Source organism: Chanodichthys erythropterus, chromosome 5 (assembly GCF_024489055.1).
Source record: "Chanodichthys erythropterus isolate Z2021 chromosome 5, ASM2448905v1, whole genome shotgun sequence".
NCBI classification, from domain to species: Eukaryota; Metazoa; Chordata; class Actinopteri; order Cypriniformes; family Xenocyprididae; genus Chanodichthys; species Chanodichthys erythropterus.
The window spans coordinates 11,567,784-11,689,679 of NC_090225.1; the positions used below are offsets into that span (position 1 = coordinate 11,567,784).

Genomic DNA, 121,896 nt, shown 5'->3' on the forward strand with positions numbered 1-121,896 from the left:
CATGAGGAGCGTGCGCTGTTGGCAAAGCTCAACCTTTTCACTAGCTGTTGCACCAGCCAAATATATGGAAGGACAGTTCCCGAGGCCTGCATAGGCCCGTGTGCCGCACACTCCTGTCCTGCTAGAAACATGTGCGGAGCCCCCGGCCCTCTCTAACTAAAGTAGTTCAAGCATTTCAGCACTGTGTGAGTGACTGATCTATGTCTACAGCGCTAAGCCATATGTTTTTCATTTTTCTTTGCTTTTTATTTTTCACTGGATTTGACAATGAAAGTGTTTTTTTTTTTTTCTGTTAAACAAACCAACCAACAAACAAATGTATCAGAATTTTCACATTCTAAAAAAAAAAGAAACCATCATTTTGAAAATTTTAAAGAAAAAAAAACTTTTTCAAAATCACAACTTTTTTTAACAATCACAAATTTATAGATCTTTTTTCTTCTTCAGTGTAACAAAGTCAATTCAATTAGGTTAATAATTAGTTGTATACGTTTCATAAAGGCATCTTTTGCACATTCTAATTTCATTAAGCTTCAAAAGGTGCAACCAACCTTGCCACACATGTTCAAGTGACGAAAAAAAAAAAAAAAAGACTTATGTATTGAACACAAACACACGCACACAAACCACTCAGATCAGAGTGTGTCGAGCTTTATGCTGTTTAAAGATCCTTCAGCTTTCTCCAAATAGATGTGCGCTGCTGAGGACACCCATAAAGAAGAGCTGTACCATCAGCCACGCAAATGTGTCTTCATGGCAATCGAATCTGAAGCAAGTGCCAATTGAAAAGATAAATAAATAAATTACAAACAGAGCTGACATGATTCAAATGACAACAGCCAGTAAACAGGACACTGAGACAAACAGCAGTTGAGGACCCAGCACTGGGAAGAGCAGCGCGTGAGGAGATGCTAGCAGGAGCCCCGCTAGCCTTCTTCTGAACAATAAACATAGCGATTCAGCCTCTGCTGACACCTGGCCCCTCGTTAACCTCCGAATCCTACAGCGAGCCCAAATCGAATCGCTTTGCGTGCGTAGATACTGCAGCCTAACGTCAGTGCATTTCCACAATCTTCACAGCCCAGAATAAACACCTCACCAGAACCCCCGATTCATTCTCTAATGAGAGGAAAAAAAACTCAAATCTACCAAGGAATCAAATGAGTTAATTAAAAAATACACTCTCTGATGCAAAACAACAACAAAAAAATAGTAAGTTAAATAAAATTCATGCAATTTCTACAGCGGTAATATTAAAGGTACTTTTTTTTCAACAAACAGGTGCCCTGACTGTAATGAATCAGTCAATTACAGTGTACAGCAATACAGCAAGTCACATCTTTTTCAATATACAGGTCAGACATCATGCAACAACAGATTCCGTTTTAAAAACGAAAAGTTTTAATAAAACACTACAGAAATCTCTAGAAATGCAGCCGATGTAAAAACCAACTTCAGTAGCAAACGAGTGATGTAGAGAGACTGCAACTAAAATGCGAAAATGACTTCAAATCATATTAAGAAAGATAGAGGAAATGCAGCAACTGATATGAAAAAGGAAGCTGTACATTGCATGAGTGCCTTGTTTGTCTTCCATCAGTCAAGTTTCCTATAGCGAGTCAAAAATGTACAAGAGCTTAAGTAACGCGAGCTTAGAGCTTCCTCATGGGATTTAAAGGACTGACCTGCTCACACACTACGTGTGTACTTGTGCATATGTGCATGAATACACATGCACGCACAACCACAGTCACACATCAGGTATGTTATCTGCAAATTATAGTAGTGCACTATATATATATATATATATATATATATATATATATATATATATATATATATATATATATATATATATATATATATATATATATATATATATATATATATATATATATACACACACACGCATTCTCAAACAAGAGGCGAATGTGTACAGGTAAATATATGACCATTGTACCCGTTTAGTGTGTCCTTAGTTTTAAACTCCTCTGTCTATTACCTGAAATCTTCATATGCTTTTCATGGCAGATGTTCCTTGAAATTTAGGAGCGTATACAAATACTGTAAATTATATACAGTTGAAAATCCCAATGAATCATTTTTCTGTCAAAGTTGGTTACTGAGACCAGCACCCATGTTTTATAAAAACCCAAGGAGAACAGGAAAAAAAAAAGAGACCCTAAACAGACCAGAAAATATATTAAAAGAAAATCAGTAGTAACATTTTCATGTGCTAGTAAAGTGCAATTCAACAAGATTTGCAATGTACATACAAGAAAAATGACTGATTCAGACCCTTCGGCAGTCACTCTGCCCCACTCTTACCTTCACCTCTCTGCCCCAAAAAATGTCACTCAGATCTCTCTCATCAACTTAACAAGCAGTTCAAACAGTCTGCTATCATTTTTGCGTTCATTTCCACAGTTCTTGAGAACTATCTTCCAGTGCCCAGTCTCTGACTGTGGGTAGATTGAGCGCCTCGCTCTTAACCGAGAGCGAGTTGACCAGTTCGCAGTGGAACTTGCGGATGTGTCGGTACAGGTCCCCTGACTGTGTGAAGCGGCGCTCACACCACTTACAGGCATGCGGCTTCTCGCGCGTGTGCACGACAGCGTGTCGGCTCAGGTTGTGCGAGTACTGGAAGCTCTTGCCACAAGTAGTGCATGTGTAGGGCTTCTCGCCCGAGTGTGTCCGCTCGTGGCGCTTTAACGTGTACATGCAGGAGAAGGTTTTGCCGCAGATGGAGCAGGTGGGGACGTTAACGTCACCGGCCGGCTTGGCCCGTACGCCTTCCTGCTCGCGGAAATGCGTGCTGAGGTGGATCTGCAGGATGTGGGGGCTGGGGAAGACCTTGTTGCATAAGGGGCACATGAAGATCTGAGTATGTGGGGCCCCCAGCATGCTGGAGACGTAAGGCAACAGGGAGCTTTCGACCCCTGCGGCCTCCTGCGCTCGCTCACTGTCCCCTCCTAGGACGTCCGCGTCATCGTCGCCTCCTTTGTCGTCCCGCTCCAGCTCGCTGGCCAGCGAGGCCTCACGCAGGGCCGAGAGGTGAGCCTCCAGGCCCAGCCTCCGTTGTGCAACAAGGCTGATGTGGGTCCCATTGGTGCTGGGTGGCTCCTTTACACCGCTGTGCTCCATCTCGTAGTCGCCGCTCACCAGCTCGTCATCGTCCGAGCCCGTGTCCTTTTCCACCTTTACTTGAACCAGGGCACTCTGAAGGCTGTCTGGGGTGACGGAACTGCAGAAGTAAGGATTGCCAGCCATGGTCTCCCCAGGACCTCCGCCCAGGCTGGACTTCACAGAGAGGTCAAGCACACAATCTGTGTCGGCAGAGACTCTCCGAGACGCCGCAGAGCGACGGGACAGGGAGCCGGTGGAGCTGCTGGGGCTGCCGGCAGGGGATTTGCCAGTGTCGGGACCGTGCGTTTCTGCCTCCCTGGGGCTGGTGGTGGGAGACGCGGTCCGGTCGGAAGGCAGTCGCATCCACATGCTCCCCGGCTCCTGAGGGCTGTCCCGTTTGTTCTCCATGTCCTCGTCATCGCTCTGCAGCAGGTCAGCGGTGGCCGGCCGGCCCGTGCTTCCACCTTCCGAGAAGCTCTCCACTTTGTCCGAGCAGCTGGAAGCATCCTCTTCCCGCTTGGTGCTGTCAGCCTCAGCCGTGGCCTTCTGCTTGAGCTTCTTCTTGCACACCTTGACAATGTCGTACATGTGGAGGTAGCTGGCAGCAGCCAGCACATCCTCCACTGGAAGCGATTTAAACTGGAGCTTTCCTTCGTACATGAACTCAAGCAGGAGAGCGAAGGCCGGGGCTGTGACAATGTCGCTGTTCAGATGAACAATGTCCCTTTTGTCTAACTGGTCCTTGTAAAAGAGGTGGAAGTACATGCTGCATGAAGCCAGCACTGCACGATGGGCTCGGAACTGGGCATCACCGACCAGCACAGTGGAGTCACAAAGGAATCCCTGATGTCTCTGCTCGCTCAGACACTGTAGCAAATGTCTGCTGTGGTCTGGAAACTCCATGCTGTCTTCATAACCTGCAAAAGACCACAGATGTTAGCGAGGCTCTCTAGAACAACAATTGTTTTGTCTGTGCTCTGTGTGGAACTTCTCTTTCCCACCCGCTCCGTCCCCTCTCTCTCGCTCCATGCACACAGACATACTCTCACACTCTAATTCTCTCTCCCTCCCTCCTCCCCTGTGGGAACACTGGAAAAATGTTCACCACAGTCTTGACATAAAAGGATTACAAAAAAAAAAAAAAAAGCACATGCAAAAAGTATAACAGCACAGTTTATATATTAAGCTAAATTTATTTTCCTCACTTGTGCGCTTTCAAGTACGCAGTGGTGTGTTTAAAAATTACATTTCAAACTAGCTCTTTTAATTAAAAGTATAAAAGCGTGACCTGGGAAATTAAAACAAAAATGTAAATAAAAAATATCTTTATTGAAAATTACATTTAAAGCAATATAGCCGTGCGCATCCCATCAGAATCGTTTGAGTTTAATAATCAGATGCCGTGATGTAAGGAGCCGAAGTCCTGATTCCACAGATGCCTGCGCAAGAGAATCTTTCCTGTTTTACTCGCTGTGCTCCTGGAGCAGTTATTTATAATAACCCACTTTGGCCAGGATGCCAAGTATAGGTAACAGGCTTACAGGTACACAAACAGCTCACCATCATGGGCACACTGCATAAGTATACTAAGTACCATGATCTCTAAGGTTACGACAACTGAGGAAGCAGAACATCAGTATGACGTGCGTAATCAAAGACGGACAGTCTGCAAATCAAATATGATTAAAAAAAAAAAAAAAACTAGAAATTTACATTACATTAAAAATGGTTACACAAGCTATTTACAAACTAAAAAAAGGCAAAACACAAAAAATATGAAATCACACCTGTTACCCGCGGAGTTCGCTCCCGTCTAAAAAAATGCACCAGCGTCATGTTCAACCAGCGGACTTAAATGAACTCATTTGAATCTTCATTTAAATCTGATTGGGATAGCAAGCCAAAGCCCCCCACCCCACCCCAAACAGCGTTCAGACCTTCATTAATGAGGGGCTTATAGGGGGACAGGGGGATAACAAACCTCTCGCCAAACCTCTCCTCCCCTTTTCCCCCTCCCCAAATCTTTGGAGAAATGGAACATCCTCCCCAAAGAGGCGGTCCACAGCAGATTTACAATACAATCACTTTAAGTGCCCCGTAGTCCACATCAATCCTAATCCTTAAGATGGCTAAAAATAAAGATTGCAGGACAGCTCACAAGGTAGCAGCGATCAAATTAGGAGACTGGGAGGACAGAGAGGGACGGAGAAGGAGGCTTATGAACATCTGATCCAGCTGACTGAGACCATATGGCAGCTGCTGCCCAGATAAAGAGATTAAGACTAGGAGGAGTGCGATTACAGCTGTCTAGCCAATTCAGGCAGCTCAAATCTGCAAGTTCTAAATTAGTCCTTACAAACAGGGGAAAAAAAAGAAAGATGAGCAAAAGCCTAAAGAAGCGATATTTTGAAGAACGCATGATTATATAAAGTTGCAGATTATCTCCCTAAGATCGCTTTCGAAGATTACAAATTTCATTTAACCGGACTGAAAATCTCGTTATTTAAAAGAAAAAGAGATTTGAACAGATCAACAGCATATAAACTCATATGAGATTCTTGTTTTAATTCAATAACACTATAATAAACTAACCTACCAACTGCACACTGTATACTGTCACAACAGAGCAACAATTTGCCACTGAGAACAAAGTAACTGAAAAGAAGACCTGTAAACAAACAGAATAACTAAACGCTTGCCTGGAAACGTCTTCATGGCAACAAAAAGTGTCACTTGTCCCCAGCCTGGTTACACTACACCAGCTCAAAATCCTTTACTTCCCATTTCACACGCTCTGATAGCTGATGGCAGACACGCAAAAAGACTTAACGAGAGCTCCCTATTCAAAACACATCCCTGTTGCCCAGACCCCCCGGTACAGTACCTGCAGTACGCATCAACTTGATTAAGTCCACTGTTGTGGTAGCGCCGGCTGTAACTCCCTTCGCCGAATCAATGAAAGGGTAGAGACGCGAGAGAAAGAGAGAGAAAATCAAACTGTGAGGGACAGATGCAAAGTGGAGGAGATGTTGGAGGGGAATGCGATGCCTCCTCCTGCACACAGATCCGCACACACACTAACTCCCAGTCTGTGCGTTAGAAGAAAAGACTGGGGGATGGCAGCCTGTCAGCTGCTCTGACATCATGTTCAGATGGAAATGCTACCTCCAGCTGTGCTCCTTTTAGTGCCATATGCTACTCCTCTACACTCTTGCCACCAGCCTCTCCTTTATACAACTTTGTTTCTCTTTCCCCCCTTTAAAAAACGGGAGGAAGGGAAGTGTTGTGAGGTGATTCTGTAGAAAACTAGCCAATTCCCCCCTTTAGTTGTAATCTCTCAGCAAAGAAGAACTTGGAACTGGGTCTGTCTGAAAGCCGACACTTTTTTCTAACCTAGTTTCCTGCACTGAGAATTTAAATACCCTCAAGTTTTTTCCCCCCTCTCCTTCCAGTAACCATAAACAAAGGCCAGCACAGCACATTTGCAACTGACAGATCCACGCAGCTGATATTGTTTTCGACTTCTTTATGGTTCACTGGCCGCGCCATTACCGTCATTCATTTTACTAACCCTTTGGACAACTGACAGAGGAGGAGGAAAAAAAAAAAGAAATAAGAAACAATGGGAACAATCATACAGGCTTTATAAGTACGGTTCAAACAAAAGACACTGTATTCCGCATTAGGTCTTACATACCTTCTTTCTTTCACTTATATTTGTATTCATTTTCAGAAACTTCTTTGGTACGAAACAAACAACAGTTTCCTGTTTACCACTAAAATGAGCAAAATAAAGATATGCAACTTTAATCTGAAGGTCTCTTCTGAAGGATGACACACTCACGAATATGAACAGAATAGTTAGTTTTTTAACTCACTGAAATGCCAACATAAAAAGCATAAAACAGCAGAGTTTGCTGCATCTGTCACGAACTTGGTCTCAGGGGTTTTTAAACAACCAACAGGAGCTTTAATTTCGTTTAATGGAAAATGCGTACTATTAGGCTTGCTTATGTATTAATATTACATATTTTGGTTTACAAAGCGACTGGTCAACATGAAGGTAAAAGGAAAAAAACTAAGCCTACACACGGTTTTATACTATGATATTTCAAAGTAAACTTGTTTTCAAACCTGGCAAGTTCTCCAGAAAGACGGAATTGTGCCAAGTTAGCCCTTCTTGAACTTAAAAGCTACGATACACAATAAATAGACACTGAAATAAAATAAACTACGAGTCCACCTAGGTAGGAAATGGCATTATAGCAGGCTACTCCTACACAAACACACACAGCACTGCCGACGGTCTTTCTCTGGATCCTGACCCCGTACGTTCAGGAAAAGCTAGCTTGTGTGGCTAACAAATAAAAAGTAAGCATTCAACCTGCAGTGTTACAGTTTTGCGGCAGGCCCCGATGCCACGCGCTCGAGCAACTCGTTCTGCGCGTAAAGACCAACAGTCGCGTGAAAAAGATCGTTACTTTTCCCCATAACAATCCAGCCCGTGCCTCCAACCCCCCTTTCATCTCCTTAAAGAGCACCTCGTATCACAGGCACTTACAGACAACCAGGTCCAACGTCTTCCTGCTTCCTCCGTCTAATCCTCTCAGCGAGAAAAACAACTCGATTGACTTTCAACAGCTTTCCATAACAACCTGCAGTGGCAGGAAAGACAGAGCAGGCGAGCGGAGCGACGAGAGCTGCGGCAGCCAGATGTTTCCGAGCTGTTGCTACTCAACTCTCCTGTAAAGAGGAAGCGCTTGACTGGCAGCGCGCAAGCCAATGGAAGAGGCGAAAAGAAAAGCGAAGGCAAATTGGAAGCTGCCGCTGAGGGGGGAAGAGGGAGGGATGTCTCTTTCTCGGCGTAGGTTGACACCAGGCAACAGTGAGAAAGCAGAAAAAAAGGCCGAGCGAGCGAGCGAACGGACGGACGGGTTCCTCGAGCAGACTGGCGCAGCGCGCGGATCGAGGGACATTGCGCAATGTTACGTGGGTACTGTAGTCACGGACCGAGCAGCGGTGAAGAACAGGTGCACTGCAACTTCCTCCAGCGCTGCGGAGAGAGCGAGAGCGAGAGAGAGAGAGAGAGAGAGAGAGAGAGAGAGAGAGAGAGAGAGAGAGAGAGAGAGAGAGAGAAAGAGAGTCACAGGGTTAGTGGACATTAATATGGCCACTTATAAAAATATTGTCTCTGATAAAACGCTAAAATAAGTCAATTAAAAAATAACATGAAAAGTAACATGGTCCAAAAGTAGGAAACCATTACATTTGAGAAGGGCTTCTAATCTCCAAATATTTGGCGTACAAAATGGGTTTTTAAGCGGATGAAGAAATATTTATGCTACTGTTATTATTGTTAATTATTAGTATTATTATTGGTGTTGGTCATCATCTGAAACGGAATTGGGGTTTCCTTTGGTGGCAGCTTTAATATAGAAATTAGGCCTATTAATAACATTACTACAAGTTACAAGAACACAAGGGATCATACTAAAATTTATTTTATGGATTTTGGTTAAATTAATGCAATATGCCGTATATAGCCTACACACGTAAAATGTGCTGCTGACTGTAACATTTGGGCCACAAACTGTAACAATTTAATTCTTTGGTTTAATGAATGAATGCATGAATGAATGAATGAATGAATGAATGAATGGGAACTATTTAAATGGATCAGTTGATGAGTAATGACGCTAAATAAAAACAACTTTAGCAGTATAGCCTAAAATTGTATAGGCCTAAAATGTATATAAAATAATCAGGTTCAGCTGATAGCCTATATGAACTGAAGGCTATAGATTCCTGTGCTTACATGCCATGCTTATAGGTTACAGTTTGTGTGTGAGATCGCGCTGTCAACAGGTGAATGTTTGCAATGCTAAGTAGCTACATATGCAATGGTCCACAGATGCGCTAAGTTCACTCTGGACCTTGTGAACACAGTCACGTGTTTGTCATATTTGGCTGCTGAACGCACCCGCCCATAATCATCCACGCTCCCACACTCATGCGTCCCAGTAAACTAATTGGCGTTACTAATACATTTCAAAACAAACCACTGTCCTACTGGTGCTGGAATCTTGACATAATAACATTATAATTTAATGCAAATAATGGCCTCATTAAGCTGATGTGGCAAATGAGTCCAGGCATGTGATGTGTTGGTCTTTTCCATGTCATCACCTAACAATCTATTCCTTGTTCTGTACAAGAGTTATCCAGGAATATTATCATTCACAGCAGATCACATCAATATATATGAAATAAAATGAAATGTTTTGCTTTCAAGTTTTCATTTCACTGATCTTTTCATACAGTTCCGTGTTAATAACAACATAAGTGTGATTTAGTTTGAATGCACAGGTTTTTAGTCAATATTTCAGTTTAAAACAAAAGATACATTTTACCAAACAATCCCCTATCATACACAATCCTCAAACTGTTTTTACACACACACAAAAAATGTGTGCGTCACATAGTTCCAACTATTAGCATAACTGCTGTTAGTTCTCTGCTCCAGTATGATAATCAACAGGCCTTTTTGATCCCAAATGTTTTTTTGGAGATGACAGTCCCTTGAATACGGCTGTGCCATCAGCAAAGCACGGCTGATGTTTGAAATTATATTTACTGGAGTTCTCTCCATCTGTTCAGACTGAAGTCAAAGATGTGAGGCCTCGCTTCTTGTGCAACTAAGAGCAATGTTCAGAAGAGCGACAGAGGACTAGTAAAAGTCATTTTATTTTACTATTACAGTTATAGTATTAATTGTGGCTTTGTTTTATCAATGAGGAATTGTTATGCGTATATTTTACAGTAGTTATAATATATTGATATTGATATAGTGAATTATATTTGGCATATAATTACATTACAGCTCCCTCCTGATAAAGAAGGGGGCAGCAAACACAAAAACAGAATTTGCAGTAGGTCTTTCATGTGATTTTTTATTCTTATGCTTGAAAATCCAATGTGTGCTTAGCAAGAAAAGGTGCATACACAAAACAAAAGTATGTTCTGTATTCATTTGTGTATATATACAGGCTGTAATGCTCAGAGAGCTACTGAATACACATTTGACAGTTTATTCTAATCAGGTACTTCTGCATTCCCACCTCTTGAGGTCACTGTGGAATCCATGTTTGTGGATGCTACTGGATTCACTCAACTTGCACCAACATAACTTCAAAAGTTTTTTATGCATTCTTACATGCTCAAGAACTATAATTCACACAAGAAGAATATATAAAATGTGTTAATATTAGGAAAAATTAGCAAGTTTGTGGTAGCAAGTATGCTCATCGAAAATGTTATATTTTATATGGACATGATTTTATATTTTATATGGACATGAGTTATTAGACAGACATAAGCAGATACTCTGACCTTTATGATAGGATTAAACATGCAACAACGAGTATGAACAATGTACAGCCATAAATGCAAGCATTGAGTAAAGTCACCTCTTACAACAGTTAAATTATGCATGTATGAATATAAAGCCCACACTGTAAAAAATTATTTTCCTGATTTGTTATCATAACATTTTTTCTTGTCAAAATCAATTTAGATAATTAATGTAGTTCAGATAACATAATATTTTAAGTTTCTGTTGATTAAACCAATCGCCTTCATTGCATTAACTCTAATTTTTAAATTCAATGAACTCAAAATTTTAAGGCAACCAGGCACATTACTTTTTTTTTTAAGTTAAATCAACAATTATTTTTTACAGTGCAAAAAACAGTGGTCCATTTGAATACTCTTAAGTTAATAGACCTTAGTCTGCTTAGGCACCATATTGAATTTAACGCAGATGAAAACGAAGCTGTGAAGGATAGACGTCTAACATTAATCTCTAAAAACAATAATAATTTTATAACGCTGAAGAAAATATTTAGCGAATCTTGAAAGAATCTCATACTAATGTTGTGATGCCTAAATTTGTGTTATATAAAACATCTGCATCGGTTTGTATGTTTTATTTTTATTTAGACTTTTTATTATTAAAATATTATAGAACTTTTAATTTTATACTGTATGTTTAGAATTATAATAAAAATTAATAATTTACTAAAATACTTAATTAGTCCAGTGTTTGATATGTGCACATGTATGACTGAATAATGCTTTACATACTATCAAGAAGAGTTTCTAGTTGATGTAGAAGAAATATATTAGGGTTATGCTTTGCATTCAGAAAGAGATTTTCTCACACTGTTACTCATTTCTCTTCCCAGAATGTTCCCATGTAAATAGCAGATGTTCGAGAGTGGATTATGATGATGAAGTGCTGGACAGCATCATCATTATTTGATCCATACCTACTCAGTGCTACTTACAATATCACTTAAGTGTCCAACCCAGACTGGCAGAAGGTAGGATTGTGCTATTTACTATATACCCAGTCCAACTACAAACTGAGGACCCCTTTGATGACCTTCATCAAACTCAGGGGCCTTTGATAACAAGAGAGGCCAAATTTAAAATAACTGCATAATGTGGGGACCTTACGGTATCACAGTAAGCCAAGCTCTCAGCACCAGATTTATAGAAACAAGTATGTACAACATCAGAAAAGACCCAATGTAGATACAAGAATCCCGCTGAGTCAACACAGCAACCAAATAGCAGGAAGAATGCAGGCAAGAACAGCGTATATTATAACAAAACCTTGTCTGGGGTTTTGTATAGTAAAATTTGAGGCAGTACAGAGACCATAAGAAAATACTTCTTAAAAAATGAAATAGTAGAGTAAATATAAATCTGCAGTGCTGACACAATGAAACATCAGCACGGTAATGTCACCCTTACTTCACACCCCAACACAGACAGGCAACAGAGAGACATGCTCCCAGGAGAAAGGATGAGCTGGAGAGATGTAGCCATATCATCAGATGGGCGATCACATAGTCTCGGGAGAACAGTGGGATTGTTTATCTGGAGCTCAGTCTATTTCCACCTCTCTTGGGACACTGCAGCAGCACGTCACCCAGTGCACACAGCAGCCTCACAATTATTATACCTCATAATAATTAGCATTTAATGAAGCACCCAGCCATATGGAGGAATCCCTCTTTAACTGGTGAAGGCATGCCGATAAATGAAGGTTAATGTTGGGTGATAAATAACACAGCTGGAAAAAGGACTATATGGCTCTATGCTGAAATACAAATGTGGGGCAAAATTTATGATAACTTTATCAGTCATTTAGGTCAGATATGTATTCCCATTCATAACAGTATACTTTTTAAGCAACATGACTGATTGCTGGACATCAATAGTGGCAGGAAGACATCTACACAAGGGAGGAAAGAGGTTCATAAATACACAAAAAACTTGTTTTAAGGACGAGCAATATACTTCCTATAATGATGTTGTATCAAGAGGGGGGTTTTTTATATTAATGATTGTATTATTTATTTAACACAAGCTTCGTATAAGCTTTGAAGTGGGAAAATAAGCGAATGACCAATTTTATCCTCAAAAATTGCAAAAACTTTGCATATTTCTGTATCCATATCAGTGATATTGGCATTCATAGAAAACAAAAACAATCATAATTCAGTATATGCAAAGTTTACAACAACACACACCTAAGACTGACACTGTCTTTAAAACAAAATTTGAATGTTGTAAGTTTGTCTAAAAAATCAGAAAAATTGCAGGAAAAAAATAAAACTAAATTAGTACATTTGTAGTCCATTTATTTTATTTTATTTTATTCATCTGATCTTTTTTTTCCTCATTCTAAAATTTTTTTACGTAAACACTGCATCATCTCAAGAAATATCTGCGTACACAGGAAATCATTGAAACCGACTCAAAACGATGTAGTATACATGCCAGACCAGTATGTGGTGCTGTAATTCTGCCACAGAGATACACTAAAAACGGAGAAGAAGACTTGGAGCATGCGCATAAACCTTGTGCGCTGTATACAAACCCAACGCAATAACAAGAAGTTAAAGATGGAGAATGCAACAACATCAAGTCGCTCAATAGCTTCTGCAGCACGAAGACAAGCATGTAGTCCGCCATTGTTGTTGCTGTTGCTGTTACGTAGCGGTGTCTGACTAGGGTCGAGACGTGTAAAACATCATTATTTTACAAAATATATAAATTTGGCTGTACACACGAAAATGCAAGGGTGTCATTTTCAGATTTGGGACCCCGTTTTAAAAAAAAAGAAGCTGTTTCAGGCTCTCAAAATGGCGGATCCTCTGGACGAAACGCCGATATGATACAAAATTTTTACATATACAGCTAAACGTATCTCTGTGTGTACAAGCTCTTAGTGTCCTCCTAAAAGTTGAGTAAAGGTTTAGCATGTTAAAAGTTTAGCAGATTAAATTTAAAATGTGCAGTCTTTCTCTTAATAAAACAGACAAAAAATCTGATGACTCATCTTGAACTACACTGCTATTTGTCCAATCAAATGCTCTCTTCAATGAGGATGTCCCTCCCTCAATTCCACCTGCAGTTGACAAGCTGGTAGCAAATCATGGTTCATGGTTGTGTTGTACTAAGCTTATTGACTGTTTCAAAAACTTCACATTTACATTTATGCATATATCCAAAGTGATTCACATTACAATAAAGGTATCTTCAGATATCAGTTTAAATAGGAAACAAGTCAATACAACATGTGTCAAGTGAATATATGTACCCTCTTCACAGCGTATGGTTAAGTCTAATGAACATACCTTAAAAATCACTTCCTGCAGATCAGAGGATCCGGTGACATTTTTAACAGAAGCTAAGAACAATAACATTTCAAGTAAATAATTCATGACCTACCTGTCTCACTTGCAGCCCTCTTATTAGGCAAGGGAACAGCTGTTCTTTCCCTCAGCGCACCCAAAGCCTCTGGAGGTGCTGCATCTGTTTGGGGGGAGGGCACATTCTCTAGGGTTCAGGCGTCTGGGGAAACTGCTGTGTGTTTAACTTGTTTATCCACAGATGGTGGAGATCAGGCCAAAAAAGAGGAAGCTTTAGTTTAATTTTATAATGCTTCTTCTGTCTGTCTAGCAATTCTTATGTACATTTATTACATAAACAAGTAGTGATGGGAATGCTCTTTGAATGGATCTTATGTGAAATCAGTGTTCCAAATATTACTGTAGGTCCAGGATATTAATGTGTTGTGTTATGATTTCAAGGTCTAATACACATTCACATCTGCTTGCCTAATCACATCTGCCTATAATTGAATCTGGAGCAGTGTGGGGTGCGATGTGCCATTGGTACTCCAGCACTTCCAGCAACCCTGAAAAACTGTGAAATTCAAATGTTTAGTAGCTGACAACATTGTTATATTATAATGGTAACACCTTACAATAAGGCCTTGTTTGCTAACATTAGCTGATGCATTAACATGATGCATTAGCATCATTAACATGAGCAATATATATTTTACAGTATTTATCAACCTTTGTTAATGTAAAAATACAATTGTTCATTGTTCGAATTTGACTTTCGATTGATGTGGAAATTAACATTTTACATAATTAACAGAAGTATTATTTTTATTTCATGTTAACTAATGTAGTTAAATAATGTTAACAATTGAAACCTTTGTACAGTGTTAACATTATAATATACAGTATATGTGCTGCACATTCCTGCTAATTTGACTGCGAGTGTTATATTGCTTTCATTCAACAGTTAAATAAATAAGAAGTTGATATTGAGTTACTTAGTATTTCCAGTTACTCCAGTTATGTAGCTTTAGTTCACCACTGAAAATAATCCACAGTAATGAATCAGCTTTTTTTAAACAAATCAATTAAGCGAATGATTCGGTGACTCACTTTTTTGGTCTTGAATAACGTATTAGCACTTTTGAACAAATCGGTTGAATGAATGATTCAATTCTTGTCACATACTGGCATACTTTAAGTTGTGCATATTAGAATCATTCCTGAAGGATCATGTGACACTGAAGACTGGAGTAAACATTCGTTTTTTTTATTACAGAAATAAATTATATTTTAAAGTATGTTAAAATAGAAAAACATTATTTTAAATTGTAATAATATTTCACAATATTACTGTTTTTTTCTCTCTCAGTAATTTTGATTAAATAAGTGCAGGCTTGATGAGCATAAGAGATTTCTTTCAAAAACATAAAAAAATAGTACTGTTTTGTCCAGTATATACACAAAACGAGTCCATGCTGCATTTCTTTTAACTTTACAGCATACGCAGTGGTCTTAAAATCCACATCATGACATGCTGCCCTCCATGCTGACAGAGACCTGGTTTGGACTAAGCACTACTCCTTTCTCCTTCTCCTTTTCTCAGGCCTGTAGGGGGATGTTTTCCTGGTGTAGGTGGAACACAGATGCGCGGCAGTTCTTGCATTGCTGGGAGAGGAGATGGCTGACTACCTTTTGGCTTGGAGGCACCATTAACCAATTTGCTATCCAGATGTCCATCAGTGAGCAGTGGCCAGCTTTGTGCCAGTCTGAGCAGTCCAGACACATACATCTGGGCAAGACCATTACATTCACAGTCTCAGACTCAACCCCCACACACAATCTGTTATTTTTTCGTCTGAGAATCCAAAAGCATGCCTGAGTATGACTGAGGGATTTTTTTTTTTTTTTTTTGCATATGTATAAGTGTTACCTATAGTGTGAAGTGTTATTTTCTTATTTTTTTCTTTACTTTATAAGTGTAGTATACTTCATAGCAGGGAGAACCTTTCTAGTATCTTTTTTGGTCAAAACAGAACATTTTTCATAATCATCATATTTTTTCATATGACAATTTTAGTTCCGTTCCTCGATTCTGATCAGCAGCGTTCTAGGAGCATTCCAGGAGAGCTCAAGAGGCGATTACACTACACTTTTTGCTTCATTCATACAAATGCAGAGTTGGCCACTTAAAAGGCTGTCTCAATCGCAAAATCCTTCCAGTGCCCTGGAATGTTGATCTGTTAAAAAAAATCCTACAATGCACTGCAAAAACCATGAAGTATTAATAATACATTACATTTTGCTTGTTGCCATGTCACCAGAAATGGAGTCTTCAGTGTCCCAATGAGAGCCAGGGTTCTTACAATTCATCATGATATACAGGTTAATGACGTAGGGAGCCCACTGTTTTCATGAGGGAATCACTGAATCATTCACTCAACCAATTTGTTCAAAAACATTCATTTTGAAACAAGTGACTGCATTTATTCCATCACTGAATCATTTATTCACCCATTTGTTGAAAAACTTTGATTCATTCAGAAACGTAACTAGTTTTGTATTGCTCAGAGACATGCAGCGGTTTATTTTGCTGTGGCTTTGTTTGGAACTATTTTCATTGCCGGAGCGAAAAATGGACAGTATTGTTTTTGTAAAGCAAGTCACATCAAATTCTTGTTTATTGAATTATTGTAAATAAGTATTCTTGGTAACACTTTATTTTAGGGTCTTTTAACTAGTTGCTTATTAGCATGCATATTACTAGAATATTGGCTATTTATTAGTACTTATTAAGCACATATTAATGCCTTATTCTACATGACCGTATTCTACTTTCTTAATCCTACCCAATACCTAAACTTAACAACTAACTTACTAACTATTAAAGGGTTAGTTCACCCAAAAATGAAAATTCTGTCATTTATTACTTACCCTCATGCCGTTCCACACCCGTAAGACCTTCATTAATCTTCAGAACACAAATTAAGATATTTTAGTTGAAATCCGATGGCTCCGTGAGGCCTTCATAGGGAGCAATGACATTTCCTCTCTCAAGTACCATAAAGCTACTAAAAACATTAAATCGGTTCATGTGAGTACAGTGGCTCAATATTTTTGGTGTACCAAAAAAAAAACAAAATAACGACTTATTTAGTGATACACTGATTCATTTATGCTCCGATGCTTCCTGAAGCAGTGTTTTGAAATCGGCCATCACTAAATAAGTCGTTATTTTGTTTTTTTTGGCACACCAAAAATATTCTGATCACTTTATATTATTAATATTGAGCCACTGTACTCACATGAACTGATTTAAATTTGTTTTTAGTACCTTTATGGATCTTGAGAGAGGAAATGTCATTGCTCCCTATGGAGGCCTCACGAAGCCATTGGATTTCAACTAAAATATCTTAATTTGTGTTCCAAAGATTAACGAAGAATTTTCATTTTTGGGTGAACTAACCCTTTAATGAGCAGTAAAGTAGTAATTAATTGAGGGGAAAAGTCGTAATTAATAGTGAATATGTGTTCCCTATACTAAAGTGTTACCGTATGCTTCTTTGAAATACAAAAAGTGATAATACATATACACTGTTAATTGGTTTACTATAAATAGATTTGCAGATGAAATAAGTCCCATCAACAGAAGCAAAGATGAACAATTTTCATATTATCATTCAGTCCCACAGTCCGCCTGATTGATGATACCTGTATGAACAGTGTGTGTATGTACCACAACCACAACCTCTGCCAGTGCGAACATTTGCCTTGTGGCACCAATTCCCAGGAATGCCTAACCTGTGCCAGCTGTTGGAGACAAGCTACCTGTGCCAACAGTGGCGGGAGCTGCCCACCACATCATCTGTTCCAGCGTTTCCATCTGTAGCATTTGTACCGATCCTCCTCTCTCTGCATCTGGACCCTCCAAAGAAAGCTTTCCAATACTGGCCTTGACTATGACTGCCAACCAGGCCAGATGTTCGAGCTGTAAGCCCCGGGCTAAATCAATGTAGCTCTCCGCTCATTATTCCAGGCCTGATGAATTGCAAGTGGCTGGGTTTTTTTCAGCTTACACTACAACAAACCATCCATCAGAGAGAGTGAGATGTGTGGAGATGCAGTGGTGAGGCTGTCTAAGGAGGGGCTTGCAGATGTGTCTTTCAAGACATTTGGCAGATTATGGGAACGCTTTTTGAAAAGATAGCCTCTTTATAGAAACAGTAAAACAGGCCACAAATCAGTTGACATGGATGTCTATTTTTTACTTGAATACAAATATTTATATGCATGTAGGTATTGTGCTGGTTATAGCTAGCCAACTGAGCTGAACTTTAGATCCAGATCATAACCAAATCATTCATACTGGAATTGTGAACTGAATGAAATGATTAACTGAAAAGATCCAACAAAAAAAAAAACGATTTGTTCCATAATCAGACATTGTTATTTCTCTCATAAACCTGCCAAGGAAAAATATTGTTAAACTTGTTACATTAACATATTGTTTTAAACATAAAATCTCATTTCTATAATTCATTTTGGTTCATATAGGTTATGTCAGGGGTGTCAAACTTAGTTTGGAGGGCCACAGTCCTACAGAGTTTAATTCCATCCCTGCTCCAACACACTATATTTTCAAATAAGCCTGAAACACTTGATTAGATAGATTAGGCTTGTTTAATTAAGGTTGAAGCTGAGTTTGATACCCCTGGATTACACCATACATCATATTTTGAAACTATACAGATAATTCTGTATCATTTTTGGTGTAAATAACATCTATAAGAATACTCACAGAGAAAAACTGCCAAAATCATTTATTTATTTTGTGCTAGACTGCGTTTTTGAGGTGTTAAAAATTTGATCTGATTTGACTTTGATCATTCCTTGGTTTTAGGCACTCATCTTGTTTTAAGTCAAGTCAAGTCAAATTTATTTATATAGCGCTTTTACAATTGGTAATTGTTTCAAAGCAGCTTTACATATTAGAAGCACAGAAAAAAAAGGGAAGTGGTTAAAACTGTACAAACAAGCGTGGTAATATGTAACATATACAAGATGGTGCTACATTAAGCCAATGTCGGCTGACTTCCAGGGGTGGAAAAAAACCCCTAGGAGAAAAACCCAGCGTGCTAGCACTGGGAAAAAAGTCCTAGGAGGGAAAAAACCCCTTGGAAGATATATATATGTAAATGTATATGGAGATCAAAATCTGAATTGTACATTTTTATTATAGAGATTAAAAATCGATTATATATAAATATATGTAAGCGGATACGGGGATTAAAAATCTGAATTATAGATGCAGCCAGAATTGGATCTTTAGGCCCATTGTCTCCTGGGCTACGTTGTAGTCAGGTCCAGACGCAGGTTCTCCATCTGATCTGGATACGGCCTGGATCCAGCACCCGGCAAACCTCAGGATAAGCAGAGAGACAGATATTAGCGTAGATGCCATTCTTATTCTGATGTACAGGTATATCTAGTGTTATAGGAAATGTTCTCGGTTCCGGCCGACCTAATTATTGCAGCGTAACAATCCTTTAACGGATTTGAAAAATGTTAATGTTTATGTTTTTTAAAGAGCAGCTGTCACAGAAGTTTCTAAAATGTCTAAAATATTATATGAATATATTATGAAAACTATAACCTAGTTTAAGAGTTACATAAGTGTAGGGCAATTGTGGTAAGTGATACATATTTCTTTATAGTCTGAGTTCCAGTATTCTCTTAATCATGGCTAAACAATATGAAAACATATATTCACACTGCACACATATGAGTTCAATGAGCAAATACACACACCCTTTAATGATATACTCTGTAGATGCACGTTTGACTGAAAATCTGGATACTAAAGACACTTTCATGTAACATTATTAACATTTCAAATGTTCTACAGCTGATGCACTGGCGACTTGTTATGCAGCTGTCATTAAAAAAAAAAAAAAAAAAAAAAAAAAAAAGATTTTAAAGAAACTGATGCTAATTTGCTCATTTTTTCTCTGTGACAAATGCATTGCATTACAGTTGGCTGAGTTATGGAACATTTGCCACAATCACAATGTTAAAAAATATTTAAATATTTCATTATACTGTGTCAAAGCATAAAAAACTGTGATTAACTTCCTGTGTAAAAATGCACTTGGTAACTCACCAAGATTCAGCTGAAGAAGAATCTTCGATGCAGAGAAGATTCTCTGCATCCTGGGAGGTTCCACGCGATTATCCTTGTATACCTTAACGATGAGCCAAAACAAACATTCTTCAAGACGTGCAGAAAAGAAAAAAAGGGAAGCTAGTTCATCCAGTTGTTGTTATGCAAATACAGTCTGCACTTCCAGATGTGTATTTTTTCAGCCCCTTGTCCCCTGTGAAGGCGTGTTGGGCCCTCAGGGAACATAAAAACCAATATCATCGCTAAACTTAGCTGAGTCCAGCTGTTCCCAGTTGTGCTCATCCTGGGGAAAAACTAGCACAGGGACTGAAACAAATTTAATATGACACACAGTCTATGCAAGAGAAATAAAAATAATATCACTATTTAAAGATTTGTTATAACATCTAACTAAGACTCAAACTATTCTAAAACCTAAAACGTTAAATACGACACCCTATGGTCTCGACTGCAAGTGCACATAATGTGTGAACTTGGGTGAACTATCCTTTTAATGGAAAATTACAAAGAGAAGTCAAGTAGCAAAATGTGAACTAAATGTGAATTTTTTAAGTTTTGAATTTTGAAGACTGAAATAGTATTTTGTAAATCAAAGAACAATGTTTTAAAAAGAAAATTCCCATGGCTTAACAATGCAAATTCTCTTCTGAGTTTTAGAACTACACAGAGATCTCAGAGGAGGTGCAATATAGTTCTCATTCAGATATGACCTTGACATATGGCTTGGCTGCCAGTCTGAGAGCCTTGGCTGTGAGGCGGTGAGGTTGGATGGCACACTATGGTACCCCAGCATGCATCTGGAAAAGTAGGATGTGCAGAGGGTGTGGCATGGATGTAGTGTGTGGCACCTAGGGGTGTTTGGGGCACCGCTGGCATCATGACTATCTATCAAGCCCAGATGTCACACCCAAGTAACAGCTGCACTGGCTGGGGGCAGTGAGAGACTGCCTTCCTCATCCAGAGGACCTGCCAGAGGCCACCGCATCCAACACAGAGCACAGCAGAGAGTCTTCAGAAGAGCCACTGATTAACAAAATATACAGAGTTAAAGCTCTGTTAGAAAATTATTGAGTCCTTCCAGCTCAGTTGATATGGACAGACAGTCTCTTTCATACACAGGTGGCTCACATAAAAAAAAAAACAAGGAGTGAACTGAACTAGTACTAGTTTCTCAGTTTGACCTATGTTTTAAATGAATATTCATGTTCACACTCACACCATGGGCTCTCCATCCTGCCAAACAACACAGGTCATAAGCATTAGTTTACTTATAGACCAACTGCAGTCAGCTCAAATTGGGAATAGCCAATCACTGCAAGTAATTTAAAAATATACTTGTAAGAAACAACACAAAAAGTAAGGTATCATCAAAAAGCATGAAAAAGACTGTATCTTATTGGTCATTTAGAGTAAATAAAAAAAAAAAGTTGTTTTTTGAAAAATAGTATTTAGTTCTGGGCAATTTCAGATGAACTGAACATGGTGAACAAGGTGCTGTTGGCAGAAGAAAGATTTGAATTTGACACGCAGATAGCTCTTGGGCCTAAACAGTTATTTTTGTTACACATTTTCAACACTAAATTAGAGAACAGGCCTGACTTAACACAAACATATTGGAAAATTAAGCATTTTTTCATTGTCATTTTAATTGTGATAACCTGAGTTCTAACTCTAACCCTGACTTTTCAAATAAATCACTTACACTTTCTGAACAAATTTAAATGCAGTTTGCCCCATAAGCACATATTATAATTAATAGCAGACTGAAACGTGGCATTATAATAACTCTTTTGCCTGCACATAATTAAAGCGGAACTCAGTAAGATTTGCGAAGCTCCCCCTACAGGTTCCTTCGGTGAATCACACAGTCTACCAGTCTACTGTCTGGACTACAACGACTACAACGCTCACTAGTTTTGCAAATACAGGACAAGAAATCTCAATGGAGGTGGGTAATTTTCGAAATTGTCTTATAAAGTCATAATATATACATTGTTTTTGAATTACCGGAAAGCATTTTGTCACTCTCGCTTGAATGTGTACATATGGCGAGAATGTGTCGGGTCGGCGCAGCTCAACTTGCAAGTGCTGTTTTCTGGCGTAGACGTGCCAGAGGGGGTTAGTGCACGCCTCAAACACACCACTACAAGTCAATTAACCATCGTAAGGACTTAGAAAACTATTTATGAAGGTAAAAAAAGTTAATTAATACATTTTCTGAATATAAAAAAGATATATATTTTAGAAAGGTTTTAATTTTATTTGTTGATATTTGGTAGCTCAAAATTTGTTTTCAGTTATTAATGGAAATAATATTGTCAGGTGTCATCTGTGTTTTCTAGTTTTGCCAATGTTATGCTGCCTTCATGTGGTATCAGAATGATCATAAATATGAATTTCCTAGTTAAAAATTGGACATGAATGCCCTCTCAAGTCATATTTACCACTGGGAAGCTCGAGGATTTGATAAGTTCCAGAGTTGGGTGTGCCATAAACTTAAAACATGACGGAGGGGAGAATGTTCGCTGTTGTGACTGGTATCCTTTATTATTTTTTTCCACAACAGCTACATCGCATTGTCTTCTCTTTAAAGTAGTGCACATTTATATATATGAATAATCATTTAAAGTATTTTGTATGTTTTATACACTGCGAAAATAGCCTGCATTTGACAAAAATTCCAGAATTGTCAGCAAGCTGACTATCTTGATAGTCTGGTGAATGTTTATATGATTGTTAATGAATGGGACGCTAAATATCATTTTGGCTTTAATACAATTTTCCCAGTAAATATGCAAGAATAAACCTTGTGTCCTCCATGATTAATTTTCTTTCTGACAATAAAGCACTTGAATAAGTCAAGGTCGTATTCACAACTTCAGAAGTGGGAAGTAGGAAATTTCCAATAGCAAGTGAAGGCAGCATTAGTTCCTGGCTGTATCCAAAAACTTGTTGCCTCGCTGCCTTATAGGCAATGACTCTGCAGGCAGCAGAGGTACCTCACAAAACGATTTTGGACAGACTTCTGAGGCGGCGTAACAGTTAAATGATCTACAGCAAAACAGAGCAAGCTTTGATGAGAAATAAACAAATATTTAATTAATACAGAAGTAATTTCTCACTAGAAATGACAGCAGAAGTGGGAAATTTACACACTTTCAGATGCCATCTTTCTTTTTCTAGCTCAACTGTCACTGAATGGAACGCATAGCATTGTGGGATATCAAAGGCAGCAGAGGATACATCTATGCTGGCTTCAAAATTTATCAGATGAAGGTATCTCAGGACATAAGAAGTGAAGCTAACATTGGATTTGCTCTTTCTACCTTGGAATGTGTCATCTGAAGGCAGCATTTTTAAGTTTTCGAATGCAGCCCCTTTGTGCTTTGGTTGCTTTTTCTGTGTGCTCATTTGTTTCCATAACAACCTATTGTGCTCACCTGTGTCTTGTTTAGCTCCATCATTTGGTCTGTTTAAACCCTCTGTTCAGTTTATTTCTTTCTCTGGTGTCTTCAATGTTTAAGGTTGGTTATGTTAGTTCTCATGCGGTTTTCTTCTGTGCCTACAGTGCCAGTTTGTATTTTTTTATTTGTCTAATAAAGACTGACTGCTACACCTAGATCTTCCACTTGCCTTTATTGGAACCAAACTGTGAGGACTATAGAATCAGATTCTATTTTATTTACTATATTACATATGATTTTATATAGGCCACATTTGAAATCTGCTCAGTGTGCATCAATTATACAGTTACAATAAATATGATTATATATCACATTCAATATATACGCTTTACAATATTCAGTCCACTATTTAAGATTAATTTATTGCTATTTTCTCACACGATAGGACTCAGTCATAATGTTTCTATTCTATATCATTTCATTTCATTCTTTATTCCAGACCATTAGGTCCATATCAAACAAAGAAAAGAAAAGAATAACATACAAACACACATTACATACAACAAACATTATTTAAAAGATATACAAACTTGCATTCCAGTGCTTCCAGAACCATGAGGAATACATTGTATCACTTAATTTAGGATCGTTTATGACCATTATGATTGAATCACTTAATGGACACATGAAATTATACATATAATTCCTTAATACAGCAGGTAAAGTAGGAACATCACTGAATACAAATACTTGGCTTGCTCTTGTCCACCTTGGGAGCTTAAGCAAAATTGTTAATGCATCATTAAATGCTACCTGAAGCTACATTATATATTGTTTTAATTTCAAGTTTTGTGGGTTGTACCCCATTAAAAAACTGAAGCATGCCAAGGTTAGGAGCATTGACCTCAAGGTCAGTTTTCCTCTACTGCCAGTTTCTTTTAAAGATGCAGAGTTTATCCCAGAGGTTCCAAGTCACATGACCAATTGATCCTGAGATTCACAGGGTCCTTCTTTTCAGTTTTTCATCAGAAATCATTGTTCTTATCCACAGACTCTCGAAGATTCTCCAGGATAGAGCAACAATTTAAGGATTAAGACTATGCTGACCAATATTCATTCTTTCTGTTTTACAAGAATGACAGCTGAGAACATAATAAATGTTTTGCCACATATATAAACACATATGTTCTATATGGCTCCACCTGACCAGGGGAAGGTAATATGGGGATTTCATATTAAATCCTCTTTTCTCACATGCACAGATACACGTTCGCATTCCCCCCCACTCCAGACGGGCAGCACAGACGTACATCCCCTCCCCCCCGCCTTGAGGTTTAAGACCTCCGACAGCACTTTTACCTTACCTAATCGCTCCCCCTTCCCATACCCTCTCAGTCCCCACCTCACACTGACCCTTCCCAATGGACAAGAGGGCAGTTTGCCAGCTGAACCCTGAGAAGGTTTTAGGACGACAGAGAAACTCAGGAGATTTGTCCATAGCCGCTTTCATGTGTGTCCACGTCAGTGGTCGCTGGAGCCCCTCGTATGTGGCCCTGGATGGAGTGAGAGGCAGCTGTAGGCAGAGATGACACATGAGATCAGGCAGAGCAGCTGTAGCCACAGTCAAAGGTGTGCAGGACAGCTTTATCTGTTTCAGATGGGGAAACATACGGCCAAAAATGTCCATTCTGGTTCACCTAACAGCATTCAAGTGGCTAATGTGGTCCCAGATTGATGGATGGCAAGAAAAGCAGGATACACCTACATTAAAGTGTTGACCTACAAATGGATCTCTATCTATCTATCTATCTATCTATCTATCTATCTATCTATCTATCTATCTATCTATCTATCTATCTATCTATCTATCTATCTATCTATCTATCTATCTATCTATCTATCTATCTATCTATCTATCTATCTATCTATCTATCTATCTATCTATCTATTGTCTGTCAGAATGTGAATAATTCAATTGATAACTGCTCAAACTTAACTCACTCAAGAATTAAATATGACAATAAGAGTAAAGGAATGCTTATTTGAGCATTTTCAGGCATGCTGACAAAATGTTTATTAACATTAAATATCAGAAACTTCACAAGTTTCTCACCTTTCTTGGTGTAACATATTTTTCAAGCATACCCATGTGTATGCAGTGTCCCAAGTGCAATGTGGAAAGTATGGTCTCCCTCTGTAAGCATGGACAGCTGATGGAAGGACAGGGAGGGGGTGTCTGCCATGCAGGCCTGCTTTCCTGTGGGTTTAAACAGGCCATTCCCCACCTGTGTCACAGCACAGGACTGTGGCCTTACCTCTGCTGTACCTCCCTCCGCCATCTGGAACAGTCAGCGTGGGCAGGGGGCTGAAGTGAGGCCACAGCCCAGGGCCGACGACTCACAAAACAGCTTTATACAGAAACGCTGTGCACTTTGTCCAGTGGGATCAAGAAATAGTCCATTTCAGTGATGCCCAGGTGATACCTGGCCAAACACTGAGGACCACAGCAGCTGTGGTTTACATGCCACACTTTGAAAAGTGCAGAGATGTGAGACACAACACATATGGCACCCTGTTTTGTATTGTAATTTAGGTTTATCATGAATTGTCACTTTAATTTTACTAAGCATTCTTTTACAGACATAAGGAGAAAAATAATTAATTAGTTAATTCATTAGAAACTTGTCTTCATTGCAACAAATTCTTTCAATCTTTAGAGTTTATGTGTTGCAGTTCCAACTCTGACCACTCAAATGTTTGGCGCGGTTTCGCCAAGGCCGCAGTGGGAAGTGTTTTGTGGAAAAGGGACATATGTTGAGAGGTCCAGACACATGCAACTGTATGTAATCAGACTTTAGCTCTACATATTTCAGCACAATAATAAAAGACAGTTTATAGTTCTTGAATATTTTTTGAAATAACTATTATAATTTTCCAGATTTATGTCCCCTCCTGTTCTTTACACACAACAAAACTACAATAACATACAAAAACATACAAGGATTATCTGGTCTGTCAATACAATTCATAGCCAGCAGGATCTGCTTTTTAATTTTATTATTATTATTTTAATATTGGGATTATGTAGCCTTACTAAGCACCTTTAAAATGTTAGCATTATATACTTAGATATATCATTTTGATTCATACTGATTCCACAATAAATCATTCACGTTTACATGCACATAATTTTCAGATTAAGGATATTCGAATCAGTATTATTTTAGTATTATTTATATATACAATTATATCATTTATTAATATTTTGCATTTCAGTTTTTATTTTAACATTAGTTTCAGTTTTTATTTTAACATTAGTTTGTTTTAATAAATGTATTGTAATTAGTTTTATTTAATATTTAGCTGTTTAAAGCTATTTTTAAGCTATCTGTTTTACTTGTAATAAACTTATTTTATTTCAATTAGCTGCCAAGGCAATATTTATGATTTTATTTTTTATTCTTTTCAGATTTCTTTGAAATTTGTATTAGTTTTAATTTAGTTAACAATAGCTTCGTTGTCTCTACACAAGTTCAGTATCTAGCACATTAAATATGCTATTTTACATATTTGATCATAACTAGAAATGTAAATAGAAATGCCCGTTATGTTATGATCTCATTGATTACATTCATATCCCCAGACAAATTCCTGATATTTCTAGGTTTCCCTGCCTGTGGGAATCTTGTAAATTCCAAAAGAATTCCCCTCCATGCAGAGCGCTACAGAAGAGGCGCATGTCTTGTAAACACAGCGGCTCTCGCGAGATTTCCTCGCGCCGCTCAGCACACGCAGGAGCGTCTCTGGAGCAGTGAGAGCAGGCGGGAGACGAACCAACTGAACCTGGCTCGGACTGTAACAGGAGACACGGGGTGAGAGAGGGTAACCTGCCTATGTCGTCGTTGTGGTGTGTCTGAGCGCGGTTCCTGGGGTAAAGAACTACCGCAGCCTGTCCATCATACAACCCCTCCTTTCGAGACAACACTCTAGTAGTGACCACTTGAGTCTGTGCTCTCTCTGTAGGCGTGCTTCTCCGATTATCCCGTCCATCCATGCTCCATTCGAGCCTTTAAGGAGGACGCGCACATTCTCAGGGAGGGGAGGGAAGCCCATTGGTCTCCCTACCGACGCCAGCGCCAGGTAAAAAAAACCCGCTATGACTGTAATGCGAATGTTAAATGTCATATTTGACGGAGCGCGTGGCTGCCTGTGACGCAGCTTCGGTTCATTACATCCAGCGATCATTGAGCGCATATAAACAGTTGATGCTGCGGTGTGGAGGCTGTGAGGCAGGGGAATGAGCTCTGCTTATGGCCTAGCGTGTTTTTCGCATAATTGCCACTTTTATCTCCCGAGACATCCCCACTTTCCATTGGCATATTAATTTTAGTTACTGAAAAGGCGTAACAGTATCTCTGTTTGAAAGACTATACGTTAAGTCACGATTGGCGCGCTGTGTATTCTCTTCAGCCAGCTTATTCATTGCTTTTGAGGTAACAGATTCGCAACTGACAGATCAAGACACTGACAATTGGCCAGAAGGTTGTAGCTGAGGTCGTGGGTATTACACGATCTTCCACCAAGTGGAAATCCAATTTCCCGCATTGGCTTTAATGTTGATGTTTGTAGATGTCACGCCCTCTTGTTTACATTACATTGACACCTCCCTCAGACTCTAGCATGTCTGTGAAGGACCATCTGCATGTGGGATTGTGCTGCTGCTTAACATTACGGATTATTCTAAACACATTTAAGCAAGTCTTGCACTGCACCATACTGCTAATTTACTCACTGAGATAACCTGTCTTTTATTGCTGGTTTTGTACCTAACCAGTCTGTCTCTGTTAGCTTTGTGGTTTTAGTTTTTTGTCACATCAACAGTATCAATTGATCCTATTATTTGGGTGCATATGCACCATCTATGTAATTTAGATCTGAAACTTTCAGGAAATTTGTGGAACAGATGAAATCTCAGTCATTGCAAGCTGAGATGAAATTACTGGTTTACAAAGAAAAGCTCGGCGGCAACACTTCTGGATTCTTCAGACACCCTGAAAAGAGCTGTTTTAGATTAGCACTTCACTCAAATTGAGTTGAAAATGAGTTGAAAGAGTGCTGTGTGTGTTGTTTAAATTGCACATCTGCATATTGCACATCTGCTGGCTGTTTTTTAATCTTCACTTTTGTATGACACATTTCTCAGGTTTTAGAAGTGTTGTGTTACACATTCGAGGGTGTATTCAACAACATGTTACATATCTGACAGGTTCAAATGTTGAAGTCAAAACTGAATTTTTAAGTACCTATTCATATTTCTTCACTTTAACCGTATCACTTTTTGCTTTATAATTTAATTCCGAACAGAAGTTCATCTGAAGAACCCAAAATCGTTGCTTGTTGTGTGGCATAACGTTTTAATTTATAAATGTACGTTGACTGAGTCTTTGAACGTCCTGCGAGCCTTATTAATGGAAGAATTATTTTTAAGGAAGTCTTCAAGTAGATTATATAAAACAAGAGCAAAAGACATTATTAAATTGACCTCACATTAAGTGCTCTCCAGCTCTGTGGAGAGAACGAGTAAGAGCACTCTTGAATAATGGCTGCAGCAGATTAGCAAAGGTCCTCAGAGTCCTCAGACATCAACATCCGCCAGTATTCATTCACAAATTTCTCGTTTCCTCTTCTTAGGTTTTAGATAGACCACAGCGTCTTCTCAGTTTCTGTTACAGTGTTTGCGGCTGCAGCATTGGTGTGCGACTGCAGAGAAATCTTTCATTATTCATGTCTCTCTCGCGGCAACATGCTACGCTTTCATATTACATACAGAGAAATCCTCCTGGAGATGCTGAAGCTCTCAGTTACTTAAAACAAATGTGGTTTGTCTTGTGAATCCTTAAGAGCGGTGATATACCGTCCACATCAATGTTAATATTCCCGTCAATGGGGTGGTGGCATGTCCCATATTACCTGATGTTGCTAGTTTTAAATACATGTTAAGATTTGGATATTTGTCTTGTTTTGAATGTATAATATAATATATACAGCACATGACTTTACATGTGTGCAATAATACTTGTGGTGCATTACAATCTTTGCATGTTAAAGTGATGCAAACCAAAGCCACATTATGAATTTGCTCTTTACTTGCAGCCAAAAGAAGATGAATGAAAAATAATATTAGAAGGGCTTGTAAACAACTTATTTTGAATGACACTTTTTGTGATGGGAGCTCATGGATTTCCTTTGCTTCAGGGTAACATTAGCACCGATTACTGAAATTGAAAGCGTAGCTTGGAAAGGGCTGGATTTCACCTTTAGCGATTCTTCTCTGATTACTTGAAGATAAAATATCATCAGTTGTAAACTCTTTCAGGGGACGTTAGAAACTTTGGATGATGTCAGTTTTTATTGCTAGTAGATATCCATCTTTTCACCCGAATAATTTAAAGACGCAGCGCCTGGAGTTTTGTTGCACCTATTCATAATATCATGAAATGCAGTTTGTCGCTTGTAAGATTAAAATGTTTTTCAAAGAAGTTTTGCTCACCAAGGTGGCATTTATTTGTTAAAAACATACAGTAAAATGGTAGTAATGTGAAATATGAATACAATTTAAAATAATTTTTCTATTTTGATATAATTTATTCTTTTGATGACATTAGTCCAGTCTTCAGTGTCACATGATCCATCAGAAATCATTCTATTTTTAATTTCTTATTATTATCAGTGTTGTAAACAGTTGTGATGCTTAAAAAGTGCATTTTTTCATGATTCTTTGATGAAAGTAAAAGTTCAAAAGAACAGCTTTTATTTGAAATAAAAATATTTGTAACATTTTCAATGTCTTTACTGTCACTTTTGATCAATTTAATGCATCCTTGCTAAATTAATGTGTAAATCTTTAAAAAAAAGTCTTACTGACCCCAAATTTTGAATGGTAGTATATGTGCTGTGATGTATACAGCCTTAATTTTTCACCTCAGGAATCCGTCTGTTACCATAAGCAATCACATTCTTCTTTTTCTAACAATTTAGGATAATTCTACCATGATGAAAATGTGAGATTATTATTTGCCTTTTCCATTTTGTTAATTAAACCGATGGTTATTGTGAAAATACAATTGAGAATAGTTCAGTGTAAATAAAGGTACATTCTGCATTGAAGGCCTGTGGCGGGTATTTAGATGTTGCTCTGTGGCACACTGAGAATGATTGATGCTGCGTGTCTGTGTTTGTCTGGGCACACCAGGAGAGCCCCTCCTTCTCAGACCTGCTCAGGAATTAAATGATTATCTCAAGGGTGCTCCCCTCATTTGTATGGAAAAATTGTATTTGGTGTGGCAGCTTCGGGACATCCCCAGATATTGCTGCGGCGATAGGCTTACAGATGCTTGGCTGCGACAGTGACGCAGTGGAATTGTGTCTCTTGTCACTCAAAGGGAGCAAAAGGAACAGAGAGTCTGTGCTGCTGCCAGAATCTAGAGGATGTTGAGGATTGTTTGGTAGAGTAGAATGGCCCAACATCCCCATTGAAAATGACAACGTTCCTCAAGTTTTGTGTCTTGTGTTTTTGTGATATAACTGGACATTTTAACTTGGTGCAAAATGTAGATTAATTTTGTGGATGGTTCTGGATTTCCCAGCTGTATTTTGTTGTTGAATTTTAGGTTAAATGAGCATCACTGCAGTGCATTTTATATCAGACCTTTTATATATCTCTTAAAATCTTTTATATTTGATTTGTTTTGCCAGAAATATTTATCACTCCATTGGAGGCTGAAAAACATACATTTCCTGTGGCCCAATTAAATAGATACTTTCTACTCCATAATAAGAGCAGCACTTGTTCTTGAAGTATTTTTGCCAATAATTTCCCCCATATCGATTTCAGAATTAGATGATAAGCCACGCAATATCGCGTTCAATATCGATATGAATCGCCGTCGATATTGAACGCGATATTGCGTGGCTTATCAGTGAACTACGGCTCTGTCTATTAAAATGCCGCTTCATTTGAAAGCAGGTGATGGCGAGTTAGCGGTAATAAGGGAACCGGCTTTACTGACGAAATGCGCGTGACAAAAGCATTCTATATATCGCCCAGCCCTACCTTCATATTGTAAATATGTATTATATTATTACTTATTATTACTTTATTATATTATACATTACAAACTATTAAAATGCAAAAATGTAATACAAATACATAAGTAGTTTAAGTTAGACAGTCTCAGTTACATTAGTGCTTCATGGGAAGGGGTTAGAAGGGATTCCTGATGAGAAGACTTTCATTCATCTTCGGAGCACAAATGAAGGTCGATGAAATCTGAGAGCTTTCTGTCCCTCCATAGACAGCTACGCAACTGACACTTTGACGCTTCAAAAAGTTCATAAAGATATTGTGAAACTAATCTATATGAATATTTTGAAGAGACTCGATCCCTTTATATAATGAACAGTTTTAATTTAGGCCTTTATTCACATATAAACATTGATCGGCGAACATAAACGGAAGCTCAAACGAACCTGCTTGACACGCGAGAACAAACCTCTTCCGGAAGGCACAGAGTAACGTCATAACATCATTTTCAACACACTTAAATGTATCTAATATGATAAACAGAGCTGCGTTACCTCATACCCATAACCGGAAAAGCGGAAGCGGCGCCGCGACTGTATCATAATAAAAGTTCCGCTGCTCGTGGTGTGTGTTGCGCAATCGCTCCAGCGGCCTCGTTCAGCTCCCACAACACTCGGTCCTGCTCTGCTTCATACTACAGTAACATTAATAATCGCATCCATGAACATAATTTCTGCCCGAGTCCTATCCTGATTATTTTCCACCGGCTGTGAGGTGAAGACCATATGTCCCAAGATTCCGCGCTCAAACTTGGCGTCATCAAGCTACACCTTTGTTTTGAATAGGCCTCTAGCGACCTCTAGTGGACAGAACATTTTACATATTGCACCTTTAAAGCAGAGTATTTTCTGAAGTCACTGTCTGATTTTTTTTTTTTATGGTGTGGTACTCACTCTTGAGTGTCTTGTAGGAAAACTAGTCAGACTGGAAAATAGTTGCATTAGAAAAAGACTCAACAAACTGCTGGATGCCATGAACTAAATGTTGTCTGTTATTAAACACGGTTTTTAAAAATGAAGTTGTAATGACACTGACTCAGGGCTTTTGCAATAGTATATCATTGCTTAACCTTCTCAGGGCTCAAGGTACTGAAAGGTTTATAAATTTAACGTTAAAAAATCTATTTCTCTAAAGAGAAAATGAATGGGATTTTTTACTTTCGAAGACGTAATGTTGTGGCAAGTGGTGTCTTCCGGGGTTGTGACTTATGTCCAGGTTTTCACTGATATCTCTTTGGACCTTGATTCACCCATGTACTCTCCTTACCATATTAACAGCAGATTAAGGTTGCAGCTAAATGCAAACAACCAGGAATTACCAGTTGGTACTGCGAATACTCTGGCCTCAATAGGCCATTCATTTGCCTTTACCAAATGATTGAAAGTGCTAAATATTCCTTGTCTGACCCACATTTGTTTTGCAGTGAAGTATTTATATTATAAGTTAGCCCCGCAGAGCATTGTTTTTTGTTGGTCCTGTGACATTAAGGACACAACCGTGGTCTCCATATCTTTAGGGGCTGCAGTGTATCCAGCAGCTGTGACGTCCTCTGTCATTATGACCAGAAGTCTGGGACAAACATGATTGGTTAATTATATCCGAAGGGAAAATAAGAGCCTTTCAGTCATTTGTCTTTCTGTTATAGAGGACACAACACTTCATCACAATTGTGCATTCAGATTTCTGTTTGTCACGCTTCATACTCAGCAGTGACAAACCGTTTCAGGGATTTCTTACTTTCTGTTCTCTTCATTAGAGGATGGTTGTCAAGAGTGTTGTTGTCCCAGTCTCTGATTGAGTTCAGTTAAAGGCTCATGGTTTTACTCTTTTGCTCTTTGACTCACTCTGAGCTGATCTGTTTAGCTGTTAGAGGTTTACTCTGTTTGTTCTCCTAACAGGTTGACTTCCCTTTTTTCTACTCGCACACATTTGAATGCTTGGATTTGACACGTATGACTGCTTCTGCAAAAGCAAAACATTTTAATTAACTAATGTACGTTAGCATTTTAAAGGTAAGGAAATATCTCCTCGGAAATCCCATATTTCATGCACTGTATTTACTTATTTTATTGCTTTACTTCTCTGTCAGGGGGACATATTGTGATTTATTGTATTTTTGTAAAACCGTCGCTGTGCATGAAACTGTGCTAGAACAGATATTTGTTGTGTTCGAGACTGCTTTAGGACATTTTAGGACCTATTTGTGGTATTCAATTGTAATTATTTGTTCCTTCTGTTTTAAACAGAAAATGAATCTACATTATAGATGTCTTGTAGGTGTTGGCATTCTGCCATATTTATCAGTCTTGTATTCTTTTTAAGTCTTTTTCCTCATTCTAAAAATCATTAAGCTATCATCTAAGTTTTTCCAGTCTGATATCAGATCTTATAAAAATTTCAGGTGTAACTCATTAGCAACTTCTCAACCCTTTCCCTGCCAGCGTTTTTTTTTTTGTGTTTTTTTTAAAAGTTGCTAGCCACCGCCATTTTGATCTTTTTTTTATAATTTATTTTAAAATTTAAAAATTTGTTGTAAATTCTTTTTTAACAACACTTGAATGTGGGTAAGTTTTAGGGCTGCACGAATACGAAAAATAACATTGAACTTTTAAGATTATCGCTTAAACGCAATTCTTAGTGCGATTTATTTTTTTACATTTTTTATTTTGTTTAAATATGCGCAGCTTGTGAGTGAAGTATGGCTCTAAATGCTAATCCATCTGAAAGCACTGCGACCGTATAATCGCTTATACTGTACATTTGAAAAAGCAACACGCGTCAAACATCTTTCTAGACGTGAGAAGCATTTATTAACAACTTGTCCAACAAAAGACAACATATAATAACATGTTTTTACTCCAAACTCACTACATAACAGTTGAGCACAGAATAAGGCAGTCGTGTGTTAATTAGTCATGTTTAATCAATCAAAGCGTTTAAATCTTCTGCTACAGTAATATGATGCCTGTTATCTTCTTCTGCTGCAGGGCATATTTTGAGTTTCTGTACAAGAGCCCCCTCTGGCTTTCAGATGGAGAAGCATTTACTACTGATCACAGAACTGTACAGCTCTGACAAACTGCGCATTAAATAATCAGAGCCTTGGCCAGATCGTGTGCGATTTAATTGTGATAAATCGTGTAGCCTAGTTTGTTCAAAATGTTGCTTTCGTTAAGAAAAAGCTGAGAAAATCTTGTTTTTTTTGTTTTTGTTTTTTTTAAAGACTACAACATGCATAAGAAATGCTTTTATCACTTGTTTCTGTTTCTTTTTCTTTACTCTTTCAGAAGTTGTGTAATAGCGCCCCCTATCATTAACAGTGAAAACACAGAAAGCCGGAAAATTTAAAAGGATGGTTCACCCAAAAATGAAATTTTTATCATTGTTTGATCATCCTATATTGTTTCAACCTGGCATTGTTATCTTTATTTCATGAAGGAGATGTTAGGCGAGAACAAAAACAATGAAAACAATACCTATGTTTATTTATTTATTTTTTAGTGGTGGGGCCAGTGAAAATTTTGGCAGGGCAAGTAAAAATCTGAACCACTGGCCCGACCGAACCAGTTAAAAAAATCCTTAGTGTTGAGCCCTGTATCTGATGAATGATTAATAGTGAATAGTGCTTCATGCTTTTGATGCCACTGCATTTACCATGGGACTTCATGTTTGCTTATTTATTCTAACAGTCATCCTCATCAGACTTGTCTGTTGCAAGTGACTGTGTTGCTGGTAAGTGTTAAACAGTTGTGCATGTTGAGAGTGAGAATGAGAGAGAAAAACAGACAGACAGGGAAATCAGAGAGGCGACAGGGGGCTTGTACGTCTGCTTTTACAATGACTGTCTGTCAGATTGTGTAAGAACGAAGGGGGAAGTTAAGAGAAAGAGAAGAGTGAAAAATCCACACACTCCTTTTTTTTATGTTTCTTCCAGGCTGAGTCACTATCGAGGAGTGGGAAGATCTAGAGAGAGAGAGGGAGACAGCATCACGGAGAGCACAAGAGAGAAAAGCAACGGAAGGAGGGGAAAACCGCTACACAACGCCTTTGAGAGCGAAGCGAGAGAGGCAGCCAGTGAGAACGACGTAAAGAGAGAGACAGAGCGCAGCAGTGAGGGAGGGAGAGAGACGCTGAGGCTGGGAGAGCTGACCCCCCCCTCCCCTCTCCTCTCCTGTCCTCTCCTCTCCTCCTTCCCCCCCCCTCCTCACTCCTTCAGGAGCTGGTGTGTAGGAGCGGCGAGTACAGTGTGATTGAGGCAACATGAGCGATGTCACCATCGTTAAGGAAGGCTGGGTCCAGAAGAGAGGTAAGTAGCTTGTCTCTGTCTGTGTCTCGGTCAACTAGCCGGGTCGAGAAAACCCTTGCGTACGCGTGTGCCTCCAGGGACGGCTCCCTCCGTCATGGGCGGGCCACGGCGTGGCTTTAGTCTGTGTCTGTGGAAGCCGGCGTGTGGGTGTGCCTCTTTACGCGTGTGTTCGTGAGCTGTGTTTAGTGCTGGTGTTGCATTTAGGGAACGTGCATGCGTGTTTGAGTGCGTCTGGCGGAGGAGCAACTGCATTCAGACTGGTATCCATCATTTCTCACTGCACTGCTCTGATGTGTCGGGCTGCTACATTTGACGGGTTTTCTGCACATGTTTGCACTCATCCTGATGTATAGTTCTCTGTTTTGATTAGATTATGGTGATGTTTTGATGATTTTATTGGATCAGTATGTCTGGAAAACAAGTAATCTTGTAGCCTTTTTTGGTAAGTATGGTCTGTTGAGTGCAAACAAACACTCAAAGTTAATATAAGTCAAAGTTATTTGACATCCATGTGGGAAGCCGCTCTTGGTGTTCTTATGGGATGTAGTGACTAGGGTGCTTCATCCAGGTTGTCTTGCTTTCTTTCAGGTCCGCTTTTACCTGCTTGTACCTTCCCTATATGTGTATCCAATAAAAGTGGTTGGTGATTTTAAGTATCCAGATATGATTGATCAGCAAAAAGTAACTTTATGCAAATGACCAGTGATTAGCAATGGGAGTGTCATTTGTTTATATGCACTTTAAAAGTTTTATTTCAGTCGGGCTAAAGTAATAACTTTTCATCTTACATTGTCATGTAAATGCTTTTGTCTGAAATCGAATCTGTCTGGTTTTTGTGAAGTCAGACTGTCAGACCTAGATGCTGTGACTGGAGCTTGGCTTCGTCCAGCATGCATACACATTAATCAAACTGCAGCTGGCCTGTGTGATGTACTTTGAAAGAAAGACGTGACACACATTGTGTGTTTAAGCCTTCAAATATTCCATTACTCATTGATTACGTCATAATAGAAAACTATATATTAGACAATCAGGTGAACACTAGATTGACTACGAAAAGTCCCACTTGAATAACTCACAAATTTATGCAAAGTTCAGGGGATCCAACACCTGGTATAGCAGTCAAGTAGGAGAGCCTAATAGTACAGCGATTTAACCAATGCCCTTAACTCTGGATGTTTATGCTACAGTAGGCCTGATGTCCCACCCCCCTGATTGGTCTGACACACTTGAGCTTATTTAGATGTGTTAATGTATGGACATACTTCATTACTTTGGTCACCACTTAAATTCAGGGCTCCCATGGTTATAGAAAACTAAAGTAAAACCTTTGAAAGTCATGGAAAAGCAATAAACATTTAGTGAGTGTGTATATATATATATATATTTAAATAATAGAGAGAGAGTAAGAGTAAAACTTGCCCCAAAACCAACACCATAACCTTAATCTGTTTTATTGAGGATAATATTGGAGACATTTGTAAGATAAAAAGTATTTAAAGTGCACTCAATGATTTTGTATTTATGTTGCACTGACTGATATGACTTCAGCTGGCGTGGATACAGCATCATGTCAAAGCAATGCCATTATACCCTATTTACAGTCAGCCACGGATCATTTATTTTGTGAACGAAAAGTGTCTAATAACCTGGAGGTTACTGAGATAGAATGTATTAAGTACCCATGAGGCTCCTTGTAGAATGAAACTTTTTGTAGAAAAAGTCCATGTAGAATGAAAAGGTTTTAAATATCTATTTTAAAAATACTTCAAATAATATTAAATTACTATTAATTTCTATGAATATTTTAAAGGAAAATTCAAGCGTTCATTTAGTATTATTTATACACAGTAATAATGTGTGTTAATATTTTGAATTAGTTTAGTTTAGTTGAATTTAATTTTATATTTTCAGTTGTTTTAGTTTATTTAGTTTTAATTTATATTTATTTCAGTTTTAGCTTAAGAAATTCTAGTACATTCACTTTATTTCAGTTAATTGTCAAGGCAGCATTTCTAAATTTCAGTTAAAGGGGTCCTGACATGACAAATCAAATGTTCCTTGATCTTTTGACATATAAGAGGACTTTGTACCATTAAAACATCCTGCAAGTTTCATAGCTTGAAACGTCATCACAAACCTTTATTTAAATGATTTTGTAATGCTTTGTAAATGCTCTGTAAATGACAGTTTTATTTGGATAATGGTTTCAAAACACTTATTCACGTGCAATAGCGAGTGGGCATTGATGCTGTTTCCTATGCAATAATGTTAGCCAATCATAACAGTAGTCGTTCACTGACAAGCCTTAAAGGAGCCGCCCCTTAAAAACTGATCATTTCAGACAGTGGGGCAGAATGAGAGTGGAAAGTAATAATTTTTTTGCATATATTTGTTTTTTTGTGCAAAAAACTTTTTATTATTAACATTATAAGTGAACCTTAAGGAACATATTAAAATAATCCATGACCCCTTTAACATTGTTAAAATTTTTCATCTAATATTTATTTTATTTAATCTTTTTTTATAATTAACAAAAATGTGTATTAATAGTTTTCTGTTTTAGTTCAAATTAAAAACACTGAGTAATTCAAAAGGCTATTATCTTGCATTCATTTGGAAATTCATCCCAACTGTTTATTTAAAGGTCAGTGGTCAAAAATTAATCAGTCAAAAACTGTGGGAACCCTTTTTAATTGATTGTGAGTGTCATGTTGGTGAACTCATGTGTGGTAGCCGCATTGAGTCAGATTTGAAATTCCCTCCAGTGTGTTCATCCTGGGCTGGGCTTGAGGATGTAGAGGTTAGCGTTTGGGATTGTGTGTGAAGTGCATGGGAGAGTTCGGTGTAGCCCTGGGCTGGGAAACTGGCTTCGTTCTGTTTGTCTTGGCTGGCGACCAGGATGACCCCAATCACCCTCCTCTTTTCCTCTCCTTTTTCCACTTTGTCTCCGCCACTTTCTGTTTCCATTATAGCTTTTACTGTCTTTCCCCCCTCTCTCTGTCTGTGTCCTGTTGTACTTTTACTTTTCCATTTTGCTGCTGTCTCTCTCCGTCTCATCATTTCTCTCTCTCCCCCTCTATAGCACCTGTGTCGCAGTACAAGTTTTCACCCCCCCCCCCACCCCCTTGTCTTCCGAGCTGTGACTTCTTAGAAAAAAAGGGCTGTGTGTGAGGAGAGGATAACCAAAAGGGTGACATCATTTCCTGTTTACTCCACTAATGAATGGATCACAAAGAAAAGGGCCAGCTTAAGACACAGAAGCCCTCCGGTTCTGACATCGCCCCCCTCTAAACGCTCATTGTCTAAACATTCCCCTCATCACTGACCACAGCCTGTTTAATGCGCCTGCCAAAGTTTGATTGTTCGGAGGTTACTTCAGCAAAATCAAGCAAAACGCAACATACTGGAATGTCATGGAACTAAATAGCATGAAGTTTTATTTTCTTGTCTTTAATTTGATGCCGTTTTGTATTCCAGATCGCTGGTCTGCGGTATATTAGCACTGATTGCAAGCAGACCTGTTGATAAAAATGCTTTGGATGTCTGCGCAGTGTGTGTGTGTGTTTGTTGTGGAGGTTAGCTGTCAGGCTCCATAGCCGAAGAGCAGCGCAGAGGAGTCACATGGTGCACTGCTCTGTCCCGCAGGACCGCTGGAACACTCTGTTCTGAGGAAAAGATACAGGCACATGAATGAAGCTCGTTCGCTCTCTCCGTCACGCTCACATGACCAGCGATGCGCTCGTTCATTCACTCACTCTCTCATACTAGCATATGGATTACATAGACAAACACACACACACACCAAACTCTGACCTTGCTGACTGTTATATCCTTCACTTCCTGCTCCTTTTCTCATACCCAGCAATCTCCTGCTCTCATATGACCACTGCGGCCATTCCTCATTATCTCCTTCCTGTCCCCTCTCTCTCTCTCTCAGTATGTAAAGTGCATCTGAGTGCACCCCAGATCATCTCAGACTGCAGTGGCAATACAGATCAGCTGGTACAGGAGCATCCTCATTCAAGCCAACATGAATGAACAGAGAACCTTTACATTACATATAAACATTACATTTATTCTGCCTGTACTTGTGTTTCATCACTCAATCATTTCTCTTTTAGCATGTTCAGAATTTTTTTTCTGGATACTTAAAGGGTTCACCCAAAAATGAAAATTCTGTCATTTATTACTCACTCTCATGTCGCTCAACACCTTCGTTCATCTTCAGAACACAAATTAATATATTTTTGATGAAATTCGATGGCTCAGTGAGGCCTCCATTGACAGCTAGATAATTTAACAATTTCAAATGCCCAGAAAGCTACTAAAGACATATTTAAAACACTTCACGTGACTCCACTGGTTCAACCTTAATATTATGAAGAGACAAGAATACTTTTTGTGTGCCCAAAAACAAAATAATGACTTTATTCGGCAATATCTAGTGATGGGCGATTTCAAAACACTGCTACATGAAGCTTCGAAGCTTTACGAATCTTTTTTTTTTCCGAATCCGTGTTTTGGAGCGTGTATCAAACTGCGAAAGTCAAATTTCAATACGTTTTGAAACACACATAACAAAGTCTCGTTTTATGAAATCACGTGACTTTGGCAGTTTGATACACACTCCGAATCACTGATTCGAAACAAAAGATTCGTAACGCTTCAAAGCTTCAAAGTTATTTTGTTTTTTTGGTTTTACTCGTCGCTTCATAACATCAAGGTTGAACCACTGTAGTCACGTGAACTGTTTTAAATTTGTCTTTAGTACCTTTCCAGGCATTTGAAAGTGTTAATTATCTTGCTGTCAATGGAGGCCTCACTGAGCCATCAGATTTCATCAAAAATATATTAATTTGTATTCTAAAGATGAATGAAGGTCTTACGGAACTATCTTCTGCAACGACATGAGGGTGAGTAATTAATGACAGAATTTTCATTTTTGGGTGAACTAACCCTTTAACTCTTTACACTTGGTTAGGACAAGCGGTAAGCTGCCGTCATGGTGTTGAGGGCCCAACCATGTGTATATTAAAACATGATCATTTTAAAAGTAATTAAGCTACTCGACCCTCCCTTTTGAATGGCTGTGTAGTCTATGCTTTTATGAGGAGACTAGCCAATCATAAGAAAGGACATTTTATATATTGTTGACTTACTAGGTACAGAATGGTAGAAAAAATGTCCTGTTTCATTCAAAGGGTCAGTAATTTGTAAGTAGTTTGGAAAATGGCCATATAAAATTAAATAATGACACTTCTAAATGTTTTATATTGTGAGTTTTCAGCAACTTTATCAGTAAGAAAGATGCATCAACGAACAGGTAAATTTAGCAACACTTGTTGAAGGGAGAGTGTTAATTTTTCGTTTAGATTAATGTTGTTAAATTTCAAGAAAAAGTTGAGATAAAATGTTGAGAATAAAGTCATTATCGTTAAATTACGAATTTGTTCTCATAATTTAACGACTTTTTTCTCGTAATTTAATGAGTTTATTCTCAACATTTTATCTCGACTTTTCTTGAAATTTTACGCGTTTTTTCTCATAATTTAATGAGTTTATTCTTAACATTTTATTTCAACTTTTTTCTCGAAATTTTACGATTTTTTTCACGTAATTTAATGAGTTTATTCTCAACATTTTATTTAGACTTTTTTCTGGAAATTTAACAACTTTAATCTTGAGATGGTTTTATTTTTTTATTATTGCCTGGCCCTAATCCTCTTCCGTACTTGTATATACAGTATGTTACAATAGGGAAGAAAAGTTGGCCACATTTTTCATTTCATGCCAACTTTAAGAAAGAACAAGTTAAAGAGCAACTATTTAATAAAAAAGCCATACAATTCTGACAAAAAAAGTAGATAAGATAATCTATAGTCCACCAATTAGAAAGAAATGTACATTCAATTCCAAACAATCCAAAACACAATGTCGTACAAAGATAAAAATGAAAAAGATCAACCTTGACAATAAAAAGTTGGTGATTGGATGTGATTTTACTCTAAACAATTCAGCTTTAAAATGGCTTGTTTACTTGTGTTGTACATTTGAGGGTAATTTTGATGAAATGTCTCCCCCTCAAGCTTTGTTTTCGAACAAGTGCCAAATAGATTCTGAGAGCTGTAGATGATCATGAGGAGCTCCTGTATCATCTTGATGCTTTTTAATTTCACATTAGCTTTTCACAGTCATCCGTCTTGAGTCCTCCCACTTCCCTCTTAGCGGTGAGGGGAAAAGCCTCAACATACCCAAACAGATCTGCCGTCTCCTTTAAAGGAGGCGCACCTGCACAGTCTCTAACATGCACTCTCACATGCTAACGGCTGTCTTTTCCACTCTCCTGCCAGTCTGCCTTTCAGACTAGCGTCAGCACGTATGAAGAAAATACTGCGGCCCCCTCAGTCACGACTCAGTGGCTTTTGTGTGTGGTTGTTTTTCTGGTTATTGTATAAGTGTGTGTGTGTGTTTGAGAACAAGGACAGGATGACATGCTCAGAGAGGGGATGATGGCTCTGGGGGTCAGGCTGTGTTATAGCAGCAGGCTGGGGGTCACAGGCTGACTCACTGCATGCCTCCAACTGACTGACTGACTGCAGAGTTAGTCATCTTTCTGAATCGTGCAGAGACCCAGCCCAGAGAGAGAGAATGAGACCTTGAGGTAAGGCAGATAGAGAACAAAAGAGAAGGATGAAGTGGTGTAGGCTCTCAGTGCTTGGATTTCTTTGATGAAAGTTAGAGGTTTAAAGAGATGGTTCACCCAAAAATCATTTAACAATTGTGAACCTGTATGACTTTTTACCTTTGTGGAACAAAAAAAGGAGAAGTTTAGCAGAGTGTTCACGCTGTTCCTTCCATACAATGAAAGGGAATGGAGATCAGGGACCGTCAAACTCAGAAAATTAGACGCATTAAAAGTAGTATTCAGGGTTCTCAAGTCTTCTGAGGTTTATAGCTTTTTGTGAGGAAAAACTGAAATTTATTTAAATGTATTTAAATTATATAGATTATATTTAAAAGTTTGGGTTTAAGATTCTTTTTTTTTAAATGTAATGAAATAAGTCTCTCATTCTAACCAAGGTTGTCCAGTGAAATTGTGAATATTCAGTGTCACATGATCCATCAGAATTCATTCTAATATGCTGATTTGATTCTCAAGAAACATTTCTTATCAAAGTTGAAAATAGTTGTGCTGCTTAATCTTTTTTTTTTTTTTTTTTTTTTTTGGAAATCGTGATTTTTCCGAGGATTCTTTGTTAAAGGGAAAGTTTAATAGAACAGCATTTATATGAAATAGAAATCTTTTATAACAATGTAAAAGTCTTTACTCTCACTTTTGATCAATTTAATGCATACTTGCTAAATAAAAGAATTAATTTATTTGAAAATATCATAACGACTTTTGAACTGTAGCAAATATATATTCACATTTGATGAAGCTCTTAAATCTCATTCTTTCTTTTAAAATATTAGAAATATAGCATTTAAAGATGTGTCATGTCAAGTTACCATCAGTAATGCTGAACATCATTGGTTCTTGTATGTTTCAAATTGTAATTGTCCAAATTTGAAAATGCAAATTGCAGTGAGATTTAAGAGCTTCAGCATAGGGGAAGATTTTCAGTGAGTAATGACTTAAACTTTGGTCTTTTCTTATTTAATCTGTTTTCAGGAGATAGAGAATGTATATGAAACCATATGCACTACTTTTATGGTGTTCTTGTCATTTTTGGAGCTTGAATTCACTTTAATTCTATGGAAAAGAGCAGCACAAACATGCTGCCTTCAGTTTTTCACATCACGCTTTGTGCTCCACGGAGGAACGAAAGTCAGGTTTGGACCAACATGAAGGCAGTATTTTTATTTTTTAGGTAAACTATGGCTTTAAAGCTTGAGCTGAGTGTGCTAGACGACTCCGTTTGTGGTCCTGATAAGGTTGTTCTAAAGCAAAGAGAGAAGGAGGGGGAGATAAAATTGCGAACTGTGTTTGGTAACGTTTTTCCAAGCCCCGCGGTGATCTATCTGACTGTATCACATCTCGCATGTTTTAGTGATGAGGCAGTGATGCACGGGGCGTGTGAACATGTGCATGCCTCTAAGAATTTAGGAGTGCCTGCGGAGTATGTGTATGTTTAGGCAGGAGCAATCCGGACCAATCACAGATTGGCCTCTCAAAATTCCAGCAGCACTTCTGCATTCCAAGATTGTGATGGATGGAAATGAAGCTCATTACTAGACTGTCTAACAAACCTTGAATCCAAGTGATGTTGTGTCATAATTGAGATTTAGACCTGGTCTGAGATTTAGATCTGGTCTGTCTCCATTATGCGCCAAATAAGGAAGTGATCTTCCATCCCTACCTTTAAGAAAATTTCATATTGTTGTTTGTAATTTACTGTACAGAATATATATGATCTGTTTGGTAAACACTATTCAGATTTTCAGTTAATCCCATTTAGTAATTTATTGCAAATTATCATCAAGATTACATCTGTACATTTATGTCTATGCTTTGGATTAAATACTGTTGCTAATGCAAATGTCCAAGGTGGGCCTTTTTTAACCAGTTAGCTCTATGCTAATCTCAGGGTCTCAATTTCGGCATGGCTATTGCCCATAATTTTTCCCAATCCCGCAGGTTTTGTTAGTTTGTGTCATGAGAGTTCAAATTGTAACATTGGTTTTGAGTGTCATTGTTTGTCTGGAGTGCTTGCTTGAATAAACTCTTGAGTACTGCATGTTAATTTTAGTTCTTCCTTGTTGTTTGTTTGTCATCTTCACATTTTTCGCGAGCATTATTTTGCTTTGCTTCAGATATGATAAAGAGACTCATGCATTTTGGGGGCGGAGCAATGAAGGGAGGGGCGTGTTTGTTTGGGTTGATTTCAAATATCAACAGTGTTCATGAATGATTCTGAGAAATTGCTTACTGCACCTTTAAACTTAACTTAAACTTAATTCACTTGGTTGCCAAGGCAACATTTCTCGTTGAAATCAAATCAAATTAAAGCTATAGACCCCTTAAAAGTTTGTAAACATTGCAACGTTTCCTGGTGGGCGGGGCTTAGCTGGAGGCAAAAAGAGATGCTGGACTCAATGTTGACAAGCGTAAGCTAGCATGTTTTAGGAGGGATTTATGAAACAGAGATGCAGAAGAAGGTTCAGAACTGTCCGAATATGTACAGTCACTGACTCTGCGGGACCGTGACAGCTATTTTTGTAAATTTACTTACGTTTTGGATATTTCCTAGACAACATATGAATTACTTTCGGATGGTTCGGGGAATTTTGTCAAGGCTTATTGTCTAATTTAACCTAACACTGGGCTAACTATGATTATGGCTAGCAATGTGGATTAATTTAAGAGATCATTCAAAGGATGGCACACTCATCTATCGCTGTATGTTTGTTTAACATTTAAGCTAGCTAGTGTGCTGAAAGTTGACGACTTTTCACCTATAAAACAGAAACTTGCTGATTTGTACTAGATAAAACCAACACACCATTACATATGCATTGATTATTTTACCTGATATGAAGTGTGCACTGCAAACACGAGTATTATTTATGATTGTCTCCATCCAGTCTGTACACCGTATTGCGTTCAACCACATCTTTTTGATTTCTGTGAAGGAATGTCTGCCGGGATTTGGTAAAACTTTAGTTTTGAACCAAAAGTCCTGTTCCTTCTATTCTGGCAGCCAAAAACACAACAAGATGACATTTTAAAGTCAAAACCTCAAACTTTTAGCGCGCCCGCTATTAGTTCTTATTTATGTTTTGCCTCCAGCTAGAGCGGTGACGTCACAGTGACGTAGGCGATTAAGGGGTCTATATTCTATAGCTAAAAAACCCAAAAACTATTAACAATGACAAAATTACTAAAGCTTCAATTAAAATTAAAATTTGAAAATAAAAAATAAAAGCTAAATACACAAAATATTAATTCATACTATAATAGTATTTAAATAATACTAAAATAACACTGATTTACATGAGGTGCACAACAGCTAAAGTTATTAAATAAGACTTTCAGAGAATATCTTGAATAAAGTTTATTATATATTCCCTTTTACTTATTTGCAAATAGTTTTTTCCTGTTGTAACTGTAAGCATAAATCTAAAAAAAGCAAGTTGAGTCTTAAAAAACAAGTAAAAACTGTCTAAATTTATATTGTTTTGAGGATGTTTAGATATTTTTAATGGAAAACGAGACAAAAATACAGATTAAAAAACGTATCTTTTGCAGAGCATCATTTCCTGTCATATCTCTTCTCAAAAGTGTCAGAAGAAACTGAAAATAACAAGAAGAGTCTTTGAAGTAAGACGAGCAGATGCATGACTGTCAAATATACATTGATTGTTGGATGTATTTGTATCCGTCTCAAGTTTGTTCTCAAGTTTGTTTGTAGGCATCAGTAAATTTGTGTTTGTGTGCTCAAATAAGTGGGCGTTTGTCTTAAATTCCCTCTGTCCACTTGTGTGGGGCTTTCTCCTGTGCTGTTAATCGGAGGGTAGTGTTTCTCATAACTCTGTAATGAGCCCAAGCCCATTAGGAAAATTGGGAAAGCATGACAGAGCTGCTCATTGGTGATGCCATCTCTCACACAAATGCCCTCTGGCTGCAAGTGATCATCTTACCCCCTGCAACGGATCCCCGGCCAGACGGACAGTCACCTCGGTGTTGACGCTCTGAAGCATCTTCCTAGCTTCCCTTCTCTTTATTTAGAGTTGGATCAATCTTTTATGTGAAATTGCACCAGCAGTCAGACTGAGGAGTGTTGACCAGATCATATTTGGGATTAAGATTTGACTTTCGTCAAGCGCATAAGCATGAATAGTGATCTACTAAGGTCTTATGACAGGCAATCATTTTGACCTCTATGTAAATATGTACGATATGTAAAAGTATATAGTGGTCTATGTGGCAATACATTTTTGGCTGGTTCTGCTATATACTGTATTAAATTGATTTATATTAAATCTTTCATACCAAAATGTATTTCTGTCAGGACCACTATCGTCAAATATGATAGATAATGCATAGAGTTTGTATTGGCGGTATGGTTCTGTTCTGGGCAAGAACTCCCTGCGCATCCATGCAGCCTAGCATGGATAAGAGCAGGGAGAGCAGCAATAAACCCCCCAGGGTAAACAGAACAGGACCAACATGCAGATATCATTAAATGTCATGATTAACATACACATTTTTTCGAGAATTAGTCTGATTCAGGGGAAATAATAAAGCCAATCCTGACTGAAGAGAGGAGGAGCTGGGGATGGAGGAGGGTAATTTGCTCCTGAGAAATGCAATAGCTGCTGATAATACTGAGGAGCTTATATATAGATGCCGTAATAGGCGTCGTATTCCTATAGGTAGACGCAAGTCACCTGGGAGTCAGCTGATGCAAGCTTGGCTGACGTGACCTGCCAGAACTGACGCTAACACTAGATGTAATTTGAGCTGTAAAATTATTTAATGCTGTTAGACATAAAGTTAAGGAATATATAATTTAGAGAATTAGTGTGCTGTTTCTTCAGGATGATACCTAACTCGTTTTAAAGAGAGTTCACACACATTCTTTTATCATTTACTCACCCTCATGTCATTCCAACCCCATAAGACTTTTGTTCATCTTCAAAAGAACAAATTAAGATGTATTTAATAAAACCTGAGAGATTTCTGTCCTTTAGTGAAGAGCTCAAAAAGTTCATAAAGACATTGTAAAAGTAATCCATATGAATTGAGTGGTTTAATCCAAGTCTTCTTAAGAGACATGATCGCTTTATATTATGAAAAGTTTTTATTTAGGCTTTTATTCACATATAAATATCAATAACCCAGAGCTCATCAAATATGGAAAATGGAGTCAAATGTGGTTGCTTGACAAGAACCAGTGAGTTCTCAGGCACCAAGAGGAAGTTTGAGCGTCCGCATGAACCAATGAGGTTTGTTGCGGATCAAGCAAGTGCGTTTAAGCTTCGTGTTTACTATATTTTGATCAATGTTTAAAACAATGAAAGAAATGCTTTCAAGAGCATGCATGTCATATTTCACCTCAACATAATAAAAAAAAAATATTAAAATTAATTCCGTTTTGAGGACCAATAAGAGGTTTTTTTTTTCCCATTGTGACATTATTTTCATTGTAATTTAGCACATTTTCTCTCAAAATTCCTATTACCATATTGTAAAAAAAAAAAGACTGCCTTTAAGTTATTTTGATTTAAATGAATAAAATAATTATATTACAGCCATGTTGGTACATATTATGTAATTGAGAATTTAGGGGTTGAAATTATGCTTAATTGTCACAAACATTCTTAATTTACATTCATAATTACTTCATTTTCATTCATGTATGTTAACTATAATTTCTTATTTTTTGGGTTAAATGTGATCTGGACAGGTTCTTGACAGGTATCGTAACATTAAGCATTCCTGTTGTCATCAAGTGGGTATTTGACAGCAGTCAGCCGTCGTGTCTGCACACGATTAATAAAAACATGCAAAAGATATTTGGCATGGGTTTCTTACATTGCCTCAGTATAAACAGACAAACCCCCTAAAGCTGGAGGTTGGGACTTTATTGCGCATAATTACACGTGTCAGTGGTTGCTTGTGAATGCTGCTCTCTGTGTGTGTGTTCGTGTTTCGGAGTGAAGGGGAGTGAGTGCAGGCAGCCACTGACTCCAGTCTGGGCCGCAGAGAGTTCAGTGGGTTCAGTTCTGCTGCTGCCGGAGCCGGCGCCGATCAGGTGGCCGTGCCAGAACACTGCGATATCAATCACCCCTCCACTGTCTCCATGTCACCCTCTCCTCCCAGCAGCATCACCTGTCAAAACACCTCATCTTTCTTCTTTTCTCTTTGCATTTCCTTTTTTCTGCATTCTCATGGCTACTCTTCCTCATGCATGGCTGCTAGCTTGCAATCACATTGATACATGAAGTCTTGCTTGTACATAGGCTGAGACATGTGAGCCCACCGCACACACACAGCTTGTGCCAAGGCTGCAGACACTGGAGGTTTTGTAGTCAATAGCACACACACATAGCATCGCTATACACACTCACATCCGGAGGAAAGGATTCAGTGCAGTGTTTTACTAACTACAGCCATTGTTGAAAGGGTGACTCATTTTCAACTGTGGAGACAGTCACCACTTCTTCAATACTTTTTCTATTCTCTCTTTTGTGAATGATCAGAGGCCATCCAGTCAAAAGCATGGCCTAACCTGGTCACCTTTACATTTAAAAGACCTTGGTTTAGCTGTTTGGATGCTGATCTGTGCTCAGATATATGTTAACAGGAAGTTAATTGGGTGTGCGAATCATTGTGGAAAAAATGCTGCTATGTATATCAATCATAAGATATACTAAGCTAAAGTTAAAAATGCTCTAATCAGCTCTGCTACTATTCTTTAATAATTTAATATTAAAATTGAATACTAGGGAGGCACCAATACCATTTTTTAAGGAACGATACTTTTTTTTTTTTCTAGTACTCTCCAATACTGATGCCTATACATTTATTCATTTTTCTCTCTTTTTTTTTTTTTTTTGGTGATGTTGCAGTTTTCCAAGCACAAAACAGTGAGACTAATGAATGTAGGACAGCTTCTTTGTTATTACTCTAATGAAAAAAGTAATATTTTTTATGTGCTTGTCACAAACTTAAAGAACAAAAATTTCAGTGTCCAATAACCTTCAAAGGGCATAATTACCAATGTATATAATTGTTGTTATATTAAAAAGAAATTTGCAAACAAATTAAAAAACAATACAACAAATACTATAGAGATATAAATTAAATAAACTTGTTTTTCAGATACAGTAAGTTTATTTACCATGTATACATTTATTTAACATATTTTGTTGTTTTATTAACATTAATGACAAATATAGGCTAAGGTCCCTTTAAGACCGAATCCATGGATACTGACACACATCCTGTTTTCACCCAAATGTTTACATCCACTTAAGCCATAACCCACTGTATTTTCGTGAGATACTCCACACGATGGACATTTTGACAACTATGTGTGCATTTGACTATTCAGGCGCAAGGAGAACTGATCGCGCGCTGTCTGAGAGAACTGGGATCGTGCGCAAGAAAGAGAGAGAGCACGTGAGAGAGAGAGAGAGAGAGAGAGACAGAGAGAGAGAGAGAGTGCACTTCTGGTCTGTGTCATTCAGCGCGATTCTGCCTATCCCGCCTTTACTAATCGATAACGAATTGTGATTGAAAGCATGCAGTTTGCAATGTGTTGTCATCATTAATTTTGAAGTATTTTCACACCCTGAGGCTGACATTGTTTCTGCTGCTGCCGCCGGTGTCTCTGTGCACGGAAAATTCTGTAAGTTATGTCACGTGAGGTATCGGGGGTATTTTTATGAGTACGAGTACAAGTACGTGAGCTTGGTAAAGGGCCCGATACCAATACTGGTATCGGTGCATCAGCATCCATATGTAATACTTTAAACAATAATTTCATAATATTACTTCTGTCATTTTAATTCCTGTATAGATTTTGGTGGAATATACACTACCATTCAAAATGTAAAAAACAAACAAACAAACAACCAAAAAACTTTTTTTTTAAATCAAAAATACAGTCCAGTCAAAACAGTAATATAATGAAATATTATTTCAAAATAAAAATGACTGTTTTCTATTTTAATATATTTTCAAATAATTTTGAATTAATGAAATTAATTATTTTAAAATGTAATTTATTCTTATGATGGAAAGGCTGAATTTTCAGCATCATTACTTCAGTCTTCAGTGTTACATGATCCTTCAGAAATCACTCTAATCTTAAGAAACATTTCTGCATTTGTGCTCTTAATATTTTTGTAGAAACCATGATTCTTTGATAAAAGAACAGGATTTATTTGTAATAGTCATTTTTTTGACATTATAAATTTTTGACTTCACTTTTGACCAATATAATGCATACTTGCTGAAAAACACACATGAAGTCATTTTTTTACAAACCCATAAATCCATAGGTGACTTAAAATTGTATTTTTGAAAATGCAAAAAAAAAAAAAAAAAATCACACTTGTGAACGAGCAAATGGTCATAGTGTATGCATAATTGTGTAAATAGTAGAGTAATGCATCTGGCAGCCTAGAGTCTCTGCATGTCCTTTTCATTGTGAAGCATTCACTGGCTGCACTGGCCCTTCAGCAGCAGCAGCAGCAGCAGCAGTAGGCAAGCCTCTTAGCCTGATCCCTTTGTTTTTTTACTCACCTCTCTAGGTCAGCCCTTTGCCAAGGGTTCATGCTCCGCTTGTGGTAATGTCTGTGTCCTGAAAGAAGAGGAATCCCTCATTACCTTGTAAGGTCTACAGAGGTCTCAGAGAGCAAAAGGCTAATGGTGTTAGGAGCTCACGACTAGTAAGCAGATGACAGATTCTCAGAGCTGTTGACCACTGTTTGTCTTGCTGAATACTTCAGTCTTCATATGCTCATGACGGTTCATGTGTGCAAAGATGGCTGCCGACTCTTTTTGTTCCAGGCTACAATTCTTCACACATTTTATTATTAGTCATCCACCACACATGTATGATTGAGTTTGAATTTATGACTGCTCTTCAAATAGATGATTGAGAGTAGCCGTCACGTGTAAAGACTAGATGCAATGTTGTATTTCCAGTGGTGTTATCTGGCCTCTAAATAGGAAAGTCTAGCTTTAATCAGGACTGAATCATCGTCATTTTTGTCTTTTTTTTTTTTATTTTTATCAGTAATATCTGGTAGGGGACAATAAATGCAAACTCATGGTTTGCTTTAACCATAGTATTAATTTTTGGTGAATAACTACATTTATTTTTTTTCACAATAAATTAATTAATACATACATGCATAGATAAATAATGTTGGATATCAGTCATAATAACATGGAAATAACTATCAGCCATCAATATTGGCCAATATGTCTCACACAAATTTCAATATCATGTTTATAACATCTGGTGCTACCTAATTTCTTATTTCTGTAGAGTTTATTTCAGTTTAGTTAAAAAGCTTTAGTCGTTTTGAACTAATATTCACTGGATTAGTTCACAATCATGAAATCGCAGTATGGCTTAGTGCTTTATTTTATGTATTGCAGTGTTTTAATAAAAGTGATATATAGATGATTTTGTTTTGTTTTTAAGAGGAATCAAATATGAACACCATTAAAGAATAACCCTTTTCTACTGGCAGCAGTTCACCCAAAAATTTCTTTCTGTAAATTGGCAGTTCATTGAAACATCAACTACCAAGTCTGAAGTTACCAAATGTGATGTGCCATTTTTGAATCCTAATGTGAACATAGGCTAGATTTAAAGTGGTGGTTTACTAAAAAATGTTTGTTAACATGAACATCTATTGTATGGACAATAAAAAGAAACACAGAGGGGCTGTTTACATAACATTTTCAACTAAAAATGGAAAACTTGCAATTTTGGCCATTCATTTACACAACATTTTGGTGTCCTGAAAACGCAAACTTTTGAAAACAGGATTGAATATGTTTTTGAAAATGAGACCGTTTTCGTCTCCGCGTAAACTACAAACACGAATTTGTTAAAACTGTGACGTCATGCATATTACATGTTCAGTCTATAGACGCATAGTGTTTCTTTACAAAGTGACATCGCCAACTACTGGCCTGGCATGCAAAATACAGCGTCCGTGTGAACGGGGATCTTTTTGACAACATTGTCGTCTGTAAGCAAAAAACTTAAAAGAAAAACTCTTCTGTTTTAAGTACATTGTTGTTGTGTAAACGTGTACTTTGAGACATTCCTCAATGAACAATCTCTTTAATCTTTGGCGGAGGAGAAATTGTCCATGAATAACAACTTTTGGAATGACATGAGGATGAGTAAATAATTTGTTGAACTGAACTACCGCTTAAATTTAGTGACAAAGTTTTTGCAAACAATTTGAAATGTTTGGAAAAAATAAATCGTAATATATCAAATCGTTCAGCCACTGTGTGTGTTTGTTTTTTCTGCTTGTCCTTTCGCTCACTTCTTTGCGCTCACATACACTCACCCCCCAAAAAATACACTTCATCTCAGCTGCAGCCTTCAGTTGCCTGGGTGGCTGCTGTGACCATCACCATTACCCTCACATTAAATTACCTTCATCTCCTCTCACCCACAGTGCAATTTCTATTCCAGTCCTGGCCAGAAAATAGAATTTAGATAGCACAAGAAGAGCTGGAAGCACCTGGTATAAAATTTGCAGGGGAGGAGGATATGCTCACCATCCCTTCTCATTTTGCCGGCTCTCGCCCTTATAAAAGACTACGCTTTAAATTTCAATCGCCAGAGCACTAAAAGTTTACTGGCCCATTACTGTGTCGGGAAGATTTCCTCTGTAAAGAGCGACGCGGGGACAGGCCGGACCTCATATCAGCATGCAGACGGCATGGGGCTCATCGATCGATAGGGCTGCTGCTGCCATCCGGAAGGACGGAATCAGCTGCTGGTGCTGCTGTTGATGTGTGTGTGTTTGTGTGTTTCAGCAGGGCATGGGTGTCCAGCACGGCCCACTGGCCATGCCTGTCAACTTGTTTACGCACCAGCTAAAGTGATGACTAGAGGTACAAGGACAGGCCCTGCTAGCAGGCTTTAGCCACTGCAGGCAGCCCGACTCAAAACAAGAGCTCAGGCCGCACACACATCCATCACTGCGTTGGCCTGGTGGCTGCTGTTCGGGAGCACTCATACAGGGTCATTAGAGATTGAGGGACCTGTCAAATTTACGACGCTTGCTGTTCTGCAGATACATGTTACAAGTTGATAACCTTAGCACTGATCTAGAGGGACATGTTTGGCCAGGTGGCCAGGTTTCTCTCTGTCTCTAGAAGACTGTTGCACATTGCATTTGGTTTGATTGGTCTTTGTTAAGATGCAGGAAGAAGAAAACATCTCGGATTCATTTTTCATTTTTATTTCTGGCGTTTTATTAACAGAAATGGAGCAAGGCGATAAGGGGAAGAGGAGTAAGTGGGACCATGAAATTGGCGTGAATTGTGGCAGCATGCACTCTACTCGTCTGGCTGTGTCTCAGGCAACATTTTGGTTTTATCCAAATTTAAATTTATTTTATTTGAAGAAATTAAATTATTATTATTATTATTATTATTAGTAGTAGTAGTAGTAGTATTTTACATATTATTGAATTATTGCAGAATTTAAGTAAATTTAGCAACTTTACAAACATTCCCACAGTAAAGGATGAATTAGATTTAAATAGAAAGCACCCATGTGAAAATACAAAGAGGAACTTTACAAGTCAGTCTTTCAAAGTGACGCATAATGATTATTTCTGTCAATACCACTATCGTCAAAGGGTGATTGACATTTAGCATACAGTTTGGATTGGCGGTATGGTTCTGTTCTGGGTAAGAACTCACTGCCCATCCATGCAGCCTAGCATGGAAAACCCCTCCTTAAGGTAACAGAACAGAGCCAACATATGCAGATATCATAAATGTTGTTAATGATGATAATTTAATGTAACAATATGATTTGAAAAAAAAATAGTCTGATTCAAAGAGGTATATCAGAGGCCAAGTACTGACTGGACAAGAGGAGGAGCTGGGGATGGAGGAGGGTAATTGAACAACATGATAAAGCTTCTGATAATACTGAATCAATCTTTATTTCACATTAAGTTCGAACTATGTTTGTTCAACAATATTTAACTGTTGTTAATGATGTCATCATCCTGCAAGTGGTGGGGTAATAACTTATGCTAATGAATCGTTCAAGATCTAATTAATTTCAGGTTATTGCTTTAAATAACAAACATGACATCGGAGGTTTACTATTTTTGTTCTTTTAATGTTTCACATTAATTCCAGATGATTGATTCAATTGCAGGTTCCCTCTTACGTCATACTCTAGGGTTCCACAGGGTTCTAGAGCACATTTGGCCAGTGCACTTTCATTCTCTTGACCATGCTTTGATGTAGAATAAAATTTATATATGGAATGAAAGATATTTTGGTTAAGAGTGTAAACAGTTTAAGTCCACATGTCATGCCAAATACATAGAAACTATTCTTCTATCCACAGGTTGAGAGCTGTAGTTCCACCCATACAACTTTGGGATGTTGTTTGCAAATGTTCGATACACTGTAAAAAAAAAAAAATCCCAGTAAAATTTACGGTAAAAAAACGGCAGCTTTGGTTGCCAGAACTTTACCGTAAAAAATACAGTAGCAACGTAAAAAAAAATCTGTTAAATTTACGGTAAAATAACGTATTTCATTAACTGATATAATGTTAATTTACCAACCTAATGAAGTACTAATATCTGTTTTGTATCTTTATAATACACTGACAGTCACCAAACACAGTGGTGATAAGAGTCACATGATGAATCAAAGTTCATCATAAGCAGCTTTTCCACAAGCTGAAGAGGACAACACTAACATATAGAAGGTGCACACAGTGTCATTCACACACACACTAAACACCATCATGGTAACATGCATGAAATTTAAAAAATGCAATAAACATTAATTTAACAACATTAGACGTAACATAAAAGCCTAATGTACATAACTGATTAGAAAAAAATGAGAAAAACTATGAAGAAACAGTTATTTCAACGAAAATATATCAAATGTGAAGTGTCACGCAGGGAATTGTGGGAATGTCAATTTACGGTTTTCACTGTAAATTTTACAATGAATTGTTATTTTTCACTTCCAAAAAACTGTGAATTTAACGGTATTTTACAGTAAAATTACATTAAATGTACCATTAGATCTACTACAGTTATTCACCACATATAATACGGAAACTTTCTGTTAACCAATTGACAGTTTTTCACTGCAGCATTTTTACAGTCTTTTACTGTTAAAATCATGGTCATTTTTTATAGTGTAGAACTATGGTTTCGGAAAACACTGAATATTTAAACTTTGTTGTTAACAACGACCATAGTTAACTTAACCCCCTGTATGGACAAATTTATTATTAGTCTGTGATGCTTAATGTAAGTGTTTTTTCAGTGTTGCTTTGAATACTCAACTTATTTGAAAGTAAAAGGCTGTTTTGCCTATTCAGCTTTGACTAAGGAAAAGTGTGTGTGTGTTGGATGCCTTTTCTGTGGGTTTATCACATATAACTGTGACTACTCAGTTGAGCTTGTGGTCGGTCAGCAGGCTCTCTCTCTCTTACATACATATATATACTCTCTCTCCCATCCCCACCGCAAATATACAGACATAAATAAGCCTGTAGGTCTCTGAATAACTGAAGTGTGCTGTATTATTCAGCTTCACATTAAGTCGGGGGGAGACTCCAGCTGTGATGTCTCAGGTTAATGAGCAGTGGAGTTCTGTAGTGTCTGGTCTTACACAAACACTCAACTACATGCTATTGTCTTCACGCTGCAGTCACTGAAAGGCCTTCTCTAGGTACCATAGACTCAGGCCAATGCTAAATTCCCTGTGCCGCTCCATTTACGTCAGTAGCTGTCCTGCTCTGATTTAGAGGGCAGCGAATGTTCAGCCTGTTCCTTATTGACCCCTGGCAACCGTGGCACCACACGCTCAATATAGAGCACCGGGACTCTCAACGGCTCCTCTTACTAATCTAACACTTTCACAGGAAAAAAAAATAAAAACATTTTTCCCATGTAGTCACTCTAATATCTTACTGCAAGACAGCATAAATGTGATTTGTACAGTACCGTTTAAAAGTTTTTGAAAGAAGTCCCTTATGTTCCCTTAGTGTTGTGAAATATAATAGTTATTTAAAATAACTGTTTTCTATTTTAATGTAATTTATTACTGTGATGGCAAAGCTTGATGGCAGATGGGAAGCTCTAAGCATAGATCACGTTGGTGTATTTGAGAGTGCTTGAAGGCAGTCCTTTACTTGGACAAAGTCTCATGTGAGTGTGAGGCATGTGATGGAGGAGAAGTATTGACCTGGGCCAATCTGCTGCCAAGGATCTGCTTACCTGCTCTGCTCCCCTTACCTGCTTGAGCTCTTGAGTGTTTCCCAACCTGACCTCACAGCTATCATCTGCCAGCTTCATTTGTGCATCTCCAAGCCTTCAGTAACGTGATGGTCTATCAAGGCAATATAACCTTCATTTACTCATTGGCTACAGTCACACAGTCAGTGACAGCTGTATTTATTGACGTGTGATGTTCAAATTGCCTGTAAAAACAGGATCAGAAGTAAATCCCTTTCTCAAAATAGTCTTGAGGAATACCTCTGACCATATGACAAATAATAATGAATATCAAGCCTCCAGCCTCACTAATAATAACTCTTGCTGTTTGTAGGAGTTGATTCTTGTTCTGTTCAACCAAACTCATTCTCAACATATGATTCTGAGTCATAAAAGTCTTGAGGAGTCACTTTGATAAACTTTGGTAATCAAAGTTTGTTCAGAAATGGGTATAATTAAAGGTGCTAAAGAGGATCTTTTTGTCGACTGAGAAACCTTAGACTGTTAGTGAGTTTTTGAAATGAGCGCATGCGTAAGAACAACCCCCCTCCTTCACAGCTCATTTCAAAGGAACGCCTCCCAAAACTCGTGCACGAGTATTGGAACACGAGTGTTTAACACCGGCATTCGCTCTGTCGTGTTAGTGGATTCATTATGTCGGACTCACCGCAGGTAACTCATAATCTGCAGTTGTTATTCCTGTCTCCTGACAAAAACATTGCATGCAGCGCCTGTGGAGTGTGGAAAGTTACTGGAGTGTGCAGCCGCGCTCGTCTCTCACAAGGAACGTCACGGCAGTGATTGACAAGCCAGAGGGCCAATCCGCGCACGTCTTTCACAAGGAAGGTCATGGCAGTGATTGACAAGCCAGAGGGCCAATCGTTTATGCAATATTGCAAAAATGTATAAAACAAAACATCGTCTTTAGCACCTTTAATTTGTTCAATCAATAGGAGGACTGCTTTTGCTGGGATTTTTGTTTTTGTTGTCATAAACATTGATCATCATCACCTCACATGCACAAGATCACATTAATGTCACTGTATAGACAACCATATTCTGCTGCTGTGTGAACGTAGCCTCAACATGCTTTGAACATTTGAAGTAATGGGCCACTTATTTGCATTCATCCTAAAGCAAGGTTCCTCAATGTTGATTTAAACACTTGGCACTTGTGTTTCAAGTTCCCAGAACCTTGTTCACGCCGTTTATTTGCATTTAGAAAGATTAAAACTGCTGACAGGTGCAAGACATCTCATGAACTTTCGTCCTGTCTTCACCTTCTGATCAGGCAGATGTAGTCTCTCTTGGAAAGCTTTCTTGGGAAATCCCCCTTTCCAGAAATGTGTAGTCATTTGAGGTTAGGCTGAAGGAAGAGAGTCCATTAAGCTGTGAAACCTCAGAATCCCATGGGGCAATGCCTGAGGGAGCCACGCCTCCTTCTTAACTGATCTAATTCGCTTGGCAGGAAGGAAAAAGCGCAAGAGAGAGTGAGATGATGAAGAGAGAGCGTAGAGGAAATGCACTCATTTTGAAAGCCATCAGGAAGCTGTTTTCCTCCTATGCCGGAGATGAAACAGAAATGCTTTCAAGCTGAATTTTTATTTTATTTTAAACTTTTATTTTCTTGTGAAATGGTGAGTTGCACTGGTAAATGTTGTTTATTACAAATTAAATTAAAATTAAACACATTAAATTATATTTAAAAAAATAACAAAATATAACTAAATTAAATAATAAAATGAATTTGTATTAAAAAAACATTTATGATTTTTGCATGATTTTTAATGCATCGATCATCTGAAAGCCCTCTATATTTTCTGTGTAAGCCTTTTTAGAGTATTTTTTGTACTTCTCATGGCAGTTTTAATGGAGTGTGATAAATAATGTGTATAATGTGTTGTTTTGTATTACTGCTGAATGAGTTTATTAACTCAAAATAAACATATTTATCTCATAATAATTAAGATGCCATTTTGATTTATGGGCAGATTGTAACAATAAAATTATACTTCCCTGATTTGCTGATTAGAAAACCTGTGTATCTCAGTATCTTCCCATAGGATTTTCTACTAATGTTTGAAGTATTAGCTACAGGGACTTTCAGGTCACTTGACCCTACAACATGTGTCCATCCCAGCAGGCTGCAGGGGCCGTGCACAGTGATGTGTCACTCCTCTCACAGTCACAGCATGGTATGATCCACTGTCACTTTTTATCACGCGTCGTGTGCCGCTGAAGGTTATTCACCAGATGTGCCTTTATTCTGACTTTGTTTCGGCCATGTTCATTATTTCCCTGCTAGCATCACACTGTCATCAAGGTTATTATTATTTAAACCAAAAACTAAATGTAAATATGTATTTAAAAACGAATGCCACGTTCACACAGCAACAGAATATGGTTGTCAGTCCTGTATTTAAGTCACACACTAATCAATCAATAATGGGAGTAACAACTGCATATAACTTGGAACGGAACTCACATCCGTAAATTTTCAAGACTCACAACCGTATTCTTGGAAAATTTGCGCTGTGTGAATGGAACTGGACTGGATAACTAGTTTTCTGTAACGTCTAACAGAGAGGGCAGTTATATTGATCATCAAAATGGTACTTATTCATGCTTATCCTGGATTCCTCAACCTATTTAAAAAAAAATTAGATTAAGTTTGCTTGTGCAATCTCATTCAGGAAGACTTTTCACATTGGCTATGGATTACAGGTAATAATGTTTTAAATTGTTAATTTCACTTCTTAAGACTCAATGTATTTTCAGGAGCCATGGGTATTAATTATGTTTTTTTTTTTTTATTCTTAAAGTGACGGTAGCCATTTACTTGCATTATGAATCACCAAAGACCATGCTAAAAAATGTTCTTTACTGTTCTACTGAAAAAATAAAAGACATTTACATTGTGGATGGCCTGAGGTTGAGTAAATTAACAGCATATTTAATTTTTGGGTAAACTATCTCTTTAATGAAGATTTGACATATGACCTCGCGGTTTAGGACATTTCAAGACTGAAACCTGTAAGTAAATGCAGTTGTCAATCCCAAAAACTGACAGTGTGATCGCAGCCTATGTAGTTCTAGTAAATAGGCCATGTCACACATTTATTTTCCTGTTGTTTGAATTCATCATCTCGTTTTTTTTGTTGTCCTAGTATTGTCAGGCTGATCCCTGTCGTTTCCTTTGGCCAGGAGGCTTTCTGAATACTTAAGGCTGTGCTGTAGACTTAAAAGTCTAGAGTGCTCTGAGAGAGCCTGCAAGGTCCCTTAAGGGTGTGTGTATATTTGAGACGCATCACAGTACATCGGAACATTGAGCTCAGCGTTCTTAGACATCAGGTAGTATTTTGAGGAGCACTCATGAAATATTAACCAATATAGGCCATTGCTGTTCTCCTAGAAGGGCTTGAATAGCAAAATAAAGTTACAACGTGTCTCTTCTGAAAAAGTGCTTTTTTTCATTGTGTTTCCAGAATTCCACTTTAAGATGAGGCGCAATTACAGTCATGTGTCAAGATAAAAGTCGCGATGAAATTTATTTAAGTAGCGACAGATCTTTTCTCTTGTATTGTGACATACATCCAAGTGAAAAGGATTATAGAAAAAGAAAAAAAAAGAAAGTATGGCAGGGTGGATTTTCATTTGATGCTGACTTGAAGAAAATTAAGGACAATAAAACATCCCCAGATGTACAATGTTTCCAAATCCAGTTTGTATACTTATTCATATTCATATTTATAAGTTTAACCTTTGTTTGTAGCAACTACTCTTGATAAAATTGTTAGACATAATAAACTAAGAATTGCATATAAAATGTAATTAAAAGAATACTGGCGCATGTACATAATTTGAATGAACAATATAGAGTGGTACTGTACCATATCCATCAATATTAGAGTATGGCCTTTGCTTTCATCGAACTTAAAGTTAATAAAAATACTATTAATTTAATAACACTGTTAAATATTTAGCAAATAAGAAAAATGAATATAATATTGTGTATATATAATAAATTAATATAATATTATGATGCCTAAATTCACTTGTAGAACGTCTCGGGTTACTTGTGTAACCCTGGTTCCCTGAATAAGGGAATGAGACGCTATGTCATATGATGCAGAGGGTTCCCATAACGTCATATAACATAGCGTCTCGTTCCCTTTTTCAGGGAACCAGGGTTACACAAGTAACCCGAGACGTTCCCTTTCATGGGAACTGTTGATGCTACGTCAAATGACGTTATGGGAACCCTCTGCATCATATGACGTAGCATCGACAGTTCCCATGAAAGAGAACTTAAACAATTAATTTATTTTACTATGATATTTACAATTGTTTTATTTAGACAAAATAATATAGAATACAGGCTGGTTATTATTAAAATAATTATCGCCTTATCAGTCCCGGCCCTAATTTTAATCATTTTCTATGATATCCAAAGTGACTTTACATTCAGTGCATTTAAGGTATGCATTTTTATTGGCGGCTGTTTTCCCTGGGAGTCAAACCACCAAAACTTTGCACATTGTTGTGCTATAGAAACTCGACTTGAGAGTAGAGGAAAAACTGAAGTTAGCATGTATGTGTGGGGCTTTTCCACATTCTAGTACACCAGTGTTCAGTCTGCACTAGGTCACCATTCCAACTTGATGTTGCTTTCGAAGAAACCAGAATACACACGGTGTGAAATCAGTCAGACAGAATTAAACTACAGAGCACTACAGAGAACAGAAATTATTGTGTATTGAAGAATTTTGACATGGTGTTTTTATCAAGCGCACTAAGCTAGCTGTTTTGATATGCGCCTCTGTCTGTGGGGGGCTATTTTTAGCCAGGATTATTATTGCTGTATACTCTGCTGCAGCACTCACTTTACGCTTGAAGACTGAAGTCTTCACATACGGATCGCTCCAAAGGTCTGGAGTCCTGAATCAGGAAAGCGTGATGGGAATATGCTGAACTTCCACTGATGACTTTTAAGTCGTTTTGTTCCTTTTTTAAATACTTCTTTGGTCGCTCTTCTATAATGCCATATTCATTTTTTGCATTGCAAATCAGACTTGGTCTGCTCCCTGGGGATAAGGAATCAGCATTAACTGCACAGGATGTTCAGTTTAACCCTGCTGTTCTATTCAGTAGCGCGACTTCATTTACACAGTTGTTTATTCAACTGCTCCATCACAAATCCTATTGCGTGGATAAACAGGAACAGGCTCTAACATCCACTACCCCATGAGGAGCACCCTGCCTCTAATGGCTGACCCAGCTGCATCATTTAGGCAGGTTGGGCCCCCCTGTCACATCACCTTGTCTGTGCCTGGCTTTGGAGCTGCATGCCAGCTGCCGGGCTGTTGTGGCCTCGCGACGTGGTCTAGAGAGGGTGGGTAGGCCCCTAGAGAGATGAGATGGGACAGCTCCCCTTAGCGCCGAAGGGGCCGACCTGCTTCTTGCACACGGACCCCTTTTGAATAACAGCTCCTCCAGGAACAAAGCGGGCAGCCGGATGTATAAAGCCCACAGATGGCACTAAGCGAAGGGGCCATATCAATAATAATGGACAGCAGACAAAAAGCTGGGCCTCTGTAAGGATTAAGCCCACTTGGGCCTCCTTCACTCCTGTACAGTGTGTCTGGGATGGGGTTAACCCCTTTCCAAGGGCGCCGTGGCGCATCTGCTCTCAGCCAACTCATGTGCCAAAAGTGTGCGTTAAGTGCCCGGAATTCTGCTGCATTATGCGCCACATGACGTTGCCAAGGAGATGCTTAGTCTTCCAGAGTTCGACTCTATTGTTCCCTTTAAGTGTCTGAATTCACAACACTAACAGTTTCACTTGTGCATTGTTCGGTGTTGCTTGACGTACCACGTTTCTCTCAAGAACCCAAGAGTCTTGTAGGGTTTGACATTGATGTCTAAATATTCCTTCGTTGTTGTAAATACAAATACTTTGGGTTTATTTTTATGGACTTTTGTTTTCGTAGACTTGATCAAGTCCTCTAAAGGTCCTGTGGGCTTTAAATCACTCGAGCTATTATCTAAAGTGAGTGTTGCCACTGAAAAAACAGATGCATTGAAATGAGCAGTCTTTGTCGTTTCCTAGTGTCCCTTGTAGGGGTGCCAGACGGTTCTTTCGCCAGCACACTACAGAGGAAAGCACAAAAGCAGTTTTGAGGGAAGAATGCTGGCCAGGTGGCAGCTGGGGATCTATGGAGAAATAAAGTTTTTGTAGTGATCTGTAGTAGTTCGTGGTTGACTTTTTTTTTTTTTTTTTTTTTGCTGTGGTCGTTAAAGGTGTCTATAACGCAAAGAGTGAGAATGATTACGGTACTGTTTGTTTTTACAACTACTAATAAGCCTTAGAATAGTATGTTTCCTGGAAGTCGCAATTCCCACTTCAATCCAGGTGCTTGAAGATTAGCACCTACAACGCACATGCAATGCACATCCTCACCTATTGTTTCCAGGCAGCACCAAGGAAACGTAATGAGGTACAGTACACTGGCTTCCACTGATGAATCTACAACTCACAAGTGTCCTACTGTCATGAGAATTGATTGAATAGAATGATGTTTGGAGAACAAGGTTGTCTGTTAGATTCTTGAAAAACTCAGGTTGGTCAACAAACTAGCATGTTTAAATCCACTGTATCAATGTTGCCTCATAAACAGTCTCTTCACCACTTTGTATCTCACTTCCTGTTAGTCGGATTGCTGTGTTTTGGACTAGCTGTTGTCCTGCTCTCAGAAACCACAAGGCCTCACTGTCTCAGTGTCAGGAAGTGCAACTGCCGTTATACAGCTGTCAGGGTTTCATTGAAGGAAGTCTGCCCTAAGTAACAACAATAAAACCACCAATCATCTCTCCTCAGCATGATGTGCCTAATACCACAAACATATTTTTACAAAAAACATTTAATGAAATTTTTTATCTTGGCTTAAAAATAAATATAAAAGCAATTTGTTGGTTAATTTATCAAAACAATGGTCTATTGTTCTGACACAGTATCAGAACAGACTCAACCAATGGCATGAGTTTGGCGTGGGTTTATCTGTTTGTCTGGCCAATGGAAGACAAGAGGTGTGTTCTTGAAATACGTTTAAAAAAATAATTTTGCTCAGCATTAATGCAAGTGCATTAGAAATGGCACACTTCAGCTTTTAAGCTGTTTTAAGTACCTGGCAAACTGACCTGCCACTTGATAGTTTTATTCCTATTAACTGATAGTTCTAACTAATAACTTGATAAGACTTTTTAATGATTTTTAAAGTAGTTATGCTCACCTAGGCTGCATTTAATTAATCAAAAATACAGTAAAAACAATAATATTGTGAAATATTATATTATATTTTAAAATTACTTTTATATTTAAATATTTTACAATGTAATTTATTCCTGTGATGCAAAGCTGAATTTTCAGCATCATTACTCCTGTATTCAGTGTCACATGATCCTTCAGAAATCATTCTAATATGCTGATTTGGTGCTCAAGAAACCTAAAGGAACAGTTGTACTACCTAATGTTTTTTGTGGAAACCTTGTTACATTTTCTTTTCACGATTCTTTGATGAATGGAAAGTTCAAAATAACAGCTTTTATTTGAAAATAATATTATTATTATTTTTTTTATATATATAATTTAGGCTAAGTCTTCATTGTCGCTTTTGAATTTAATGCTTATCAATTTAATGCTAAATTGCTAAATAAAATAATTTATTTCTTAAAAAACAACAACAAAAACTTATTACCCCAAACTTTTGAACAGTGGTGCACGTAATTTGAAAAAAATATCATGCCTATGTACAGCTTAGTGCATTCAGATGTAGTGGTTTTGAAAACTCTACACTGTACACTTTGTTTTTTAATGTAGTTTATCTCAGGTGAAGAAATCTGTTTCAGAAATATGATAATGGCATCTAAATATAGATTGCACCTGCACTGACAAGATTCTCCAAAGACTCTACCTATACTAAACTGTCCTATATGGAAAGTTGCATAAGCTACGCCAGGGAGTGTAATGCCGTATAACAACAATGCATTTGTGTAATAAAGCAAAAAACAAACTCAGCTAACAACAATACAATATGTTTTGATTATTTCTGTGTACAGGACCAGTTTTATGATTCTTGTGCATAGCTGAGTAAAACTTTGTGGTTATGCTGATTATTCTGAATGACATGCAGTGAGCGTCAAAGAGGAAACGGGCATTTCACTGCTGAAACATCTGATTGAGAAGTGGTTATTTTGGGCCCTGCTCATGAAAGTTTCTCTTTGAAAAATGGGTATATTCTGTATTGGTAATTTCAAACCATTTTTGGGCTTGACTGTTCTCTGCTACCTTGAAGCGATCAATAAGGATGAGGCAGAGTAGACAAAGAGTTATTTTGTTAGTTCAAAAGCAGCCCCCCCCCAACCCCCCCCCCCCCCCTTCCATTTCCAATATACCATTAAACCCCACCCCTATAAAAATACAACTGTCTTTGTGTTCACAAGAGGTTTTTTCATTGTGATGCAAATGAAGACGTCCGTGGTGCCAGTCAAACTCAACAAAACAATTGTTTCTTTTATACACTTCTATCACGATTTCCTGATTTCATTGGGACTCCACTATTAGATGACTTACTATAATGAAGGAGACAACAGGAAAAACATTAAGAACAATAAACCAGTGTTTCATTGTTGCGGTCACAGGGTACTCCACACTTTTATGTCTCAGTTCAATATGGCCCCCGAAAGCAGGCTGAACAGGCTCCTTGGCTAGTGAAGAGATCCTTCTTATCAGCATCTCGTGTTACAAGAGTGAGGATTGATGTGCATGAGTTGCTCAAACAGAAGGTTCTTGTTTGCTTGTGACCTTGAATGAGCACCAACTTCAAACTTCAGTCTCAAACTCGAAGCCTATGAGGACACTATAATTTGCTTCTATACACAATTATGAAACCAGCAGCCATTGAGCATCAAAGAAACAAAAAATATTGTCATTTACTCACCACATGTCCTTTCAAAATTGCATTACATTTTTTCCCCACACACTGAAAACCTTTATTTTTATTAAGTTGCTGTTTTTTTTTTTTTGGTTTTCTTTCTTTTCTTTTATTTGCCATAGCAGAAAGTATACAGGTTTCAAACAGAGGGTGAGTGAATGATGATCGATTTTTCGTTTTTATGTGAATTATCCCTTTAAGGATCTTAATATTCAGGATTAAATGTATTTATAGTAGCATGTACAAGAAGATCTAGTCCAAATCATTTAACAAAAGATAGGAAACTTTATGACATGATACTCTATTATAAGAGAAAGTAACCCTTCATTATTGTTATTTGCTGGCATAATAGTCCTGTATGTAGAATCAATAAAAAGAGGTTGACCTCTGCATGACCTCACATCCACAAGTAAACAGAGATTGAGCCATCATGATAGCCAACACAGTAAGAGTAATGCACGGCGCCACCATCAGTCCAAGAAGGGAAACAGATGTCCATTTTGAGTGTGCAAGAATAACTCCAGCAGTTTGGGTCTTCCAATAAGTGGTCTTCAATAAGGCAAACATCACTATTACTATTGTTTGCTTAATTTCGATATAAATAAAATTCACATCAAATGTGTGTATCGTGTCCCACATGTTTTTGCTCCAAGACACATCTGTTTGTTCAAATTGATTGGATTTGCAAATGTTTCAAATGAATGATTAATTCATTCCCTGTCATATTTTACTACCATCATGTCATTCTAAAATGGTAGCACTTTATGGAAAACAAAAAGAAATAAGTTAATGAATATTTGGTTCCAGTGAATTCAATACTCATGCAGGAGAGCAATGGTGGCTGTAACAATTTTATTTATAATCTTGGACTATTTTTGCTGACATTCTTGGATGCTTTATTAGGCTGTGAAGTGAATTTGCTGGTAATGAGGGTAACGACTTGGTTAAATGATGACAGAATTAAAAAAAAAATACCATGGGTATGAATTGAAAGGGGTTTATTTGTTTTTGGCCAGTTTGAAATCACCTAATGGTAAAATGGTAAAAAAAAATACCCAAAACACCTTAAGCTGTCGACAAAGAACTACCGGCGAAGGAAGCCGACTGTGTTGGTGCCTTTCGTCGACTGCATCTTGGCCAAAAAGCTGCGCTTGAACGTACCAAAAGGACTAAACGGCGACTGTCAGCTAGCACATGCGTTCTGCGTCTGCGTGTAAGTAAATATCTGTCTATTTCAGCAGGTATCAATAGTCTGTTTTTGTCATTTAAAAAGAGAAACTAGGACTGCAGATATACAAACCGTTAGCAATGCAGCGCCATTTTGATTATCAATCACTATGATCACTTTATTCATTCTAGTCGGCTCATGTTATTATGATCCAGTGCTCAGGTAAGATGACGTAAAATTATAAAAGTCTTCTGTCTGTACTGCCTTGACTTCTTTGCGCCCTTTCATCACTTTTTCTTTTATTCTTCTGCACTGACTTGTTCGTTAAGCTGAACAGCCAATCAGAGGTCTCTCTCTCTCTCTCTCTCTCTCTCTCTCTCTCTCTCTCTCTCTCTCTCTCTCTCTCTCTCTCTCTCACAGATGGCCCAACACTGATTTAAAGGTGCCCTAGAATTAAAAATTGAATTTATATTGGCATAGTTAAATAACAAGAGTTCAGTACATGGAAATGACATACAGTGAGTCTCAAACTCCATTGTTTCCTACTTATATAAATCTCATTTGTTTAAAAGAACCCTGAAGAACAGGCGAATCTCAACATAACACTGACTGTTACGTAACAGTCGGGATCATTAATATATGCCCCCAATATTTGCATATGCCAGCCCATGTTCAAAGCATTACACAAGGGCAGGACGTCTGGATCTGCACAGCTGAATCATCAGACTAGGTAAGCAAGCAAGGACAATAGCGAAAAATGGCAGATGGAGCAATAATAACTGACATGATCCATGATAACATGATATTTTTAGTGATATTTGTGAATTGTCTTTCTAAATGTTTCGTTAGCATGTTGCTAATACTGTTAAATGTGGTTAAAGTTACCATCGTTTCTTACTGTATTCACGGAGACAAGAGCCGTCGTTATTTTCATTATTAAACACTTAATGTCTGTATAATTCATAAACACAACTTCATTCTTTATAAATCTCTCCAACAGTGTAGCATTAGCCGTTAGCCACTGATCACAGCCTCAAATTCATTCAGAATCAAATGTAAACATCCAAATAAATACTATACTCACATAATCCGACGCATGCATGCAGTATGCATGACGAACACTTCGTAAAGATCCATTTTGAGGGTTATATTAGCTGTGTAAACTTTGTTTATGCAACTCTGTTTAAGGCAGTTGCGATCTCGGGGGTGGGGAACGTGAGCATTTAAAGGGGCCGCAACATGAATCGGTGCATTCCTAATTATGTCCCAAAATAGGCAGTTAAAAAAAAAAATAAAAAAAAATCTATGGGGTATTTTGAGCTGAAACTTCACAGACACATTCAGGGGGACACCTTAGACTTATATTACATCTTGTAAAAAAAGTTCTAGGGCACCTTTAAGTTGCTGAATCAGCCCAAAAAACCCCAACGGCGTACGACTAAAGCCAACCGTGAGGAACACACCAGAAAAACTAAGCCGACCAATGCTCAAAAACGGCCCAACATTGCCCAATGGCTGACTGTTGGCTTGGTGTGTCCCGCACTTTATGATTGTGACATTTCTGTAGATAATCAGAAATTGCAAAAATCTTTTGAAGTTTTTATTAATCATTTCCATCAAGAAAAAGAATGGGAACCATAGTGACAAACATAATAATCCAAAATAATTGTTGTAAAATATTGGTAGCACTTGTCTGTATTAGTCAGGAGAATGTTTTCAGCTTGATTTACAGCACATCCTTCAAGGTCTGTTTGACAGCATGTGGAGGAATGTGAGGCCTTTTCATTGAGTGTGTGAGAGAGGGGCAGTGGTGGTGTGGGTAAACACCCTTCCTGGCTTCAGCCCTGGCCCACGCCTGCTTGGGCAGCCATTGATGCTGCACGCGTGCCTCCGTCCACACACAGGGGTCAATGTGATTTTAATGGCGGTTAAGTGTGCACAGACAAGCAAGCTTTTGTAGAGGGCGGTGAAACAACAGACCTCTTTTATCACTCTTGCTTTGTCCAAGCTGTTGAAAAGACTGCGAGTGGGACACGCCGTGTTTCACTTTACTACTGAGAGTCAAGTGTGCAAGCTTGTCGGATGCTTGGAGAAATTTCTTGCCAGTTGTTTATATAGTTCAAAAATCATGTCATGGTTATCACCTGCTTGCAATCTATACACTTTGAACAATGCAAAATGTTCTTATTCTTCTTTCATACGCCCCTCCTTTCTCTGGGTCCAAAAATGCTCGCCAGTTGTCAAATGCAAGTAAAACTAACTTTATTAATAAATGCATTATAATAATTATATATAAAGGGATTGAAACATATAGTTTTATTAGCTTTACTATATGTTTTATATTAATTTATTAATTTATTTATTATATTAACCATTGTTAAGTGTGGCAAAAATGACATTTTATCCCCTGGATATGATATGCTACGCTGGTCATTTTAACAGACTTTTAACAGCACATTTACATGCAGATGCCTCTGTTTCAGTCCTGAGGGATGTAAAATGGCCTATAGGACGTTCAGATCTATGCTTTGATGGGTGATGTTGTGTCTAATGGCCCTTTAAGTCCTGGACCTCATTCACTAGTACAGTGTATATAGGACAGCTGATTCATGTCATGCCGTATAGAACTGCCTGTCCTGTTTAGCAGCATTAAGATGATGGGGTACAAGAACTGGAACAGAAGGTGTTGTTCCTGCAAAGCTAGTGCCTGGACATGGTGGCCATGACACGTTTTAACATAAAAATGAGAAAGTGTTCTGACTACAAGGATTTTCTCTGCACGTGGTTACTATCCATCCCAAAATCCTCACTCAAATTTATGGATGTGCTGTAGCAGGACTGTTGGAGTAGGCTTTATCTTCACGCCTTGCACATCTGTAGCTGGGTCAGTGACAAATAAGGGTGTTTGATGACTAAAAATATTATGTAGTGTACATCAAGGTAATATTACAATTTTTTTATTACAACTTAAATACAACTTCCAAATATCTAATATCCCCTCAAAATTCTTAATTCATTAATATCTAAGTGTTTTGTTTGGGCACAACACATGACTTTGATTTTGCAGAAAAAATATTTTCTTTTTCTTTTTTTGTTAAATATATTTATTTTATACTATAATGTTTAAATATAAAACTGCTTTTCTTCATTATGATATCACCCTGAAATTTTTGCTTTATGTGCCAAATGTCAAATGGAAGTAAAATTGACTTTGGTACATAAATGCATTATAATAATAAGACAATTATTAATAAGACAATTATTTTAAAATTATGAATAATATAATGTTTATGTATTTTTATATATTAATATTTAATGCATTTATTTATTATTTATACATAATACAATATATAAAATAATAATAATAAATTCGATCTCAGCCAAATTTATATTTAAATAAGTTATGCAAAATACAGTTTAATGGTTTGCTAGTAATATTTCTGTCCTGTCCATCCCCTCCCCCAAAATATCAAAATTTATTTTAATTTGTAAATTAAAAAACACCCCTGAAAATAATAATCTGTTATCTTGAGTCTACTGTATTGTCACATTATTGTGCTGACTTGCTTTGAAGCGATAGAAGGTAAAAAAAAAAAAAAAAAAAACGTTCTACTTTTGAACAGCGTAGTTTCATAGAGGTTGACAGGTATTATATAATAACACAAGTCATCGGGAAATGCCACTTTTTTACAGAACTGATGATAGCACATTTCCAGCAAGACATTTTTTATAGGTTACCACTAAGTGTAATTACTATTGTGCAAAGAGCTTGAGGACATGAATCCTAAAGCATACAGACTAATTTAAACTCATCTCTGGCATTGTTTATGAATTACATGCAAGATACAACACATTATTCACAGTCTAATTTGTTTTAGCTGGATATAAAATCAGTGCAGGTATTATAATGAACTTTTCTTAATTATGATATCATTTAGTTGTGCTGTGTATGAGGTGCTTCATTCTATTTCCAAGATTGCTGTTCTTCCTTTCACAAGCAAGTCATTCAACTTTTTGTGGATGTACTTTTCCTCCTGCATGGCTGGCTATCAATAATTCACTTCCCTTTTTTCTTGAAATCTTTTAACCCAACTTTTACACAAAGACTCCAGCAGCCACTGCTCTCCTGGTAATTATAGCAGCAGCTGCTTACAGAGTGGCCTCCCTAACAGCTTTCTCTATGGGAGTGTGTGTGTGTGTGTGTGTGTGTGTGTGTGTGTGTGTGTGTGTGTGTGTGTGTGTGTGTGTGAAATGGAACACCTGTTTGTTGTGGGGTCTCCAGATGACTGTTGTTGTCAAAGCCCACAGATGGGGGAAAGCGAAGGGGACTCGGCTCCCACCCCTTCACTATTCTAGCGCAGGTTCCCTGCTGATTCGTCTCGCGGCCGCTCGCAGAAAGAATGAGATGGTCAGCTGGCTCTCCCCAGAAATACCGCAGCAGACTCGGCTTTTGTCGTCTATTCCCTCCTCCCTCGCTTTCTCTGGCTACATCCCATACTGTAAATCCAAAAGGCAGTGAACATACAGATGAGATTATTTGAATACCTTTTTCTTATTACAGTTTTTTATAAACTGAATCAGGTAACGATGTGGAAAAGAGCACCAGATTAGCAATAGTTTGGGGGTTCTGCCTTTTATACCTTCTTTTAAATTAATGCTAATTTTATTATAATGAATAATTAATCATAATATTTTGAAAGAAATGCAAATAAAAACTTTATTCTCTCCATTTCATCACCTTGTTTCAAAATAACTGGTACCAGTTACAAACAAACACATTACTCAAATTAATATTAACACACATTAAAGGGTTAGTTCACCCAAAAATGAAAATTCTGTCATTTATTACTTACCCTCATGCCATTCCATACCATACCTGTAAGACCTTTGTTAATCTTCGGAACACAAATTAAGATATTTTTGTTGAAATCTGATGGCTCAGTGAGGCCTTCATAGGGAGCAATGACATTTCCTCTCTCAAGATCCATAAAGCTACTAAAAACATATTTAAATCAGTTCATGTGAGTACAGTGGTTCAATATTAATATTATAAAGCGACGAGAATATTTTTTGTGCGGCAAAAAACGAAATAACGACTTATTTAGTGATGGCCGATTTCAAAACACTGCTTCAGGAAGTTTTGGAGCATAAATGAATCAGTGTATCGAATCATGATTCGGATCGTGTGTCAAACCGCCAAACTGCTGAAATCACATGACTTTGGTGCTCCGAACAGCTGATTCGACACGCTGATTCACATGAACACTGAACTCACATGAACCGATTTAAATATGTTTTTAGTACCTTTATGGATCTTGAGAGAGGAAATGTCATTGCTCCCTATGCAGGCCTCACTGAGCCATCGGATTTCAACAAAAATATCTTAATTTGTGTTCCGAAGATGAATGAAGGTCTTACGGGTGTGGAACGGCATGAGTAAGTAATAAATGACAGAATGTTCATTTTTGGGTGAACTAACCATTTAACTAAATTCTGAACATTAAATTAATATTTCTTAACATTCTGAATGTTATTATTAATTCATATAATTACTATTAATATTGAACATCAAACTGGTTTCTTAGCATTTTCTTTACACAAATCCCAAATGCAGTGCATTTTCCTACCCTCTTTTGATTGACATCATATATCGTCCCCTGGCTATCAGCTTTTTTAAAATTATCGGCCATTTTTAAACTATTGGCCGATAGCCGATAGTGTGAAAATTTGCTTTTATCGGCCGATACCGATTATTGGCCGATATATTGGTGCAGCTCTACTAATAACCATTATCCGTCACGTTGACAGACTTGGTTGTACATTTTTTGCCATGTCTGTTTTTTTTATCCCGCTGTAAAATGTTGTACTGCTTGTTATTTTTTTAATATGACATTAATATCACAAGAACTTTTGTGGCAAGAGCTCTTTTAGTCTCAAAAGCGCTCTTGGCTTTTTATTTTTATTCTGCTTTCAGCAAGTGAAAAAGACAACAGACACTTTTTTTTTTTTAATCTGTTAAAATGATGGAAATCATATAATATCCATCAATGTTTTTAAAATTCTCCATATAACTGGTTGAATCAAACTTTGGTTTGTATACTGTTTATTATTTCATTCATAATCAATGTTTCTTGTGCAGTTATGACCTTATAATCAGGTCAGAATAACCAGAACAGAAGCAGCTGGTTCAGAGGGGCTGCAGTAATAAAGACTGCCCTTTTGTTAGTGAGCCTTGTCAAGACCACTGAAGATAGTTATACATTCATCTGTGCATGTTATTTTGAAGAAAAAATAGTTTCTGGTATAGAACATATGGAACATTCATACTTCACACTCTTCACACTCCAATCACACTTAAATCAAATTTCACCCTTCATTTTTTTTTTTTTTTACCTTGAATATTATATTTCACTTGTAAACAAATTGGTGTGTGTATATATATATATAAACAGTTCTTTCTATTGCCACGGGTACCATTTCACTGTTTGAATCACTCCGCTGTCAGCATTCCCACAGTGAGTGTCATGGCAGACGAGCAAACTCTCCATATGTTTATCGATACTACTGTTATTTTGTAACGGAATGTAGTTTTAAAAGAACAGCATTTCTTTAAAATAGAAATTAACATTTTAAATGTTATTTATTGTGACTTTTTTGATTAATTTAATCTGTCCTTGCTAAATAAAAGTATATGTTTCTTTCAGGAAAAAAATTACTATTATTATTATTATTAACTTTAATTTTAATTTTAATATTGTAAATAATCTTCATTTTTGGATTGACAGTTCTGTTTCGCATCCACATTGATAGGAAACATTCCATATTGTTTGTCCTGACAGTGCAGCTCAGCTGGCAGCCAGATTAATTCTTTGAATATATTACAGTTCTCAAACTGATTCCCTGCTTCACGTTTGTGCCTTGTTCTTTTGCTTACAGCAGGGCTGTTTTTGATGACTTACCCTCAGCGTTTGTATACTTTGCATGCTCTTCATCACTGGGTTGATGTCTTCAGCGAGCTGCGAGCAGAGCACGTCTGAAGAGGAAAAGCTAGACTAATCCTGGGATTAAAAGGCTACAGTTTGTGTGGGCTAGATTAGGAGAGTGGAATCTGTTTTTAACCTTTGAAAAAGTGGCCACTGCAAAGACCACAGAGAGGTTGGTAATCCAGGATGTTTGAGCAGGCTAATTTCAGCAGCAGAATAAAGGGCAGCGGCCAATCCTGCCGGCTGCGGGGTGGGCAGGTGTGTGGGTGGCTGCTGGGATTAGTATCAAGCAGGGGCTTCAGAGAGGCTTTACTTTAGCGTGTGCTATACTGTCTGCACGTCGACCTCAGGTTTATTGCTGCACGTCTGCACTTTGTTGGATGCAAAGCTTGTTTAGGGATGGAGGATGATGGAAATTTCTCATCAATACAAGAGCCAGACATGTCAGTTGCGCTGCTGTGGGTGCAAATGTAATTACATTTAACATACGCCCCCTCGGTGGAACACAGCAGCTTTAGTGATAGATTAGCACTCCCGGTCCTGACCTTAATTCTGTCATAGCAAAATTTGACCCTGTCACTCATGGGTGTTGATAGTAATTTGATTTGAGGTGTAGTGGTCCATGTAGGTCTAGCCTAAGGTGCAAGTAATTAGGCCAAAGGGAAGGGGATTTAGTAGTTGGTAACCAGGTAAAAGAGGGTATGCATGGGGTACGCATTCATTTTTCACTCGCTATTATGTCTCACGCATAGAAAAGCATTCTATCCTTTAAAGGAATAGTTCACACCAAAATAAAAATTCTGTCATCCTTTATTCTCCCCACATGTCATTCCAAAACTATGACTTTTAACAGTCATTCTTCTCTGGAACATAAAAAAATGTCTATGCAATGAAAATTAATGATCACCCAAACTGGTTACTAACATTCTTTTGTTTCGCAGAAGAAAGAAAGTCATACAGATTTTGTAAATGAAGACAGAATTGTCATGATTTTTTTTTTTTTGTTGAACTCTTCTTTTAAAATCCCCTTTTTTGACCATGAGCCTTTATACTTGACTTTTGACACTTTTGATATTATGCATTACAACTCCTTTGTGATGCTCCTTATTAAAGTTCTAAACTGTTTTGTCTAAATACATTAAAAATAAAACAATATAAACTTAAATCAGTTTAAATGCTACAAGTGAATTTAGACAAACAGTATTAAGTTTAGATCACATGAGCAAAATTTTGTCAAAATTTGGCCGAAAAAAGAAGTCCATGTGTATTGCCAAAAGTGTAGTATTGTATGAAGCACAGCCCACACAGAAATGAATGTCAAACCAAGCGGCAAATTTGTGTGACCAAATGAACCCATTGCAGAATCTGCATGGGGAAATCTTTTGTGAAATTCCAAATTGTGTGGATTCTTATTGAAATGCTTGGATTTTACATGAAACTGTTTGTTGAACAACATCTTTATCGTCTGAAAATGTGCAGTTTGATAAAGATCACTTTTAACAGTTTTATTTTATTATTAGTGTTTTTAAAGGTGCCCTAGAACTTTTTTAAATATAAGTCTAAGGTGTCCCCTGAATGTGTCTGTGAAGTTTCAGCTCAAAATACCCCATAGATTTTTTTTAATTAATTTTTTTAACTGCCTATTTTGGGGCATCATTATAAATGAGCCGATTCAGGGTACGCGGCCCCTTTAAATCTGGTGCTCCACGCCCCAAGAGCTTGCGCTTGCCTTAAACAACATAAAAAAAGTTTACACAGCTAATATAACCCTCAAAATGGATCTTTACAAAGTGTTCGTCATGCAGCATGTCTAATCGCGTAAATACAGTGTTTATTTTGATGTTTTACATTGATTCTGAATGGGTTTGAGAGGGTTTGCTCCATGGCTAACGGCTAATTCTACACTGTTGGAGAGATTTAAAAAGAATGAAGTTGTGTTTATTAGGGCTGCACGATTAATCGCATGCTATTCTCACGCGCATTTCGTCAGTAAAGCCGGTTCCCTGATTACCGCTAAATCGCCATCACCTGCTTTCAAATGGAGCGGCATTTAATAGACAGAGCCGTAGATCACTGATAAGCCACGCAATATCGCGTTCATATCGCAGATGAATCGCCTGCGATAATGAACGCGATCTTGCGTGGCTTGTCTGTGAACTACGGCTCTGTCTATTAAAAGGCGCTCCGTTTAAAAACAGGTGATGGCGATTTAGCGGTAATCAGGGAACCGGCTTTACTGACGAAATGCGCGTGAGAATAGCATGCGATTAATCGTGCAGCCCTAGTGTTTATGCATTATATAGACCACAAGTGTTTAAAAATGAAAATAGCGATGGCTCTTGTCTCCACGAATACAGTAAGAAACGATGGTAACTTTAACCACATTTAACAGTACATTAGCAACATGCTAACGAAACATTTAGAAAGACAATTCACAAATATCACTAAAAATATCATGTTATCATGGATCATGTCAGTTATTATTGCTCCATCTGCCATTTTTTGCTATTGTCCTTGCTTGCTTACCTAGTCTGATGTTTCAGCTGTACAGATCCAGACGTGTAATCCCTTTCATACTTGGGAACATTGGATGGCATATGCAAATATTGGGGCGTACACCCCGACTGTTACGTAACAGTCAGTGTTATGTTGAGATTCACCTGTTCTTCGGAGGTCTTTTAAACAAATGAGATTTATATAAGAAGAAGGAAACAATGGAGTTTGAGACTCACTGTATGTCATTTCCATGTACTGAACTCTTGTTATTTGACTATGCCAAGGTAAATTCAATTTTTGAATCAAAGGCTCCTTTAAACAAACTTTAAGTAAGCATTAGATGACTGCAAAGGTCATCTGAATGTAAAAATAGGAGAAATGAGTATGAGTTTGAGTGTGTCTCCTTTAGCTTTCTTCCTCTACTTTCTGTACTTCCTATTACTCTCCAAATACCTTTCTTTTCCTGTAAGGACACACTGATCAGCCCAGTACAGTAGTGATGGTCACTGTGACACTCTCACATAGTAACATTCATTACCTGACCCATCCTTCACTCGCTGCCTTTTTATTTCTCTTCCTTTTCTACTATAGATGCTCTTGAGGGAGCATTTCATTTCTGCTGTGAAGTGTCTCTTTGGTGGGTCTCGGTGACTGCGCTCTTTTCAGTGACAGAATTGGTTTTCCTATGGCCATGTCCATAAACCTTCTTTCTAGATTTTTGCTGCATTTACTAACTCTAATATTGTACATTACAACATAATTATGTCCAGATTGATTGTCTTGTGTTTTTTTTTTTTTTTTTTTTAAAAGCTCTGCTTTACTCATTCACTTGCTTGGGTGGCTTAGTGAGGCAGCAAATGACTCTTGTATGAGAGGAATTCAATCACCTTTTACTGAAGCCTAATTAGAAATGATTTGTGATCCAAATTGCACAGTTCAGTTTTACAAGCAGATGAGCTGAGAAAATGAAACCTTTAGATTTGACTTGTATGTTTGCACTCAGAGAAGCTTGTAGGCTGGAAAAATTGATTGCGGTGTGTCGTATATTGTAGCTACTAACTTTACAGTAAATGCTTTGCATGAGAGGCTTTGCTCTCCATATACATTATGTACAGTATTACACAGCGGCCCACAGTTTCCCCCATACATCTGACTATGCATAAAGTTTGACTTCTTTTGGTTTCATTTACTTATTTCACATTTTAGGACATTTTGATTATGACATTACCACAGTACCATAGTAAACCTTTTTTGGGGGGCATTGATGCAGTAAGAATGTGGTGAGATGAAATGATAAACTCAACAAGGACATATTCATGCCATTTTTTTCATGAGCTGCATGCAAAAAGAAAACTATAGCGTGACCAGTGTAGTTTGATTCACATAAAATTACTCTTTTGATCTGGTTCTTTTTTTAAAATTTTATTTTAGTGAATTGTTGGAAAAAATGTCTAGAGGAGCATTTTACTAAACGTATGCATTACATTACATTATTCATTATATTTTTACTTAACCCTCTTAGTGGACTCATTTATTGTGTTTGGAATAAAAAAAAACTTCCATGAAAACAAGTTTTTATGACGGTTACAATAAAATGTTTGTACAGTATTTCAACAACGAATTTAAATAGATGTAAATATTAAAAAGTTTATGCACTACTTATACTATTTTTTTATATAGCTGTTTTTGAATGTTAATTATTATGTCTACAAATCTATAAAATAATTTGAATATAGCTTATAGTGTGGTTTTATCATTGTAAACCATCACTTTAAATGTGGCACAGTGTAGCAATGTAGTAGACAGGTTCAAGTTTTTTCATCTGATGCACCCTTCTCAGGGAGAGCTGGTGTTATAAGGAGCAGTGAAATAAGGAATAAAGAAGTCCCTTAACAATTATTTCCATGCATCACTTGCCAATTAAGCAGTTATTAGTTTGGCTCCTAGTTATAAGTAGAGATGGGAAAGAGGAATAGTAGATTCCTCCCTAACCATGTAAATGACGGTTAGCATGGCTTTCAGGAGGGATAAATGCTTGCCATATGGTCTTCTGGCCATGTCCAAGTTTTCAAATTAGCGGCTCTCATCCCTCTCATTACTGCTGTTCCTAATGGAAGGAGGAGGAGGAGGAGGGGGTGGTGGTGAGGTAGAGGCACGAGTGAGGTGGAGGCTAACGTTCCCTCGTCCAATGACTAGTCTGTTCCCTGAGAGTGTGAATGATAAACACACAACCATAAATTAGCAGATAAGCTGCACTGGCACTAACTCATTCTGGAAGTTCCTAAGAGCTTTTGGGTATACTGGGCTATTACAGATCTTAAGGTTAGATGGAAATGGAACCATGTTTTTTTTTTTTTTGAGATTTTTAAAATATTGATCACACACAAGACCTGCAGCTGGTCACATATGGGAAAAACGATGGGCAAAAATGATAATGGGCAAAAACGATTACTTTAAACACGGATAGTGAAAAGTATTTTGATACTAAATGAATGCCACACTTCACCTGTAGATAATTTCTCAAAATTGTATTTAATTGTATTTAATTTTATTTATATATTCTTATTCATAGTTATTTTTTGTTTACTATTATTATTTGTTTACTATAGTTTTTACTAGCTTTTATATTTATATTATTTATATTTAATTTTAGCTCCTGTCTTTGATTCTGATTGGTCAATAGCTGTGTTTTATTCACAATAAAACACGGCTATGATTGCTTCACCCAACGGTTCTGTGTATCACTACACAACACTCTTAGCAACTTAAACTGTTCTCAATTGATATTGTTCATTGATGTTTACTATATTATGTAGAAAAGTCTTGTGAGAAAGAGTTTGAGTGAGCGAGTTTATTACCTGCATTTAGGTTTAGCATTTTCCTTCAGGTCAGCCCTATGTTCATAATAAAAATCTGTTTAAATGTCAGATGTATTATCTCATCCTTTTAACAGTTAAGGGGTTTTCCTGTGACTGACAGCGCTAGTCAAAGCAATTGTCAGTTGCGTCTTGTTCCTTGTTCACAACAATTCAGTCTTTTCAATGTAAAAGTCTTCGCTACTGACTGACACATTCATAAAGACCGTCTTTGCCGCCATCTAATGGCGTAATAATGTAACTTCTGTTGCTGTTCACATTCGGGGACTATTTTTTCTGGCGGAAGGAAGGTTTTTGGTGAAAGTTTACCTCATGAAAGTTGCATTGATACATATTTTTGGCTTTAATATTTGTATTGTTTGGTAACCGTTTTATAAAAGTAATAAGGTACGAGAGGCTAGTACTCTGCTTCGTGTCGTGCCTAACAACGCCCTTCAGTCGTGACTTATTCACGATACAGCACAGGCTCTCGTTTCTTATTGCTTACTCATATATTGTGTAATTATTGATTATTTTTCGCTATAAATGAAACATCAGTTATTATTTACTGTACTAATATTTAATATCCATAGTAGTTGTGTCATTTTTTTTGCAGTTTTTATATTATTATCATTTTGTTCTCTAAAAATGATGTTATAGTTATTGTGACTAACATGAAATATTGTTTAATTATATAATATTTGTATTTCGTAATTTGTTTCGTAATTTTGATATATTATAATATTATATTATATAACATGAGTGGTGAATTCAAGCGCTGCAGTAAATTGTACTTTGTGCTACAGTATATTTGGTGTACATTGGAAATTAAAGGAATTAATGTATACTCTGATAGTAGGAAATAGTTCTGAAATAGGACTTTTTTTTTTTTAACCATTAGCCTTGCTAGGGACCTCTGACACATATGAGCAAAACCCCTAAACACCCCCCTCCCCATACAGACCACAAAACATCCAGATTACATCAGATTATTTGCACAAAGAGGATTTTAAAAGAAGGAAATCAGATTGTTGGCTATTCTCCTTAAAGAAAAAAAACAGCATTAATGATACATACTAAAGAAGGTCATACAATCAGTGTCATTAATAATATGTACTGTAAATATCACAATATGATGATTGGATTATGAGCACAAGGAGCTTTTGAATCAGCGAGTGTCATTTGAGAGTCTTGTGTGACTTCCCTCTAAATCCTTTAGATGGATCCTCTAGATGCTTTATCATCAGCATCGTGATGCAGGATGCGGTCCGTTCAGCAGGGAACAGCAGGTCATTTGAGACGAGGCCCATACTGCAGCGGGGTGGACTTTGTGCAATGCAGCTGTGTTTTGGTGAACTCGGCCTGGGGTCAAACACCTCCGCTCTTCACCCTCCTGCCACATCTATCAATGTCTCGGCACGCCCCCTTCACTGTATGCTGGGAAACAGGGAGTGTGACACTGTTAAAAACTAGGGACTCGCATTTGAATTTGCTCGCGAAGTTGTTACAGACTCACCTGATCCCCTCCAACTGATGCTCTCCCCTACATTAACACAGTCTCTCACAAGGACTTTCAAGCATTGTGGGTACGTATCTTTCTTTCACACTCGTTAATGGCCTCTCTTTCACGCCCAGACCCTCTCTGAGAGTCTCTGCCCAGCTGTGCAACGATCCCGGCCTCCGTAACACACACCAGAGCTGACAGAAGGTGTGTGTGTGTGTGTGAGAGGACGTTTAGGGCACATGTGTTTCAGCTGAGGGCCTCTTGCGCAGCTGTATTGTGGGAAACAAACAAAGAGTTATTATTGTGTCTGTGGTGAGATGGTGTTATGAGGGGTGAAACGGAGGCTTTATGTGTGTGTGTGTGTGATTCTTGGGGACGCTTCTGATTGGGTGATGAGCCACCGCTGCTGTTGGAACTGATTGTTGACTTGCCATCTGCCATCAAGAAAAGTGCGTGTATTGGTGCGCTCCCCGTAGCTGGGTATTGAGTAGTCTGCATCGCGGAGAGACGAGGTGGGAGGGAAGGAGTGAATGAGAAAGAGAGAGACGCATAAACATGCAGATGTCGCACGGCATAATGACTGGACTCGATTTCGAGCCGCTGTTTGCATGACTAGTGTGGGTGGAGACTGGGAGATTTGGTGTGTGTGAGATACTAGTCGTGTTTGCACCATACACATCATCTCACCGTATTTGATAATTATATAGATGCTGGTTATTGTATAGATGTTTTGTTTATGACTGTCATTTACATCAGAAGGTTCTTTTGAAAAAAAAACACTGAAACTGCTTTTTGTTGAAACAATGGTGGTGTTGGCCACCTCTGGAGTAAACGAGAGTGGGGTCACCCCTTTAATGTTACCCCTTTTAATTCTGCTTCATTTTTGTCTTATTATTACTTTGAAAAGCCCATCATATACAGCTATGTGCAATATAGAGATGCATTTAAGAAAAAGGTTTTTGTTTTTTGTAAGTACATTTTCTACATGGCTAGTGAAGTGGAAATGATTAAATTTGTTTATTTGTTTTATATTAGTTTCATGTTTTGTTTCGTATATATTTTATATAATTATTTTATTATTTATTCTGGCTAAGAACTGCACATGGATTTTTCAAATAAATTTAAAGTCATTTTAATTAATTAATTTTTTTGTAATATTGTTTTACTTTGCTTTTGCATTAAAGACTACCCATGGATTTTTAAATGAAGCATTTCCCCCAAAATGTTAGATGTTGGGTGTATTAGATGCTTCGGGGTAAGCTGTGCCAGTGGCTCAACTAAAAGTTCTGCTTCTAAATGGAAGAAAATACTATTGCAGATTACTGTAATTATTAATAATGAATGATTATAATATTACTGTAAATATTACTATTGGAACATGTTGAAAATTGTTGTACAGCATTCACATATCATTTATTAAACTTTTTCTGACTGGTTTATGAAATGCAAATGATGTGCAACAAAGTAAATTGTAATTTTTTATTTTAATTTTCATATTTTATTTGAAATGTGGATCATTCACATACAGTCAAACCAAAATGTATTCAAACACCTTGAAGATTTCATTCATTAATACAGTTTATTCACTATAGTTTAAAAAAATGGTAATAAAATATGACAAGATCTCAGAGTTAAACTGTGTCAGAAAAAAATTAATCTTAATTATGTCAGAACACGGTCAGGTCAAAGTGTCTGAATAATATTTGGTTCCAAATTTTTATCAGTTTTACTGGTAGTCCACTGATTGAAGAATTTTTGGGTGTAATATGTCACAGTTTTCTTTATTTTGCTTACATAAATGAACTATAGTGTCCTGCACCCACTAGTAAAAATATATCAGAAATGTCTGAATAATTTTTTTTGTCTGTATTTCTCCATGGCTCTACACATCTAACAGTACCTCTATTTTGGGGCAAGTAACTGGACCATTTTTTTTTTATTTTAAGAAGTCATATTTCCATAGCAGTTTGTTATAGATTTGTCTAATTTCAGTTGATAGCAGATATTCTTAAATATAATCATGAGTAATAGTTTTACTCCAGTCTCGTTTCTCTTTGCCTATAATACATCAGAAGTTGCACCCCCCCTGTGTCACCTAAAGCAGTCAATTCAGACCAACACAGATGCTCAAACACACTTACACACTCTTTTTTTTTTTTTAGAACGTGAGTTTAGGCTTAGGCGAGGGGCCTCGCGTTTGGGTGTTCTTCCTTACACCAATGTGCTTATAAAGGTCAGACGAAGACACGCCAGCAGCTCCAGGCTTTTCATAACTTATTTATCAACAGCTGTAAGATTGATCGCAGTAGTCATAATTGATGACTCAGGCTTTTTTTTCTTTATTGAGCTTGTCTGCACATTCAGTTTCCTTCTTAATACCCACTAGCAGACAGAAGGAACTGCTAGTAAAAAAAAAAAAAAAACATCTGTAACTTTCCATTTTCATTATTTGCCAGCCAGCTAAATGGTTGAACATGTTTTTTTTTTGTTTTTTTTTGCATTATTCATAATTGTTTGTGTGCTAAAACAGGATTTTTTTGACAGCATAAAGCATTTTATTCAGTTCTCCTGATTTTCCCGAATCTAGTCGACCAGCTTGCCAGCTGCAATTAAGTGAAAGGTATTGATGCTGCAGTCTATGCCAAAATGATTTTTTTTTTGCAGCTACAATTGTACAGATCATTGCATTTCATATTACCATTTCAGTGACATTTTAGAGACCAATAAAAGCTATATTGAATGTTTTTACTCTGTTCAATATATGCAAATGAAATGCTTTTCATAAGTTGATTTGGTGACTGACTTGTCTTGAGAGTTTATTTTAAAATGTCCTACAAAGTCATGTGTTGCAACCAACAAGCAGAAACAACAACAACAACAACAACAAAAAACACTTTATTTTAAGGTGACGTAGTTACAGTTTACTACATACTATAGTAATAACAGTAAATTATGCATGATTACTATAGTAAGTACATATAGTTAGTTAGTTAATATTATTCAGTACTTATTTGAGTGAGTACAATGTAACTACATCACCTTAAAAATAAAGTGAAACCAAAAACAACAACATAAAACAGGAAGTGATATCATACAGAGGACCCCTGCAGACCTTATGAGTTGTTACTGTGTGTCAAGGTCAATAAATCTCAGAAAATATCAGATAATTTGACTTTTTTGAAAAAGTAAGATTAGTTCATGTTGTAAAATGTGTGGTGCAACTCCTCAAAAACTTCATGAAATTTATAAAATATTATATTGTTATTAATATTAAAATGTATATAAAATAAATATTTAAAAAATATTACCTTAAAATATTTTTGAAAATTATAATGATGACATGTACACTCACATGTATTGAATATTTTTTACCTAATTATTATACCACGACATTTTGACATTTGAGTCATTAAATGTTATTTATTTTTGGATATTTAAAAATAAAAAAACACACACAAGCTAAAAACATTTATTTATTGTTTGTTTGATTCCTTGTTTTCTTATTGCCCAAGTGCGGACAGTTATCACTTATAATCTCCAAATCATCAAATATGAGTCGATGATTCGTCTGTCTATAGTTGGCAGTACTACTTTAATAACAGGCTTCCATTCAGCACTTACAGCTAAAGGAAAGTCAAACACATCAAGAACAGCAGCTCAGAGTAAAACAGCAGTTTGTGAACTCAAGTGTCATATCTGTCCAGCCTCCGTTGAGCGTCTCAATGGGTGTGTTCTAAATGAAAGCTGGTGGCTGTGTTTGTCTTAATCTGAAGTGTTGGGATGTGTTTGGCGTTGTGTGTGTGCTAACGTCTGGTGGGTTGGGGGGGCTGTAAGGGTGGGATGGCCGAGTACAGGCAGAATTACATGGCTATAGTTGTTTGCTTCAGCTGTGGTGTGTGTCTCTGGGGGAGATGGGAGGTGATGTTAGTTTCTGGAAGAATAGAGGCTCGGGGATGCTTCACAAAGATGTGTGTGTGTGTTTGTTCGTGTGGGAGCAGAGGCTGAGACAGGGGCTGGTCAGACAATAGGGCCGAGGGGTTCTTGTATTGTCCCCCCATTGCCAGCTGTCTCTCAGCACAGTGGCCTGCTCTGGTGGATGCGCTGCTGAATAAATAATAGGAGCAACCCCGCCACTCGCCTGTAATGGCCATTCAGAGGCTGGGACTGGGGAGCGCACGCTCAGAGCCTTTGCACCTGTTCACCACTGCCCTGATGGTGCGACTCGCTGCTGCAGCCTTCTAAGACCTGAGCTGTTGTTCCTGTTTGCTTATGTGTGGCCCTTGCCCTTTGTCTCACTCTGAATGAGACAATTCTAATGAAGTCACCTCCATTTTCTTTAAATAAAGACAAAGTTTGGGGTCAGAAAGATTTTTTGGATATTTTTTTGGGGCATATATGCATCAAATAATATTACAAAAGATTTAATTTCATATACACGCTGTTCTTTTGAACTTTCTATTCATCACCGAGTCCTTGAACAAAAAATGGTTTCCACAAAATATAAAGCAGCACAAATGTTGGGATGAGATCAGCATATTAGAATGATTTCTGAAGGATCATGTGACACTGAATACTGGAGAAATGATGCTGAAAATTCAGCTTTGCCATCACAGGAATAAATTAAATTTTTAAAAATATATTAAAATAGAAAACAGTTATTTTAAACTCTACTAATATTTCATAATATTACTGTTTTTACTGTATTTTTGATCAAACAAATAAAAGACTACTTTCAAAAATATATAAAAAAATCTAACTGACCCTAAACTTTTGAACGGTAGATATCATCAGTGCAACTTCACTGGAAATTACTTTCTCTCAGAATATGTATTTTTATTTTATTTTATTTTATTTTATTTTATTTTATTTTATTTTATTTTATTTTATTTTATTTTATTTTGTTTTGTTTTATTTTATTTTATTTTATTTATTTATTTTTTTGTTTTTTTATTTTATTTTATTTTATTATTTTGTTTTGTTTAGTGTTTTTGTTTTTTGTTTTGTTTATTTTATTTTGTTTTTTGTTTTATTTTATTTTATTATTTTGTTTTGTTTTGTTTTTTATCATTATTATTATTATTAAATAAGTCTTCAGGGCAGTTATTGTTTGTTGGCCCTTAGACTTCTACAGCATAACTGTCAACCCATTTTTGTTGATTTCTTTACTGAGAAACTCTTATTTTCTGTGGTAACTGACAGCATGCCACAGTCGATAGAAATTAACTTATATTTAACCCAGACTTTATTATCAGCCTTGTTGTAGTTGGCAAAGCTGACAGTTTTGATTTATGATGCTCACAATGTTGACTGTGTGTTTTGAATGCGAACTACATTTCAAATGCTCCCCGAGTTTCAGATGTTTGGAGCCCGTATGTATTATGCATGTTCCAGAGGCTACGGTAACATGTGTAAGTCACCCTGCGAGACCGTCCTGACTCTATGAATTAATTATGGCTATGATGACAGTCCCATCAGGCCGTTTGTGTGGGTTTAGGAAACTTGTTGATATTCGGCGTGGGCCGGTTCATGAATGGAATCGACCATTAAAATGGGACTAGTAAAATAGACAAGAAAGCTCCTCATGCCTTTGATCTCGTCTCGGCTTCAAAGGGTTGACAGAGAGCGTTACTCTCACTGGAGAGTCCTGTAATCCATAGCGCGCTCACACACACGTGAACAGACGCATTGTCAGTGCGGCCCCTCTCAATGGCACAGTGTAAAATAAACCAGCCTGCTCCTGGGGGACACGCCTTTCACTAAAGATCGTTCCCTGACCTCTGGCTGCTACGGCAACAGTTGGGAAGTTCTTCATTGTTGCGCTCGTCTCTTGTTCTAAATGATTCATGGGTCAGGCTTTTCACAGCAAACCTCTGTTTCATGTGACCCACTATGCTTACCTTCGCTATGCATTATGAACTGTGTCTAATTGGCATGAAATGCGCATTAAGTCTTAATGTGCTATGATGAACTTTTCATATGTGTATTTGCTTTATGACATGCAAAGGTAAGCTTGTGTCACCCATTATTTTAAATTCAGTTGACCTTTCCTGTGCAACTGTGGCCGCTGAGCATGACTGCAGGACTGCGCATTACCAAGCAAATGCTGCAGCCCATTTAACGTGAACAACAGGCAAATTAGATTGCAAAACGGATGGCCTGATTGGGCTCAATTGCTGATATTTGATTAACCGATCAAAGTTGCTGCCAGTTCCTCCAATAATCTCATTAATTTGGCGTGTTTTATGCAGGAAATACAATCAGAGGTGAAGGGCAGGTACATGCGATTCATCTCAGTACTGACACTGACACAATACCATTATCCTTGACATTGTGATTTGGTGTATATTCCTGTTTAAAATGTTAGGGTTGTTAAGATTTTTTCTCTTATGGTCACCAAAGCTGCATTTATTTGATCAAAAATACAGTTAAAACAGTATTGTGAAATTTTATTACAATTTAAGGTAACTGTTTTCTATTTGAATATATTTTAAAATGTAATTTATTCCTGTGACGTCAAAGCTGAATTTTCAGCATCATTACTCCATGTCACATGATCCTTCAGAAATCACTGTAATATGCTGATTCTGTGCTCAAATAACATTTATTATTATTATTATTATTATTATTAGCAATCTTTAACAGTTGTGCTGCTTAATATTTTTGTGGAAACCTTGATCATTTTTTATCTGATTCTTTGATGAGTAGAAATTTCAAAGAGCAGCATTAATTTAAAATATAAATATTTTGTAATTATCAATTTTAAGTTTGTCATGACGGTTGAAGGGTGTAGTTTTTGCAGCACTAGTGGCACCAAGCAGAATTGCAGTCTGTTTGAGTGGCCTGGCTTCATCTCGGTGAATGTTTTGGGGTCTGTTTGTCCAAGCAATAGAAAATAAGTAAGTGCTTTAAACCTTCTTTAATAACTGCAGTTCTCTTTGTAGTGTAAAACCATCTACTTTTACTGTTCAGCAGATTCTGTATACTGAGAATGCTGGTATTGATTTGCCTCTGTATGTGTGTGTTTGTTATTTGGATGACTACTTTATTCTCTCTCTCTCTCTCTCTCTCTCTCTCTCTCTCTCTCTCTCTCTCTCTCTCTCTCTCTCACACACACACTCACACACACACTCACACACACACTCACACACACACTCACACACACACACACACACACACACACACACACACACACACACACACACACACACACGCACACACAGGTGTAACTCAGTTTCTCATACTTATGCTGAACCGTCAGACTATCTGTATCTGTAATTTAGTGCCATCTAGTGGCTGAAGTTGTTAACAGTGTAGAGTTGACTTCAACATATGGCCAGAAATGTACTTCGTCAAGAAAGATAGCTTTTAATGAAATGTTTGTTTTCTTTCTTTTCAGAAGCTGATATAATTTATTATTATGTTCATTATATTTGTATTTAATTTAAATATTAAAGTATGTCTATTAATTATTACATATACATAGTAATCCAATTATATATTATTTATATATATAATATTTACAATTACATAGTTATCTTACAATATATTAAACAACAAGCAATCATTCAGGAAAGATCATTTAGCAGATTCAGTGTAGTGTGAATAAAAGCACTCTGTAGTCAGTCTGTGTTTAATAGACAGGGAGTTAAACCTTTGACACAGCATCATGTATTTGCAGTGCAGTCACATATAGATTGCTGATGCTCAGACTATCCTGTTACACATTCAAATGTGCGTGCGTGATGTACATGTGTGTGTTGGCGGGATGGCCTCTCTGTACGGGCCCAGTGCGGCAGCTCTCTGCACCAGCTGGGGGGCTGGAGGAGCACCAGGAGGGCAAGCTGTGTGCAGCTGGCGGACTGAAATCTGTGCAGGCCTCATGGGAGCCTCCTGTCCCTGGGCACCCTCGTCTCCCCCCCACCCCCCCAGCCGGCCTGACATCTCTCTGCTCTGTTGCCGCCCATTGTCTGATGCCTCCATCAAGCAGGAGTCTGCAGCAGGCATCTGCACTCACTTAAACAGACTAAACGGCCTTGAGGAAGTTTGGCTGCGGTACATGCCGTTTTATCCCCGTCTCTATTTTGCATTATGAGTAGTAACTAAAAACATGAATTTGGTCTTTTGAGGAGAAAACAAAATAAAGATTTTTTTTTTTTTTCCTGCAAACATGATTTCCACACACGCCTATCGCCCCTCCTTAGCCTGACCCTCGACTCAAAATGAACTGTATGTTGTATGTGATACATGTAGTTTAATAAGTACAGATGTTGAACAGTTGTTGGATGTGATGTGTAGTATCAAGTCATTTCTTACTCTCAAACGGTCAGCCTCCTTATTTCATCAGACCATAAACCTCTGGTGTTCACAACCATAGATATAGTCTCTGTTACACACATGCTCTTAATAGTATCATGCAGCAGGGGTTTGTCAGGGTTATTCCATGTGCACATCCACACAGACACTCCTTCCTGCTGCGGTCTAATGACACTAATTCAGGTTAAGTGGATTGGCTTGAGCCAGCCCTGGATTGCATCTAAGTTGTCTGAGAGCCTCGTGTCGAGTCCATGGCTGCAGCGCCACTGGCTCACCCTATTGCCCTCCCTGAGGACGCACAGAGGACGCACGCACTAATGCCTGCGCTGGACAACATTGCTTTTATTGAAAAATTTAATTGAATTAATTACATATGCTTAATATGATTGTTAATGCTACATGTTGATGATATAATAATCATTACTTCCTGAAAACCCTTTAAATAAGATGTCAAAGACCTTATTGAGGTGGATGAAACAATAAATAGAAATGATACACTAGCGTTTAAAAGTTTGTGGCCGGTAAAATTTGTTCATGTATCAGAAGTCTTATGCTCACCAAGGCTGCATTTATGTGATCAAAAAATACAGAAATCTCCAGGGTTGGTGGATTTGGGCTCGTCTTCTTATTTATCATGATCACTTTGATGTCACTGCAGGGTAGTATCCCCTTGTTTACGGTTTTACTTGGTTGTTGTGGCGTTGATGAATCAGACGCCAATCTGCCTTGTTGTGTCTGGCTGTCTTAACAGGTGATATGACCTTAGTCTCTGTAAGGGGATCAGTGTTTAAGTCTTTGTCGGCAATTCAAGTGAAAATACAGCAAATCCCCAGAGCTTCACTAAGTATTGTCACTTTTACTCCACTCCACCCCACCTTGGCTAAGCCCTGAAATTGCATTTGACAACTTCACAGCTGCATCGCCTTTCCAGTGGAGCTGATTAGCATGTCTGAGTCTGTCCTGGTGTTGGTCACGTTTGACCAAGTACAGTTACATAAGGAGCGGCTGAGTCATTTGAAAGTCACTGACATTGTCCAGATTGGTCTCTGTAAAAGTCTCTCGCTTAATTCTGGTCATTACTGTTCTTTCTCACCTATAGAAACTGGTTATTCAGTTATCCCAGGGCTTGATTTGAAAACTTTTGAAATCTGTTTTGTTATATGAAGGTCACATTACAGCTGTAATGCCTTTATCATTTATTTATTATACATTTCAAATGCTTTTTATGCATAAATTTGGTTACACTTTATTTTAAGATGTAATTATTACAGTGTAATGTGTCTAGTCACATGTTCTACCAGTCATAAGGGTATTTTTTTTGGGAACCGAGATTTATACATCATCTGAAAGCTGAATAAATAAGTTTTCCATTGATGTATGATTTGTTAGAATAGGACAGTATTTGGCCGAGATGCAACTATTTGAAAATCTGGAATTTGAGGGTGCAAAAAAAAAAAAAAAAACTAAATTTTGAGAAAATTGTCTTTAAAGTTGTCCAAATGAAGTCCTTAGCAATGCATTTCCACTTGCAAAAATACATTTTTGACATATTTATGGTAGGAAATTTACAAAATATCTTCATGGAACATGATGTTTACTTGATATCCTAATGATTTTTGGCGTAAAAGAAAAATCGATAATTTCGACCCATACAATGTATTGTTGGCTATTGCTACAAATATACTTATGACTGGTTTTGTGGTCTAGAGTCACAAATAATACTGAATAATATTAATTAACAACATATATTTATTATATGGTTAGTGTTTAGTTTTGGGTTAGTTGCTTGTAATTATGCAAATTTACTGTTATTTCTATAGTAATGACTTTTGCTCTATATTTATTATAATTATAAAATTAATTCCATTATAAAAGTATTATATGATATTATTATTTACTATTTTTTATCATTTTAAAACTGTAAATCTTAAAGAGTATACTTGTTCATTTTTAATATAATTAAATATATTAATTATATTAAATATATAAAAGTATTTATATTAAATTATATAATTATATTAAATATATAATTAATTAATATAAAATAATAATATAATTATTATTTAATATTATTTTCTATATTTTTAAAATGATTTAATCTTAACAAACTGAAATAATCCATTTGAAATTTTTTTTTTTTTTGCAAATTATGACATCAATGCCACTATCAGCGTTTTTTTGCCTTTTAATAACTTTTTTCAATAGTCCGAAAAAGACCATGCCTAATATATGAGAGATGTGTGAAGAAAATCAAGGTAAAAAGGTTTTATATTTTTTATTGTCCAACCCAGTAAACATGTTCATGATGTGTCAGACAAATGACTGAATTCTCCACTGTTGGAAACTGTTAGTGGACAAATGAAACTAGTGAGTGCAAAAACTGTTTTGTGGGAGTTTATTTCCTGAAAGTCCACAGGGCTGAAAGTGGCCGTAGTTGAATCATCAGTGTAACAAAGTGCTCACTGAATTCATTGTAGTCATATCACAGTTAACGACTTAACATCTGCAGCATAAAAGTGCTGCCGTGCTAACCATTAGAACATGGGGCAGACTAAGAAGCAATACTTCTGACAATAGTTTCTCAGAGCAACTGTTTGTGCGAGTGTGTGTGTGTGTGTGTGAATGAGTCAGAGTGTGAGTGTGTCCATGCTGCGTCCGTCTCTGCCAAACTGACAAAGTGACTCCAGCCGCTCTCCTCCGGCAAGCTGCTGCGGTACATGGTGAACAAAACACACCAATCTCCATAAGCGGCCAGCTCTCCCTCCCGCGCATTCTCCATCCGTACTGCACCACCTAATGCTGCCCACGTCTCGGACCACGTGCCGGTGCCCAGGCTGCGCTGTAGCGGCTGTGGGCGCTCGTGCCCAGGCGAGCTGGTGCCGCTTGGAGTGCCCGGCGTGTGCTGGAACGCGACAGCCCGCTGGTCCCAGGGCACCCATCACATGCCCATCTTTAAGCCATCTGCAAAGTAGAGCAGTTCCCGCCAAAGCATTAAATTAAATCCTTGTTTGGGCTGATTAACAAATGGCCTTGTTTTTTTGTGTTCCGTGGGCTTGTTTTTTCCTCCTGTCCTGCTGAAGCTCCATCACGTCGGAACGAGCGTGGCAGAGGCAGCGAGCCTTCGGGAAGTCTCAGGAGTGGCTCGGATGTTTTGGGGGGAAGTTTGCTCAGGATCGCGTCTGTCTCGAAAGTGGCCCGTCCAATTCTCCGTCCCACAGCCATCAGGCTGTCACAGACCACAGACAAATGAACAATTAATCTGGGCTTGTAATTGAATGGCACCCAGTATGATATTTTAATTGTTCAATTGGAGCTGTTTGGATTCAGAACTTAATTGGAATGGGGCAGGAGGGACTTTGGATGTCTTGTTGCATATTTGCCGGCGATCGCTCAGGTATTACCTGCAAGCTTTTTAGTCCGAGAAAGTGTATTGTAATGCAGATTCTTAGGCTCTAACCCAGTGTATTCATTGAACAGTCGACCCGAGTGGTCAACCACTGATCTGAACATCTAAGGTGTTCACGACCCTGGTGCTTTGTAATAATGGTAACCAATAGGACTGTTCACTTTGACCAAATGCTCTGGAAACTTGAAGCATCACCAGCACCTGCCAGACCAACTGTCCGCCTACTGTTTTGGATCTAAAGAAACAAATTTCACGATTGAGAAGCCAGTAAAAATGGTTTGATGAAACAGCACTGGCTGGATTCGAGCGACATTTGCTTTTAGTCACACAGCCCCTTCTGTTCAACCCCTGGCTCTGTCAGCGGCACAGTGATTGTACTCTATGCTGGTTAACAAGACACCATGGCTGATCCAGGATCAGATCGTCCAGGATTGAACTCTTTGCTTTGCGTTTGTCCATAACTGATCCACCAATAATAGGAATAATGTTGTGTGTGACAGTTTATGCTCACTTCAGAGAAGACGAAAGGGTTTTTTTTTTTTAAATTATCATCATATAATATATTATTTTTTAAATTCTTATCTATTATTATTTTGAGTCAGAAAAAGAAAATTAAAAGGGGGTTAGAGGAGGGTGAAATAAAATCAGACTGGATTCAAACCTACGTTCCATGCCTTTCTAATTAAAAAATATTAAGCTGAATCTTTGGAAAATCAACAAGCCCTCTTACTAAAGTTTTATCTGTGGAGAAAATACTATGGTCAAATACAGATACATTGATGTACGATCACTTTGACTCGCAGCACACTTTTATCCTTCATCCCTTTTCCCTTCTTTATTTGTACCTTTTGATTGGAAGGCGGATGCCTCTGTTCAGCTGTTCCCTCCTACCCAGCGATTCCTCTTCCTCATTGAGGCATACCGGCAAAGACCTCCGTCTCCTCAAATTAACATGAGCAGGTGTTTTTCTCTGATGTGTTAATTAGGAGAAGCTGGTGTCATTATGCTTTAAGTGGATGTTACAAATAGAACATGTTGTTTATTTTCTCTTCTGCTGAAAAAAAGTGATCAGAGCTGTCACGAGGCTCATGTGTCACTTAGAGAAGATCGTGGCTAATTACCAGGAGTTCAGAATCAGAAAGTACATGTCTGTGGATTCTCCTGCGTCTGCGCTTCAACAAATACCAGATTGTCGATCTTAATAAATACAATCAGCAAGAACAGATTTAAACAGTTGAGTCCTGAGGTTAGATTCAGCATTTTTTTTTTTTTTTTTTTTTTTGAAGGATTGTATAGCTTTATGGCTTAAATAAAAACAAAAGTAGGATGTGTTTCTGTTTTCTGTTTTGATATCCATCAGTTTACATAATTTTAAAACTTTTGCACATGCTGAAGAAAAATGTAAAGTTTAAAAATGACTAAAGGATTATTTCACAAATCTGTCCTCATTTACTATCATTTTCTGTGAAAAACATCATCTTTGCTCAACTACTGTAATGCTTGGAATATACAGTGGCATGAAAAAGTATGTGAACCACTTGCAGAATCTGTGAAAATGTGAATAATTTTAATAAAATAAGTGAGATCATACAAAATGCATGTTATTTTTATTTAGTACTGTCCTGAGTAAGATATTTTAAATAAAAGATGTTTACATTTAGTTCCCGAGACAAAACAATAGCTGAATTTATTAAAATAACCCCATTCATAAGTATGTGAACCATTGATTCTCAATACTGTGTGTGGTTACCTGATGATCCACGACTGTTTTTTTGTTTTGTGTTGGTTGTTCATGAATCTCTTGTTTGTCCTGAACAGTTAAACTGAGCTCTGTTCTTCAGAAAAATCTTCCAGGTCTTGCAAAAATTTCAGTTTTCAAGCATTTTTTCATATTTTAACCCTTTCCAGCAGTGACTGAATGATTTTGAGATCCGTCTTTTCATACTGAGGACAACTGAGGGACTCAAACACAACTATTAAAAAAGGTTCAAACATTCACTGATGCTCCAGAAGGAAACACGATGAATTAAGGGGGGTGAAAACTTTTGAACAGGATGAAGATGTCACAATTTTTCTTATTTTGTTTAAATATCATTGTTTTTCATTTAGTACTGCCCTTCGGAAGCAACAGAAGATACTTGCATGTTTCCCGGAAGAATCATTAAGTACAATTTACCTTGATATTAAATTCAAAAGTTTTCACCCCCCATAACACCTTAATGCATCGTGTTTTCTTCTGGAGCATCAGTGAATGTTTGAACCTTTTTTAATAGTTGAGTTTGAGTCCCTAAATTGTCCTCAGTGTGAAAAGATGAATCTCAAAATCACTGTCACTGCTGGAAAGGGTTCAAATATGCAAAAATGCTTGAAAACTGAAGAATCTGCAGGATCTGGAGGATTTTTCTGTTTAACTGCTCAGGACAAACAAGAGATTCATGAACAACCATTACAAAACATAAAAACAGTCATAGATCATCAGGTAACCACACACAGTATTGAGATTCAATGGTTCACAAACTTTTGAATGGGGCCATTTTAATAAATTCAGCTATTGTTTTGTCTCGTGAACTAAACGCAAACATCTTTTATGTAAAATATCTTACTCAGGACAGTACTAAATAAAAAATAACATGCATTTTGTATGATCTCACTTATTTTATTAAAATTATTCACATTTTCACAGATTCTGCAAGTGGTTCACATACTTTTTCATGCCACTGTAGCATACATGCTATATGGACTATTTTTATAGTGATTTTTTTTGAAAGACACAAGGAACAAAATGATGACAGAATAGTCATTTTGTGGTATAAATGCACTATATGTTATGACATTTTCGGTAGCACTTTATTTCAATGGTCCATTTTATACATTTTACTAACTATAAGTAACTTTGCAACTACATGTTAACTAGCAGTCATTAGAGTACTGGTAGACTGGTCCCCCAACAGACATACTGACTATTAGTGACTTTGCAACTACATGTCAACCTACCGTGTTCTACTAACCCTAAACCTAAAAACTAAGTCAAGTCAAGTCAAGTCACCTTTATTTATATAGCGCTTTTTACAATGCAGATTGTGTCAAAGCAGCTTTACAGTGATAACTGGTATATAATTTGGCTGCACAGCATCTCTTAAAGAATAGTGTCACTGCAGGCAGATCAAAGCACTGTTGAATAAATGTCAAGAATACTGTTGAATATCAAATGTCAAGTCAAATGTCAAGTGTCAAATGTCTAACCCTAACCTACTAACACTAATCACTCAGAGTAAGTTGACATGTAGTTGCAAAGTTAGTAGAATGTCTAAAGTGGACCATCAAAATAAAGTGTAACGTGGTGCGATTGACACGTAACCGACAGTTTGAAATGTATTTGCATCCCACAAATATTAAGTTTCAGGAAATATCAATTGAACTTGAACTTTCCATTGTTAAATGTACAAAATTGCAAATGAACAAGTCTGTTGGGTTCCAGCATCCAGCATGCATCACTCAGCAGGCAGATGTTATGTGCATTATCACTCTTGAAGCCTGTTATTGGACCGTGTGTGCGTGCGGCTTTGCCCCCTGCGTGGTGATGCTGACACCCTTGTAATCCTGCTGTTTATTATTAGATAGCACAGGCTGTTGCACCAGAAGTTTTGCATGATAATATGGCATGACCAGCTGCTCAGCAGATGTTGTTTTTTGCGGCTTTAGCACAGAAAGGTTAAAGGTGTCTCTGCTGCCCCCTGTGAGGATTCTCTGACCCCCTGCGTAGTGCGTTTCCGCACACGTTTTATTGTAAGCCAACCTGGTGCCACTGGCCTTAGTATGGGTTGTTCTAACACCTGCCCTTGGATTTAGGCAGATGATGCAGTAGCTGACAGCTGGACTAGCAGTGGTAAACATGTTAACATTTTAATCCTGTGATTAGTTATATGCAAAGTCAAAATTAAGTCAATTCAAACGCCGTCTAATCCTGTTCATTCTGTGTGTTTGGGATATTAATCCTGTGATATTAATATCCCAATGTCATAATGTCTTTTTTTTTTTTTTCTCCAATTCTATATAAAGAAAAGAAAGTGTGAATGAGAGGTTGAGTTTTTAGTGTGCATGTATTTGCATAAGTGGTTTGAGGTCATGTGTTTCACTGATTGCCATTTAAATGTACATTTATTTTTTCCCCAGGTGAATATATTAAGAATTGGAGACCTCGCTACTTCCTGCTAAAAACTGATGGGTCCTTTATTGGATACAAGGAGAAGCCACAGGATGCAGATCTTCCCTACCCTCTCAATAACTTCTCTGTTGCAAGTAAGTGATGCCTTAAAAGCAAAACAAGCAAGATTTTATTTTTTTTCTTTTGTGAGGCAACTGAGAGGTAAATCTCCATGAATTAGCAAAAGAGCGGATTCATTGATCTGTATAGAGGGTACACTCTAAAAAATGCTGGGTTAAAAACAACCCAAGTTGGGTTGAAAATGGACAAACCCAGTGATTGGGTTGTTTTAACCCAGCAGTTGGGTTAAATGTTTGCCCAACCTGCTGGGTAGTTTTATTTAACTCAACCATTGTTTAAAAATTACAGTATTGGTTACTTAAAATGAACCCAAAATATCTTGAAAATTAACATTTATTAATATGTTAAATAAAATGAATCTAAAATGAAATTAAAATGTTCATTTAAGTCAGCCATATAGTCATTTTCAAACAATAGTTGGGTTAAATAAAAACTACCCAGCAGGTTGGGCAAACATTTAACCCAACTGCTGGGTTAAAACAACCCAAGTGCTGGGTTTGTCCATTTTCAACCCAACTTGGGTTCTTTTTAACCCAGCATTTTTTAGAGTGTATGCATGTGACATCACCGTCGACCGTTATGACTGCGGTTACGCCCACTGAGTGGCAAAAGACTGAGCGGCAGCATTGGTTTTCAGCGTGAATGCTGTGAAAAACACACAAAACACTTCCAAATCGGGAAAGAGCTTTGGGACTGACTGTACAAATAGCTTTGACACAAAACCTGAGGTAGCCTATATTTTTACAGACTGCTGAAAGCTACAGAAAAAAAGAAGCAAATGGATCGCTGCAATTCACAGAAACAGCTGGACTCCAGGCAAAGAAACATGTTTTGCAGTTATCATTTTGTGTCAAAATGTTGGATTTGGGGGTAAAATCATACCCTATATATTGTATTGTTATATTTTGTGTTGACAACTCATCAATTAAATATTTACCATCTTATATTCTGCGTAATTGGGTGTTTTTAAATAAAAACTGACAAAAACTACACAAGTTTTAGGGCTGGACCATATGACGATATATATAACATTGATATAAGTGATCACTCCGATTTAGACCTACCTATATTGTAGTTATATAAAGCGTTCACAGGCCAGTTTGCTTTATGTATTTCCCTGGCGTCGAAATCAGGCACATATAAATATCAGGAAACACGATTCCTGGCTGGATTAGGTGTATTTGACATGTCATAAGGAACACTTTCGAGTCCAACCTTTAGTGTAATTGTTTGTTTTACTTGCATTTCCGCAGTTTCCCCTTTTAAATCCAGTCATGCAGCAGGTTCTTTTGCCACTCAGTCCAGCTGAGGGAGCGCATTCCGGCGGGAAAGTGACGTTTATGCATACCCTCTACATCTCAAATTATATCCATATACTAATATGACATTTGCTAAAAATTGCCAGCACAGATTCACACAATGTGAATTCAAAAGAATGGTCTATTGTAGTGGTAATTTCTCATTTTATTTTTCATGAAGTCAAATTACAATGTTAGTCCTAATTTTAAATTCTCTCTGACAGTTGGAATAAAACATGTGCCAGTCAAACTGTTAAGGCAGATCTGAAATGATTAGGGAATCCATTGAAACTTCAGCCACTTGTTTCTAATGTTGGATCTTTGAGGATGTGCAAAAATGTGATTAATATGAGACAAAATGCTTCGTAGTCATTCACAGTTCCCTTTCACCTCATTCTTCGTAAGTTTGAGTTTTTTTCAAATGATTTTTTGGGGGCAGTGGAATAAAAGCATCAAAAGCAGTGACTTATTTCCTCTGAAACGCAACTCGATCTCAGGCGCGCTACGTTGTGGATTTCCTGCTTTCAGCGCTGGTTTCTGGACACGTGGTACGAGTGGCTCCCAGACCCTTCATCCGTCAAAAGGCCCAGCCAGGTTTTAATCTAAAGGCTGGAGGAGCGAGGGGTGGCCATACATCCGGCCTGGGCCGCTTGGCAGTGGGAGAGGATTGCCACATCTGTTGCAGAAAGCTGGGAGGCCAGGTGGCGCTGGGAGGCTGATAGCCTAATGTACTCTCTGAAATGGCATCTCTCTCACCCCCTGTGCAATGAGCTGCCACCAGACTGCCTTCCTCCGGACCGCTCTCACCAAGTCCTGTACACAGCCTGACCAGCCCTGCATCTGCTCCCTAGTACACCACACTCCATATTGACCAATTTGTCTTTTTTAACAATGATTGCAGCATATGACAAATGGCTTTGCACAGTGAAATCCACCAATTTGGAAACGCAGCCTTATGAGTACAGCTGGATTTTTTGAAAGAAGAACAAGGCATTTTTACATCTACATAAACATTATAAGATTAATTACATTAATTTATTCAAAAATTAAAATGCATTCATACATACAGTGACTTGTATACACATATTTCTGAATTAAATGTTATGTTAATATTGCACATATATATTTATATATCAAATAAATGAATACTTTTATTCAGCAAAGATGCATTAAATTGATCAAAAGTGACAGTAAAGATATTTATGATGTTACAAAAGATTTATTTTTCCAATAAATGCTGTTCTTGTGTACGTTCTGTACATCAAAGAATCATGAATAAACAAAATATTTAGCAGCACAACACTGATACTTAGAAATGTTTAATGAAATTTATTGATGATAAATGATTTCTGAAGGATCATGTGACACTGAAGACTGGAGTAATGATTCAGCTTTGGCATCACAGGAATTAATTATATTTTAAAATATATTAAATGCAGCCATTAAAGACTTCTTTAAAAGTCTTACAGACCCCAAACTTCTGAACAGTACTTTACAATATCTATATTCAAGTGTAAAGAAAATATTAAACTTTTGTTAAAAATGGTATAAAAGTTTTTGAAAACAAACTTAAATACAAAGAGTACAAAGATGTTTAAAGTAGATTTTTTGGAAACTTTTAATTATTTTTAACCCTGAATTCCCTTAAAAGCCAATTCTCACTAACAGCTACAGAGCTGACTGCCATATTTTGTCTCCTGATGTTTTTTATGCTTTGGCACCCTCTCAACCTTATTTTGGACTTGAGAAAACCTTTAAGAGATGTTGTATGGTGCGAGCAGCGGAAGTCGCAGCTTCTGGGCTGTTTAATTGGCATGCTAGCTTTCCTTAGCGACTCTTACTTGAAGCAGTATTCGTCATTTGTGATCTAATGTGGCAAAGCAAACAATACTGTCAGATTTGCCTCCTCTCTTCCTGAGGTGTCACATTCTGGCTGCTGTGACCTTGTTTTTCTGCACTCTGCGTGGGACTCAATTTTCCCTCTACTGCCCAGGTAGACGCTCTGTACAGTGCGTGGCTTCGTGACCTTAACAATGTCGTCATTAACCTTCCAGTCTAAATTTAGGCCCTGCCGTCATTCAGAGGTGGCTGAAATTGGCCAGCTGAGGGCCATCATTATGGGACTGGCAGCCCAGGCTGCTGTTGCGTTTCACCTGTCGTCTGGGCATTGTCCCCAAAATCTGCAGCGGCGATGAGCCCAGTCTGGACGTCACCTCTGTTCCCTGCTACTTTCATAAAGTACCCGAGAAGTGCATTATTTCCCTCTGACTGAGCAGTGGCTGATGTGGCAGAGCTAAGTGCTGTATATGAAATGTTGCGCCACATTCCAGCAAATGTACCTCTCGCTCGTTCATCTCTCCCACCCGCTGCCTCCTCTCTGCTAATGGCCATTTGTTTTACATCGGACTCGCTGCTTCCCCTCTGTTCATCAAATAAAACACTCTGACAATGGCAAACACTCGCAGCCGGTGTGTTAGGAAATGGGCTGAGTTTACTCTAGAATTCAGGTCAGCTTTCTCCCTGCCTGTGATTTAAGTCTATATTTATTTAGTGTGTTTTTTTTTTTTTTTTCGTATTGAAAACATGAAATTTAAAGTGGCTACGTTTTTCTTTTGATCTGTCCTTCCAGAATGCCAGCTGATGAAAACAGAACGACCAAAGCCGAACACTTTTATTATTAGATGTCTACAATGGACTACAGTCATAGAGAGGACCTTCCATGTGGACACGCCAGAGGAGAGGTGAGAACGGTCTCTGATGTAAAAAACACAACTATTAACAGCATCATTTTAGAGATTATGATAGTGTCCATATACATTCATTTTGTTCGGTGTATTTATATTGTGCATTCATTTTCAGTAATTAGTCATTGTCAATAATCCTAGTGGTTTTCAACTGGTTTTGCCATGGGACCCAGATTTTCCCATGGTCGCTAAGTCACGACCAACATTTTTAGGGAAAAAACTATTGGTTAACAATAAGTACTATCCCACTTTACTTAACATGCACATAAATTGTAATAATTTCACTAACACTGATGAATAAACAGTATTTTAAATATGGAATATGGAATTTTGGGTTAAGGCTACAGAAACTACAGTTACCATGGTAAATACACAATACTAACATGAACTGTTAATAAAACAAACGGACACTGGTCCTGATGAATAGAATGAAAATCATACCTGGATGCTAATCCTTCCCAGTTAACAAACAATGTACCATTTATGTAATTTATTGTTACTTTTTGGAATTTTGGAAATTGACAACTACAACATTTTGTATGCTCTTAATTTTGACTGCAAAAATGCATTCTGTGTGAACCGGCCCTAACAAGTTACGAAAGAAATGTTAGAATATCTTGTCTGAAAGCAGATACTGAATCGGAACTACACGAGAAGCAGGTCAGTGGAGCAGAAAACCCCCCCGCAAGGTCTAGAGATGTGTTTTTAAAAGTTTAACTTGAGTGCTTTGTTTTCAGAATGCCGAGTCATGCGCGAGACTCTGCAAAAGATGCGAGCGCAATGGTCAAACATGTCCATCTAGCGTGTTTACATAAAAAAAACAATGGAAATGTAGTGCAGTGGAATGGAAATGCATTCTGTCTGACAGAAGAGCAAAGTCTTTGCAGAGGAGTCAACAGCTTTCAAGCACGTCTTTCAAAATAAAAGTCTCACATCAGAAAACATTTAGTAAAAAGTTTTTGTTGTTTCTTTGACTACACACTCCATGACCCACTTTTGGGTCATGACTCACCAGTTGAGAAATAATGTCTTAAATGATTCATCATATTTTTCATTTTATGATGTTGATCAGTGACTTTAGGCTGACAGACTGTGGTCCAGTCCTCTTTTAGTTTCTTTTATTCAGGTGGCTGACAAATATGCTTTTTTCCACATATCCAAAAAGCTGAAAAATAGTTGCTTATTATTATTGTCAGAATTCTTTTCAGTCTAAGCAGACCGTATAAGAGTGTTTGAAATAGACTGATAGAAATTGTTAAAATGCAAAGCATCTAATAATGTAAAAGATAAGAACAGACACTAAGCCATTTATTCATTGCACCCCTAACTTACTTGTCTGTCTATCACAGGGCATTGCAGTCCAATGCGCACTTTGTTTACCCCACACACACACAGCTCTGAACAGGAGTGGGACATGGCGTACTGGCAGAGGCCCAGAAACTGCAGGCCTACATGTGAGGAGGAGAGATGTGGCGGCAGCTGGCATAACGCCAGACTGTATTCAAAGCCTTTATCTCTCATTAGCAAAAACCGCTCATTATACACCAAACCACTCCACACCCATTCATCCGCACGACCTTGAGAGGGTGCGTGGGGCCCTACGTATATGTTACTGTGTTAACCCAAAGGATCTTGAATTTGCCTTGGGCTTTCAAATGCACCACGATTGGAATGTAACATTCACCATGGGGTTTGTAGCTTCCACTGAAAAAAAAAAGCTCCAGAATATGAATGGAAATCCATACATTATGTTGATAATGAATGATTTTTTTTTTTTTTTTTTTTTTTTGAGGGGTTTCCACTAACCAATGGCAATGCACAAGAGTGCAAAAGTTTTCAGATTCTGCCTGGTAGGATTGGATCAATTCCAAAAATTTTTGCTTTGGTACGATACCAGCCTCTGGTACTGCTGTATCAGTACTAAATCAGTACCTCATGCAACAAATGAAAAACCTTGGCCTGCTGATGAAATGAATCTGTGGCTGGTAATAGATTCAATAATTCTGTCAATAAATAAATATATATATTCATACATAAATAATATAACACAATATAACACACACATATATATGTGTGTTATATATTTGTCATAATACTTATATGTATATAAGTATTTTAATTTTATTTTTTTGTTAAAATATTCAGTTTCTTTGTAATAAAAGAAAACAAAGTAATGTGCATCAGTTCGCTTTGGATGACACTACTATTCAAAAGTTTGATTTGGTAAGATTTTGTTTTTGAAAGAAGTCTCTTATGCTTTTAATATGTTTTACAATTTGATCTACTCCTGTAATGGCAAAGCTGAATTTTCAGCATCATTACTCCAGTCTTTAGTGTCACATGATCCTTCAAAAATCATTCTAAGATGCTGATTTGCTGCTACAGTTGCATTGCTTAATATTTTTGTGAAAAGTCTTTTTTTTTCCAGAATTCAGTAGAAAGTTGAAACTGAATTTATTTGAAATATAAATGTTTTGTAACAAGCCTTTACTGTCACTTTTTCTCAATTTAATACATACTTGCTGCATAAAAATAATTAGTTTTTCTTAAAAAAAAAAAAAAACATCTTACTGACCCACTTTTAAACAGTAGCGTATGTGCACACTGTAAAATGTCATGTTCAAAATCTTGTTCACGTTATTTAGAAACTGCCTTAAATTTCTCAAGCATTTTTTACTCAAAGTTGCAACAATGGAAAAAAAGTCAAGGTCAAGAGCCCAACTAAAGCAAACACTTTCCACCATGATGGTGACATCAAACTTTATTATTTTCAACAGTATCTCCAGTTTAATAAATACAAATAAATGTATGGTCCATTGTTGCAACTTTGAGTAAAAAATGCTTGAGAAATTTAAGGCAGTTTCTACATAATGTGAACAAGATTTTTAACATGACTGAACTAAGTACTCAATTTGTAAAATTGAATTACCAATCCTCAAGATTTCTAAGTACTCTGTACTGTGTGGTAGCTAGTTTTATCAATGATGATGAGTTAACTTACTTGCTAAACTTAAGGCAATCGGTTTCCTTAAGTTTTTTATGTAAACCCAACAGTTTAATTAAGCTTTCTAAGTAAACTCAACTAATCACATTTTACAGTGCATATATCTGCATATCAGTGTTTCCTATAAAAGTTTGTATCTGAGAAGTGCCTCTAAACTCCTCTAAATAGACCAGCATATCTAGTCTGGGCAGGGTTGGAGAGTTAACCACCTTAAACTGGGTTAAGCTGTTTTTTCCAGCACGGCAAACTGCCAAAATGTGCTGAATAGTGGCACGTTGTTGTTCAAGCCAAGTTTCAAGATTTGCAATAAAATTGCAATATTTTTATGTACCACTGTAAATCTGTAGCACTGCAGCACAGAGTACCAGTAGACAACGCATCCGTACTCTCTGCTTCAGTCCAGTGCTGTGAAACAGTGAGAAACTGCTAGCTTCGCTCAAATGAATCCATCATTATAAAACTAACACATGCTCAAAAACATGAATGCACCACTGATTCTTCACAACAGATGTTGTGCTGCACGACAAATGAAAACTCAATGGAGGGAGACACTCGTTCGCAGAGAGGGGTGGCTTCCCCACTCAGATTATACTGTCAGCTAGTGAGAATGGCCTTGTGATTTAATCAGATGGTCTGGCCTAATGTCTTCAACAAAGTAATAAAGTCAAGTTTACATTTATAACTGAACTACATGTGTGTTTAGTGTGTCTCAAGAGTATGAAGCTATGCTTTTTAAATGGCTTTCTACTTAGAAACATGGGTTTTGTGTGTGCTTCCAAAGGGATGAGTGGGCAGAGGCGATCCAGATGGTGGCAGATAAACTCCAAAGACAGGAAGAGGAACGTATCCAGTGTAGTCCCACCTCACAGATAGACAACATGGGAGAGGAGGAGATGGACACGTCTATCAGCCACCATAAACGCAAGGTGCCTTCAAATACAGATTTTGATGTTTGCTGGGAACATCATTAACCGGAGACATTGGAAGCTGGCAAAAAGTTAAATTAAGGCTCGTTTCTGTGTCTGAAAGTAGAGTTTGGGTGCTGAGCCTTTTATGTATGTAGCAAAGATGTTCACTCCAAACCTATTTATCAACATGATCTGTATAAAAGCAACATAAAATTACATGATTGAATCAGCATGTTTTAAGAAGTTTATGGCTGTTTGACCATTGATAAAGTTATCAATGGCACATAATGGCACAATTTATACAGGAAATACGCAATGTAGTAACCTAGAAACCACTCCTTTTTCTCTCTGGAGCTGCAGAAGAAGCGCTGTCAGCGTAAAAGCTCAATGCACGCCTACAGCTGAAGTTACGCTGCAGCCCGCAGATTCAGGATATAATGTATGAAACAGACCTTGCGACTCAGAAGTTTATGAATCTCTCTCAATATTGTGTTTTTAGGCAGTGTATTTCTGGGAGTTTCATCATTTTTAACAGCAAGCTAATGTACAAACATGTCAGTGTGTTGGTGACAGTGGAGTCTCTGAGCGGCAGGATTACAACCTCGCAGCAGATATAGAGATGTGGACGTATTCTGATTGAGTTACATTAACAAAATAGAAATGTAGACCCTAATTATATGCTTTGAATTTCAGTATGTCTGACAATTTATTGTTTTTTTCTTTTTTTGCAGACAATGAATGACTTTGACTACTTAAAATTATTGGGAAAAGGCACTTTTGGAAAAGTCATTCTCGTAAGGGAGAAGGCCAGCGGGAAATATTATGCAATGAAAATTTTAAAGAAAGAGGTTATTATAGCAAAGGTAAGATTAATCAGAATTTTTTTTTTTTTTTTTTTTTAAATGAATTTTATTTGAAAATGTTTTGATCTTTCCATTCAGGATGTTAATGTTTCAAACAAAGCATTTTGTATTGTGTGAGTTAGGTTAATGACATTTTTAACAGTTCTAAAAGTGTAATTTTAACCCCATGCTTTGTAATTCAATCTCATTATATCTAGGACTCTAAATAATGTCTTCACTGTGCACATGTGCTTTTAGCAAATACTGTTTATCTTGAGAAAACACAATTCACGAGCCACCTTCTTTTTCTTCCCGTAGGATGAAGTGGCCCACACGCTCACAGAAAGCAGAGTACTAAAGAACACGAGACATCCTTTTTTAACCGTGAGTGCACATTTTATAATGAACAACTATCATTCAGAGTGGCTTTACAGAGACCTTAAAGCTTCACAATGCTTTTGTATATATGATTGGCTTTTCCCTGGAGCCTCATTATAATGTAGAGAATAAACTGTAATAAATTAACGGCCTAAATGTAGCTGTGCATCTGTTGAGAACTCGCCAGTGAGAGGTAATTTTCTGACACTCCAGATGCTGTTGTATGCCACGCAACATACACAGCAGGTTTAGCAAAAACAATTTACTACTGTCACTCAAGCTGGTGTTCCTTCGTAAACTTCACCTTCCCTCAAAGTTAGCATCAAGGCCTACCAGAAAGAGCAAAGCTCTTCAAAACGCTCCTTTCATTTTCTCTCGAGACAAACACACTCACTGCATACATTTTGATGAGCATCTCTCGTTTGTTGTGTTTGTTTTAGTTTTGTGGGATTTTTGCCTTTTGTTTTTCTTCTAATGGTGTATTCACCTGCTGTTTCAGTCTTTGAAGTACTCGTTCCAAACAAAAGACCGCCTATGCTTCGTGATGGAGTATGTCAATGGAGGAGAGGTACGTGTGCGTCTGCACTTGTTTGTTTGTATGTCTGTCTTATCGTCTGTGTTGGCAGACAATCCATTTCTGTAGTAATGCTGTCATTAATATCTGCTTACTTGTGCTGTGGTGAGCTAAAAATGTTATTGGTTGTCAAAGAAAAGTTAAGTGCAAGAGAGAAGTGCATCATCATATCTTGTGATACTTCCACAGTTTGAAGAGACATCCTTTGGGAAAATTGTAACAAATATCAAATTATCAACCAATATTATTAACAACCGATAACAATTATATTTTTGATATGCAAAACCGATCTTTGTTTTATTTCTGCTTTTTTTTACACAATATTATTATAATTATTATTGTTGTGTTTATACACATTTGTTTTGAAATCTAAATGGTTTAAAACATAAAATGAATATTTAATAATATCAACAAATTATTTTATTATTTTGTGCAAATTTGTTTGCAATCTAAATTAGAAATGTATTTATTGTTATTGTTTTATGCACATTTGTTTTTCAACTTTTAATGGATAAAAACAAAATTAATATTTAATCAAAAGCAACAATATTGTTATTTTATTATTTATTCCATTATTTTATTCAAAGTTATGTGAATTAAATGATTACTGTATTATTATTTCTATTATTATTATTATTATTATTATTATTATTAGTAGTAGTAGTAGTATTAGTCCTTTTTATTCCTTCTTATTTTGCTATTTAATAATGAATCTTTGTTTTGGACTTGGTGTAACTTAAAATTCTTCACGTTTCTTTCCTGTGAATGAATGGCTGTTACATAAAGTAATGAATTAACATTGAGTAATTATGCAAAAAAAAGGACAAAGTGGTTTTACCTGTAAACAACGGAAGAGGATTAGGGCCAAGCAATAATAAAAAAATAAAACCATCTCGAGATTGAAGTTGTTAAATTTCGAGAAAAAACTTGTTAAAATTCGAGAGAAAAGTCAAGATAAAATGTTGAGAATAAAGTCATTAAATTACGAGAAAAAAGTCGAGATAAAATGTTGAGAATAAACTCGTTAAATTACAAGAAAAAACTTGTTAAATGTCAAGAAAAAAGTCAAGATAAAATGTGGAGAATAAAGTCATTAAATTACGAGAAAAAAGTCGAGATAAAATGTTGAGAATAAAATCAATAAATTACGAGAAAATATTCGTTAAATTATGAGAAAAAAGCCGTTAAATTTCGAGAAAAAATTTGAGATAAAATGTTGAGAATAAAGTCATTAAATATGAGAAAAAAGTCGTTAAATTACAAGAACAAATTCGTTAAATTACGGATTTGTTCTCATAATTTAAATTTTTTTTCTTATTTAATTTTATCTCATTATTTAATTAGTTTATTCTCAACATTTTATCTCGACTTTTTTCTCGTAATTTAATGAGTTTATTCTCAACATTTTATTTTGACTTTTTTCTTGAAATTTAACGAGATTTTTCTCAAAATTAACAACTTTAATTTCGAGATGGGTATTTTTTTTTATTATTGCTTGGCCCTAATCCTCTTCCGTAGTAAACACAGTTGTCTGATCATAGTGGTGTAATGTTGTTGTTGAGTTGTTGTCTTTAGAGACTTACCAAATGGTACTGTTTTAGTAGACCTGATTTTTGAACAACCAATTACTTGTATAAAAGTGTGAATATCAGTAAAAAATGTCAGTCAAATTGATTTTTGGTCTACCTCTAATAACTGTTTCAGACTCAAAATGATTGTGATTGTATTGTTATAAGTTTTGGTAAAAGTTTGTTGTTGCTCAGGATGTACTTGGTAGAAGTTTGTCGCTCTGTTGATATGGCAGACCGCAGGATTCCATCTTGAGGGACTCGAGTTTTGATAAATGAAATTCCACCACCAACGGTGCTGTTTAATCAGAGAAGCGGCAATCTCGCTCTCATTCCCTCAGCCTGCAATGTCACCTGCTCCCCTTGCCTGGTCCAGCCAGAGCCCCTAACCTCCGCACGCTGCGCAGAGCCCATCCGTCTCTCCCCTTTCAGCCTCGCCACATTCACAGCTGCCAGTGCTCTGATGAAGGCACACCTGTCCTCGGCCACCCCGGTCCCCTGCACGCCACCCGCTTACCCCCTCCTTCAGCTGATCAGCGAAGCCGTTAGCTCTCCCCGGACAGCCATATTCAAACATCCCACAGCAATTAATAGACAGACTCTCCTCATTGGGCTTCTGGGTAATTTCTATAAGCTGGGGTTCAAGTGGTGCTGAGGGCCAGACAGTTGACAGGAACCCTTGACATTGACTCGGGAGGGGAGAGGGAAGATACTCCATAAAACCTACGGCAGAGATGATTGCAGGGGACGGGGTGCTCCTGCCACTTTAATGGAGCGTTAGCCCATGAGCACGCAGCGCTGCCTTTAACAAGATTGGTGTATTGATTAAAATGCTGATTTAACAGGCCGCGCCGGCCTGTCTCTGGAAAGCCGGGGATGATGTGCCAGCTGCTGTCTGGGTTCGCTGGGCGTCCTCCGAGGGCCTCGCCATCTATCATCTCAATATGGCGATGTGAGGCAGTTTGTGTTGTGTTAATTTCCTCCAATAAATCAGTAATTATTGCAATCCTGTCCCTGCTGTTTACCCTGCAGCTGTTTTTCCATTTGTCGAGAGAACGGGTGTTCTCCGAGGACCGCACGCGCTTCTACGGCGCCGAGATCGTTTCCGCCCTCGACTACCTGCACTCTGCCAAGATTGTGTACCGGGATCTCAAGGTAAACAGAAAAAGGGGAAAGAATTCATATATTTAGAGAGAAGGTTTTGTTCAGTCGTGATGCCTTTATCTGAATGTATGTCTGGGGATGCTGAAAATGTAATTAAAAGCTCTAGAGTTTGGGGCTTTTTTCTTTGGTTTTTGGAAACATCAAACTCTGGCGGCTGTGGATGATGACACATCTTTTTTGCTCGCAGCCTTGGACCAAGCCAGTTGTGAAAGTGCCAAGAAACTTGGACAAACAGCTTAGCCATTAAAATTGAAAGGTTAAATTAATGTGGCTTGAAGTTTCTTTCCACTTCCTGGGAAGAAATAGATTTTTGTAGTTGTCAACTTTTTTATAGCCATCATTAACATCATGAATTGAGAAAACGTATATACACTTTAAATACGTTTTTCTAGGATTTTTATGTTATTTCACCCATGAATTCAATACATGTAGAAGGCATACTTGTTCATTGTATTATAAAGATGCTTTAATGAAACAGAAAATAAACTTAATGACCATTGCATATTAATTCAGGGAAATAAATTCAATCAGTTCAAAGCATTTGAAACAGATTTGAAAAGAGCTTTAAAGTTTTGTGAATCTATGGTGTTTCAAAAAGTCGATAAATTCACTCTTTCTTTTTTTTTTTTGCCCAGCTGGAGAACTTAATGCTTGATAAAGATGGTCACATCAAAATTACAGACTTTGGCCTCTGCAAGGAAGGAATCACCGATGCTGCTACCATGAAGACCTTCTGTGGGACGCCAGAGTATCTGGCACCAGAGGTAAAGAAACCCCTGATGGTTAACAAAGCCTGCAACTATCCCAAAAACTGTCAGTATTAATCAATGGAGCATATGCAGTAGACCATGAACATGCTCAACAATTTTTAAATGACAAATTTATAATTTCAGCAGTTTATGTTCAGAAAATATGGCTACTTAGCCTCAAAGTTACCTCAGGTTGAGGTTATTCGCTTACTTTGGGTAAACTTACCAAAGTCGCATAACCTGCTTTCTGGAATACCTTGAAAGGAGAGAGGGACAGCTGTAGGTCAGGGAAATGGGTGTGCCGAAAGTTTTCTAGTTGGTGAAAGGAACTTCTTGTTGACAGTTGCGTTGGCCAGTCAGCATTAACCATACTTATTCTTTTACATTGGAAGATGATGGCAGTAAGACGTGCTGTAATGTTGTATATATCATAGATATGTATATTACAATTAGGGCTGTCGATTTTACACAGTAATTTGGTGTGATTAATTGTGGCCCTATTATGCCTTTTTTAAGGTTCCTAATATTGTTTTGGGAGTCTCCTACAACAGGTTTACATGCATGCAAGTTCAAAAAACACTTTCGTTTTCTCATAATATACATTTAATTTCACCTAAGTTCACCAAAGATTGGTAAATTATTAGTTTGAAGCAGTTCAATGAATCAGTCTCTCTAAACCCCTCCTTTCAGTGTAAAAAACTACGAATTTTGAACAATCGCTAGAAAATATAAACATCAATTATAAATCATACTTACACGTTGAGATTCAGAGAAGCAAGCTGGTCCAAATAAACTGGGCATTGATCCATATTTTAAGACCAAGCATTTTGTGAATCCTGCGTCAAACTCCCCGAGGTTTGAGAAGCAGTCGTCAGTAAAATGACGGAAACACAACAAAAGATTGTACTGCTGTGGTATTGTTGAAATAATTTTCCCTGGCCTTCTGCGTGTGCAATAAGTGGGCTTCTTTTACTTTTGAGAGACAATAACTTCATATATGGTGCACTTTAAGAGTTTTTTTTAAGAGATGTTTTCATTCACTTAGAGCTATGTTACACGCTACATGAAAGGTCATTTTCAAAAATCCATAATAGGGGCACTTTAACGCATTTAACGCACCCTGACCTGTACGTTTTCTTACATTGCATGCAGTTGCTTAGTGACGAACATGATGCAGGGCAACGACTGACTTCGTGATGAAGCCTATTATAATTCAGTTAAATGCCCCTGTTTGTCCTTGTCAGGCAAAACATTGATGTTTGTTTAAATGCACTTTTAGTGAAAGTCCAGAAGAACATACCATTGTAAATCATAACTGTATTACAAGTAGCCTAAAAAAAATAAAAATTAAAAATTAATTTTGAACTTAAGAACAGCTAGTGTGACTCTAACAGTTAATTTAAGAGACATTTGGATCCTTCAAGTAATTGTAATTTTTTTAATTATTTTGATTACTGATACACTATAAGACCAAAACAAACTTGCGGTGGTGATGACGTCACTAACCCGCGGCCATGCAGAATGAAGTTTCAAAGATACTTTACAATTTCATATTTTTAATATCATTATCACCATTTTTAGAGCAGGTTGTCTTGATTCAAAGGAGATAACATGATGTGTAGCGCTTGAGAAAATAGGTGAAAATTGGTGAAATCAAACACCAGGAAAACATATTGGTGTTATGTCATATGTTATGAATTTTAGCTTTCAAATGTGCAAGGAGGAAAGTATAATAACTATGGTATCAATTATTCTTTAAAAGACTGAACTGGTTATAAAGTGTATTACAAATAAATAAACAAATGAATTAATGGAAAAAAACAAATACATTTTATATATATATATATATATATATATATATATATATATATATATATATATATATATATATATATATATATATATATATATATATATATATTAAAATACATATTAATACACTTTATACACTGCATTTATTTGATAAAAATACAGTAAAACAGTAATATTGTGAAATATTATTACTATTAAAAACAGCTTTTCATTTTCAGCATTCTTTCAAGAATATAAAGTTCAAAAGAGCAACATTTTACAAAAGAAATATTTTGTAACATAAATGTCTTTCAATCAATTGAATAAAAGTAATTTTTTTTCTTACAAAAAATCTTACTGACCCCAAATTTTTGAAAGGTAGTGTAAATAAATACAATATTAATATATTACCACTTCGCTTCATTTCATTACCATTGCATGTGTAGGCTGTGTTATAAGTGTTAGATATTTTTATCAGTAATATAATGCACACCCTGATAAATCAGAGCATAGATCATGTCTTAAATGAAATAAATAGCAAAAATAAGTATCATTTTATTTTCATTTGAATAGTTTTTTGCTGTTCAACCTTCTGTTCAACCAGAGGTTTACATGGTGCCCAGATTGCAGTGGCTAAATCCATATTTATAGACAGGAGGGGGGAGCGGGCAGGGGGCGGCAGCGGGAGTGAAGGGGGATATAGATTCCACTCGAAAAAGTACGGAAGACAATTTGGCGCAACATTTTGTTTTGCTCAGCCTGGCCGCTGTGCCAGGAGATGATTTGAGTGTTGGTTATTTTTCACAAGAGTATGTGATTGCACAAAAAAGTACATGCTAAACAGAGGCAGATGGTGGCAGATGGGGAAGGTTGGAAGAAGGTGGCTGGGAAACCTGGAAATCTATACTGCCGTACTGGTGTAAAAATAACAGAGCACAGCCTGAGCCAAGTTCTGGAGATGCAAAGTAGAGGGGGATTAGAGAGAGAGAGAGAGAAAGAAGAAAGAGAGAGAGTGTGAAAGATATTTTAAGGGAAAAAATATTTTCTTTTAGGGTTACAGAAGTGAAATTGGAATAGTTTCGCTTAAATTTGGCCCTCACCAAATGTTTTAAGTGTTAATGAGAATGAATGAAGATACATTTACAGAAATACTTCTCTAATAACAGTTCGTTTTCACAAGCTGTATGTCATCTGTCATTGAGTTCTCATCTGTCACATCTTTAGCGTTTAGTAATTACAGCGTTTCTGCAGCATGTTTACAACCAATAAAACATTATCGCTGGTTTCCAGGTGTGATTCAGAGCACATTAGTTTTATCTAAATGAGCCTACAGGACGTGCGTTTGTCAGCATGCAGTTGTGGTTAGCGTTCGTCATCTTGAAGGATGCGTACAGGTGCTTAGCAGCAGGTAAGCGTGCATACCGCGATCCGTGCGTGTTTACAGTATGTGTGCATACACTTTGCACACCCCTATCTGTGTGATTGTGCGCAAGCGTCCTCATGTAGCCCGGCCAAAGTGGGATAAGCTCATGGAGGCTGTCTGTTCCACTGCCCTGCTGGGGAACTGGGCTGGTGGAGCCACAGGCTCTCTGTCCCATCCCTCCCCGGCCAGCCTTGCCAAGGGCCCAGTCCTGGGAGCAGCAGCCCTGCCACATGGCTGTCCGAGCAGGGGCCTGTTCCTCCCCTGCGGCCGCTCCTCCTCGCCTGTGGCTCTGGAACAGGGAGACCCCAACTGGCTCTGTGTGCATTAATCGCATCCCCGCCTGCAGCCGAGCTGCTCACGTACACTCCCAGGACAAACAGCACAATCCGGCCATACGTGCCGCACACACACATGAACAGTGTCCTCGTGTTTCTGTGCATGCTTATGCTCCTGTTTGCTTCCAGAACACACAGTCCTGTCTTCGCATAGACGTGCACAAATACACCCATTCTGTCTGTCTAATTCAAACACACTTTAATTCACACTCACAATTAAAGGAATAACTTTGATGAAAAGCACCCTTAACTTTGAAAAAATCACTTGAACTTTGTTGTATGAAGAAGCTGCAACAGAAATATAATGAACGATGCCCATGTTCAGTAAATAATTCAATTAATTATGAATAATAATAGCATTAAATAATTATTCCACCATGTAATGTAGTTGAAATCACACAGTGCACAATCAGCACATTTGATATGACATTTATTTATTCCACCAAGTAACATACACTACTGTTCAAAAGTTTGTGGTCGGTAAAATTTGTGCTCTTATGCTCACCAAGGCTGTAGTTATTTGATCAAAACTACTGTAAAAACAATTTAAAATAACTGTTTTCTATTTCAGTATATTTTATAATGTAATTTATTCCTGTGATGCAAAGCAGAATTTTCAGCATCATTACTCCAGACTTCAGTGCCACATGATCCTTCAGAAATCATTCTAATATGAAGTATTCATTTCTTTAATAATTACAGATCCCAAACTTTTGAACTGTAGTGTAGTTTAAAACACACAGTGTGTGCAATGTACCTTTCAGCGCATTCGCTCTGACATATATGTGGCGTAGTCATATACACCCATCTCACTGTATGGAGGTTGTTAGCGCTGCTTTCACACATGGACGTTCATATTGTGCTCCCTAATCAGATAGAGTAATGAATGCTGCTGTTGACTCATGCAGTTCTGCCTGTTTTTAAAGATCAGAAAGGAGACATCATTATAACACCACTCTGAGCATATGCTTAACTGGCTCAGTGCCAGCCAGCCTTGTCATTATTCAGACGTATTAATCACCACTCTCCACTCTGAAGAGTTCCTCTCCATCGCACGCTAACTCCAGCCGCCTTGTTTTTGCCACCTAGACTTTAAGAGCTACCGGTAAGGTGTGTATGAGCGTCCTCGGTAATTGGGGCCCGGGATGCTTGCCCAAAAGCACAGCTTTGATCCAACGATATCAGGCTTTTAGGACTGTGCTTCCAGGTTCCAACTCTATCCTGTGCTGAAACTTTGACCCGATCCGCTGGTGCAGGATGAACGTTCAATCACTTTTATCAGTCCAGAGCTGATGGGCCAGAGAGACGGAGCTGGCTTGCGCTGATATGATTTTGGTGATGATAAGCACTACAATAAGAGTGTGTGAAGTGCTGCCATTATCAGCTACTCATATTCATATATTAGCACTGTTGTTCATAACTGCCATTTATTTTGAAACTCTCAGCTGTAATGACTGTTATGAACATGAAATTGATTGTTATGTTTCTCATGGACGGACGGACGGATGGACAGACGGATAGATATATAGAATAATTGACGGATGGATGGATAGACGGATAGATATAGAATGATTGACGGGTGGATGGATGGGTGGGTCGATGAATGATGGATTGATGAATAGACGTATGTATAGATAGATAGATACAGATGGATGGATGGACAGACGGATAGATATATAGAAGGATGGATGGATGGTGGATGGGTGGGTGATTGGATAGATATATAGATGTATGGATTGATGTATGGATGGATGGATGGGTGGGTGGGTGGATGATGGATGGATGGATGGATAGGTGGGTGGATGATAGATAGATGGGTGGGTGGATGGCTATATAGATAGATGGATAGATAGATATATACGTTGGATGGATGGATGGATGGGATGATGGATGGATAAATGGGTGGGTGGATGATGGATAGATATATAGATGTATGTATAGATAGATAGATGATGGATGGATGGATGGACAGATGTATGGAATGATTGACGGATGGACGGATGAGACGATGGATGGATAAATGGGTGGGTTGATGATGGATTGATGTATAGACGTATGTATAGATAGATAGATACAGATGGATGGATGGACAGATGGATAGATATATAGAAGGATGGATGGATGGATGGATGGATGGATGGATGGATGGATGGATGGGTCTGTCTGGATGAGTGGGTGGATGGATGGATGGATGGATGGATAAATGGATAGGTCGATGGATGGATAGATGGGTGGGTGGGTGTATGATGGATAGGTGGGTGGATGATAGATAGATAGATGGGAGGGTGGATGGCTATACAGATAGATGGATGGATGGATAGATAGATATATACGTTGGATGGATGGATAGGATGATAGATGGATAAATGGGTGGGTGGATGATGGATAGATATATAGATGTATCTATAGATAGATAGATGATGGATGGATGGACAGACAGATAGATATATAGATGGATGATGAGTCGATGGATAGATGGGTGGGTGAATGATAGATAGATGTATAGATGGATGCTATACAGATGGATGGATGGATGGATGGATAGATATGGATGGATAGATGGGTAGATAGATGGATGGATGGATTTTAGAATGCATTACATGTGTTTAATTTATTTAAATTGCAAATTCCTCTTTCTGTCACTGAAATTCCAATTCAACTTCTGTGGGGTGTGGCCAATTCAATTCACATTCACACTCATGAATTAAAAGAGAGACAGTTCTGAATCTTCCACATCCCTGCTCCATATTTTTGAGAGGTTTTTGACTGTTTATCCATGATTAAATGTTAAACAGGTTAACACTTTAACATATTTAACATTCAATGATGAGGTTTTCTTTCTGTACAAAGAGTCCTGATACATTTTGGGGTCTACCTTTGATATTTTGAGGGTCGATCTTGAATGCTTTCATGCAGGAATGTTTGTGTTTGTCCTCAGGTGCTGGAGGACAATGATTACGGCCGTGCGGTGGACTGGTGGGGTCTTGGTGTGGTCATGTATGAGATGATGTGTGGCCGACTGCCTTTCTACAATCAGGACCATGAGAAGCTCTTTGAGCTCATTCTAATGGAGGACATCAAGTTCCCCAGGACGCTTTCTGCTGATGCCAAGTCTCTTCTGTCAGGTCTGCTCATCAAAGATCCCAATAAGAGGTACAAAACACACCTGGTCTAAATCAGAAACATTCATCACAATACAGATAGATTTCTTTATATTTCACCTAATTAGACATGAACTGGTGTAAAATCATCAGTTGTCTTCTGGCTAAATACATGTCCCATCCTTTCATTTTTCCTGTCAGACTTGGTGGAGGTCCGGATGATGCTAAGGAAATTATGCGACATAGTTTCTTTGCTGGAATTGACTGGCAGGATGTCTATGATAAAAAGGTAACTTAGAGTTTATGCTGTCCTGCTTTCTCCAATACACATAAAGGTATTTTCATGTTGTGCTGAATATTGAAGTCGACCTCTGCATCACAGTAAAAATATAAAAAAAAAAAAAAAAAAAAAAAAATTCTTGTAATTTTGACTATTTTTTGTAATTGTGATGTTATATCTCATAATTGAGTTTTGTATGTCATAATTTGATTTTCATTCTTATTTTACGCTATTTCAATTAAATAGTTCATTAAAAGTTGTACACAGCAGAATACTTTTAATAGTAGGCTACATGTTGCAACAGAGGTTGTGCGACTCAATGTTATAATAGGTCACTGTCACTTAAACTGCCTTCTCAAATAACACAATGGCTGGCAGAAGAGGTGCAGTTCAGAGGCGTTAGATTGAGCCCTCCAGCTCGCCACACTATATGCAGTGTCAGATCTGCACAAACAGGTGCTCCGTTTTTTTTTTTTTTTCATCCCCCTCTCCTCCTTCCTCAGCTGATACCTCCCTTCAAGCCTCAGGTGTCGTCAGAGACAGATACCAGATATTTCGATGAAGAGTTCACAGCTCAGACGATTACAATAACCCCTCCTGAAAAATGTGAGTTTGTCTGTTGTTTGTTGTTTATCTCTGCATACATTGACAATTCTCTAATGATACAAACGTGCATTCAGAAACATACTGCCTTGATGTAGTATTGTGCTGAATTAATTATCTTAGTGGTGAGAGGTGTGCCATGTACTGGAAAATTGTTTTTTGGCACAAATCGAGATCACCTGAAAACTACGGGTGTTACTTTGTGTTCACACATAATATTGTTTAAGAAGGTTTGTGAAGAAGTTATCTGGTTGTTCAGTACATTCTTCATCTCAAACACACAGACCCTGACAGAATCTGAAGAATATTTGATTTAAAGATCTTAAAATGATCTCAAACAGAGCTTCTGCATACAATTAGTTGAAAGCATTTTCAAATTAGCAAAGATATTTTTTTAAATTTATAGAATTTTAGTAATGACCTATTTTAGGAAAGTCTGAGATTTCTGCATTCAGTTGGGGTATTGATACTTTTATTCAGCAAGGATGCATCAAATTGATCAAAAGTGACAGGAAAGACATGTATAATGTAACAAAAGATTTCTACTTCAAATAAATGCTGTTCTTTTGAACTTATTATTCATCAAATAATCCTGAATAAAATGTATCAGTTTCCACTAAAAAAAAGCAAGATAAATATTAATAATAAGAAATGTTTCTTGAGCAGCATATAGAGTGCCCCAGGGATGACGCGTTTTTGTAGGCCAACCCGGAAGTTAGCGGCGCACGGGTTCCCTCGGTTGAAAGCCTATGCATTTTTTTCCATAGACTTTTGGAAAATTGCAGAAAATAAGCTCTGTGTTTAACAAAGGGTTATGACACTTACACGTTTTGATTATCAAGATAATCTTTACAAGTGAACACAACATTTATAGATTTTGAAGCATAAATAAAGTCATCAGATATAAAAAGCTAACAGTAGGCTATAAACGGACTACAGCACACCATGGTCGCGGATCAACGTTGTCACCACCAAGCTTCCTCAAACTTTATTTAGAAAACAACTTTATTTAAAAACATGCTCACTGATTATGACCTGCGCTGTTATTAATACTTATCCACTTTTTCATGAGAAATGCTGTCCAAATGTCCCGTTTTTAATGATGACGTCTAAAGTCCCCGCCAAAGGAAGTAGTCCCTTTAAGCAATTTGTTAGCAACCGCCGATTTTAATACACAGTAAAAGATTAAAAAAATCACAAGTGGGTTATAACTGGTGTGTTTTATGTCAAAGATCAAAACGTGAAAGTATTTAGAGGCTTTGTTAACCACAGACCTTATTTCAGGCGATTTAGCAAAAACCCATTCAAAAAACCCATAGACTTTACGGCGTTGGAACCGGAAGTCCTAAAATGCTAACTCGCTTCTGGGTTTTGCCTACAAAAATGCGTCATCCCTGAGGCACTCTATTAGAATGATTTCTGAAGGATCATGTGACACTGAGGTCTGGAGTAATGGCTGCTAAAATTAAGCTTTTCATGACAGGAATAAATTACAATTTATAATATATTAAAATAGAATACTGATATTATAAATTGTAATAATATTTCACAATAGTACTTTTTTTTTTTTTTTTTTACAGTATTTTGTATTTAAAAAATTAAGCCTTTAAAAGATTTCTTTCAAAAACATTAAAACATCTTACCGACTCCAAACTTATGAACTGCAGTGTGTAATGGACCTTCAGTCCACTGAAATCTCTCTTGATCAGAAGAGCAGCCAACACATTATTATTATTATTTTCATTATTGTAGAGGTAAATTACTTTTTCCATCAGCGACCTTGACCGTATAAACATTTATTAAATGAAATGCTAATCAAAAACGTTTTGAACCGTTTTTGTGCTTTTGCTGCACATGTCGGTTACAGTACTTTCCATCAACTCTTCTGAATGCTAAATTAAAAAGGTCTTGAGAGTGTGAGGTAAAACTAAGGCAGTAATATTTTCAGTATCAAAGCCAAAGCTTATAAAAGGTCTAGTCGATATTTAGGACGTGTGGGACGAATTAAATTTTGTCCTCATAACCCTTTTAATAAAAGCAACAACCTTGTTTTCGCCTGCAAACTGTCAAGTCTTCCACAGACTCCATATTCAACAGCTTGTTTCCTGTAAGTGTGTGGGTGCCAGTTTTTTGGCATATTGTAGGCTTTTTTGTGACCTGATGGGAAGTGTAAAAGCGGCTCAGATAAAGTTTTCTTCTCAGCTAACTGGAGAAAATATTTTATTCGCCTGGCTGAAAACGACCGGTAACATTACACTAGCCACTCCTGACCGATTATCCCTGTGCCCTTCTCCTCAGTTGATGAAGATGGGATGGATTGCATGGACAACGAGCGACGGCCACACTTCCCCCAGTTCTCCTACTCCGCCAGCGGGAGAGAGTGAGCGCCACGCAGCCGACACTGCCTCATCCTCATCAAGGTCACCACTGGAACAAATTAAGTCTTCAGCTTCTAACAGCCCCGGCCCTATTGACCCTCCATCGTCCATCTTGGTTCTGTCATTTGTTTAGCTAGACCAAGGGAAACTTCTGATTTAGGGTGATGGGAATTTGCACGTGGGGTCGGACCGAGGTCCAGCCCGCTCAAACGTCCTCACAGCTCCAGCCCAAAGGTTGGGTCGAGATGGGAGAACTTTTGCTGGTTGTTAGGAGTTTTGTATTTATTATGTTTCTCTTTTTGGTTTGAGATTCACATTCCTTATTCAATGGGAACTGATATCAAGACACATCCATTCAGTTCAGACGAAAACATATAACTGCATGGCTAGAGATTCACATGGGTTTTACGATTCCAATCTCTCGGGTACATGTAGTATAACTACACAAAATCGCTCCAGTCTCAGCTTTTTAAGGCTCACCTTCTGTTATATAAACTTAAAACTGCCATAAACGGTTTACTCAGGCTTCACAGAGGACATCTGTGTTCAACTCATCAGTCACCAGGACTAGCTTTACCCCTCATCATTCCACAACACAGTATTCCTTCATATGAAGCCCTGTGAACCTGAGCTATGCAGTGCTAAACCGTCACTAAAACTACCCGTTATAAATGGTTACTCAGATTAATTCGACCATAAACGTATTCATGGAAGGCTTTATTTCTTGCATATCACTCCTTAAGAAAAATGTTCTCAGTGTTTTATAGAAAAGATGGCACGTTTGACTGATGTGGAGTGTTTTATGCAGTGATAAATGGCTGTGATGTAGTTTCATATGATGATCAGAATGAATTCCCCCAGACTTTTTGTGAGAAACCCTTTCCACTCAACGCTCAATAGTGCAATCACAGTATAACAAAACAAACAAACAACAACAAAAAAAAAGCCAGCATTAATAGAAAAAATGTCAGGAAGCACTATTTTATTTGTTTTATAATAAGAAAAAAAGTGATTAAAAAATATATATATTTAAGCAAATTTAATTTATTCTTTTCTGTTTGTTTGTTTGTCCTTTCGTTTATTAAGAGTGCTTTCGAAGTCTCCTTTTTTGAATAAAACAAATGCACCTAAAAAGGCTTACGAATGTAGACGGGTCAATGCAAAGGCCTTCATTTGTTTTCTATTTTGTTTTCTCTTAACTGTCCCCCCCCCCCCCACACCAGTGTAGTGTTGGAGTTTCATTTTCCTCCTCAACATTGTGAGCAGTCTGAGTGATGTTGAAATGTGTTTGCTTGTCTTTCCACCAATGAAAGGGCTGTAAAAGACCATACTGATTCATTCAGCTGTCCTCTGGCAGTAGGTTACTGTATGTGAAAGTCTGTAACAGAGAAGGACACGTGCTCCATTGTGCTTAGCGTTAGCTGTTAATGAGCATTTAAACACAACACTGCACATTCTCGTTGTTGCTTCAAGGCAGGAGAGTGAAAATTAAGGAATCATTTTGTTTAATTGTAGGTATAGATAAATTAAATGCTATTTTGAGCGTTGACGTGCTTGGCTACATCTAATATGTTCACATTCCTTCCTAAAATATTATTGTACACAAATCAAATCCTTCCATCATGGCCTCATACGCCAATCAGATATTAGCTTAAAAATTCTTAAGTGAACATTAAGCATTTTTATGGCTTTTAACCCCGGGTTATCGTCGTTCTAAACACCGCTTTTAACCCCGGGTAAAGGAGCGTTTCACACTAGCAGCGCTTTTTACCCGGGGTTATGAAACCCTGCTCCAGAGCAGAGTTAGCAGTTCTTTTGTGTTAACCCCAACCTTTATAGTGTGAAATAATGCGGTGTTAGAATGTTACAACTAGATGCTTAGCAACCGACAACCAATCGCGTGCCTTA

The 121,896-nt window shown here is 37.6% G+C and overlaps 2 protein-coding genes across 6 annotated transcripts; one reads left to right on the forward strand and one right to left on the reverse strand.

Moving 5' to 3' along the window:
- Positions 1-1,930: 1,930 nt before the first annotated feature.
- On the reverse strand, positions 1,931-8,142 carry zbtb18 (zinc finger and BTB domain containing 18). Of its 4 annotated transcripts, XM_067385185.1 has the most exons (3): positions 7,688-8,142; positions 6,011-6,068; positions 1,931-4,043 (listed from the first exon to the last, which is right to left on the reverse strand). In XM_067385185.1, exons 2-3 carry the CDS (start codon positions 6,021-6,023, stop codon positions 2,416-2,418), a joined length of 1,641 nt encoding a protein of 546 aa, XP_067241286.1. In that variant the 5' UTR covers positions 6,024-6,068; positions 7,688-8,142; the 3' UTR covers positions 1,931-2,415. The 4 variants fall into 4 exon arrangements, with proteins under 4 accessions (XP_067241286.1, XP_067241287.1, XP_067241289.1 ...); XM_067385186.1 differs by lacking the exon at positions 6,011-6,068; XM_067385188.1 differs by lacking the exons at positions 6,011-6,068; positions 7,688-8,142 and adding an exon at positions 7,261-7,268.
- A 19,092-nt stretch (positions 8,143-27,234) lies between these two features.
- akt3a (v-akt murine thymoma viral oncogene homolog 3a) lies at positions 27,235-121,190 on the forward strand. 2 transcript variants are annotated; one of them, XM_067386073.1, is made up of 15 exons: positions 27,235-27,345; positions 27,438-27,554; positions 35,492-35,863; positions 96,737-96,862; positions 100,776-100,887; positions 104,676-104,820; positions 105,534-105,665; positions 105,963-106,028; positions 106,522-106,590; positions 109,197-109,319; positions 109,964-110,092; positions 116,565-116,779; positions 116,929-117,016; positions 117,511-117,613; positions 119,909-121,190. In XM_067386073.1, the coding sequence occupies exons 3-15, from the start codon at positions 35,818-35,820 to the stop codon at positions 119,992-119,994; spliced, it is 1,440 nt and encodes a 479-aa protein (XP_067242174.1). In that variant the 5' UTR covers positions 27,235-27,345; positions 27,438-27,554; positions 35,492-35,817; the 3' UTR covers positions 119,995-121,190. The 2 variants fall into 2 exon arrangements, with proteins under 2 accessions (XP_067242174.1, XP_067242175.1); XM_067386074.1 differs by having other exon boundaries at positions 27,243-27,554; positions 35,492-35,642; positions 35,774-35,863.
- The last annotated feature ends 706 nt before the right edge of the window (positions 121,191-121,896 follow it).

Coding starts and splice junctions, on each gene's coding strand:
- akt3a (XM_067386073.1), top strand. CDS start 35,818: ATGAGCGATGTCACCATCGTTAAGGAAGGCTGGGTCCAGAAGAGAG. Junction 100,888..104,675: donor GTGGACACGCCAGAGGAGAG/GTGAGAACGGTC, acceptor GTGCTTCCAAAG/GGATGAGTGGGCAGAGGCGA. Junction 116,780..116,928: donor ATCAAAGATCCCAATAAGAG/GTACAAAACACA, acceptor TTTTCCTGTCAG/ACTTGGTGGAGGTCCGGATG.